The sequence below is a fragment of the Rhinatrema bivittatum genome, chromosome 19, assembly GCF_901001135.1.
Source record: "Rhinatrema bivittatum chromosome 19, aRhiBiv1.1, whole genome shotgun sequence".
Lineage (NCBI taxonomy): Eukaryota > Metazoa > Chordata > Amphibia > Gymnophiona > Rhinatrematidae > Rhinatrema > Rhinatrema bivittatum.
In genome coordinates, this window is record NC_042633.1 from 27,450,800 (window position 1) to 27,562,783 (window position 111,984).

Here is a 111,984-nt window from a genome sequence, read left to right on the forward strand (position 1 = left end):
TAAACTGTACAAAATCCATTTGACATTTGATATTCCACTTTTTACCATGAATGGCTTCAAAGTGGAATACAATACATTTAAAGTAAGTTACAATAGTATTAGATCAACAAATAAAAGAAAATTATTTCTTACCTGCTAATTTTCATTCCTGTAGTACCAAAGATCAGTCCAGACTGTGGGTTATGCTCCCAGTCCAGCAGGTGGAGTCAGAAGCAAAAGCTCGAGGGGAGGTCCTATATGACCTCATCCCCTGTGCCTCAATCCTCAGTAACTAGACTTACAAAGCCAAAGAGAAGAGACGGAGGGATCAAAAAAAGACACCTGTTCAACAATCATGAACGAAGATTAAAACCGGTAAACAAAAACCCAAAACGGAACTTGTAAACCGAACTGTGTGAAACAGTGAGCCCTGGAGCCCCAGGGCGAGATTAGAATAAGCAGAAAATAAGTAGGAACAACGAGCAGAGGCTTATCCCTTTACAATCCCAAATATCCAGGGAGGGCGTCTGGACTGATCCTTGGTACTACAGGAACGAAAATTAGCAGGTAAGAAATAATTTTCTTTTCCCTGTACGTACCAGGATCAGTCCAGACTGTGGGATGTACCAAAGCTTCCCTACTTCGGGTGGGCCGATAACAGCCCTGCTCTCAAAACACTATCTCCGAAGGACCCGAAAATCTAACCGATAGTGCCTAGAGAAAGTATGTATTGATTTCCAGGTGGCCGCTCTGCAAATTTCGTGAGAGGACACCAACGAACTTTCTGCCCAAGAGGCAGCTTGCGCTCGAAGGGAGTGTGCTTTAACACCCAGCGGTGGCTGGCGCCCCTTTCCTATATATGCAGCAGCGATCGCACCTTTCAGCCATCGAGCGATGGTTGTCTTAGAAGCCATCTGCCCCCTTCTGGGGCCCGACCATAGAACAAAAAGATGATCCGAGAGACGGAAGTCATTGGTGGATGCCAAGTACTGCATTAGACATCTCTTTACATCCAGACTCCGAAGATGTCTGGGATCCGACGCCGAAAAAGAAGGGAGTTCCATCGACTGGTTCAAGTGGAAAGAAGAAACCACCTTGGGGAGAAAGGAAGGTACCGTCCGTATGGAAACACCGTCCTCAGAAAAACGGAGGTAAGGTTCTCAACAGGACAAAGCTTGGAGTTCCGAGATACGTCGAGCTGAACTTATAGCTACTAGAAAGACAGTCTTTAGGGTGAGGTCTTTGATGGTGGCCGCGCGTAAAGGCTCAAACGGAGGTCCTCCCAGGACCTCGAGTACCAAGTTGAGACTCCAAGACGGACAGGGTGATCTGGAAGGAGGCTTCAGCTGACGAACACCTCTGAGAAACCGGAGGATATCTGGGTGAGAGGACAGCGGCGAGAGAGTTCCAGTCTGCAACAAGGCTCCCAAAGCCGCCACCTGTACCCGAAGGGAGTTATAAGCGAGCCCCATCTCCAGCCCAGACTGAAGAAAATCTAATACCTGAACCACCGAGGCGCGACCCGGCACAATGGTATGGGCCCTGCACCAATCTTCAAAGATCTTCCACACCCTCATGTACGTAACTGAGGTGGATGTCTTTCTTGCCCGCAATACAGTGGAAATAACCGCTTCCGGATATCCTTGACGCCTCAACTTACGCCTCTCAAAAGCCAGGCCGCAAGACAGAAGCGATCTGCCTCCTCTAAAAATATGGGACCCTGTTTGAGAAGCCGAGAGAGGTGACCGAGGCGAATCGGTCCCTCTCGAGCTAGATGGAGTAGGTCCGCGAATCATGGTCTCCTCGGCCACTCTGGCGCTACCAGGATTACCAATCCAGGGTGAGTCTCTATCCGACGGAGCACCTTCCTCATCAGGGGCCACGGAGGAAAGACATACAAGAGGACCTGCGTGGGCCACGGGAGGACCAGGGCATCTACCCCCTCCGCCCCGTGCTCCCTCCTGCGACTGAAGAAGCGAGGGGCCTTTGCGTTTTCAGCTGTGGCCATGAGGTCCACGTGGGGAAATCCCCAACGCTTTGCTATCATGACCATCGCTTCCCTGGAGAGCTCCCACTCTCCCGGATCCAGACGTTGACGGCTGAGGAAATCTGCCTGCACGTTGTCTACGCCTGCTATGTGAGAAGCCGCTAACCGGAGCAAGTGACGCTCCGCCCACTGCATTAGCTTTTCCGCTTCCCACGCTACCAGGCGACTCCTCGTGCCTCCCTGCCGGTTGATGTACGATACCGTGGTTGTGTTGTCCAAGAGGATCCTGACCGCCCTTTGGCGAACCAGCGGAAGAAACCACTTACCACAAAAAACGCAGAACAGAAATAAGGAAAACAGGGGAAAGGAACAGACAAACAGGCAGTCGACAAGTTCCTCTCAACCCAGTCCCAGACTGAAGCAAATAATATGTCTACTTTTTTTTTTTTTTTTGATCCCTCAAAATGACAGGAAAAAAAGGCCTAAAACCTAAAAACCTGTGCTGGGGACTGAACAGTCCCCTGCTCACACCTGCTGGAGTCAGAAGATACTGAGGATTGAGGCACAGGGGGTGAGGTCATATAGGACCTCCCCTCGAGCTTTTGCTTCTGACTCCACCTGCTGGACTGGGAGCATAACCCACAGTCTGGACTGATCCTGGTACGTACAGGGAATATTGGTTGAGCATCTCTATATTTAAAGTCAGATTCATTGTTAGGTTATTTTGTTGTTGCTCTAGAATTAGGAATACTTCTGTGGTAACTAGGTTGCTGGACAGGAAGTCTCTGTTGGGAATGCTTTCTTCCTGAAGGTGAGGTAGCTGGGATAATGGAAGCACATTCCAGATTCTTTGGTGCATAACAGCTAAAGGCCCAATGTCTGGTGCAGGCCAAAGGCGGGGTGAAAAATATGGCCAGTTGGGAAGATCTGAGCTCTCTCTTGGGAGCATATGGGAGAAGATGTTGTGAGAGATATTCTGGGGCTTGTTATTCATACATTTAAGACAAAACAGAGTGAATTTGATCCTGCTCTCTATTGGTATCCAGTGGAAGATAAAACCTATTCTATGTGGTCAGATGCTTTCGCTCTTACTAGGATTTTTGCTGCTGTGTTATGTAAAAACTGGGGGCATTTTAAATTGTATAGGAAGGTGCCATTGAATAAAAAATTACAGTAATCTATTCTGCTGGTATTAGTGCATGGATTACTGTAGCCAGATTGTGTTTTTGTCTAGGTAGTTCCATAGTTGATGGATCTGATGCAGATGTTTTTACTTCTTTGGAGATGTGGGTTTCCATACTGAAGTTTTAATCAAGTAGGACCCCCCTAAGCTTCGGACCAATACTTTGGGTTATATGGCATGTCTAACAGGTAGAATGGTGAGGAAACAAGGAAATAGATGCCCAAAAAAGTCTTTGCCAAATCTTTAATGGGTGGAGACGTATTAATTAAAATAGCCCGACTCAGGCCGAGTTTCGCCACATTCCAGTGGCTGCTTCAGGGGCTTAAATTTGAAAATACTGAAAGAGTCGCAACGGAATTCAAAATGTCATCCGCAGTATGAACATATCTTATGTAGAGTAAGTAATGCTTAAACATCTGTTGGTTCCATGTACTAATGGTTCCACATACGTTTTCTGCAGATCACTACAGAACGTCTCCTGTTTTTTGGGCATCTATTTCCTTGTTGTTTCCTCACGGCTTTGTTAGATCACCTAACAGGTAGAATGGTGACTGTAAGAGGTGACCTTGGTGGCTAATCCAGAGAAGTTCCAATTTAAAGGGGTTCAATTTGAGTTTCTGGTTGCTGAGCCATTGTGCAACTGACGTAAGACAATTAGTGAGATTTGAAATGGAGAGAGATTGGTCGGCTCAGATTTTGACGCAGAGTTGAATGTCATCTGCAAAAAGATGGCACTCAATGTTGAAGACCTGAATGAGGTTGCATATCGGACAGATGTAAAAAGAACTGGGGGAGAGGACCAAGCCTTGGGGGCTCCACCTGTGAGAACTTAAGGTTTTGAAGATTTATTGGCCCAAGTGACAGATTGGGTTCTTTAAAAAAAAAAAAATGTATGGCAGGATGCCTAGTCTGCCACTAAAAGCTTTTAGTTCCATTCTCTGAAATGTAACTCCTTTGAGCTATCCATCCCCCTCTCCCTCCTCCCACCTAGGAGAGTTGGGATTGGTTGCTCTTTGCTTTATCACCAGCTATTTTGTAAGTTAAGGTCTGGCTAGTTTCACTTCAGTGGAGACCCCAAGCAGTAAAGATGTATGTTTTTCCTTCCCTGGTGGGGCCTCCCTGCCTCATTAAGATTTTGCTTTTTGAGGGGTCTCTCCCTCTGTACACCTCCTATCAGAGGGACTCTTGGAGTTTAGTTACAGTAAGGACCTCTTTGTGCTGGATCCCCTGTGGGACTCCCGCTCCAGGCCTGAAGACCAGTGAGCCCATTCACTCCCTGAATGAAGCAAGCACCTGTGCCAGCCTTAGCTATGTGAGGCAACTGAAGGCTAGAAGAATCCTATTTTTTGAAGGGACTGTGTTTAAACTCTGCCCTTCTGGGAAAGGTCATCCTCGCTGGCTGAACTCAGAGGACAGGAGCTGAAGACAAATGAGCCCGTTCACCTCATGAATGTGGAAAGCACCTGCGACTTTCCTAATTTTTGATTAAGAAAGTATTTGCGCTTCTATTTTATGAGGAGGTTTTTTGAAGCACCCCTCCTCACTGGGAGCCAGGCTGGACAAGCAGGCTTCTGCACCACAGACTTTTTAACCCGAGGAGTCACTCTTTTCAGAACATCTAAAAGGACCAGCAAGATCATGGAGACCTCAGCTGGATCTCTCCCCCTGTTGCGACCGTCACTTCCCGATGGCTTCACTCCGCCTACCTTTCCTTTTTTGCGGCTCCTCCTGCTCTTCACGGATGCCTGGCTGCCGTGGCGTCCGCCTGCCGTACTCTCCAGCGTCCCCGGACTGGCTTGGGCGCTGCCTCCCGCCATGTTCTACAGGTACCTTAGGGCACGCACGCCGAGCGGCCCTCATTCTTATTTCCTCATTGGCGCATTCCTCAGGGGCGTCCCCCTGTGAGGACGTCACGCTGCCCGGATATTTAAGCCTACAGTTTATTGCTAGCCGTTGAGTTAGCAAGGGGAATTCTTACGGATGGGATTCGCTCTCCGTACCCAGCTACTCTGCCTTTCCAACTTCCATTAGATTCTTTCTGCTAACGGGGTACCCGCTCCTCAGGGGCTTCTTTTGCTTCTTTCAGGTCGTTATCAGGTAACTGGTACTCGCTCCTCGAGGGCCCATGTTCCCTGACCTGCTGCCTGCATCCATTTCCTCTTCTACTTGGAAGAATTCGCTACAGACACCACCAGTGAGTACTACTATCATCCACTCCTCAGAGCTGTCTCCCTGGAACCAGGTACTCGCTCCTCGAGGGCCTGCCTCCGTTCCAGCACCAGTGCCATCTCCTACATGGAACCGCTGTGTGAGTACTTTGCCAATGAGTCTCTCTGCTCCCAGGGATCTGGTACTCGCTCCTCAAGGGCCAGCTTTCCCTATCTCGGGGCTTCTTCATATTTGGGACTCAATGTTCTATTGTACTCACTCGCTCAATTCTCTCCACTACAGCACTGCTACCGGAAGAACCGCTGTTCCAGCTCCCTGGGGAACACTAGCCCAGTCGGGCTACATCTTCTACTCACTACTGCCACCTCTGATGGCTTCTCAACCCGTCTAAAGATATAATCTCTGTTTGTGTGTCCAGAGCTGAGCCTGACCTGTGGGCCCTCATGGGACTTCCCCCCATGGGCATGGTCAGCTGCACAGTGTCCAAGGGTCCACCCAAACCTCACTAATTATAACACCCCCAAGGGACCAGGATACAGGGCTGGTGATTGGTGATAAGGTGGAGATTGAGGTAGGGCAGTTTTTGCTATGCTAGAATGGGACCCCTGACATAGGAATCCCGAGTAAGCCGCTGTGGGAAGTTCAACCAATTTGCTGAAGAAAAGGACACAGACCCAGAATGAAACACCCAACTGTACAAAGAACCATCGATATCTGCACACTTCATTAAAAATGGACTTTAATTTGCCTTTAACTACTATCCAGTGCCGGGTCCTGCCTGTTTTGTTAAAGCGACTCTCTTCAAGCGTTGCCACAGCTACCACCATACACAAGGGATAAGTCACACCACTGTCTGGACCATAGTCAACAGTCTCCCCCCCATAAAAAATGGCTTTTAATTATTGAAGACTTTCAATTGCAGTCCTACCCCAGTTGATTGCTACTCCTGTCAACTTACCACTTACAACTGAGTTTTCTTGCCAAGCAACTCCCTTCTAATCCTACAATCAGAACAAACCCATACCAAGGCTATGATGCCATAAACCTTTAATTTTCTCTATCTCCCATGATGCTCAGACATTGTTGCGACAATCCTTGGCTAGGGCACAAGGGGGGCTTCCTCCTTGCAGGTGCACCCACAGCCTGATCACTAGGCATCGCCGCTATGCAACGGTTAGGACTCCCTCCCTTCCCTGTGGAGGTGATGACTGCCTCTATAGCATTGCTGGCCTTCGCCCAAAAGGCTGGAGACAGCTTCAGGAATGAAACCTATCATCTTCCCTTCCTGGCAGTCACTGAGACATAGGTCCAGCCATCCACAGATTTTATCATTGCTGCTTTTTCCATCATCCAAGTCATGCAAATACTGAATAGGAGTGGTACTGGGCCTAAGCCCCGTGCTCACCACTTCATACAGCCACCAGGAGAGGTGGTTTCTCAGGTCAGATTTTTTTTCCTTCTTTGCATCTCCTGCCTGATTGCAGCCAGACACACTTCCCACAAGAACTGCTGGAGCTGGGATAACAGAAATGAAGATGGAGACCCGAGGCAGAAACAAAGGCTAAGAGAACAGTACACAAAGATTTGGGGCGTGAAGATTTCCACTCTTCTATTTCATTTAATTTTATTTCCAGGGCAGGAAAGAAACAGCACAGGTTCAAGTAAGTGATGGGAAACAAAAGCATAGACCCATTCTTACAGCATCTGTTCAGTGACATATCCTCCTGTGCCCGATGCAATAAACCACGCGAAAAAAGGTCTCTAAACTGGGAGCCAATTTTTTTTAAGCACGCTCACAGCCACATCTCTTGGGCACCCAATTTAATATATAAATGAGCTACTGCACTAAAAAGGATGCACTAGGGATCAAGTGTGCGTCCCTAGCACATCCTCGTCAGCGGGCACCCAGAAGAGGTGGTTGTACACGGGTTATGAAAACGAATGCTCATGAATTAAGCATCCTTTTCCCTAATCTGGCTGCTGTAGAGACTTTTTTTTCCTTGGTGCTGCCTTTGTGGTTCCTCCTTAGTATCGTGACGATATTAAGTAGGAGGAACCACGGAAAAGTAATTTTCGCTTTTTTGTGGCAGCTTGGAGGATGTGAAGACTTAATGGCACTGGTGTTAAGTTTTGCATTGGGGGTAATAGCTAATAGCCTCATCTACATGGCATTTACAGGTGATGAGTGCTATTAAGAACATAAGAAAATGCCATGCTGGGTCAGACCAAGGGTCCATCAAGCCCAGCATCCTGTTTCCAACAGTGGCCAATCCAGGCCATAAGAACCTGGCAAGTACCCAAACACTAAGTCTATTCCATGTAACCATTGCTAATGGCAGTGGCTATTCTCTAAGTGAACTTAATAGCAGGTAATGGACTTCTCCTCCAAGAACTTATCCAATCCTTTTTTAAACACAGCTACACTAACAGCACTAACCACATCCTCTGGCAACAAATTCCAGAGTTTAATTGTGCGTTGAGTAAAAAAGAATTTTCTCCGATTAGTCTTAAATGTGCCCCATGCTAACTTCATGGAGTGTCCCCTAGTCTTTCTATTATCCGAAAGAGTAAATAACAGATTCACATCTACCCGTTCTAGACCTCTCATGATTTTAAACACCTCTATCATATCCCCCCCCTCAGTCGTCTCTTCTCCAAGCTGAAAAGTCCTAACCTCTTTAGTCTTTCCTCATAGGGGAGCTGTTCCATTCCCCTTATTTTGGTAGCCCTTCTCTGTACCTTCTCTATGCACTGCTTTGGATGCACTAATACCATTATTGCAATGGGAATTATTCTGGCATGTCCAACTGCACTTCAAGCTGTGCACTAGGGTGAGTGCACTGCATTGAATCGGCCCCTCTGTGCGCAGTAACTCAGGGGCACCTCCCAGTTGAGATCATTTCTGCTGGTAAAAGCCCAGATTCACCTTCCTGATGGACAGTATCCATGCCCCACAGTGCTCTTTTTCTTCATCAAGGTGTCGGGGCAACACCTTGCTGAGAGCCTACATTATTGAATGAGCAGGATTCGGTGATAAAACAGACTCAAAAAGGAGGTGGGCTTGTTGTGCAGAATCGTATAGAGTTTGAAGCAGAAATTATTAAACAATTATCAGATTCTATATATTAGAGATTGCAAAATGATCCTTCTGAGGAAACTGCACAGTTAATACAATCTGAATTAGAGACAGCAAAGGAACTTGATTTTTTGACAAACCGCAAATTTTTTTTTTTTTTTTTTTACACAACAAAAACATCCAAGAATTCCAGTTCTGTATACAGTACCAAAAATATATTTAAAAGATTGCACAATCCCCTAGGACAGCCAATGGTCTCTTCCATAGATTCCATTCTGGACCCTTTATCCATTTTGGTAGATTCTTTTCTATGCGAGACAGGTCAATCATCAAAATCCTACATCCGAGACACTAAGCATATGCTGACAAAATTGATGTCGCTATAAGAGAATATTACTTCCTGCTACTTGGTATCCATAGACATACAGTCGCTATATAGAAATGTACCACAAATAGAATCATTGTCTTGCAAAAAAGACCAAGACCTCATTAAATTCTGACATTTTACAGATATAGCTCGGATAACACTGACAAAAAATAAATTTCTATTTAAAGAGAGAGATATTCTATTTACAAAAACATGGCATTGCAATGGCTGCCACTATGGCCCCTAGTGTAGCAAACCTTCATGTATCTAATTTTTAAGAAAACTTTTTGTATTCATCTCCTTTTTAAAAAAAAAAAAATAAAAAAATCCAAGGCTGGTCAAGATACATAGACGATGTTTTCTTCTTATGACAGTTGATGAAATGAAACTTTTTTAAACTGACAATTCAAAAGATTATCATTTACAATTTACCATGACTTTCCATACTGAAAGTTTACCATTTTTGGACAATCTGATTACAAAAACAGGATGACAAATTGCTCATGACAGTCTTTACAAGACAAACAGACCACAACAATCTTTTGCGATTTGACAGTTTCCATCCATACTCATACCTAAAAACAGACTTGATAGCAGAAAAAGACCAGATGGGCCATCAAGTCTGCCCCACAATCACAGATCTTTGGTCTGGGTCCTTTCATTGACATTAGGGTTTAATTGAAACTGTTGACCCCCATGCCTCTCATCTTTAGCTCCTTTGGGGGTTCACAGAGTCTAACCCATTCACCAATTGATGCCTTAACCTATATTCTTCTTCACAATTCCCTCTTGTTACTGCTCATCTTGGATTTATTTCCCTAAGGATCCACATAGTCTATCCCATGCCCTTTTAAAGTTCTTCATTGTCTTCTTTCTCACCATCTCCTCTGGAAGGGTGTTCCAAGAGTCCACCACCCTCTCCGTGAAGAAGAATTTCCTGACATTCAATTTGAGTTTGCCTCCCTGGTGTTTCATATCATGACCCCTAGTTCTCTTTATATCTTTCAAGTAGAAGAGCTTTGTTTTGAGTTGTGAATCATTTATATCTTTCATGTATCTGAAGGTCTGTATCGTGTCCCCTCTGCATCTCCTCTCTTCCAGGGTGTACAGATTTAGGGCCCTCAACCTATCTTCATAGATCATATGATGGTCGCCTTTCTCTGAACCATCTCCACTCTCTCTCTGACCTCCTTGAGATATAGACTCCAGAAATGAACACAGTACTCAAGGCTGGGCCACATAAGGATCTGTACAAGGGAATTATCACTTCTTTTTTCTTACTAGATACTCCTCTCTCTATGCAGCCCAACATTCTTCTGGCTTTAGCAATCACCTTATCACACTGTTTTGCCATCTTCAGATCGCTAGACACTATGACCCCTAAGTCCCTCTCATGCTCCGAACTTATCAGCTCTTCACTCCCTAATACATACAGTTCTTTTGGTTTGCCACTCCCCAGCTGCAGGACTCTATCACATTCGTCAGACAGGACCTCCCCCTGGTGAATCCATGTTGTCTTGGATCCAGCCATCCTCTGGATTCCAGATATTTTACTATCCTTTCCTTCAATAGTTTCTCCATCAATTTACCCACCACCAAGGTGAGGCTAACTGGCCTGTAGTTTCCACCCTCCTCTCTGCTACCACTCTTGTATAGTGGTACCACCACCACTCTTCTCCAATCTTTTGGCAACATGCCCAAATCTAGTGAATAGGACACTTAGCAGACTTGCCAGCAAATCTCTGAGCTCCTTCAGCACCCTGGGGTGAATTTCGGCTGGTCCCATGGCTTTATCCACTTTTATTTTTCCTAGCTCCTCCCACACTTCATTGTAGCCTTGTTAATCATCTCCTGGGTTTTCTGTGGTGAACCCTGAACTGAAGCATTTGTTTAATATTTGTGCCATTTCAATGTCGTCCTCCACATACTGATCAGTGTCATCTCTTAATCTCAGAATGCCTCTTTGGACTTCTCGTTTCACTGATGTATTTTATTTATTTATTTAGTACTTTGTAATATACCGATGTTCAGGACAAAAAGTCTTATCATGCTGGTTTGCATCAAACATAACCTGGGAAAATTACAAACAACAAGGCAAGTAAACAAGAGAAATTAATAAATAGATGTATACATATATAAATAAATAGATTACAAATAATAGGAGGAATAACCAGAAAAATTCCAGAATCTAGACGAAGTTAGTTAGAACTTGGCTCCTAACTGAAAAATGTTTTGTTTCCTTGTATAACCTCTTTGGCACTCCTTTCCCCCACTTGACCTTTTGCTTTCCTAAATTTCTTATTTTGTTTCTTTCAGTGTCTTCAGATATTCTATCCTATGTTCTTCTGTTTGGGATCTCTTGTAATACTCGAAGGCCATTCTTTTGTTTTATAATGTCAGCCATTTCCTTTGTGTACCAGATTGGTTTTTTTTGTTTTTTTTTTACTTGCGTAACAAAGATTTGTTACCTTTTTGTTTGAATCTTTTATCTTGATCCAACGTAGCTCCACCTCATTCACTTCCTCCCAGTCTTTTAAGCTCTGTTTCTAGGTACTTCCCCATTTCAACAAAGTCCGTATTTTTGAAATTCAAAACTCATTACGATCCAATTTACCAGTGGGACAATTTTTACGCTTGCGTAGAATATGTTCACGTAGGGACTTCCGGCAAGGACATCTTGCCGAGTGGAGGTCCGCGAGAATCTTACCTTTTATTCATATTCACCCGATATTCTTTAGCCTGTGTGGATTGCTGGGAATCTGGGGCTTGCTGTGCCGGAGGCAGTACGCATGATGACGAGCAGAGCAAAGAGAACTCTAGTTGATAAAACGGCCATGACCAAAGACAAGTTGGCAGCGGAAATGCTTTTTGTAGTGGAAGGCGTTTCAGATGTTCTGCTCAAAGAAATCACGAAGGTGGTATTCGCTCTCCTTAATGATAAGCTCCAGAAATTGCAGTCCTTTCTGGATGAGCTACACGAAAAGTGGACTAGGGATCAATCGCAGCTTCTGCGATAGATGCACGGGTGAATCAGCAGGAAGAGAGGCAGGGAGATGCTGAGATTGCCATAACTGCATTGTGCAGCAAGAATCCGGAATTAGAAGAAAAGCTCGATGAGCTTGAGAAACAAAGTTGTGGGGTTACCAGAGTCCTTGCAAAATGAGGCGCTGCATCATAGGTTTGAAAATTGGCTGCCAGTAGCCCCGGACATACCGAATACTGGCCAGCCTATCTTGGTGGAATGGGCCCATCATCTGGGGCCGCCTGCTGAACCCAATCACAGGCCTCGGCAAGCCATTGCCAGATATCTCAGTTATGTGGATAAGATTTTTATGGCCTATCACAAGAAGAACGAACTGCTCTGTGAAGGCAAGAAAATTCTTTTGTTCCCTGACTTTTCAGCTAGGGTGCTTGCTATCTGCAAAGAAATATCACCTTATTGCACCTAGCTCTTCAATAAAAGGGATCAAATTTGCCCTTCAGTATCCAGCCTGGCTGCAGGTTTTTCACCGTGGAGAAACATGCATCTTTCTTACAAAGGAGGACGATGAACAGCTTTATTGAAGGGCTCTGACTGCACATGTATGGCTGACATCAAGTCCTCCTCTGACACACTGGTTTTCTTTAGCCAGCCTTACCTAATCTAGGATACTGACTGGCACGTTGGTTTGGTCTACCACACATCGAGGGTGAAGACTTTTCCCGTTTCTCCTTGCTGATCTCTGAAGAAAGTTGCATGTGTGTGCGTGTGTGTGTCCAATACTGATATCTGTTTGGGCATTATACTCTTGTTCAGCCTTAGAATGCTGTGGGTAGCAGGGGGAGAGGTCCTCAGCTGGGAGTCCTCTCCGCTACAGTGGATCTCTGCTGCAGAGTTATTTTCAAATGTCTAGCATTGTGGTGTGATTTTTAAAAGTAGCGGGGTTGAATTCTCCCATTAAGAGAAAAAAAAGAATGCTACAGGAATTTAAAAGGGAAAAAGTGAATGTGGCCTTATTACAGAAAACTCATTTAACTGACTTAGAGCATCAAAAGCTAAAGAGAGAATGGGTAGGTCATGTTTTTTTTTTACTCTTCTTTATCTTCAAAACAAAAAGGGTGTTGTATTAATTGGCTAGCATCTCGCCTTTACTAAGGAGGGGGTGGTTTCTGACCCAGAAGGGCATTATGTTATTGTGCAGGGAGCGTTGCAGGAGTTGAAAGTTTTGCTTGACAATGTCTATGCACCAAATAAATATGCCCGTGTTTTCTTTTCTTAATTGGCTTCTAAGATTATTGCCTGGGATGATTATGCTGTGATTATAGATTACATCTACCATTGAAGAAGCAATATACCTCACAGTAAAATACCTCAATTCAATCAAAATTTTTCTCAACCAGCTAAAACTATGCTTAAATATGAACAAAACAGAATGGATCTTAATAAAAAGAAACTTCTCAACTCATTCTTCTCAAATTCCCTACATTCAAATCGACAACTCCAACATTCAAATGAAAAATCCAATAAAGGATCTTGGCATCTGGATTGATTATGATCTGAGTCTTAAGAATTGCATAGCTATAAAAACGAGAGAAGGCTTTCATAAACTCCAGATCCTCAAACATCTCAAACCATTACTGTACCCGAATGACTTCAGAACAATTCTTCAAACCCTCATTTTCTCAAGCCTAGATTATTGCAACGCAATTTTCTTAGGACTACCTAAATCCTCCCTAAAACCACTACAATTACTTCAAAATGCTGCTGCACGAGTGCTCACCGGCAAAAGGAAGTTTGATCACATCTCCCCAACCCTAAAAACCTTCACTGGCTACCTATTTCACAAAGAATTAAATACAAATCCTTAACCATTCTACATAACGAAATTTACAAAGACAACAATTCATCTCTGGACAACATGATTGCAATTCACAAATCACCCTGCCCTTCAAGGTCTTCTGACAAATTACAGCTAATCATTCCTCCTCTCTCATCTGCGAAACTATCCTCTACCAGACATAGAGCCTTCTCTATAGCTGGACCAACAGAATGTAACTCTATCCCAGGATACCTAAGTTCCATCAAAGATTCCAAAACATTCAAAAAAGAACTAAAAACATGGTTGTTTAGACAATCATTCACAGACTGATATGATCAATATATATATCAATATCAACCTTCATCTTGAACTCTAATACTTCTTTAATAAGTTTCTTCTAAATTAAGCCTTAAATTGTCTCATGCTAACATGTTATACTCTGCTACTGCCGAGATGTTATAACTTTGTTTATATTGTGTTATAATTTATAACCTGTTCATTGTATGAAGTTGTTACACTGTAAACCGGGGTGAAGGCACTCAGCTATACTTCGGTATAAAAAAAAAGAATATAAATAAATAAATAAAATAAATATAGGTGGTGACTTTAACATCACTGATAATCCTCAGATTGACTGTCATCCTCCCAAAAACTCCACGGAAAAATCAAGCAAACATTGAAACATATAGAAACATAGAAACATAGAAATGACGGCAGAAGAAGACCGAATGGCCCATCCAGTCTGCCCAGCAAGCCTCACACATTTTTTCTCTCATACTTATCTGTTTCTCTTAGCTCTTTGTTCTATTCCCCTTCCACCCCCACCATTAATGTAGAGAGCAGTGATGGAGCTGCATCCAAGTGAAATATCAAGCTTGATTAGTTAGGGGTAGTAGGGGCAGTAACCGCCGCGATAAGCAAGCTACACCCATGCTTGTTTGTTTTATCTAGACTATGTTGTACAGCCCTTGTTGGGTTTTTTTTCTTCTCCCCTGCCGTTGAAGCCGGGAGCTATGCTGGATATGCGTGAAGTAACAGATTTTTTTCTCCCCTGCCGTTGAAGCAGAGAGCCATGCTGGATATGCATTGAAAGTGAAGTATCAGGCACTTTGGTTTGGGGTAGTAACCGCCGTAACAAGCCAGCTACTCCTCGCTTTGTGATTGCGAATCCTTTTTTCTTCACCGCTGTCGTTGAAGCTATGCAGGATATGCGTGAAGCATCAGTTTTTTGTTTTAGTTTTTTTTTCCCCTGCTGTTGAAGCAGAGAGCTATGCTGGAAATGCGTGATGTATCAGTCTTTCTCCCATGCCATTGATATTGGTTTTCTATATAAGGATCTGCAACTAACTGATTCTTGGCATGTTATGCATTTGGAGGAGGCGGGCTTTACCCACTTCTCCCATGTCACTCATCTTTATACTAAGTTGGATTACATTTTGCTCACTGAAACTGTTTCCCAACTCGAATATAGTACTATTGATCCAATCCCGTTCTCTGATCATGTCTCTTCCTTGGGGTTATTCTTTAATGTTAAGCCTCCCAGACATTGGAGGACGCCCCCTTGGGTGTATGAGGACTAAGTGGGAGGATTCTGTAGAATTTAAGCACATGCCGGATGTAGATGATACTGAACCATGTTGAGTTATAATGTGAACATAGCCTCAGCACAAACATTTGCCCACCCCTGGTGTAGGCAGCACTCCCTTCTACCAAAACTGCTGCCTTCTTATATAGTACAGAGACCAGGGCTTCTACCTTGGAAACGCCATTGCTCCAAAGCTTTGCCCAGAATTTCCCACCTTCAGCCAGGTCTCTGAAGGATCCTGTCCATCAAAAATAAGATCCTGATCGCCCTCAGCTGGGCCCCTAAGACCTCTGAGAATTAGAAATAGTCTGCAGTCCCTGCAAACTACCCCCTTAACGTACAACTCTGCCAGAGCTTGGTGCAAAAGTCCTGGCAGGTTCTATGATCCAGGGTTTGCCTCCTTCTACCAACACAATTTCTCCCCTCCGGCTCGCTGACCAGCTCGTCCCCATTAAACACTTTCAGGTACCCCTCTCCGCTGAGGAGATCAAAGTTAAAGAAACTGGTGTAGTCCTATTAGTCTCTGCCTGATCCAGGAGCAGGCATTCTGTGTCCAGAGCCACAGACTGGTTCCAAGACCTATAACGGACCTAGAACCCATCTAGCCCACCTGGGCCAGGAGGAGTTGATGGCACGGCCCCTAAGGCAACCCCCAATCAGCACTGTGCACCCAGACCACAAACCTCAGACAAAAAAAAGCTTCAGAGGAAGCAAGACTTCCATGAACTTTCATCCTGGAGCCCTCTATCTGCATGAAAAATGAGACCCCTGCAGGAACCATCACCACGGGCTCGGAACACATGGCCCAGACTGTCCCACACTGCCCAGGACTCCCCCTGCAGTACTGACATCTGAAAAGCTTTCGTTTTAATTTCAGAGGACTATCCGTTACTCCCATCGGGAATTCCCCTGGACTGTACACTCCTCTCCTCCACCAGTGCCAGCTTGAGAAGGGCCTGACAAAAAAAAGAGAGTGCTTCCACACTGGCCTGCACAGGCCAGACCATCCTTCCCATCACTGTTCCCCTGAAGCTGTGTGCGCATGCACCCAGGGCGTGAACCCCGTGCACAGTGCAAAACGTATCAGACACAAGACATTCTGAGATTTGCATTATACTGGCTCGTAGTGCACAAATATGAACTGGGCTTAGAAAATGTTGCAGAAAAAGAAACTTTTTGCGCACGTAGCCTTTCAAACCTTTGAGGGAACATTGTTCCCATGCTCTGGGGTGGCCATCTTCTCAGCACCACGTACACTGGGCCCAGCCAGCTCCTCTCTCCCCTCGCCACAAAACTCTTACTGCCAGTTCCCGCAGAGCGGGGAAGAGAGGCCCCGTCAAACTGCTCCCCGGGCCGAATCTGCCTGCTGCTGTCTTGCTTGCTTCTCGTTTTTTTTTTTCCCTTTCCCCCAGGAAAAACAAAACAAGAATACTTCCCTGGAAGGAGAAATCCAAGAAGAATCTTCTTCCAGCTTCACAGGCCAGCGGCCAGGGGAAAGGAGGTTACCACAGGAGAGAGCAGTAGGTAGAGGAAGGGGAATGGGGCGGGGGGGCGAGAGGGAGCCAGCACCACTGGCATTCAGTCCCCCCTTAGTAACTGGGATCAAGCTGGCTAGAGGTCATTGACACCCTCCCCCCTCCCGTCCTTACTCAACCGGGTGGAGAACCTGTCCAATTACATCCCCTAGGAGTCCTTCGATCCACCAGTCTTCAAGACTATAGGTTTGGCACCTCTTACCATCTGCTGGCGACAGACTGCAGGTGGCACGGCTCCTTATGTGGCTGAATCCTGGCAAGAGCTTTGCCCTCTATCTCCGTCTGCTGGTAGGGGAGAAAAACCCAAGCGGCTGGCCTGATCTGGTGGGACGATGAGGAAAGACCTCCAGCTGGCTCTTTCCACCACTTTTTTTTCCCCTGAGGCATGATCATCATGGAAGTAGGGGGGGGGCGGTCTTTCTCCAGTTTGGGGTTGGCAATTCCTTAACCTGCAGGAACCAACCACCCCCCAGCAATATCACATTTTTAGGCTACAAATGGGAAGGATACATGGACAGCTTTTAGACCCTGCAACCACTGGGGAGCTTATCTACACACCTAGGCAGGGGGTTAGCCAAACTGCAGCCGAGCAAGTCCTTGGCACAGATTGCATACCCAGCTGTCCAGCAGAACCACCGCTGCCACTACCTCCACGAAGAGGTGACTTGTATGGCAGGCATGCAAAAACGACCTTAGAGATTATCACTTATAAAAAGTTACATAGCAACACCTTGTATACATACTAGGAATCGTGGCCATGCATATGCCTGTAAGGACACTGGGTTTGCATGAAGCCGATTAGAATGTTCCAGTCTTTTGAGCATGAGATGTAATAAATGTAACAAAAGTTGCACCTAAAATAATGCTTGCCACTGCTTACTAAAGTCTACACAGCCCTTACACATGTAATAAATCATATTGAAGTGCATGTCGGCACTTTGCCTCTTACCCAGGTTGAAGAGGGCTGCGTGGATCTCCTGCATCTCTTTCCTGTAAAGCTCCTTCTGCCACTCCTTCAACGCCTCCCACTCCTCCTTCGAGAAAAAGGCTGCCACGTCACGGAGCCCTAAAATTGCAATTAAAATGCATCCTCAGTGCCTTCTCTTGCACTTCCTCCATCCCCAGGCAGTACTGACTCTTAAGAGATCAATGCTCAAAAGATTTGTTTGGCTAACTCTGGGAATTAGCCAGACAAACGTTCACGGTACAAAAAAAAAAAAAGACCCTCCTCCCGAGCACGTACATTTTGTCCACACAAAATTTTCCCCACATGAAACAGGAAGGGCTGGAGGCATTCCCAGGGTGCTAAACTTGAGCCTGCTAAAGTTATGCAGGGAAGTCTGGTCATGCTAGAAGACTGCCTAATGTTCCTTGCTCCTCGGCTTTGTGTCCCCTTCCCTTTCCCTGCAGTACTGACCTCAAGTACCTTCTTCTGTCTGACCCTCTGGTATCGCTCTTCCTCTCATGGCATCGGCCCATACCTCCACAGGGAAACATTTTCTTCTGATTGAGAGCCACTGCTAGATACTCTGCCCATCGTTTTGGAAAATGCGCAGGTGCCCCTGCGAGACTTAGCAAGTGCTGCACGTGATGTCTGCTACAGGACAGGCAAATGACAGAGCCCCCTGGCGCTCACCCTGATGAGAGTGTCCCCCTTCGGTTTCTGAGATACCCCTGGGGAGTTCTCTTCCTGCCCAGACCAGGTGTTTTCAGTCAGTGAGGTGACCTTCAGAGAAGAGAAAAGTGACAAGGAGGTAAGACCTGATATTAAACCTTGGATAGCAGATGCTTGGGTGTCCCCCTACACAAACCCCCTCACCTTCAAAAACCTAAGTCCTCCAAGCAGTAGCATGGAGGATGATGGTGGTTGGGAATGCCAAAAGCCATTATCCACACTGATGAGGGAGGTGCCATTTAGGACTCTCTCAATGCAAGCCCTCACCACCTAGTATCAAATCTGGGATACTAGGCGGTGATGGCTTGCATTGAGAGATTTGAGATGTCAGAAACAGCAACAGGCCTATTTTGACACGGTGGTTGCAGCAACTTCTAGCAGTGTTACAATAGTGGGAGCACAGTTTCTGGCACCATGCTGGGTCTAGACTGCCTGCCACACTAAGGACCATTTTCAAGGTCGTTTACCCAGGTACTACATCACTTGGCTGAAGATTCCCTTCCACTGCCTGGCTAATAGTCCATGCTGGTCAAAGTGTGCGTACTTTTAGCTGGCTTCAAAAAAAAAAAAAAAAAAGTTCCCAGGAGGATGTTTTTAGGTCAGTGGAGTAAACCAGAACGCAGACATTCAATTTTCAAAAGCCTGCTCGCTATTTTGCCTCTGCCTGGCTGCCCATACCAACAGGAGGTCCAGATTTAAAGCAGGGGTTCCCAACCTTTTTGGGAGTGTGGATCCCTTTTCAACCTCCAAACGTTTTGCGGACCCCTACATGCTTCTCTTTCGGTTTTGCCTGCAGTTATGTACTGTATATAGAAAAGTTATTAATGCATTAAAAAAATAATTATATGTACACCAGATTCATTCAAAATATATAAAATTTACTGATGCTTACCGATACAAACTGAAGACATTCAGGGGTAGATTTTCAAAGGGTTACAAGCGTAAGATATGCGCACAACCCCCGAAAAGCTGCCCCTGCGCGCGTATGTCCCAGGGCTTTCAGAAATGGGCGGTCCGGGGGCGTTCGAGTCCTCCGGTCCTGCCAGAGGTTCGCGCGCCGGCAGGCGTAACTTTTGAAACAAAGCTAGGCAGGGGGATTTAGTTAGGGCTGGGGGGTGGGTTAGATAGGGTGAAGGGAGGAGAAGGTGGGGGGGGGGGGGGGGGGGGGGAAGCGGTTGAAAAGTTCCCTCCAAGGCTGCTCCGATTTCAGAGCGGCCTCGGAGGGAACGGAGGCAGCCCGCGCGGCTCAGCGCATGCAAGTTGCACAATTGTGCACCCCCCTTGCGTGCACCGACCCTGGATTTTATAACATGCGTGCGGCAGCGCGCTCATGTTATAAAATCGGGCGTAGATTTTAAAATCTGCCCCTCAATTCCAAAGCACAGCCGTAAATGGGCAAGAATGTACCCATATTCAGTAACTTACATAAGTTAACTACAGGCAGACACACAGCTGGATCGGAAGTGACTGGGGGGAATGGACTGCTGGAAGGAGAGAGAGAGACTGGAAGGGTGGGAGAGACAGACTAGCAGAGATGGACTAGTGGAGGGAGAGAGAGAGGGACTGGTGGAGAGAGGCAAGATTTCATGGGATCCACACTCCCAAATATTTAATTGTTTGTTTATCCTAAGTGAAAGGAAAATTAGATGGGTCATCCTACAATGTATTTATATCTGAACTAAGTGCCAGCACTTCCAACTTGCTAAAATTTATTTTTAATCCTGCAATATTTTGAAATTAAGAAAATATATCTACTATCACAGGTATGCTAACTCCCAGTCGCCTGAGAAATAGTAATATATCGTCAGCAAACATAGATTCTTTAGTCATTGGTTCCTGCTCTTATCCCATAGAAATTACTCTCTTCCCTTGGCTCAACCGCCAAAATAAATTAAAAAAAAAAAAAAAAGGAGAAAGGACAACCCTCCTAACCCCACAGTGCAGTAGAAAAGGGGATAACGCACCATTCAAAAGAATCAGGCACTGGGTTTACTGTTCATCACTAAGGGCCAACCCATCAAAGTTCCCTCAAAGCTGTACTGGGCATGAACTCCCAAAGCCTTTTCTGCATCTAAACCTAAAACGAAGGCATCAAGGTCTGATTGATTAATGTTCCTGCCACCATGGCGACAAAACCTATTTGCTCACTGTGAATCAGGTCAGGGTGCATCACACTAACTCTGCCAGCTAAAACCATGGCTAAGATCTTCAGGTTCATGAGAGATATAGGTCTATAGCAGGGGTCGGGAACCCATGGCTCGCGAGCCAGATATGGCTCTTTTGAGGGCTGCATCTGGCTCGCAGACAAGTGTCGCCACACTTCGCGGTTCCCCGCTGACCCAGCTGCTCCCCGGTCCTCCGCAGCCCGGGCGGAACGCGGCAGGACAGCTGGAGTCAGCGGCACCGGCGTGCTCTCTTCTCCTCCCCCCGCGGCCCGGAAGAGGAAGTGGAGAGCATCGGGTGCCTGCGCGGAAGAAGAGACCACGCTAGTGTGGTCTCTTCTTCCCGCACAGGCACCCGATCGATGCTCTCCACTTCCTCCTCCGGGCCGCGGGGGGGAGGAGAAGAGAGCACGCCGGTGCCGCTGACTGGAGTCAGCGGCACGACTGGAGTCATCCCGGTGCCTGCGCGGGAGTCATCGGGTGTCAGCCGGGTGCCTGCGCTGGAGTCATCGGGTGCCTGCGCTGGAGTCATCGGGTGCCTGCGCTGGAGTCTTCCCGCGCAGGCACCCGATGCTCTCCACTTCCGGGCCGCGGGAAGAAGAGAGCACGCCGGTGCCGCTGACTCAGCGGCACCGGCGTGCTCTCTTCTTCCCGCGGCCCGGAAGAGGAAGTGGAGAGCATCGGGTGCCTGCGCGGGAAGAAGAGGCCACGCTAGTGTCCGACGGGAAGAAGACTGCCGCGCGGCTCGGAGGAAAATGAAGAGTTTCAACCGCGGCCGATGGGACTCCGCCTTCGCCTCCGCGAGGGCTGAAAATGAAGGAGGTAGGATTGGGAGGAGGCTGCTGCTGCCGCGAGTTCCCGGGGTGGGGGGGAGAGAGAGAGTGAATGAGCGAGCAAGCAAGCATGTGTGTTTGAGATCCTGTGTGTGTGAGTGAGAGATTGCATGTATGTGAATGATTGAGAGCCTGTACATGTGAAAGAGAGTATGTCTGTGATTGAGAGCCTGCCTGTGAGAGAGAGAGCATGAATGTAAGTTTACCATTGGGAACCTGTATGTGTAAGTTTGTGATTGAAAACCTGTTTGTGTGAAAGAGTATGTGTGTATGATTGAGATCCTTTGTGTGTGAGAGAGATCATGTGTATGTATGATTAAGAGCCTGTGTATATAAGAAAGATAGATATCATGTGTGTCTGTGTCCGATTGACAGCTGGTTTAGGTGATGGAGCATGTGAGTATGTGATTGAGAGCCTGTGTTTAAATGAGAGAGAGAGACCATGTGTGTCTGTGTGTGATTGAGAGCTGATTTAGGTGAGGGAGCATGTGAGTATGTGATTGAGAGCCTGTGTGTAAATGAGAGAAAGAGAGGACATGTTTGTAAGCATGTGAATGAGAGTCTGTGTGTGAGAGAAAAAGACAGCATGTATTTATGTGATTGAAAGCCTGTGTGTGTGTGTGTAAGCGTGAAAAGATAGACAGCATGTGTGTAAATGTGTAATTAAGAGCCTATATGAGAGAGAAAAAACATGTGTATATGTGAGTACTGAGAGCATGTGAGTATAGGTGTGTAATTGAGAGCCAGTGTGAGAGAGAGCGCTGGTATGTGACAGAGAGGAGAAAGTTCCAAGCAAACCACCCCACCTCCTGCTAATTCAGAACAATCTCAGGACACCTGGATATCAAACGTTCCCAGGTATGCAGAGCAAAAAAATTTTTGTATCATTTTTCATTACTGGATCTTTGTGTCTGCTATTTTGAAATATTTTGTTGGTATCTGGAAATGTTTTATATGAGTTTTTAATTATTGGATATTCCACTCATCAGCTGTTTCGAAATATGTTCTTTTTGTTAGTACAGTTTTACTGCTGATGATTTTATATTTCTTGATTTGTTTTATAAGGATGGGTGATGTTTCTTGTTTCCTTTGTTACACTGCATACAGAGACTCTGGCTTGTTGCAGTTTCCAATTCAGTTTTTTCTGCATGCTTCTTGTTATGCGTTTTGGTCTCTTTATTCTATGTTAGGTGAGGGACAGCACATGATTCAGGTGAGGTTTTCTGCTGGTGTGTTGTTTCTGTGTAGGACTCTATAGCAGCCTGACTTGGTCCGTTTTCCTAATAGGAAATGTATTGGTGTCTTAAGGCCTGGTGTAATATTTTCAGAAACGTATTGTACTTTAAAAGTATGATCTTACATAAAATGCACACATTTACTTGTATTTAGTTTTAAACATATTGTATGGCTCTCATGGAATTACATTTTAAAATATGTGGCGTTTATGGCTCTCTCAGCCAAAAAGGTTCCTGACCCCTGGTCTATAGGCTCCAGCTTCCAGGGGCTCCTTTCCTTTCTTTGGCAACACGACTCTTACTGATTGGGTCAGGTCTACCGGAAATGGATGCTTGGTCGGAAGGGCCTGAGGGGCCCGATGAGCAGGGTCCAGCGCAGTCAGGCGCAGGCAAGGGCGCGCAGACGGGGGATGGTGACGACCCCAAGGTCGTCCGCCTGTTTAAGAGGGAGGAGTTTTCCCCTCTCATTCCAGCGATCCTCGACGAGATTGGAGTGGAGGCCCCGCCGGTGGAAACCCGTCAAGGGCCTAAGATGGATCCGGTACTCCTGGGACTCGCGGGTCCTACGGTAGCGTTCCCTTTCCATTTTTCTGCGTCCGACATTCTCTTCCGAGAATGGGACACCCCGGAGCTGGGCCTCAAGGTAAGTAAGGCCATGGATAAGCTATATCCTCTGCCGGAGGATGCCTTGGAGCTCCTGCGGCTCCCTCGCGTGGATGCCGCTGTGTCTGCGGTCACCAAAAGGTCGACCATTCCCGTCACCGGCGCTACGGCGCTGCGGGATGTCCAGGATCGGAAGCTGGAGGTGCAGCTCAAAAACGTTTTCGAGGTGTCAGCCCTGGGAGCCAGGGCTGCTATTTGCAGCAATTTTGCGTTGCGGGCTGGGCTCCGCTGGGCCCAGACCTTACAAGTGAATGCGGGTCTCTCAGAAGGGGAGGCTGCTCAGGCGGACCTTCTGGAGGCAGTAATCGCTTACAGCGCTGATGCCATGCACGATTTGCTGCGCACCTCGGCCCGGGCCATGGTGTCTGCGGTTTCAGCGCGCCGTCTTCTCTGGCTCCGAAACTGGGCGGCGGACGGTACGTCTAAGGCTCATCTAGGCGCCTTGCCTTTTAAGGGGAAGTTGCTGTTTGGAAAGCAGCTGGATGATATCATGCAGTTCCTGAGTGAGAACAAGGCTTTTAAGCTACCGGAGGACAGGCCACGTCCCTAGACCCAATTTCTCTGCACGGAACCGTTTTCGTAACAACCGTCGCCAGAGGCCGCAGAGGTCAGCTGGGGCGGGTCAATCCTTCAGAGGAGGCTCTGCCAGGGCTTTGACCTGGCCTCAGTCCTTTCGGGGGAAGAGATTCAACAGGTCAGGGGGATCCTCGGCGGGATCCGGGGCCAAGTCGGCCCAATGATACGCGATTGGTTCGTTTCTCGGCGAGGACTCAGGAGGCCGTTCTTACGAGGAATGGACCAAAATCACTTCGGACCAGTGGGCGTTAGACGTGATAAGACACGGTTACGCGTTAGAATTTGCACGTCTCCCCTGGGACAAGTTTCTCGTATCCCCCTGCAAGGCCGTAGCCAAAAGGGCCGCCGTACGGGCAACCCTCCAGCGCCTGGAGGCTCTGGGCGCCATCACTACTGTGCCGCCGGCGCAACGGGGCATGGGAAGGTACTCCATTTATTTCGTGGTTCCAAAGAAGGACGGAGCGTATCGTCCGATCCTCGATCGGAAAGGAGTAAACCGGTGCCTTCGTGTTCCACGGTTCAAGATGGAAACAATTCGCTCGGTAGTGGCAGCGGTTCGCCCGGGCGAGTTCCTAGCGTCCCTGGATCTGACGGAGGCGTATCTCCACATAGGGATCCAGCCAGCCTATCATCAGTACTTGCGATTTTGCATCCTGGGCAAGCATTTCCAGTTCAGGGCTCTTCCCTTCGGTCTAGCCACGGCTCCACGCACCTTCACCAAGGTTATGGTGGTGGTGGCTGCTCAGCTCCGACGGGAAGGGCTCTTCGTTCATCCTTACCTGGACGATTGGCTCATTCGGGCCAAATCCGAGATGGAGTGTCGGCAAGTGGTGGCCAGGGTTCTGCAGCTCCTGCGGTCGCTTGGTTGGGTGGTCAATCTAGCCAAGAGTCACCTTCAGCCCACCCAGAGGTTGGAATATCTGGGGGCCGTGTTCGACACCAAGGAGGCCATGGTATCCCTGACTCAGGACAGGGTCCTCAAGCTCCAGGGGCAGGTGAGGCGTTTGCTAGCCCTACGATGCCTTTTGGTCCGCGATTACCTGATGGTCTTGGGTTCCATGGCGTCGACACTCGCCTTGGTGCCCTGGGCTTTTGCTCATCTGCGACCGTTACAATCAGCGTTACTTTCCTGCTGGAGGCCGGTCTCGGAGGAGTTCCTGCGCCCGCTGCCTCTCACGGACCGCGCCAGGGCCAGCCTGCAGTGGTGGCTCTGCCCCAACCATCTGACGTGCGGCGTTTCTCTGATCCTGCCCAACTGGACGGTGATCACGATGGATGCCAGTCTCTCGGGTTGGGGAGCGGTCTGTGGGGGGCGCTCGGTGCAGGGTCTGTGGTCAGCTCAGCAATCGCAGTGGTCCATCAATCGGTTGGAGACCAAGGCGGTGGCACTGGCGTTGCAAGCTTTTCTGCCATGGATACGGGGACCAGGCGGTACGAGTCCTGTCGGACAACGCCACCACGGTAGCCTATATCAACCGCCAAGGCGGGACAAGGAGTCAGCAAGTAGCGGAGGAAGCGGCTCCGTTGATGGGACTGGGCGGAACGGCACCTCAGCAGCATTGCGGCGTCACACATCGCCGGCATCGACAACGTACAAGCGGACTTCCTCAGCCGGCACCGGCTGGATCCAGGGGAGTAGGAGCTCCCGGAGGTAGCATATCGTCTCATCTGTGCCAGATGGGGTCAGCCACGTCTGGATCTGATGGCCACCGCGCACAACGCAAAGGCTCCGAGGTTCTTCAGCCGTCGGAGGGAGCAGGGCGCGGAAGGGGTCGATGCCCTCGTGCTTCCTTGGCCCACGGACGTGCTGCTCTACGTGTTTCCCCCGTGGCCTCTGATAGGCAAGGTGCTCCGACGGATCGAGCTACATCCGGCGGTGGTGATATTGGTGGCGCCGGAGTGGCCACGACGTCCGTGGTTCGCGGATCTACTGCGGCTGGCGGTGGAATCTCCGCTCCGTTTGCAGGGCGACGCGACCATTCTGCGGCAGGGACCCGTCTGTTTGGAGGACGCGGATCACTTCTGTCTCGCGGCTTGGCTTTTGAGAGGGCGCGCCTAAGATCCAAGGGGTACTCCGAGGCAGTGGTCACCACGTTGTTGAGGGCTAGAAAACAGTCCACGTCTTTGACCTACATGAGGGTCTGGACGGTCTTTGAGGACTGGTGTAGTGCTCACGAGGTGAACCCCATTCGGCCAGAGGTGCCGGAGATTCTCTCTTTTCTGCAAGAGGGCCTCTCGAAGGGACTGTCCTGGAGTACCCTGAAGGTTCAGGTGGCAGCCCTTGGCTGCCTTCGAGGAAAGGTCCGGGGAGTGTCCTTGGCGGGCCATCCAGATGTGACGCGGTTTCTGCGGGGGGCAAAGCATCTCCGTCCGCCGGTCCGGAATCCGTGTCCCTCCTGGAACTTAAACTGCGTGCTTTCGGCTCTTTGTGGGTCGCCTTTTGAACCGGTCAAGCGTGCGACGTTGAAGGATTTAACATTGAAAACAGTGTTTTTGGTCGCTATTACGTCCGCGCGTCGGGTCTCGGAGTTACAAGCTCTTTCTTGTAGAGAACCGTTTTTGTGTTTTACAGAGACTGGTGTCTCACTACGGACTGTTCCCTCCTTTTTACCCAAGGTGGTGTCGTCCTTTCACTTAAATCAGTCAGTTGATCTTCCTGGGTTTTCGGCCATGGATCCTCAGGCCAGAGGATCGAGGGAACTGAGGAAACTTGATGTCCGTAGGATTCTACTTCGTTATCTGGAAGTTACGAATCCTTTCCGGGTTTCCGATCACTTGTTTGTTCTCTGGTCGGGGCCTCGTAGAGGATCGGCGGCTTCACGGGCCACGATTGCACGTTGGCTCAAGGAGGCGATTGGTTCGGCGTATCTTCTGCAGGGCAAGCTGGCACCCAGGGAGCTTCGTGCCAATTCGAGACTGCACAAAAAACGCCGCAGCCGTAAGAAAACAAACCGCCCCCCCCCCCCCCCCCGAACGAAACGTCGCGCGGGAGAGCGAGAGAGAGAGAGCCGGCGCAAAAGTAAAAAACTTTTTTTTTTTTTTACAGAAATCGCTGACCAGGGTGCTGAAAAACCTCCGGGCTCCACTGGGGGTGAGTGAACCGGGCTCCCCGGTGTCACCCCCAACGCTGCTGCCAGAGGGGCCGGGTCCTCGACCCCAGCAGCGGCCTCTACCAGGGGAGGATGATCCCCTCAGGATCTGGCAACCCCCCTGGGAGGCACTTCCACCGGGAGCTTCCTGGCCCAAAACTTTCTAACTAACTTTTTTTTTTTTTACTATGAATTAAAACAAAAAAAGGGAATCCCCTTTCTGTCCTATGTGTTTTTTTTGTTTTTTTTTCCTATCCCTGACTGGCTAACTCCAACCCCAGGGATCCCAGAGACTGTGGGTGGACCTGCCCCAACTGCTGGAGACAGAGAAAGACTGAGGGGCTGTGGGTGGCACCTTACTATATGTAGGGAGCCCGACAAGTTTTACTCTGTCTCCACCTGCTGGTGCGGAGTCACAACCCAGGTGTCTGGACTGATCCGGTACGTACAGGGAAAGGAAAATTGGTTCTTACCTGATAATTTTTGTTCCTGTAGTACCACGGATCAGTCCAGACTCCTGGGTTTTGCCTCCCCCTCCAGCAGATGGAGACAGAGAAATTTTGATGGACTCTGCCACAAATACCAGGATGCCACCTACAGTCCGTCAGTATTGCTCAGTCACAAAGCAGAATGGTACAAAACCAAACTATATACAGTAACCTAACCCGGATCACTAACTCCCAAGTGGGAACAGAACCCGTAAGGCATGGGAAACAAAGATCTGCAGCTCCAATCAAAGAAAAACCTGAAACGAGCAGACTCTCCATTACCTGCGAACGCCAAATGGGCGGGACTCTGGACTGATCCATGGTACTACAGGAATGAAAATTATCAGGTAGGAACCAATTTTCCTTTCCCTGTACGTACCCGGATCAGTCCAGACTCCTGGGATGTACCAGAGCTACCTTACCTGGGATGGAGACAGAGTAATACTGACGGACTGTAGGTGGCATCCTGGTATTTATGGCAGAGTCCATCAAAATTTCTCTGTCTCCATCTGCTGGAGGGGAGGCAAAACCCAGGAGTCTGGACTGATCCAGGTACATACAGGGAAACACAGGTACTTAAAGGTAAATTAATACCTGAACACGGTTCCCGGCGCATGCACATAAAATCGGCACGTCCATAACACGTGCGATGAGTGCATGTTATAAAATCCACTACCCGCGCGCATGTTCACGCCCGATTTTATGTCGGCGTGCAGAGATGCAATAGGCCCTTTCCCCAGTTTCTTCCCAGGGAGGGCACTTCCTAAACCCCCTAACCTACCTCTCCTTTTCCCCTATTCGCCTCGACCCCTAAAACCCCACTAACTTTGGTTTTTCTTGTTTTAATACTCACCTGCTCGCTGGAGCAGTAGCAGGTTGCGCGGCCCACCCATGCCCTGCCTGCACCCCATCCAGACCCCAGGCCACCCCTTTTTTTGTAATCTGATTCTTCAGCATGTGGCCGCGGGCCTTTGAAAAGCCCTGCAGCGCATGCATGACCCGGCCATGCATGTATCGCCCAGTTTTAACGTGCACAGAGTTTTTAAAAATCGGGCCGTGAGGGGGAAAAAAGATTGCTTCGTTGTCTAGAAAGATTATGGAGGAAAGACAAGGGTATCTAAAACTTAGAAAATTAGAGAGATCAGCTTGAGAAATATAGGAATGATTGTGAAAGCTAAAATAATGTTTTTCACTAGAAAACTTCATGAAGTGAAGTTTAATAGTAAATTTCTCTTGACAGTAAAATGTCTTACTTTGAGAGTAGGTTAGTGGAAGGTAAAGACACAGAAAAGATATCAGGCTTGACCAAGGAAATTTGTACTAAATTTTCAAAAGTTGATTATACTCATTCAACGTATTAAGTAACGTTGGTATCTCAGTTGGGTACTTTTGATCTGGTGTCGATGCTGGAAGTCCAACAGGTAGCAGGAAAGATGAATCCATATACCATCTTCTCATCCATTGTTGCTGCTTTTGGCAGTGCCTCTGTTACATCTCAGCTGGTTACACACGTCCCCCATAGCCACCCCAACCCTTCCATTAGGGCACAAGGATGGTACAGCATTAGAGTTTCCTCTGCACGACCTGCAGCACTTTTTTGTGCTCCTCTGTGTACAGTACTTCACATAGGAGCACATCAATACCAAGTAGCCAGCTACAAAGCAAAGAGCAGGGATACCATCCCATGCCATCCAGAATCAGTTTAAATCTGGCTTCCTTTCTCCACATGCAAATCTAGGCCTATCCCAGATCTGATTACACAACTGGTTAGGCTGAAAGCTGACCAGAGATGTCAAGTCCAAGCGTCTCTCTCTCCACTGTATTTTTGGATCCTCCAGTGTGGTATTTTGCAGTGACAAGATCTCCAAATAGGACTGCTTCAAGCACACCATGATAGAAACAAACCTCATTTTTAGGCCAGGGTAGGTTTGATACAATGTCACTTTTTCACATCTGCTGCTAGTGCTCTACCTACTGCTTGCACTGCACCAAGGAGAGCTGGGTCTGGAGGCACCAAACAGAATTAGGACTGTTTGAGTCATTTTCTGCCACATTTTCCTGGTCTCTGATTGAATATGTTGGAACTCAAATTTTCTGTTTCACCGTTTGTAGTACAGAATAGTTGCCTGGAACAGACCTGTCTCTAAGCAAGACCATGTTCTTATATGTTTCTGCCTCCCCATTACATCTGTTTTTTTTTGGCACCGAGCCTTTTACTTATTGGTTGAGGAATGCCACCTATGGTCATGCCCTCTTCATTCTCTGACTTCAAGAATCTGAAATCACAGGAACTATCCTCAATTGGTTTAAATCCTACCTGAGCGATCGATCTTATGCCGTCAAATTCAACAACAACCTGTCATCTTTTTCCAAGATCCAATCTGAAGTCCCTCAAGGATCAGCTTTATCCGCCTCTCTGTTTAATATCTATATTGCCCCTATCTGTAAAATCCTCGCTGCTTTAACTGAGTTATAAAATCTATGCGGATGACATCCAGTTTGTTATCCAAAATTGGCACTCTTGGGATGAGACTCTTGAAATATTTGTTTTTCTACTCTTCAGAAATTGCTACATCACAATAAGCTTTCACCAAATATGACCAAGACTGAATTTCTCGCGATACACAGTCCTTTCTCAGCTTTTGATGAAAAACCCATTTTGAGCAACACTTCCTTTACGTTTCAAAAGATGAAGAGTCTTGGTTTCATTTTAGATGATTCCTTATTTCGTGACCAGATCAAGCAAGTTACCAAACATTGCTTCTATAGATTACTGTTATTTCTGGTTTAAAAAAAGGAAAATTAGTTTCTTACCTGATAATTTTCGTTCCTGTAGTACCAAGGATCAGTCCAGGATACCTGGGTTGTGACTCCGCACCAGTAGATGGAGACAGACTAAAACTTGTGGGCGGAGCCATATATGCCCCTGCGTCAGTCACAGCCCCTCAGTCATACGTAATGTCAAAGTAGAAACACAACCAGAGAACTAAAACCAAAACTAGCTATAAACCGCTAATAGAACGGGGAAAGAAACACCCCTTCTGGAAACGGACTCTCCAACCGAGAGAGCTAAACAAGCGGATCCGATTAGACCAGACCAATGAGCGGACTCCCCGTTACTTTAACGTAGCACTGCGGGCGGGATCCTGGACTGATCCTTGGTACTACAGGAACGAAAATTATCAGGTAAGAAACTAATTTTCCTTTCCCTGTACGTACCAGGATCAGTCCAGGACACCTGGGATGTACCAGAGCAAACTTACCAAGGGTGGGAAGCAGAGAGTCCCGCTCGGAGTACCCTCTCTCCAGAACCCCCGGAGTCGTCAGACCGGACATCCAACCGATACTGCCTGATAAAGGTATGCAACGACTTCCAGGTAGCCGCCCTGCAAAACTCTTGAGGGGACACCTGGGAAACTTCCGCCCAAGATGCAGCTTGAGATCGAGTCGAACGAGCCCGAAGACCCACGGGAAGTGGTTCGCCCCGCACCAAGTAAGCCGAACCAATGGCTTCCTTAAGCCAACGGGCGATCTACGCCGAACCAATGGCCTCCTTGAACCAACGGGCGATCTGCGCGCGGGATGCTGCAGCTCCTTTCCTAGGACCAGAGAACAAAAAACAAACAGATGATCTGTGACCCGAAATGGATTAATGACCTCCAGATAGCGAAGGAGGGAGCCCCGTACGTCAAGCTGCCGTAATTCCCTCGCATCTGAATCAGAGGTCTCCCTGACCGCGAAAGCGGGCAGCGCAACCGATAGAGGTACATGGAAGGCAGACACCACTTTCGGCAGGAAGGAAGGAACCGTCCGCAAAGAAAACTCCGAAATCGGAACTACGCAAGAAGGGGTCCCTACAGGACAAGGCCTGTAACTCCGAAACACGCCGTGCCGAAGCAATCGCCACCAAGAACACCGTATTCAACGTGAGATCCTTAATAGGTACGCGTTACAAGGTTTCAACACGGCGCCGCGCATAACGCGGAGAGAACCCAATCAAGGTTCCAAGCCGGACAGTGGAGACTCAATAGAGGACGAAGGTGCTTAGCTGCCCGAAGGAAACGGGATATATCCGGGTGAAGAGCCAGGGACATACCACGGACCCTATCTCGCAAACAAGTGCCGCCACTTGGACCCGTAGAGAACTGCAAGCCAGACCCTTGGCTAGACCCGCCTGGAGGAATGCCAGAATGATGGAGATAGAGACGAAGTGGGGTCCACCCCACGCTGCACGCACCATTCCTCAAAAACCCCCCCAGACACGGACATAAGCCAGGGACGGCGACTGATACCTGGAACGTAGCAACGTGGCTACCACCGCATCCGAGTAACCTTTTCTCTTCAGCCGATTCCTCGCAAAAGCCATGCCGCGAGACCGAAGTGATCCGCATCCACCAAACCGACGGGGCCCTGACGTAGAAGACCCGCCCTTCCCTGGAGCTGAAGGGGTACCGCTACTGCAAGCTGGACGAGGTCTGCGAACCACGGCTGGCGCGGCCACTCCGGTGCCACCAGGACCACGTTGGCTGGGTGCAACTCTATGCGCCGCAGAATCGTGCCGAACATCGACCACGGGGGAAACATGTACAGCAGAACATTCGTCGGCCAGAAAGCACCAACACATCGACGCCTTCTGCCCCCCGTTCTCGACGTCGACTGAAGAATCGCGGCGCCTTCGCGTTGTGCCACGTGGCCATCAGATCCATGTGGGGCACTCCCCACGTTTCGCAAATGAGAAGAAATGCTTCGTCCGCCAGCTCCCCCTCTCCGGGGTCCAGGCGATGCCGGCTGAGAAACTCCCCCTGAGCGTTGTCGACTCCTGCAATGTGAGAGGCTGCTATGTTGCTGAAATGTAGCCCTGACCAGACCATGAAGCGCTGAGCCTCCTTCGGCACCGGTGGGCTCCTTGTCCCGCCTCGGCGATTGATGTAGGCCACGGTGGCCACGTTGTCCGATATCCCTCTGCTTATCTTACTCTTTTCCCGCACTACCGGTAGGAAGGCTTGCAGAGCCAGACGGACCGCTCCGGTCTCTAGTCTGTTGATAGACCACTGGGCTGGCGACACTGACCATAGGCCTTGGACCGAGCTCCCTAGGCAGACCGCTCCACAACCGGAGAGGCTGGCATCCGTGGTCTCCACCGTTCAATTGGGCCCCCGAAGAGACACTCCAGAGGACAGATGACTGGAATCCAGCCCCCAGAGTAGGCTGGGCTCGCGTGTCCCCCTAGTAGAAGCGGTAAGTGGAACTCGTCAGAAACCGGCTTCCTGCGGGATAGTAAGGACGACTGAAATGGTCGCAGATAAACGAACGCCCAGGGAACCAGCGCCAGCGTTGAAGCCATGGAACCTAGGACCGTAAGGTAATCGCAGACCCGCGGTCGGCGGAGAGACAATAAGCACCGTACTGGAGCTCGCAGGTTGCATATCCGCTCGTGCGACAGGAACACCGTGCCCTGCTGCGTGTCGAAAACGACTCCCAGATAATCCAAGGTCCGCGTGGGTGTCAGAAGACACTTGTTGTAGTTGACCACCCATTCAGGGGACTGCAACAGTTGTAGGACCCTGACCACTGGCACCCGACAGTGATCCTCGGATTTCGCCCGAATTAACCTATCGTCCAGGTAAGGAAGGACCAGGAGACCTTCCCGGCGCCGCCGCGCCGCCACACGACCATCACCTTCGTGAATGTCCGGGGAGGCCGGCGCGAGACCAACCGGGAGCGCTCGAAACCGATATTGCCGTCCTAGAACGCAGACCTGAGGAAGCGCTGGAACGATGGCTGAATGCCTACGTGAAGATACGCCTCCATGGGAGCTAGGGGGGCCAAAAAGTCGCCTGGCCGTACCACGGCAATCACCGACCGAACCGTCTCCATGTTGAAGGGAGGAACGCGAAAGCATCGGTTTATACTCTTGAGATCCAGCATTGGACTGGACGTGCCGCCTTCCTTGGGGACGATGAAGTGAATGGATTTAACGGTTCCCCCGCCGCGAGGGAGACCGGGACGGAAGAGGTAATCGCGTCTGTTCACATGGAGGACCCACTGGACTGACGTTACGCCGGCCCATCGCTTGAAAAACCGATACCAACCGCGCCCCGACGTTGGGAACGGCGTGCCGGGGCTGCGGTGAGAGAGAGAGAGAGAGAGAGAGAGAGAGAGAGAGACCGACCACCCTTCATGGCGAAGCTTCAGACTCTGCGCCTGCCGGGGCTCCCCCGCTGCCCCCAAAAGGACTGCTGTCGCTAAAGCGGGGTTCGGGAGGAGGAAGACTAAACGACTGACCGGACTACCCTTGAGGACGCGACGTCCTGGGACCACAAAAGCGGGACCTGGCCGAAAAACGAAGACCGCGTTCTGGATCTGTCCTCGGGCCGCTTGAAAAACCCGGTTTACCCCTAGGGAAACCCGTCGTCCTCCGGCAAGTGAGAGAGCGTACCCATAGCTTTCGTGACCTCCAGGTGCAAAACCGGAGCATCCCCCTCTCGATAGAGCAGAGCTGACACAGAGAGGTGAAAAGGAATGGAGCCCAGCCGAGACCGCTCAGGCGGCGTGGCGATTCCCAACTCCTCCAGGGTGGCGGGAAACATGGGTCAGCCCCTTCCTTATGAAGGGGCGAATCAATCCCGAGCCATCCCCTTCTGAAGCCTGTTTCTGCCTCGCCGCCCCCTGCGGTGGCGCGCCATCTCCCTCAGTTCCCCTCGGAGGAGGGAAAGGCACCTTGAAAATTTCCGGATCCGACGACTCCGAGGTAGGGTCCGTGCCCCTTCTAGGCGGTATGGCCCGTACCGGGCGCGTGGCTATGAATCGCCCCGCCGTGTTCCGTGGCCGGGGGCGTGTCTGGGCCGTGAGTGGCCTCGCAGGCCCCCCCCCTCCGCCTGGCCATCAGGTCTCTTGTGGGCTTTACGGGCCTTAAAAAACCCTATGCCTGGCCAAAATAAATCAGGGGCAAAGAGTCCTGCAGAGTTCGCCATGGCTCCCCCAGCCCTCCCCCCCACCGCCTCCGATGGCGAACAGACCGCGGAGCCGGCCGTTGGGGGGGGGGGGGGGGGGGAAGGAGAATCCTCGGGGCCTGCCGCGCTTGGAGTCGCGCTTGAAGCCGGCACAAAGATGGCCGATTTTCCCGCGCATTTCGCTCGAGAGGTCGACTTATTTTTTTATTTATTTATTTATTTATTAATCTGTTCCCGCGGCAGACGGCAACAGCTTGGGGAAAGCCGCCGGACGGACCCCGACCGCAAAAACGAGAGGCTGCCGCCAAACAAACACCCCCCCGAAGCGAGGCCGACGACCCTGTGCCCCCCGTGCCGCAGCCTGAAGACAGCTGAGCCCGAGAGAGGCGTGCGGCGCTGGAGCCGCAAGTCGAGCAGGCCGACCTAAGCGGCCTGCTCGGCAGTGTGACAGAAAAACAAAAATTAAGCGGGAGAAAGGGAGAGGGAGGAAACGAAATGCCGACCCGACCGGTATAGAGGTAAACCCCTGCGCTCGCGCTGAAACGAGAAACCGCTCCGGTTTTCAAATTTTTTTTTTTTTTTTTTTTAATTACCTGCAGCTGTCCCTCGCCACGGTCCAGCGGTCTGGCCGGGGTGAGGGAGCCGGGCTCCTCGGCAACACCCCGGCTGGGCTGTAAAGTACCTCAGGATCCTCGACCCCTAGCCCAGTCAGTGCTCTACCAGGGGAAAATGGTCCCCTCAGGACCTGGTAAGCCCCCCGGGAGTAAACGACCGAGCCGCAGGCCCAACAGAACGAGCCAGGAGGCATGCTGACGCAAAACGCGGCGAAAACGGAAAGCAACGCGAGTAACCAAAATAAACTTAAGCGAAACGAACTCCCCCCTGCCAGCGGCGCCCCCCCGGAGCGGCGACGCGAAGGAAGAGAGAGCCGGAAACAAAAGCCAACGCAAAAACTTTTTTTTTTTTTTTTACAAAAACACCGCTCACTGTCCACGGTCCTGGAGCCCTAATCCAGCAGGGGTGAGTGAACCGGGCTCCCCGGTGTCACCCCTGACGCTGCTACTGGTAAAGCCGGGTCCTCGACCCTAGCAGCGGCCTCAACCAGGGGGGGTAGTCCCCTCAGGACCTCACAACCCCCCTGGGAGGCAGGGCGGACGGAACGACAGTGACAATTTAAAATTCAAAAAGTTAAAACTGCAGAAAAAACCAAACTAACTATAGCCTAAACTGGCCTAAAACCAAGAAACAAAGAACCAACCCTGACAGAGTACCAGAACCAGGGCAGGCAGGAGCTGTGACCGCACCTGCACCATCTACTGGAGACAGAGTAAGACTGAGGGGCTGTGACTGGCGCAGGGGCATATATGGCTCCGCCCACAAGTTTTAGTCTGTCTCCATCTACTGGTGCGGAGTCACAACCCAGGTATCCTGGACTGATCCTGGTACGTACAGGGAAAGGTTCTTTTTGACAATGAATTCCGCACTGTTCAGGCATCAATTTTTCCCATAATGGACTACTGCAACAGTCTCTCTTGGCCTTCCTTACATTTCTCTTCGTCCTTTACAGTTACTCTTTAATTCTGCTGCCTGCCTACTCGCCGGTCTAAAAAGATCTGAGCATATTACACCTGTGCTTATTGAACTCGCAATAAAAAAAAAGAATCAAATACAAACTTGCAATGCTAATTTTCAAGCTCCTAAACGCTGATTTTTCCCACTGGGCTAACTCTTTGCTCAAATTTTATCAGCCCACACGAGCCCTAAGATCGCTCCAACTTTACCTTCTCAAAGTTCCATCTCCTAAGACAGCCCGACTGCATATTACCAGAGAATGTGCCTTTTTCAGTGGCTGGACCAACATTTTGGAATACACTTCCATTGGATTTGAGACAATCAGAATCACTTACGGATTTTAGAATAGCAATAAAAACATTTTTATTTAAACAATGTTATTTGACAGTCTACAGTATGTTTCATTTATTTTGTTTTTACCTGTTTTAATTTGTAACGTTAGTGTTTTTATTTATAACTAATCATGTTTTAGCATTGTTTTTATTAGTTTGTGTATTGTTGTTTACAGGATTTTATGTATGTTTTATTGTTCATCGCTCAGGCCGGTATAGTGTTGAGCAATTAAGTAATATAATAAATGTATGTGTCAGGTACTGGGTTACTGCAGTGTTTCCCAAATTGATGCTGTATCATGCTTCTCTGTAGATATCTGCTCTGGCATGAACACACTGATTTCAGAGGAGAGATGGGAGAAAGTCTCCAAGTTCTGTGCCACAGTAACGTAAGATTTGCCATACCGGGTCAGATCAAAGATCCATCAAGCCCAGTATCTTGTTTATAACAGTGGCCAATCCAGGTCACAGGTACCTGGCAGGATCCCAAAAGGTCAATAGATTTCATGCTGCCTATCTCAGGGATAAGCACTGGATTTCCCCCAAGTCCACCTTAATAATGGTTTATGGACTTTTCTTCCAGGAACCGGTCCAAATCTTTTTTTAAACCCAGCTACAACAGCAGCTTTTACCACATCCTCCAGCAATGAATGCCACACTGAGCATGTGTCTTGTTTTTTCCACTGCTTGTTGTCAATTGCCTTGGGTGCAGTTGTCCACGCATCCCATGGCCTTGCTACTCTCTTTCCTTCCCTTCAAATATTCACATTTCAGGACCAGACGTACAAGGGGTCAACAATTTTATGAAATGAAAAACAAAAACAAAAAAGATAGGCATGCATCAGGTTTAGTTTTTCCTCTGTCCTATGTGCCAGGCCTTTTTACTTCTTCTTCTCTGTCTGGTTGTTTTTACTATTTTTCATATTTTAGCTGGTCTTAAATGGGGAGGGGAAAAAACAACTCTCAAGCATTTCTTTGGCCATTTTGGGAGTTTTCACCTGCAGAAAAACTTTCAGATACCACTACCCATTTCTCACCCTCTGAAATCTCAAATGGCAGCTGACCATTTCCAAGGCAGGCACTGCCCAGTCACAAAATTACAGTCTGCAGCCAAGCCTACAGTCATGTAAAACACTGGTAGGCCACACTGTTATTGAGCTCAGGTTTATAATTAAACCAATTGTTCTTTTCCTTAGGTGATTATAATGTCTTTCGCCCAGTGTGAATTCCTTGGTGAAGGTAAAGGAACAATTTATCATTGAAGCTCTTGTCACATTCAGTACACTTGAAGGGTCTCTCAGCATGGATCTTCTGGTGGCCCTTCAGCTCTGAGCTCCGCATGAAGCTCCTCTCACACTCAATGCACTTGTATGGTCTCTCTCCCGTGTGAATCCGCTGGTGCCGCAGGAGGTCCGACGTGTTCTTGAAGCTCTTCTCGCACTCTGTGCATTTGTACGGTCTCTCCCCAGAGTGGCTCCTCTGGTGCTGCTGCAGGGTGGAGTTGTGACTGAAGCTCTTGCTACATGCCACACACTTGTAGGGTCTCTCCGCCGAGTGCATCTTCTGGTGCTGGAGAAGGGTCGAGGCATGACCGAAGGTCTTCTCACACTGGCTGCACTTGTGTGGCTTCTTCGCCTGGTGCATCATCTGGTGTTTGTAGAGCCCAGATTTGCTAGTGAAGCTCTTGCTGCAGTCTGTGCACGTCAAGAACCTTTCCCCCGCATGGGCTTTCTGATGGATGAAGAGCATGGAACTGGTGGAGAACGCTGCACCGCACTCCGCGCACTTGTAAGGTCTGGCATCAAAGTAGAGCGCTGGGCTCGGGATGTTCGTGAAGCCAGCCTCGCACTTCTGAGGGCTGTATGGGAGGTCTCCCGAGGATGTAGTCGACCCTGTTTCAGCACTCGGGAACAGGCTGCAAGTGACTCTCTCTGCTGGGACCTTGAGCAAGTGATGGGTCTCCAAAGAGTTCCCAGGACGTAGGTCAGTCACTGCTGTCACCAGGGCCGCATTCTCTGCCGGAATAAAATGGGAGCCCCATCACTATCACCATTGTGGGTCGCGCTCCCTCCAACTCTCAACCTTGGCAAGGTGACCTCTACTCTCCCATTCTCCCTGGGTCTCTCAGTGTCAGGGAGACCCCCGTTATGTCCCCCTTCCCCAGGATATCTTGGTCCCCTCTCCTCCCTAGGGTCTTGGTGTCAGAAAGACCACTTTTATCCATTTCCCTGGAGTCTTTTGATATCAGGCAGATCCCTGCTATTCTCGCCACCCATCAGAAAAAAAGAGCCTTGCATTCCTTTTTCCCCCCACCCTCTACCCTGGGGTCTCCTCTCCCTCCAGTGTCTTGGTGATAGAGAGACCATTACTAACCTTTCCCTCTGGAGTCTCTTGTCATTTCTTCCTCTATAATACCACTAAAATCTGTCCCTTCCTCTCTCAGCACATCCTACTTAGGACGACTGCAACTTGTTTTTTACTGGCTTCCTGCTGGACTGTCTTTCTCCTCTGCAATCTAATCAAAATTCAGATGCACAGTTTACCTATTTTAAAGTGGTTATGACCACTTAACTCTTAAATTGCTCCAGTGGCTTCCCGTCTGCTTCCACAGACAGTTCAAGCTTTTTTTTTTTTACTTGCCTATAAATACATTCATTCTGCAGCTAAACTATCTTCTCTTCTCTCTCCCTATACTTTTCCTTGTGAACGCCATTCATTGGGCAAGTTGATCATATCCGTGCCCTTCTCTTTCACTGCCAACTCCCAACTGTGTGTGTTATGCTCCCTTCTCTGGCCATATTCAAATCCAGTTTAAACACTCATGCTTTTGAACTGTTTTTAAATCCTATATACTTCTCTATGTCTTAATTCTTATTTGCCTTCACTAGATAAGATCCATGGAGCAGGGACAGTTATTTTTGTGTCTATATAGCACTACCTATTTCTAGCAGCACTTTAAAATAGCAGTAGAGGCCCTTCCCCCAGGGTTTATGGGTCAGGGACACCCTTGATATCTTCTCTGTACACCCCCTCCTTCCCCCAGAGTCTCTTGATGTTAGGGCATCCCCAGCTATCCTGTCTTCCCTGGGATAAAATGTTACCCACTTACCCACAGTGGAATCAGCAACAACCTTGTTCCCATCAGAGGCAATGCAGTTATTGTAACATGGCTCATCCACTTGCTTAATCCACAGAGAAATGTCTGGATCATAAACTGGGTAAACAAAATAAATAAATAAAAAATCAGAAATGCGATCGGTGTCCTATGCTGTTCCCTCATGGGCCCAAATGTGATGGGAAGACATTTTGTTCATTTACCTTCCATTCCACCATTGTTCAAGTCTATGCCTCTGGCCCTCAGGATCCACTGTAACTAAACCAGCCCAAACAGACACGTCTCTAACCTGCATTTCAAAACTTCTGTCAGATTCCCACAACCTTCCCGGATAACTTCATTTAGCCCTCAGCTGTTCTTGCAGTTAGAAAGTTACATAAGAGCATAAGAACAGAACATGCCATACTGGGTCAGACCAAGGGTCTGTCAAACCCAGGATCCTGTTTCCAACAGTGGCCAATCCAGGCTACAAGTACTCAAAAACTGTCTATCCCATGCTACTGATGTTCCCCTTTGTGCTAACCTTTGTGATCCTTCTAATATAATTATATTTATTTTTATGTTAATAATTTAACTTTTATTAATGTTATTTAGCTTTTTGCTTTGTTTAAAATTATTTCATTATTGACGTTTAAATGTATTAGACTAAGGAATTTTACTTCCTGCTTATTTTGTTTCATTGTAAACCGGTTTGATATGCATTTTATGCAGGAAAATCGGTATAAAAAAATGTTCAGATTACTTACCTGGTAATCTTGTTTTCCTTAGTGTAGACAGATGGACTCAGGACAAATGGGATAGTATCCGCGTGCTAGCAGTTGGAGACGGATCTGACGTCAGCACAGGGGCGTGTATATATCCCCACAGGAAGCGCAGCTGTTCAGTAATCTTCCTTGCAAAAGCTGTTAGGGATGTGTGTACTGACGCTCAATGAAAAGTAAAGAAAAAAGTGAAAACAGGCCTCCCCTGACCGATTGACAGTGGCCGGAGACCGCCAGCCTTCCCAACCGGAAGGCGTGGATATAGGCAGAGTGTACGCTCTTAGGAACACAAAAGTCAAAGGCGTACCCGGAATCAGTGAAACCCATGGACACAGGCAGCTGGGCGGGATGCTGAGTCCATCTGTCTACACTAAGGAAAACAAGATTACCAGGTAAGTAATCTGAACATTTCCTGGCGTGTAGCCAGATGGACTCAGGACAAATGGGATGTACCAAAGCTTTACACCCCGCCTGGGCGGGAGGCTGCCTGAGGACCATGCAAAACCGCCCTCGCAAAGGCCGAGTCCTCCCTGGCCTGGACATCCAGACGGTAGAACCGAGAAAAGGTATGGAGGGAGGACCATGTCGCCGCTTTACAGATGTCCGCCGGTGACAGCATCCGGGATTCAGCCCAAGACGCCGCTTGGGCTCTGGTAGAATGAGCCTTAACCTGTAGAGGCGGAGCCTTCCCAGCCGCCACGTAGGTGGCTCTGACCACGTCTTTAATCCAGCGGGCAATGGTGGGCCGAGAGGCCGCTTCACCTTGCTTCTTCCCGCTGTGTAGGACGAACAGATGGTCTGTCTTCCGCAGGTCTTGAGTCATTGTCAGATACCTGGGCAGCAATCTGCCGAGGTCGAGATGGCGTAATAAACGGCCTTCTTCAGATTTCTTCAAACCTACCGTGGTAGGCAAGGATATGGTTTGGTTAAGATGAAACTGTGAAACCACTTTAGGGAGAAAGGAGGGAACCGTCCGAAGATGGATAGACTCCGAAGTGATACGTAGAAAGGGGTCACGGCAGGACAGCGCCTGTAGTTCAGAGACGCGGCGTGCGGAGCATACGGCCAGCAGGAATACCAACTTCAGGGTTAGAGACCGTAGAGACAAGCCCCGAAGGGGTCGGAAGGTGGATCCCGCAAGGAAATCCAGAACCAGATTAAGGTTCCAGAAGGGTATAGGCCACTTTAGTGGCGGACGAATATGCTTGACGCCTTGCAGGAAACGAGAAACATCAGGGTGCTTGGCGATAGTCTTGCCACCTCTCCTGGGTCCATAGCACGATAGTGCCGCTACCTGAACCTTGATGGAGCTGAGGGAGAGACCCTTCTGAAGCCCATCCTGCAAGAAATCCAACACAATAGGAATAGTGGCGGCATGTGGACTGGTGCCATGAGAGTCGCACCATGCTTCAAAGATTCTCCAGATCCGTACGTAGGTGAGGGAAGTGGAAAACTTGCGAGCCCGGAGGAGTGTAGTAATCACAGGCCCCGAGTAACCCTTTTTCTTCAGTCGAGCCCTCTCAATGGCCAGACCGTAAGAGAGAACTGAGCCGGATCCTCGTGCAGAATGGGACCTTGACGTAGAAGGTCCCGGAGAGGAGGCAGGGGGAGAGGCTCCCCTGCCAGCAGGCGTCTGAGGTCCGCGTACCAGGGTCTTCTCGGCCAGTCCGGGGCCACCAGAAGAACTAGGCCCTGGTGTGACCGAATCCTGTGGATGAGGGCACCCAGTAGAGGCCACGGGGGAAAGGCATATAGAAGAGTCCCCGGAGGCCACGGCTGGACCAGAGCATCGATGCCGTGCGAGCACGGGTCGCGCCTGCGGCTGAAGTATCTGGGTACCTGAGCATTGGACTTGTCTGCCAGTAAATCCATGGCCGGGATCCCCCAGTGATCGACAATCATCTGGAAAGCTGTGGGGGACAGCTGCCACTCGCCTGGATTCAGGCGTCCCCTGCTGAGGAAGTCTGCTGTGGTATTGTCCTTCCCGGCAATGTGGACGGCGGAGATGTCCCGCAGATTCGCCTCTGCCCAAACCATGAGTGGGGCGATTTCCAGAGATACCTGTCGGCTTCTGGTTCCGCCCTGACGGTTGATGTAGGCCACCGTAGTGGCGTTGTCGGACATCACCCTGACAGCTCTGTGCCGCAGCCGCGGAGCGAAACGAAGGCAGGCCAGTCTGACTGCCCGGGCTTCCAGGCGATTGATGTTCCATGTGGACTCCTCCCTGTTCCAACGCCCTTGCGCAGTGAGTTCTTCGCAATGTGCTCCCCAGCCGCTGAGGCTGGCATCCGTGGTGAGCAAGATCCACGTGGGCGAGGACATCCGCGACCCCCTGCTCAGGTGGTCGGACCGCAACCACCACCGCAGCTGGGTCCGAACATGGACCGGCAGAGGGAGGCGCGTGGAATAGGCTCGGTGATGGGGGCTCCAGCGAGAGAGCAGGGAATGCTGTAGTGGTCTCATATGGGCTCGTGCCCAAGGCACCACGTCCAGAGTGGAGGCCATGAGACCCAGAACTTGCAGATAATCCCAAGCTAACGGCCGACTGGTTCCCAACAGATACTGGATACGCTGCCGAAGTTTCAACTGTCTCTTGGACGTAAGACTGACCGTGTCCGCCCGAGTGTCGAACCTTACCCCCAGATATTCTATGGACTGGGAAGGCTGTAGGCAGCTCTTGCTGAGGTTGATGACCCAGCCCAAGCTTTCCAGAAGGGCGATCACCCTGTCGGTTGTCCGCAGGCTCTCCGCTCGGGACTTCGCCCTGATCAACCAGTCGTCTAGGTAGGGATGGACCAAGATCCCGTCCCGCCTGAGTGCCGCCGCCACAACCACGATCACCTTGGTGAATGTCCTCGGGGAGGTGGCCAACCCGAAGGGGAGAGCTCGAAACTGGAAGTGGCGGTCCAGAACCTTGAAGCGGAGGAAGCGCTGATGATCCGGATGTATCGGAATATGAAGATAGGCTTCGGACAGGTCTAATGCCGTGAGGAACTCTCCGGGCTGGACTGCGGCTTTGACGGAGCGCAGAGTTTCCATGCGAAACCTCGGCACCCGTAAGTACCGATTGAGGGATTTGAGGTCCAGCACAGGCCGAAAAGTGCCCCCTTTCTTGGGTACTATGAAATAAATGGAATAGTGTCCAGAATTCACTTCCCAGGCAGGCACTGGGAGGATGGCGTTCAAGGTCAGGAGCCTCGTCAGGGTGGCCGCCAATGCTGCCTTCTTGAGCGGGGAACATGAAGACTCCACAAACTTGTCCGGAGGAAGATGATGAAAGTCCAGATAATACCCCTCTCGGATAACTGCGAGGACCCACTGGTCCGACGTGATCTCGACCCATCTGGGGTAGAAGAGGGTCAACCTGCCCCCTATGGCTTCGTCCCCCAGATGAATCGGCAAATTCTCATTGTGGGATGCGACCGGGACCCCCGCCCGGCCCGTTCCCCCGTCTGCGCAGCCTGGACCGAAAGGACTGATTCCTGGCCGGAGGACGCGGCGTCTGGTAGCGCCCTCTATATGGAACAAATCGCTGTGAACCCCTGCCCCTGGAGGGCCGGGGACCGGAGCGCTGTCCCCTCCTGGACCGGTCTTCTGGTAGGCGAGGCACAGGAGAGGCACCCCAGGAAGCAACTAGCTTATCAAGGTCACTGCCAAACAGAAACGAGCCCTGAAAAGGCAATTTGGTGAGGCGAGACTTGGAAGGGGCATCAGCGGACCATGGCTGGATCCATAGGTGTCTCCTGGCGGCCACGGAAGACGAGATCCCCTTAGCCGTGGTTCGAACCAAATCCGATGCGGCATCGGTGAGGAAGGAAAGAGCGGGCTCCATGTCAGCCGCCGGAGCGTTGTTCCGGACCTGAGACAAGCAGGCACGAGTGACCACCGTGCAACAGGCCGCAATCCTCAAAGAAAGAGCTGCCACCTCAAAATTTTGCTTCAGAATGGCGTCCATCCGCCTGTCCTGGGGCTCCCTGAGGGCCAAACCCCCTTCCACAGGAATGGTAGTGCGCTTGACCACAGCGCTAATTAAGGCGTCCACCTGAGGGCATGCCAGGAGGTCCTGGAGAGCCGGTGCCAATGGGTACATGCCTTTCAGGGCCCGGCCCCCTTGAAAGGAGGCCGCCGGTGCTGCCCATTCCAAATCAATGAGTTGCTGAGCTGCCTGCAAGAAAGGAAAATGGCGGGCTGTAGGACGAAGACCTTCCAGCAGGGGGTTCTGCGCAGAAGGAATCGAAGCACTGGGTCCAGTGATCTCCAACTCCGCCAGACACTGAGACACGAGGTCCGAGAGGTCCTCCTTAGGGAAAAAGCGCCGCATAGTCCGGTATGGCGCAATCCCCGGGGGGAGGTCCCCTTCCTCCGGGAGTTCGGACTCGTCCGGTGAAACCTCCAGGTCCGAGTGATCGGGACTGTCCAATAGCGGGAGGTTCCGCTCCCGAGAAGGCTGCGAGGGTCCCGGAACCGGATCCCTAGAGGCTGCCATCATGGCGGCAGCCGCAGTATGCGCCGGAGACGCCGCCCCCGCAGGAACCGCAGCAACCGCCGGAAGAACAGGCGCAGCAAGGACCGTAGGGGCAGGACGCGAAGCCGTCTGCATCTGGACAAAGGCATGAATTCCCTGAAAAAGATCCACCCAGGAAATGGAAGCCGCCTCAAAACGCCGGGGTACCAGATCCCCCGGGATTCCCGAGCGGTCGAGACCGCCTCCCAAATCCGGGGTAGCCGCAGGTGAACTATCAAAAAACTGCGGCTGAGATTGGTCCTGGCCGGAGGGTCCCCCGGCCGCCGCACATTGGGTACACAGGGAGTCGGGGTCAGTACCGCGCGTGGCACGAAGGTGGCACGCGGAGCAGAGGCCCAGAGCTGAAACGTCTAGGGCAAGTGGCGGCGCAGCTGCGGCCGCAGCTGCGAGCTGATCCATGAGCAGAATATAGCAAGCGTGCGCTTCCTATGCGGCAGCAATAGGCGCAGGCTAGAACAGGCGCACAATAGCAATAGGATGCGGCAGCAATAGGCGCTGATTAGAGCAAGCGCACAATAGCAAAGGCAAGCGGCAGCAATAGGCGCTGAGCAAAACAAGCGCACAATAGCAATAGGAAGCGGCAGCAATAGGCGCTGAGCAAAACAAGCGCACAATAGCAATAGGAAGCGGCAGCAATAGGCGCTGAGTAGGAACAGGCGCCCAATAGCAAGAGTATGCGACAGCAATAGGCGCTGAAAAAACAGCCGCACAATACGAAGCAGGTAGCAATATACACCTAAGGGCAGTCAATAGGCATACAGCAGCAATATGCGGCACATACTCACAGTGGTAGCCAAGAAGCAAGAACAAGGAGGAGAGGAGAAAAAAAATAAAATAAAAGCCGCGCCCATTACAGGCGCGGAATACCTGAGTAAGGCCACAAATGGCGTCCTCCACAGCTTGCCACGCCGCCGGTCCTCTAGATAGCGGAGACCTGGGTGAAGAGACGTACGCCGTACCAAATCTGCAGCGCTGCCGGGCAGGATCACAGGCGGTCTCCGGCTGCGAGGGGAAAGGGCCGATACCTTTCACCGCCGCGGTTGAGGCACTGCACCCGCTACCTCGTCCACGCCGGGAGCGAGGGCCTCGGCTGAACCGAGGACTTACACCTCCGGGGGACCACGGGAGTCACCCCAGGAAGCTCAACTGGGGGGCACGGCCAGAACGGCCCCTGAGGAGCGCGGGGCTCAAAAAGGTGTTGAAGAAAGGTAAAGTAGAATCTAGAAGAGAAGAAAACAAAAATGAAAGTAGTCTTGGAAAGCACGCTGAACCAGCGTGCAGGCACTCCAAACTGCTTTGGAGACGGAAATTACTGAACAGCTGCGCTTCCTGTGGGGATATATACACGCCCCTGTGCTGACGTCAGATCCGTCTCCAACTGCTAGCACGCGGATACTATCCCATTTGTCCTGAGTCCATCTGGCTACACGCCAGGAAACTAAAAATAAATAAATAAAATATAGAGCCACAGAGTTGCTTAAGCAGAGGCAAGTTCAGATAGCTATGAGCTGGGTACACGCTCTGCCCTTGAAGATCCAGCTTGGTCATCTGTGGTTCAAAGGGGAACTGCTAGCAACACCACAGAGCTCTGGCAACTTGACGGCTAGATGGCTAAGCCTTTGGACCCAAAGAGTCCCACGAGTGCACATACCCATATAACTGGGTGCCTGTTCCTATAAGTAGAAGACTAAAGTGAAAGTCTTGTGAAGGTTGTCTTAACTGTGTTGAGTATGGAGAATGATATTACTGGATTAACTGACCTGGACTAGACCTTGGACTATATTTCTGTTATCCCTATGCTATAATAGCAGGGCTTCCCAAATTATGGGGGTGGGGAGGGTCACAAATCTTTCAGCCGAGGTCACAAGTGCCTCAAATAGCAGCACTCTTCAGGCACCAGCCTTAGTAGTGGAAATCTGTATGGGGCCTGTGAGTAGGTTTGCGCTCACAGTACCTGAAGGCACTATCTTCCCATGAATTTCTTTGGTAACAGGAAGCCCTGCGTGAGGAGGGATCAGGGCTGCTGTAGGGCCTGTGAGCTTCTACTGGCTACAGGCACCATGCTGACTTTCACTACTTATGCTGCCACCTCCTGCGGATCTCAGTCGGGCTTAGGACCAGCCATGAGAAAAAGAGGAGGGATGAGTGTGCACGAGCTGGTAGAGATTGCAACAGCTTCTCTCTCCTCATCCACCACTGAACCTACCCAAGAGAAAAATGGTGCTCCTGTCATCAGCCTGCCCCCTCTTCTCATCAGTTGTCATTCACCTTTGGACCAGGGCCCAAAAGACAATGTTGCCAGGGGAATGTTTAGAGAAGGGGCTGTTTACATGGAGGGATAAGATGCAGAAGGGCAAGGATTGGCTTTGGAAGGTGAGAGGGGGGAGTTGAAGAAGACTCACTGGAGGATGTAAGAAGGGGTGGGGGGGGGGGGGAATCAGCTGCGGGGATGTGAAAAAACTTGGAGGGGAGGAGAGGAGGCTGGGAGGTCAGAGAAGAGATGGGGAATGGCTTAGCATCAGTTGGGGGATATAAAAATGGCTGACTGTGGAGGTGAGAGGAGCTGGGGATAAGGGCAGAGGTTAAGAGAGGGGGCTAGCAAAGCACAATTTCCCTTTGCTAAATCCATGCTGGCTCTCCTTCATTAAACTGCCATAATCCTCTTCCACCATTTTATAAAAATCTAAATAAATACATTTTACCCAGCACTGATGTCAGGCTCACCAGTCTGTAGTTACTGAGGTGACCCTTGGAGCCCTTTTTATAAATCGGCATTACACTGGCTACCCTCTAAGTCCTCAGGTTGCTTTTCGTGTTAGGTGGTCCAGTGACACGTCCCACCGTGTAGAGTTCCACAGCAGTATTTCCCTGCCCGCTGTCTCTGCTCAGAGTGACACAAGGGCTGGGCCACCAAAATGCTACCCTGAGCTCCTGCCCTGCCTTAGCCATATCTAACCTTCCTTGGAAAAAGAGGGGACTAAGGGAGAGCAAAACCCTAAATTATATCACTGGCTTCTAATCATTTCTTATTTATCTACGGTCTTTTCTGCAATGTTTCTGCTCACTCACTGACGTTGGACGTATCTGGACTGTCTTTCCCATAGACGTGGCTACGATCAGGGACACATGGCTCCAGGTGCAGCTGATGCTGAATCCTCAGCAGGATGTCTGGTCCGGCCCAAGGATCCTCTACAATTAAGAGAGAAAAATGACATGATATAAAAAAAAACCCAACTCTTCCTGGTAAGCATTTCCACCCCCGATACGAGCCCCATAGATCTGGTGCCAACATGAAAGGCAATGCTGTGCTCTGACTTCCATCAGACGTCTTTGGCAGGGAAAAGGTCATTTGGCCTCTCATCTCCCCAACAGGAGGGACCATTTTCAGGGTCACAAGAATCAGCACCTACTCTTCATTGGATCATCCACAGATCTTCCTACCAATTCAGGTCCTCTTAATGTGCTCACAGAAAAATCCCTCTGGATTTACTCCCCACGCGATAATGCCTTCCCATCTCACCAGATTTTCAGCAAGGCTCCTAACAGACTCTGTGCATGCAAGAGGACTGCACAAAACCGGCAGCGTCTGCCTAGCTTTCAGCGAGTGTGGACTCCGGATCAGAAATGGAGGCGAGTGGAGGTGTAAGCCCAGAAGACGCCTCGTAGACTGAACAATGCTGACTCTTAATTGTGGCATATTCAAATTCAGACCCACTGTAGTTTATTGGGATGCTTGTCTTTATTTCTATGTACAAAGGATGGGACGATTGTCCAGTTTTCTTGCGATTTGTAAGCCTGTGTTATGTTACTGTTGATAACATGATTACTGCCTAATAAAAATGCAAAGAAAAAAAAAAGAAAGAAGAAAGGAGAGACAAGGAGCCACTGGACCAAAAAACACCCATGTCATCCCTGCTCCATGCTGCCTCTTTTATGCCACAAGCTTGTGAGTATTATGAAAGAACATGCATACTTTCAGGTGGCTGAGAATCTTCTTACCTGCATATGGCTGACTTTACCTAGGTCTTTGAAAATGTACCCCCAAATGGGAAAAGAGCCTTAGTAAATCAGATCCTTAAAGGCTTCCAAACTCATCCCACTTCCACTGAGGACAAATGGGTATTCCTAAAAGATTTTTGTACAACCCTTTAATACGGACTAGCAAAACACCCAGCTGAAAACAACAGGGAAAGCGAAAATAAGTGGTAATCCTGACACCTTGTGGCTGCTGCTATTGCAGCTTCCAGTTAATCTGTTGATACGGGCTCGTGGGTGCCACTGGCCTTGTAGCTTCGGATCTGCTACTGCAGGCTCTCCCCAGAAACACAGACTACTAGCCTGCGCACGCACAAAAACGTCACCAGGCTGCACACCTACAATCAAGGTCTTTCCATTGAAAATCAGAGTAAAAAATGCAGGCACTGATCAGAATGACAAGATCAGTAAGAATAAGCATGATGATGTGTGTGGGTATGGTCTCCTCAAACCTTTTTTTTATCCCCCCCCCCATATGCCCTTCTCCTGTGCTTTTAATATTGCTTCCAAGGTACGGGTCCAGAAATGCTCTCTATATTCTAGGTGTAACTTAAAGATGCTCCCTGTATGCAAAGATCCTGCTCAGGCCTCAGGTTAGTGCAGTTAGTGTAGCTGGGTTCAAAAAAGGTTTGGATAAGTTCTTGGAAGAGAAGTCCATTAATGGCTATTAATCAAGTTTACTTAGGGAATAGCCACTGCTATTAATTGCATCAGTAGCATGGGATCTTCTAGGTGTTTGGGTAATTGCCAGGTTCTTGTGGCCTGGTTTGGCCTCTGTTGGAAACAGGATGCTGGGCTTGATGGACCCTTGGTCTGACCCAGCATGGCAATTTCTTATGTTCCACCCCAATTTGTAATGCACATCAACATTCCCACAGGCTTGTTGGTTGCAGCCTGGCTTGAAGGACTCTGGCCTGGCTTTCTGCTTGATGTAATTCCTCAGACCCTTTTTTGTACTAACCTGATAAAAAGAACAGTTTTCAAAACTAGCCAGAAACAGTCAGTCAAAGTATTGCCTATCACTTGCTTTCCAAAGGAAAATTGGTTCTTACCTGCTAATTTTCGTTCCTGTAGTACCACTGATCAGTCCAGACAGTGGGTTGAGCCTCCTGTCCAGCAGATGGAGATAAAGAAAAAAACTAAAAGGATATCCTGTATCAGGACAGTGCTCACCCTACATCTCTTCAGTATAAACGTTAACAAAGCAAGAAAAGGTAAAGTTAACCAGTAAAAGATCAAGCAAGTAACAACCAACATGTAAAAGAACTGCTCTTACATAGATATCCAGTTGAGAAAGACTTCCGGTGCCTTGAACTTCTGATAGGAAGTAACTGGAGCCAAAACGCTGTGAAGAACCAAACAAAAAAAGGAAAAAACCTTTGAGCGACCGAAGCAAAAAGAAACCAGTCTGGGCAGGAGTCTGGACTGATCCGTTGTACTACAGGAACGAACCAATTTTCCTTTCCCTGCACGTACCCGGATCAGGCCAGACAGCGGGATGTACCAAAGCTTCCCTAAAGAGGGTAGGATCGAGACAAACCCGCTCGAAGCACCTGCCTGCCGAAGGAGCCAAACACTGGCACCTGGACGTTGAGGCGATAATCACGAGCAAAAGTATGCAGAGACTTCCAAGTAGCCGCCCTGCAGATTTCCCCCGAGGAGAGACCGAATGACTCTCCACCCAAGAAGTAGAGATTGTGCACGCAAAGAATGGGCCTCTCCGGAACAGACGGCCATGACAGATATAAGCCAACGCAATGGCCTCCTTTAGCCAGCGAGGAATGGTAGCCTTAGAGGCCTTGTTACCTCTATTAGGGCCGCTCCATAGGACAAAGATGATCAGAGATGCGAAATTTGTTAGTAACCTGTAAGTATTGGAGTAGGACTCTCTTTACATCAAGGCGCCAGAGGTCACCGCCAGGCGTGCGAGCAATATATTCAGGAGAAAAGGCAGGAAGCTCCACTGACTGATTGACGTAAGAAGACGACACGACCTTTGGAAGAAAGGAGGGCACAGTTTTGAGGGAAACACCCGAGTCAGAAAAACGGAGAAAGGGCTCCTAACAAGACAAGGCTTGGAGATCAGACACTCTCCTGGCCGAGCACAGAGACCAAAAATACTGTCTTAAGAGTGAGGTCTTTAAGCGTGGCCCGCCGGAGGGGTTCGAAAGGCGCCTTGCAAAGGGCTTGAAGCACCAAATTGAGGCTCCAGGACAGACAAGTAGGCCGGACAGGTGGGTTTAAATGTTTGGCCCCTTTAAGGAAGCGAATGACATCCGGATGGGTCGCCACCGCGTAACCATCGATACGCCCAAGGAGGGAACAGAGTGCCGAAACCTGCACCCAAAGAGAACTGAAAGACAAACCTTTGGAAAGACCAGACTGCAGGAAGGAAAGGACCTGAGACACCGGAGCATTGTGCGCCTTGACTCCGGCCTCAGCACATGCAGTCTCAAACACTCTCCATACCCGGACGTAAGCGAGAGTGGTAGATGTCTTCCGTGCCCCCAAGAGAGTGGAAATAACTTCCTCCTTATACCCTTTCTTTCTCAGGTGCCGCCGCTCAAAAGCCAGGCCGCTAGACAAAAGCGATCCGCCTGATCGAAAAATACTGGTCCTTGGCAGAGCAGGTTTGGAAGGTGACAGAGGCGAAGAAGCCCATCTGTTGCGAGGGTCACCAGGTCCACGAACCAAGGTCTCTGAGGCCATTCCGGCACTATGAGAATGACCGGCCCCTTGTGGAGTTCTATCCTTCTGAGTACCTTTCCCACCAGAGGCCAAGGTGGGAACACGTAGAGAAGAACGTAGTGAGGTCAGGGAAGAACCAGGACATCCACCCCTTCCGAGCAGTGCTCCAGTCTGCGGCTGAAGAATCTGGGAGCCTTTGCATTGTTCATTCAGGGTAGCCATCAGGTCGAGGTGAGGAACTCCCCACTTGCGCACCAGAAGATTCACCAGCGTGTCAGACAACTCCCACTCTCCGGGGTCTAGGTGTTGTCGGCTGAGGAAGTCCACTTGCACATTCTCCTTCCCCGCAATGTGGGAAGCTGCCAGACGACTCAGGTGTCTCTCCGCCCAGGACAGCAGCTTGCTGGCCTCCAGACCCAGACGACTCCTGGTGCCACCCTGGCGATTGATGTAAGCTACTGTGGTGGCATTGTCTGAGAGGACCCGCACGGCTTTGTGACGGAGCAAGGGCAGGAACATCCTGAGTGCCAGACTGACAGCTCGGGCTTCCAGACGATTGACATGCCATCGGGATTGCACAGGAGACCACAGTCCTTGTGTAGATTGGTGCTGACACATCGCTCCCCAGGCAGAGAGGCTGGCATCTGTCGTCATAACGATCCACTGGGGTGTCTCCAAAGGCATTCCTTTCAAGAGGTGGGCGAGTGAAAGCAACCACTGCATGCTGGCAATGGTAGACTCAGAGAGCGGTAGGGGTGTTTGAAACTCCTCCGAAACCGGCTTCCAGCGGGACAGCAATGCTTTCTGTAGAGGATGCATATGCGCAAAAGCCCAAGGAACCAAATCTATGGTGGAAGCCATGGAGCCCAGGTCTTGGAGATAGTCCCAGGACATGGATACCGAAAGAGATAACAGATGTTGTACCTGGTTCATGAGCTTGAGCGCCCGGTGCTCGGGGAATAGGACTTTGCCCACGCGGGTGTCGAAACGGGGTCCTAGAAATTCCAGGACCTGGGAGGGCTTGAGGTGACTCTTGGAAAATTTGACAATCCACCTGAGGGAGGAGAGAAAAGTCCACCCTGTCGACCGCTGCAGTGCACAGGTTCTCCGACTTGGCCCAGATAAGCCAGTCATCCAGGTAAGGGTGGACCAGGACTCCCTCCCGACGAAGGGAGGCCGTCACCTATCATGACACTGGTGAACGTACGCGGCGCGGTGGCCAGGCCAACCAGAAGTGCCCGGAACTGGAAGTGGTGTCCCAGAATGGCAAAGCGGAGATACTTCTGATGGTCATGGCGGATTGGGATATGCAGGTAAGCCTCTGTAAAGTCGAGAGAGGCCAGAAATTCGCCTTAGCGAACCGCTGCTATGACCGCTCTCAGGGTCTCCATCTGAAAATGGGGCATCCAGAGAGCTCAGTTGATCCGCTTGAGGTCCAGGATCGGTTGGAAGAAGCCATCCTTTTTGGACACGACGAAGTAGATGGAATACTAGCCGGATCCCTGTTCCTCCAGGGATATAGGGACTATGGCACCGATCTCCTGTAGCCTGTCCAGAGTCTGGCACACCAAAGCGGTCGGGGAGTTCCCGAGCAAAGTCTAAATGCGTAGCCATTGGCGATCACATCGAGGACCCACTGATCTGACATGATTGTCTCTTTTTCTCGAGGAATGGGCTGCAGACGTCCACCTAAGGCGGGAGCAGAGGAATGGGCCGGCCGCATTTCATTGGGAGGACTTTGAGGTGGAACCTGAAGGGTTCGTATCCCGGAACAGCCGTCGGCCACGAAAGGAATGAGACCAAGACTGGGATCTAGTGGAGGTGGGTCTTTGGGCAGCACCTCTCGGCCTGTTGTACCTGCGCTTACCCCTGAACCGAGAGCGCTAATTAAAAAAGGATTTGGATTGCTGAGGGCGGTCCTCCAGCAGCTTATGCACTTTATTGTCTCCAAGAGATTAAATAAGCTGCTCCAGGTCCTCCCCGAAGAGCAACTTACCCTTGAATGGGAGAGTGTCCAACTGTAATTTAGAAGAGGAGTCTGCTGCCCAATTACGAAGCCAGAGGAGACGTCTAGCGGACACTGCTGAAAATATAGCCCTGGCCTGCACCCTGAGAAGTTCGTAGAGGGCATCCGCCCCATACGCAATGGCACCTTCCAGCCGCTCTGCCTGCTCAGCCTCTGCAGACGGGAGATCCTGGGTGCTGAGGAGTTGTTGAGTTCACCTAAGGCTTGCCCGCTGCATGAGACTGCTACAGATAGTCAGCCGGACCCCGAGTGCAAGACCTCAAAAATCCTTTTGAGGTAGACCTCCAATTTGCGATCCTTAAGATCTTTCAATGCAGTCGCCCCCACGACTGGGATAGTAGTGCGCTTCGTGACAGTGGAGACCGAGGCGTCTACCTTGGAGACCTGGAGCATATCCAGACACGGGTCTGGAAGCGGATACAGCTTGTCCATGGCTCTGCCCACGCGCAAACCGGCTTCCGGTGTCTCCCGTTCCCGGAGCAGTAACTGCATTAGCATCAGATAGAAAGGAAAGGTGCAAGGGGTGCCCTCAGGCCGGCGAGGACTGGGTCAACGTTGCTAGAAGCTGCAGCAGTTGCGTTGCCCTCCTGAGGGGGATCTAAGCCCAAAGGACATCTGCATCCGGGTCAGGTTCCGGAACCGAAGCAGGCGGATCAGAGGGGGCCGGAGAGGGGGTGGTGTAGTGAGGAAAAAAAAAAAAAAAAAAATCGGGTCCCTTCCCCCATCAGGCTCAGAACCCTCAGCGAGGTTTGGAGCCAAAATGGCCACTGTTCCCGCAGTTTGGAGGAACGGGGCCGTCCTTGCAGCGCGTCTGCCAGGCCAGGAATGACCAGCTGATCTCTCCGGCGCAGAGGAGCCTTCCCCTCCGTTCAGACACAGAGAACAGGCTCTCCACACACTAAGCAAAAAGCCGATCGAGGCATAGAGTGAGAGGCAGATCTGCCACATGTGAGATGGCAAGAATCGCCGGTGCCTGGCTGAGAGCAGGGAAGAAAAGGTTCAACTACCCACTCCTTCCCACAAAGTTTTTTTTTTTTTTCTCAAACTTGTTGGTAAGATTGCAGAAGCAGAAGAATGAATTTCTCTGCAGCAGACCTGAGGTATGCTTTGTCTCTGGGTCTCCGCGGGGAAGGGACTGGACCACCAGTTTCACCCCTAGCCAGGCAGGTCACCAGGTAGGGTGCTAGGCTGAGAAACTCAAGGGGCAAAGCCCCCCTAGGCACCCAGTAAGAGCAAGGGGCAAACACTGTTGCTCCCTACCAAAAATGAAAAGTTTAAGATCTCTTTTTTTTTTTAAACTTCAAATAGAAATTAAGTACTTGCTTGATCCAAATAAGACAGAAAGAGGGAGAAAGTAGACTTTAACAAACAATCTAGCTGTCTAGAGGGGAGCCACATGGTCTACCAACTGCTTCTGCTGGAGATAGAGAAATACTGAAGGGATGCGCACTGTCCTGATACAGGATACCCTTTTAGTTTTTTCCTCTCTCTCCATCTGCTGGACAGGAGGCTCAACCCACTGTCTGGACTGATCCGGGTACGTACGGGGAACCTGTATTTCTCAGTGGTATCCGAATGTTTTGGCTCATTCAAGTTGTGTTCTGCAGATACCCTTGATATCTGACCAGGTGCTAGGGCGCACAAAATCCCCTCTACCTTCAGGATGCCCAAAAACTCCCCCCGCCCAGCTGTCTGATGGGGGTTTAACAAGTATTTCCTTACGTTGGCTCACGTGCCCTTCCAAGTCTCCAGCATCCCTCCCACATGGCACCCTTCGTTCAATCTTCAGTAAAATGGAAGGGTTGGCGATGGTGTGACCTGCAGTCGGCAACAAAGGCAGCAGATGAGCAGTTAATACGCTTGGAAGCTCACTCCTCACCAGCATGTCACCAATGATAGGCCTAGAAAGGATCCTGTTTACACCCAGACCAATAGGACTACCAGAACTTGACTGTGGATGCAGTCTCAAATACTAATGATTCAAAGATGGCCTGTGGCATCCAATATTCAGAATGTGTGACTGAGGGAGGCTTCAGTAGATTATCAACCCCTCAAGCCCACCGAAAAAGCAGCTTAAACCTTGTGAATGCTGCTGGGATTGCAGGTTCTGATTAATCCACTGTGTTAGCACCCTGCGGCTGCTACTGGTACAGCAGGCTCTTGCTGGAAACACAGACTGATAGCACAAAAAAAAAAATGAACCCCATATAGAATTTGGTAGTGATCTGGTAAAACTTCTACATGTTGCACACCCAGCACTCACAGGCCTACCTACGAGGACAACGAAAAATCAGATACAAAATGCAGAAGTTCAACTTTTAGCTCAGGACATATGTTGCTTGCAGATATTTCAACACATTATTTATACTATATGCTCCTGTTTCATGTGATACCATGAATAGCAGACACAGTTTATACATATAATTTGTACATGTTCATGTTGTAACTTGTATGCATTAAAAAAAAAAAAACAAAACAAAAAAAACCCATAGGAGAAGTTAACTATCTTTATTAGCATTTCTAAACCACCCTGTATGGGACCAGGCTAGATGCCTGAGCCACCTTAAATCCCCACAGAGGAAGAGAGCTCTGTGGGTGGGACCCAGCTGGGGAGGTTAATGGCATCGGGAGACCGGGCCCAGGTCTCCAAGAAAAGGCAGCTACTGTGCAGCATTGCTGACCTAAAGTGAAGCCTGAACGGTGATTATATCTGTGAAGGTAAGCAGATCTGCTGTAAATAAAGCCACTGAAAGAAGCCTTGACTGCTCATTTACCGTGCCACATATGGTGTCAGTTGGGGATTTCTCCCTAAGCTGAGCACAGAGAGAAACTCAAGTCTCCAGGGGAGAGAAGAAAAGGAAGTTTGTGCGTGTGGCCTGCCAAGACGTTTGGAGGCAACGCAGTGCTGAAGAGTTTAAAAGGGTGCGGCTCAGGGAGCACACCCAAGTAAAATGAGAGAAAAAGGAAAAAAAATGGAAGGGAGACTATGGAGGCTGTCCCCTCCCCATGGGGGAAGTAAATCAAGGTGAGGCCAGGTCTCAACACATGCCTGGTGCTCACCCCAAATAGGTGGCCTTGGAGCTCATTTTTGACAGAAGGGCCAGAGACATCTTGATGCACCAGCTCGTGATGCCTCCTGACACAAGGTAACAGCAGAGAGCAGCGAGTGACAGTGGCATCTCTGCACAACCTCAGTATGGTGACTACAGTGCCTTGCACCCATGCAGCAGTGCTCCACCTTGCTGACAGTGGCACATGTGTGCCCAGTACTGCAGTGCCAGCCCCTGCTTCAGTGTTGGCATTGCAGCATGGCATGAATCAGCAACTATGCTGCCGGCACCTACAGCTGTGTCCTGTGAAGGAGATGAAAATTGGTTCTTACCTGCTAATTTTCGTTCCTGTAATACTACAGATCAGTCCAGACCACTGGGGTTGTGCATTCCCACCAGCAGGTGGAGTCATAGAGCAATTAGAACTTTGGGCACTGCTACATAGCGAGAGGGCCCCCTGCAGTCACTCACAGTATTGACCTGTACCCAAGCCCATGCTAACAGAACTAACTAGCGGCCGAGGTTGAAACCCAAAAAAAAAACCAAAAAAAAAAAACCGACAACCTGCGGCCTCAAACAGACTCAGAAACTGCTCCATCAAGTTACTCTCAACACGGAACTCCGTAATTAAAAAACCAGCAAATCGTAAGGCAATGCAGTCTTTCAGTATCTAGAGAAAGGGACAGGCCTCTGGACTGATCTGTGGTATTACAGGAACGAAAATTAGCAGGTAAGAACCTATTTTCCTTTCCTGAACATACCCAGATCAGTCCAGAAAAGTGGGATGTACCCAAGCCACCCTACACTGGGCGGGAACCCGAAAGACCCGCACGAAGCACACTCTCCCCAAAAGACGGTTCATGCGAAGCTTTAACGTTAAAAGTGTGAGTAGACGACCACACCGCCGCCCTACAGATCTCCTGAGGCAACAGTAACTGACCCTCTGCCCAGGAGGTAGCCTGAGCCCTAAAGGCACCTGATGCCCTCGGGCTATGTAATCCAATCCAAGAACACCCGATTATCTCTGCCTGGTACAAATGCACTAACGCCACAAACGGGCAAAATACAAGAGGAATTAGGGTCCAAACCCCATCCCTTGTGAAAATGTCTCCAAGCCAACAAAGCCGTCCTTGAAGAAACGCTGTCTCTAACTCCAACAGGCCAAGCAGCGGCTGAACAAAAGGAGTAACCCATACAAGACATGACTCATCATAACCAGAGACCCATTCCCAGACAAAGCACATTTGACGTGCTATAGGACACTATCGTAGATTAGGGAACTCAAATCCCCCACATCTCATCAATTTCTCAAGACTCAACCTTGGCCTCTTCCCTCTCCATACAATTCTGATGGTCCTAGCAATACCTGGGGACTCGAATTCTGAACGAACTGCTGGGTCTCCAGGTCAACATCCATAAACTCTGGGTATCCTGCTGCAGCCCAAGTGGCTAGAGCAGCGCAGCTCCAAAGGAGGAGGAGTATTGGGACAGTGTGGCAGGAGAAAGACCAGTAGCAGTGTTGGTCCCGCTAGCGGAGAACAAGAAAAAAGCATGGTTTTATCATCACAAGTGGAGACCATAATCAGGATGTGAAGCGCAAGGAGCCAATAGACGAATCGTATTCACAAGATTATGATTTACTTTTAAAGTGACAAGATTTAATGCCATTGCGGATTACATATGCATAGACATAATTGATATACAAGCCTACAGCTTGTTCAGCCACCCTGAGTCCAAAAAATATATATATCTAAGCCCCTGAGGCAGCCGTTGTGAGAACGGCGAAACTCGGCCAGAGTCGGGCTGTAATATTTTAGATTCGTCTCCACGTCAATAAAGAATTGAAAGACCAAGGCATCTATTCCTTTTGTTTTCCTAACGGCTTTTTTAGATCGCCTACCTTCGGTGCTTCTTGGGACCTCCTCTGATCAGGTGCAGGAAGAGCAGCAGTATTGGGCCCACACAGGGAAAATGAAACAAGGGCAGAGTGGGCCTGACACTGCAGGAGGAGCAGTGTTGGTCACCCCAGCCTGGGGAAAGAGGAGGCTGCAGTGGCTAATGAGGATCAAGGTGAGGAGAGAGAAAGGAAGATTGGTTCTTACCTACTCATTTTTTTTCCTGTAATACCACCTTATGCAACTCACCATATCTACACCAAAGGTGGCTGATGAAAAACATAGTAACAACGGCAGAAAGAGAGCAAATGGTCCTTCAGCCTGCCCGGCAAATTTCATGAGGTAGTAACCGCCGCTCCATGTGGGATACCCCCAAGCCTTATGTTAAGGGTAGTAATATTTACAATCAGACAATGCTGCTTGAACGTGCTTTGCCTTTGGTCTTGGCTGTAGAAGCTGTCCTGTGCTTTTTCCCCTGTCATCTGCGTATCAGTACCCCAGGCTGTAAAAGCTGGGGCTCAACGTTGGCTGTCGTCTGAATCCAATTCCCCCTTTTCCCTCCATCCATTGAAGCAGAGATGTTGCAGTTGCACCAAAAGCATCAAGGCTAATCAATTAATGGTAGTAACGCACACACCTTCTCACTAAGGGTGGTAAATGCCGCTCCATTGGGAGCTTACATTTTGCCGTAGAGGCAACTGGTAACCGGCAAAGCTCACACAAGAGCGGAGTTGGTCTCTCTCTCTCTGCGTGATCTTCCCCCCCCCCCCCCCCAATTCTGTACAAGCTGCAAGTTGTGAATTAATTTCTTCAGCAATAAAACCTCACATAAAAGGCATTACAGTCATCAAGGGAGCTAATGATTGAAAGAACAGCTGCTGTAAAAGCTCCTTGAGCCAACAAATAACGGAAGCGATGTACTAGACGCAGCTTTACAAAGGCACATTTAGCTGTTAAAGAAAGGCGAGATGCCAAATGAGAGCAGAGTCTGAAGCGAGGGTGCTCAAACCAGTCCTACGCCACCCCCCCCAGCCAGTGGGGTTTTCAGGATATCCCTGATGAATATGCATGAGGGATATCTGCATACACAGGGGCAAGGCATGCAAACTCACTAGGGATATCCTGAAAACCCGACTGGCTTGTAGGCGTGGTTTGAATACCCCTGGTCTAGAGTTACCTCTAAAGGTCTAACTTCTTCCTCAGGGGTACATGAACTTACTTTGTTTAGCGGGTGAACAAACCCTACCCGTGTATTAGAGGCTCCAATCCACAAGTTGGCAATTTTCAAAAGCAGAGTGAATCCCGATTTAGGCAGGTAAATTGGCTGTTTGAGAACTTGCCCTCCTTTACCCAGCTAAAAGTGCACTCGGACCAAGGGCTTTTAGCTGGGCAAAAGAAGACAGGATCAGGGGGCAATGGTTAAGTCAGGGAAAGGTAAACCAAGACGCACAGATCCGATGCTCAAATCTGCATGCGCTGAAGGGGGAAAAAGTACCTACAGAAAACAGGGCGTGCAAATCTCTGCCAATGCTCCTACTTTCCCTTTGAGAAAGGGTCACAGTCTGCCGGGGGGGGGGGGGGGGGGGGGGGGGAAACAACGCTTTGTGGACTTGAGCATCTGTTGGCGAACTTTTGCAGAGTGCCCCACAGTGGAGGCAGAGCCCCATGGACTATACAAAGCTACCAAGCTTGCCTTACTTATTTCATAGCTTACATTAAAGCAGCTTCCTGGCTGCAAGTGGTCGGCGCGGATTACAATACTGCAATTCCATATTAAACGCAGACCATGGAAGCACATTTGGGTGGCACAAAACTCACGTGCATACGTGTCAGCCGTATTGAACTTCCTGAAAGAGCCAGAATTTACATGGAGGGGGGGGGAGCCCACTATAGAGCTTCTGGCACATGGGGGTAACATTTTTCCTTACCCAGGGAGAGGAGGGCCGCGTGGATCTCCTGCATCACCTCTCTGTAAAGCTCTCTCTGCCACGCCTCCAACATCTCCCACTCCTCCTCTGAGAAACAGGCCGCCACGTCATGGAACGCCACCGAGACCTGAAACCACAATTGGTATATACTCAGTACCCTATACTGTCGTTCCCCCCCCCAAACACTGGCTTTGTTTCTGCTCCTGTCCTTCCACAGCACTAACCCCTCACCCTGCAGCAACTTCTACGCCTGTCGCTTTCAGGATTTTCTCCTGCCCCCCCCCCCCCCCCCCCGACTGGTACTTCAGTGCCTCTCAGTGCTTTCTCCTGTCCTCTCACAGTGCTGACTAGCAGTACCTTTTCCTATACCCTGGAACGCTAACCATCAGCCTTCTCCTCCCTTCCTGGGCCCTCAGCATATTGTTCTGTCCCATTTTACGATGAAAGGCAAGTATCGCCTGGCTAAGAAGTTATTTTAACCTTTGAAGGGTGCACGACAAATATTGTATTAGAGAAACATTGAGCAGAAAAACAACAACGGAGGACACTCATCTTCCAGAAGGGTTCCTAATTTCACTGCAAATTTTCCAGGACAGTGGTACGTACAGCAACTAGACTTAAAACAAAAGCTGGGAGTATAGGGCTGGTACCTTTGCAACCATGAAAACATGCTGCAGCAGAACCAAGAAAGAAAAAGGTAGTCCATGAAAAATGGTACCAAGAGCAAAGGGCCTGCTAAGTTTGACGTTTCAAACCTGGGAGTAGGAAAACCCCTTAGGCAGAAAACGCATTACAGAGCAAGTCCTCCAGGTCCTGACTGCCTACCACAGATCCTGCCTACCTTAGGCTTTCTTCAGCTCCAATACTGGTTTTTACCTCTGCCTTCCTCCCCTGGGAGGCTGTTCCAGACCCTCAACACCCTTTCTGGGAAACACTATTTGCTTACGGTGTTCCTCAGTCTTCACACTGCCACAATCTTTTTTCTAGAACCTCCTTTCCACTGAAGAATATCTGGATCACTATTTATACCTCTGGTGCATTTGAAAGTCTCCAACTGCAAAGTCTTACTGACTCTACAATGCTTACTCGGTCTCTACTTATCAAGCTTCTAGGAGATACCCCTCCACCTATACAAACCTGCCACCCCAGCCTCATGCCTACGACGCTCGTCTCTGTGAACCAGCTCCGTTTCTGGTCTGATCTTCGCATCTCCTTTGCCAACATTTCAGGTACAGTAGAGGGTTGCCCACCTTTGAGAAGAAATCCACGAACGGCACTCACTCAGACAGGGAGGGGAGCAACTTCGTTTCCATCCAAACTCAGCTAATTTAAACTAGATCTGAACTGTTCACAAGGACCGTCCCCCACCCCACCCCAAAAGCTGCAGACCATTACCACAGAACAGGCACTGCCCCAGGTGTCAAGAAAGCCAGTCCACCCACCTTCCTCTCCCTCGCTTCTTCAGCCTTGCACTGAAGATCCAACCAGAACGTCATCTATCTTGCCAGACCCTTCCCAAATTTCCTGAGTTCGTTGCCAGTGGACAATATATTCAGACTTCTTTTGCTTCCTTTTCTAACCCTGCCACTGTTAGGATTAGCGCGTCTTCTATAGGGCACTGTACCACACTGGGTGAATCCTTTCCACACCTTCCTGTCCCCAAATCTATTTCCCAGCAGAAGCAGCCACCTCTCAGGTGACAAAGCAGCATAGTAAAATGATGGCAGAAAGAGACCATATGGCCTATCTAGTCTGCCCACCCACACCGACTCAGCTTTTACAACCCCTACCACCCGCTCAAAGCTCCTCTGTTTATCCCATGCTTTTGTGAATTCAGTCCTTGTCTACACCATCTCCATGGGGAGGCTGTTCCATGCGTCCAATACCCTTTCTATTAAGAAATATTTCCTTAGATTACTCCTGCATCTTCCCCCTTTCACCCTCTCTTCCATGATCCCTCGTTCAAAAGCATCATTTCCTTTGAAAAAGACCTGCCTCCTAGAGATATTTATAGTAACAAACAGGCCGATACAGTAAGGCGCGCTCAGCCGAGCGCACTGTTTAACCTGCAATTGGCTGCGCGTTTGACACCCGTCTTTTACCTCTTATACAGTAAGGGGCTTAGCGCGTCAAACATGACCAGCCACCCCCACCAAAAACAAAACAAAAAACTAATAGCGCTCATCACATGCAAATGCATGTTGATGAGGCTATTAGTTAGTCCCCAGGATACTGAAAGTAAAATGTGAGGCCAAGCTGCACATTTTATGCTCAGAATTTCTGAGCAACCCGGTACAGTGTACAGAAGAGCAGAAAATACTGATTTTTCTGTATACCCTCTGACTTAATATCCTAGCGATATTAAGTCGGCAGAACCAAAAAGTAAAAAAAAAATCTGCCCGGTCAGCAAAAAGGACACTCAATTTTATCGGCACTGGTAAAATAGAGCATCGGTTGCCAAGACCAGAGGACAGCCACCTCTACACTAATAAGGAGGCACTTAGGGACGCACTATTGTCCCTAGCACCTCCTTATTAGCATACCACCTCATTTAAATACAGAACCGCGCGCCCAGGAGAGGTGCCTGGGCGTGCGTCGGGAGAGCACTCAACACAGAGCATCCGCTCTCCCACATTTTTTTTTTTTTACTGTATTGGCCTGAAAGTGAATGACGGCAGATAAAGACTAAAATAGTCCATCTAGTCTACCCAGCAAGTTTTTTTTTTTTTTTTTTAAAGGGTAGTAGCAACTGCCACTCTGTGCAGACTACCCTGAGCAGAAAGGTAAACATTAGGTATAATAGTAAAGTTACCCAACTTGTTCATTTCCATTTTCTAACCAGAGGGGATTCTCTATGTTTGTCCCACACCTTTCTGAATTCCATTACCATTCTTGTCTTTACCACCTCTTCCAGGAGGGCATTCCTTGCATCCACCAACCTTTCTGTGAAAAAATATATCCTACGATATTCAATATATGGTTAAACTGGTATGTAAATTTATACATGTATTATAAAGCCAACCACCTTCAAACTACAAATTTTGTAGGACCCTTACTCCTAGAGTCAGTACAATGTAACAGACTTTTCTTATGGTATCAGGTCACTCGCAAGTCCTAATGGAGACCGCAAAATTAATAATGGATTTAATAAGAGCCGTTGGTCACTAACTAATGGAATATTGATGGACTTGGTTGGACGTCACAGTTCTGAAGGAGTGATTCCCCCGAAACACGATCGTGTCGGGACTGAGTTTGAGACGCCATTTGCGATGAGTATTATCATATAATTTAGTTGAGACTGTGGCTATTATCAAAGCTTAAAATAAGAGCTATTGACGAGACGTTATATTTAGAAGGTCATCAGCAAGTTTTATTTAAAAGATAAAATACAAAAAAATGATATAAATAAATTAAAGTGACCCGATACCATAAGAAGAGTCTGTTACATTGTACTGACTCTAGGAGTAAGGGTCCTACAAAATTTGTAGTTTGAAGGTGGTTGGCTTTATAATACATGTATAAATTTAGATACCAGTTTTTTTCTTTTTGAGAAGGTACAGAGAAGGGCGACCAAAATGATAAAGGGGATGGAACAGCTCCCCTATGAGGAAAGACTAAAGAGGTTAGAACTGTTCAGTTTGGAGGGGGGATATTATAGAGGAGTTTAAAATCATGAGAGGTCTAGAATTGGTAAATGTGAATCAGTTATTTACTCTTTCAGATAATAGAAGGACTAGGGGGCATTCCATGAAGTTAGCATGTAGCACATTTAAAACAAATTAGAGAGAATTCTTTTTCACTCAATGCACAGTTAAACTCTGGAATTTGTTGTCAGGGGATGTGGTTAAGGCAGTTAGTATAGCTGGGTTCAAAAAAGGTTTGGATAAATTCTTGGAGAAGTCCATTACCTGCTATTAATCAAGTTGACTTAGGGAATAGCCACTGCTATTACTCAGGCCGATACAGTACAGTGCGCTCTTCTACTTTCCCTAGATTTTCCCATCTAGCTAACAACTCCTTGAGTTACTTCCCCACTTTAACAAAGTTAGTTTTCTTGAAGTCTAGGACCCTCAGCTTTGAAAGAATCATCTCCTGTGCTCCAATATTGAACCACACCATCCAGTGATCACTAGATACCAGATGATCATCCACTACATCAGAAACACTGTCCTCATTGGTAAGCACCAGATCCAGCATTGTACCTGCCCATGTAGGATCTGTTACCAGTTGATGGAACAATTCTCCCTGCTTCTAGAAGAAGCCGGGATGTCCAAATTAACATCCAACAGACTGAAATCACCTTGCAATAGCAGTTCCACTTTTGTAGCAATTTGCTGAATATTCTCCATCAAATCTCAATCCAATTCTTTTGGATGTGATGGAGGTCTGTATATTACGTTCCATTCCTACTTTCTAGTCTAATCCACAGTGTCTCCCCCTTACCTTGTAAGCCCTGCAACTCTGTTATATATATATAGATAGATATAGAGAGATAACTATTCCTTCTCCCTTCCTATCCTATCCTTCCTGAATAGATTGTAGCCCGGTATCACAGAATTAAAGCCGGTTTTCCCACCTCTACCACAACACAGAAGAGTGCTCACTGCTCTGGGAGAATGGCCTTTTGCCACCCCCCCATAACATTACCATTAGAGCCAAACCATACATATGGACAAGCACTGGGAGCAATTGCTCACCTTCTCACCCATCCTTCTTGGGCTCCGGTATCTCCAATGGGAAGAGGATGTGGGAGGATAACACAGAACCTGGGCATTAATACCCACGGAGTTATGAAGTCTCTGCAGAGCCGAGGGGAAAGGAACTAACACAGATCCTGGGACGTAGTGCCCACTGAGCAGTAAGGTCTCTGCAGAGCCGAGACAGCGGAAATGAGGCAGAGCAGAGGTTCGTGGCGACTCCACCAGTCAGGGAAAGGGATTAGTGGCTCAAAAGAGGCAGCGACAGCACTTGCCAGCCACACAACATTTACTAAAGTCACTGCTCTTCCCTCTGAGAGCCCCGCCCCCACCCAGTGGATGCTAGGAGAAGTCTCCTGAGCATGCTCGGAGCAAACCAACCGCCACTCAGCCATTGCATCCTGGGAAGAGCCTTTTGAGCATGCTCACAAGACTCCCTCCCACCCACGCGGTGAATGTAGAGAAGAATCTTCTGAGCATGCTCAGAATGAGCCAATGACATCTGTGCGGCCTTCATTGCATGATGGGAAGGTTGGTTTCCTTGTGTTGTAATAAAAAGTTCCTTCCTCATTAGTCCGCTGCTGGACCTTGTGCTGATGCTTCCTTGTTGTTTCCTGCAGGATTAACATTTTTTTTGCCGGTTTCCTCGTGCGTTGGCTACTCCTGCCTTATCGGGTTCCGAGATTTCACAAGATCACATCCCTGGTCTGGCTACAGAAGTCCCAACGTCCTATGCCGTAAAACTCATTAAAGTTCTCTAATCTGGCCTCGGGGGAGTTTTAAATATCTAAATCATTTATGGGATTGGAGCCTATATCTTACAACAAGGCATAAAGCAAAGGCCCCGATGTTCGCATAATTTGCAGAAACTGCCATCGTTGAAAACAGACTTGCTGTTCTATGCATACACTGGAAAGCGGTAGGAATAAAAACATTCCTGGCTGAAAAAAGTTGAAGTCAGCTGGTGATCACCTTAACAGAGGGGTAAAACCAAGCCTGGCTTAACAGGGGCCCCTGCGGTCATAGTCTTCTATAGGATAGAGGGTTTAGTGTTTTTTGCCAAACGACATGCACCGGAGTGTAGAGAGAAATGAATTAGAAGTCCATTCATACAATCACATCATAACAGAGCTAAATGTGATTGGGAATGCAGAATCTCAGTCATGAACGCCTCTATTTATTAATCGCTTACAGATACCTACCGGTAAGCGATTTACAATTAACATACATCATTTAAAACAAGCAAAAAACTCCCACTTTTAAGTTTATTTCACTGCTCTAAGACTCTTCGCTCTGACCAATTACTGACCCGGTGCCCCAACATGTTAAGGGACACTTCTGAGCCAGTACTGACTCCGTGTGCATGGGTAGTTTTATGTGGCATTTTTCCCTCTGATCCACTACTGAACCATTACCTCAATATGGCGTTAGAGGCACTGTTTCCTCTCAGTGAATACTGAACTTGTTCTAGCAAAGTGTTAGGATGAATTTTTTTTATTACAGATTTTCACAGCCTTGTATAAACAGTGTCTCATCCAAAAAAGGAAATACCCACCCAATAGTGCCACTCACCACTAGGATGCTGTGTGAAAAAATAAATTTTTAAATATTTAAATGCTGCATCAGCGAGCCAGTCGGCGTGCCCGCTACATGAGTAGCTCTGTTTGTTTGTTTGATTTTTAAACAAAGTCCATGCCTGTTGAACACTTTTAACCTTTGCAGCTGCACCTTTCAGTTTTTTTCTATTTTCCTCATTTCATCAAAGTTTCTCTTTTGAAAGTTTAGTGTTAGTTAGTTAGTTAGTTAGTTAGTTATTTAACAGTTTTATATACCGAAGTTCTGGTAACAAAGTTACTAATCACTTCGGTTAACATTACAACAATAGATTGACAGTATAAAGAATAATGTTAGAATAATAGTGTTAGAGCTGCAGATTTACTTATTTGTCCCCCTTCCAGTTATTAGTTTAAATTTGATCATGTTATGATCACTGTTGCCAAGTGGCCCCACCACCGTTACCTCGCTCACCAAATCCTGTGTTCCACTAAGAATTAAATCTAAACTAGCTCCCTCTCTCGTTGGTTCTTGAACCAATTGCTCCATGAAGCAGTCATTTATTACATCCAGGAACTTTATCTCTCTAGCAAGTCCTGATGTTACATTTACCCAGTCAATATTGGGGTAATTGAAATTTCATCATCTGTCTGACCATTTTGTCCAGGTGGATGGCAGTATACTCCTATCACTATACTCTTCCCAGCACACATGGGATTTCTACCCATATAGATTCTACTGAGAATTTAGTCTCTGGCAGGATCTCTATATCCTCCCTTACATAAAGTGCCACACTCCGCAAATGCGCGTGCAGATGTTAAAGTGCCACACTCCGCAAATGCGCGTGCAGATGTTAAAATCTGGTGCGTGGATATCACATTTTACAACATGCGCACACCAACGTGCGCATGTTGTAAAATCATTGCGTCCATGTGCGCACGCACTCCTTTTAAAATCTACCTTTTATTGAGCTCATGAAAGGACGTTTGCTTCAGTGCATGGAAGTCACTCAAGAAGTCAAATATGTCATTATATTCTCCAAGCATGGACTACCTGTCTTCCAGTTTTTGTGATGCCACATCAACCGGATGATAAAAGAATTCAGTTTTGAACCTTTCCTTTTCATTAGTTATTAGTTCATCGCCACCCTCGTGATCAAACTGGCGCTTTTATCATTGACAACTTCGGGATGAAAACAGTGCAGGAAGTTTTAACTCTGAGCGCTACTTCCTATGCCTCACTGGTTGCTTCATCAAAGCCCATCTCACAAAAATGCAGTTTAACAGTTCATGCAATGCTGCTTCAAGTCTAGTTGCCACTGCACCATGAACAGCAGGATTGTGGAATATTTTGGTCACATTGTTGATTTTGTCAAGGATTTGATGCCTGTTGGTAGGTGAGATGATGGCTTGCCAAGCTGCGTGCTTTGGATACTGTTGCACTGTCAGTTCAGCTATCACATATTTCAAGCAGCGCTTCATGAACCTCTCCTGTCGGTTGGTAGCATAACGCCTTTCTGGCACCTGTACTACATTCTCAGTGTCCTTGTAACACTTTCCAACGCTGAGACGATGCAGAGAAATCCCTCCTCCTCAAAACCAAAAAAAAAAAATTAGCTGCAACAGTCCAAAAAATGCAATCACAGTGTTTGAAGAGGCGGTGGCATCACAGATTTAAGCTGTGATTACTGCGAGGCAAGTAAAATGCTCTGTTGTTTATGTTCAAAACTCGTGCTTGCACTCCACATGTTTGCTCTTCATGGTGTCCTGCATAAGAAGAAACTTAAAACGTGGTTATTCAAGCTTGCTTTTCCAGAACCTTCTTGTTAGCTCATAGCATTACCTCCTTCTTTAGCTACACCTCTCTGCTTATTTCTCACTTTTTTGGTTTGCTTTGTTTTTAGTCTCCTTCTTTTTTTCAGGTTCCCTGGAAGAATCCTTCAGTTACTCTCAACCTATCTAAGTTCAACACAAGGACATCAAATGTTCACTTTGATTACCATTTAATTCAATTTTGTATAATTAGTTGACTCTCTTGACAATGTTATTTAATGTTGCATAATTGTTCATTGTTTTATGTAATGCCTTTTAGCAAGTTTCTTCTTGTTCTATGTAAACCGGTTTGATTTGCATCTAATGTAGGAAGATCGGTATATAAAAACCAAAAATAAATAAATAAAATAAATAAGCAAAGAATTTGGCTTTAGAAACTCCAAAATTGTTTCACTTTCTTTGATTTGGACTTCTAGTGCAGTCAACTTGACGTGTCTGACGGGAACTGATGTCTGTTTACGTTACATTAGCTGTACAAACCAACAATATGGAGACGTATTTAGACCAGCACAAATTCCAGTCCAGCTCGCCCTGTATCTGTTCCAATCCCAGCAAAAGACTAGTCCCACTGGCCCCCAGAACCCAAGGGGTTGGCTAGGCGGAAGACCAGCATCGGTCCAGCCTGCAGCCCCATGACACATTAATCCCTTTATTGTCCATATGCATGATCGTCACAGATTGCTCGCCACTCTGTTCCTGCCCTGCAGTGGTTTGGGTTTGGAAAAAAAAGAAAGTTTATTTCATAAGCTTGTTCAGATCTCTCATGTTCCTTCAGTTTCTTTTTCTTGGCATCAGACATGTACTTTCTAGAAAAGAGAAAAACCACAACTGCAAGAAACGTGATCGGACCTCAACGAACGGAAATACGTCATGCGCAGTCACTCATGGACGTGGTAGTGTCGACTGATATTAGCCCAGAGCTAACCAATGCGGACTAGTGTGTACGGTGCACATATCGTATGCATGTTGGAATCATAGACCAAACAGAGCAGAGAGTAATGGCAGACGAGGCACCACAGTCACATGGGTGCTTCCTAAGCAAACTGTCTGTAAATTATTATTATTATTTTTGGCAGGGACCATTATAATCAGCAATACACCATAATACATTTTTAAGAGGTGAGGTGTCTGGGGTCCCTTTGAAAGCCCAGGGTCCTGGCCACGGCTGCTGCCTCTTAAGGCCGGCCCTGCTCCAGGAGATGATGAGTGAGGGCTCTGCTGGCATGGTATGGAGAAACTTTGGTTTCCAATAAAAGGAAGCAGCACATTTTTCTGAAATGGAGGTTAAGAAAGGTAAAAGGAGAACGAGACTGATATGGTTCTCTAAGGAGGTAACAGAAATGAAAGAGGTTAGCATTCGAAAAATGCAGACTAGCTCAGGAGGAGTACGGGCCGAATGATCAGGAAAAAACAGAGTGATGCAGTGAATGTGGTTAGAAAAGCCAAGGCCCAGCTGGAGGAGAAAATGACCCCATCCCTAAAAAGAGGGAGAGGTGAAAAAAAAACATGTGTGATAAAGAGGGATTTGCAAATAGGTGCACCAGCACAAGGCAGAAATCTTACAAAAGTTATTATGCTCTGTATTTACAGAAGGGGAAGTCGATGGATCTAAGATGGGAAATGGCATTGATACAATGTGAATTGATAATTATAGAGGAAGAGGTACTTGATGTACTTACACAAACCAGAGTGGATAAGGCCATGGGACTAGATAGTGTATAACCAGAATACTAAATGAGCTCAAGAATGTGCCGACAGCACCACTTGCAGCTCCGTTCAACTTGCCCTTAAAGACCAGGGAGCTTCCGAGGGATTACAAGAGAGCAGATGTGGCTCCGCTACACCACAGCTTCCCAAACCTGGCCTGGAGACTCCACGGTCAGTTGGGTTTTCAGGATATCCACGATTACTAGGTTTGAGATAAATTTGCATATGTTGAAAACCCAGTATATGCAAATTTGTGTCATGCACATACTGTTGCGTCCGTCGGTGCTAGACGGCTTCGCCCCGTTGGCCTCACCTCATTCACGGCTCCTCCCGCTTACCTAGGAAAGATGGCTACCGCCGCGTCTACAAGCTGACCTCTCCGGCGTCCCCGGAACAGCTATGGTGTAGCCTCCCGCCATTGCTCCTCCCAGGTACCTACTAGGGTGCGCGCGCCACCCATGTCTTTATTACAACCTTGGCGCGAACCTCGGGGGTGTCCCCCCTTGCTGATGTCACACCATCCGGGTATATAACCTATTCTAATTTTCTAGCTCGTTGAGTTAGCAAGGACTCGAATCCGTTCCTGTCTAAGCTACTCTGCTGCTTCCGTGCTGCCGCTGGAAGCTCTCTCTCTCTGCCCTTCATTGTAATTGCTAACCTGGGTACCCGCTCCTCGGGAGCCCTCTGCTTTATTTCAGGTGCCTTACAGGGAACAGGTACTCGCTCCTCGAGGGCCTGCTCTCCCTGCCTCGGTGCCAGTACCATCTACTTCAGCCTGGTGGAATCGCATACCTACAGCAACCATCTAGTGAGTAATCTAACTCTCTGTCTGTCTCATCTACAGCATTGCCTTGCCTGGGAAACCTACACCTGGATCTCCCTATACCAACAGGATGAGAAAGGTTCCCTCTGCCGAGGGTCCCGAGACTGCTACAGCCAGACTACCTCACTACTGCCACCTCTGGTGGTACTCTTCAAGCTGTATAATAAAGAACTAACTGTGTTTGTGCGTTCTGAGTCTAGCCCAGTACTGTGGCTCCTCACGGGACTCCTCCCCGTGGGCGTGGTCATCTGCCACAGTACCCAAGGATCCACCCAAACACCGCTTGACCATAACACATACATTGCAGATATCCTGAAAACCCAGCCCTTCTTTCACTTGCCAAGCCCCCTCACTCCTCCCCTTCCCTTCTGCACTTATTGTATTAGCAAGAGGAGGAGACGAGCAGTTGATATCTTAGGCTGCATCCTTATGTTCTATCACTGGAACCGACACACACTTTGAACCAGGCCAGTTACTGTAATGCAGGGGTGGCTAACTCTGATCCTCAAGAGCCACAAACAGGCCTGGTTTCTTGTATATCTACAGCAACCAAGGCAAGACAATGCAGGCAATGCATGCATACCTTTTTCATGCATATTCATTGCGCATTTCCTGAAAACCAGGCCTGGAGTTGGCCACCTCTGCTGTGTTGCCTCATAGTTCAAAGCACCAGTTTGGCCCTGGCAACAGAGAGGGGGAGGATGTAGCCCAAAGCACTACTGCTTTTCTCCTCCTCTTGCTAACTTCAAATATGAGGATTGGTAGCAAAAGGTGGGGGAGAGTAAAGATGCCTGCACCCTACCAGCCATTGACTCCTGGACCTGGCCCATTTCCTTCGATTCTGTGGGAGATTGGCTGATGCCATGGCAAGGGCTACATTTTGCAGAACTTACAATGGAATTGTGGGAGACCAGAGGCCCTGCTAAGAGGTGTTATTGTAATTGATCAGAGGCTGTAAATATCAGCACTGCCCTCAAAACAACAGACTAATCAGAGGCTACAATACCGTCTGTCTCTCTGTCACTGTCTCGTGTTTCTCTTTGCATGACTGTCTCTGTGTGACTGTGGTTGGCCTCTATTTGTCTCTCTGCATGATTGTCTTCATTGCCTGTCCTCTATGTGTGACTGGCTCTGTGTGACTCTTATTGTTGTATGACTCTTTATATTGCTGTCTCTGCTCTCTGCATATGACTTTATATAACTGTTGGTTTTGTATTTATTTATTTATTTATTTATTGGAGATTTTTTATCTACCGCGGTACGTAAAGGTCTACATCACCTCGGTTTTATACAAACATTTCTATTCTGCACATCCAAAATGAATTCTAAGCAGATTACATCACAGTGATGACTGTCTATCTCTGTGGTTTTCTGTCTCTGATTTAGATTCGAGGCCCTTTCTTCAACTGACCATTTGTGCTGCCCGTGCAACACAGAAATTGACAAAAGGAAAGAATTATAAAGTACTAACTCTTCCGCTACGCTTGTCTCTTAATTCAGTTCAAGGAAGCTTTAGGAGGGCTGCTCAGGCTTGGATAGTAAAGGTGTCTCTCCAGGACCTAGGGTTCCAGCTCAGCTAGGTCTGGCTCTAGTCCCCAGTGGAGTTTGTAGTTTCTTGGCTTATTCGGGGGTGAGGGAATCAGAACTACAAGTCCCAGTAGTCTCTGACCAATAAAATAGGCATGGATCTGCCTGTCCCTGTTGCAATAAGCTTACTGGCACCACCACCACTGATTTACCTTACTAACGCAGGACTGCATTGCCCTGCATGCACTGCAGTGAATCCAGGGCTGGAGCCTCGTGCTGAGCATGCTCAAAGGAGCCTGCGGGGCACTGCTGGGAAAACAAACTTTGCTTCTACGGTCGCTGATTCCTGTCGTTGGCAGAACGATGCAGAGAGTGTATGAATAGGAGGGAGGGACGTAGGGAGAAAGGAGGCAAGACAAAGGGATTATAGGAAGGGGGAGGGACAGGCGGGAGCGATGCACGGATACTGGAGCCGGGGGGAAGGAGCTGCAGGCATGGGATCAGAGCTATAGTAGAGTGAACTGGAAGCAGGAGGAGAGAGGCTGCAGGCCCCGGGCAGTAGTGGGTACATGAGCCAAGGGGAGCGGGGAGACAGGCTGTGGGTACTGGGGCAGGGAAACAAGCGCCAGGCGGAAGAAGGAGAGACCGCGGGCAGCACTAGGTGAGGGACTACTTGCGCCACATGGAGGGAGGAGGCCTGGGAAGCCATACACGATCTGGGAGCATGGTTCCCTGGTTGTGAGTTTTCACGATCCAGCAGCTGGTAGCATGGATCCAGGACCTAGCTCTGACTTTACAGGATCCGAAAGCCGAGAGTATGAATCTAGGCACCGGGTCTGACTAAAGTTCCGGGATCCAGGAGATGGTAGCATGGATCTAGGTGCTGGGTGCGACTTTACAGGATACAGGACCTAGGTGAGACTTTACAGCATCCAGGTGCCGATTGCGACGTTACAGGATTGGGCATTGTGTAAGAGGTTTCGCATGATAACTTTTTCCTCTGCTGATACTGGGGCCCATCCTAGCTGTGGGCATGAGAGGGATACTTGAGTCCCAATCTTCCCCTTACCATTGTCAGCAAAAAAAAGCCCAGCAAAGTCCTAGCTGCCAGTTTGAGAAATAAAAGCCTACAGTGGGCAGATCATAGCCATGGGTCCCTTATCTTCTCTGTAGCAGATGGAGAAAATGTTGCAGTTGTCTCACTGTTAACAAGCCCCTGCTCCTCTCCCCATCTTCATTTTCTTTTCAAAGTGTTTTATATTAGAAAAATACTAATTATTTCTGTTAGTTTTCTTCACTTCAATTATTAAGGGACAGGAGGTGAACCAAAGTTTCTTCTTTAGTCACAAAGCCCATATTTTGACAGCAGTAGAGAAGCTAGATTCCATCAAATTATCAGCCTGCATCTTCCATGGCTTGACCATATCTCTTTTTTCAGTCTTACTGCCAAATTTGCTTTCTTTGGTACTTTAATCTTTATTTAATTTGTTAAATGGGGTTTCAGATCATTGTTGTTCCTTTGTTGTGGATGCACTCCTGGTTTTTTCAGATCTTTTGTGTCTGCTGTTCGGCTGTTTGTGCTGTACTTGTGCTTTATGTGTATCAGTGTGACACCTACATGGTGGCCTGATGAAGACGTATGTTCTGTGCTATATTCACATTTTACGTGTATTGGTGGGACACCTGCACGCGGTTCTGATGAAGACCCTCTCTTCAGCTATCCATGCTATATTCTTCCTTCATATGGATTGGTTTCTCATCTTCCATAAATGCATAAGCAGCAGAAAAGTGTTGCATGATTGAGACTTGTGCATGTAACATGGTCAGGATGAATGTGCAGAGCAGGGACTTTGAGGTGGAGTGTTTAGCTGAATGCAGGCACCCTGGGAGAGAGGACATGGCATTTATTCTGCATTCTCAGAGAGGGAGAGGAGACATGGGATGGCCGTGACAGAAAGGGATCCTCAAACTTCTCCCTCCCCCGAAATGCCATAAATTTACCCAGGCTCTGCAAACTACTCAACTCCTTTTTATCCCTAACCTGTTTTACTTCTCTCTCTTTAGAGGCTCTTTCCTAGACTTTGTACTCCATGTTCTCTCCATGCCACCTCCTTGTCATCCTCCAATCTTGGCGGACCCATCTGATTTCTCTTCACTATTTTCCTAACCTCATCCTCTCTACTCATGCTGGTATCCCCGTGATGCCCTCCGGTTTCTCACATGCACCTTATTCTTCGCAACCTCCAAAGCTTTCTCCACCTATCCCCACCCCATGCTTGCCTCTCAGGTCCTCCCCACTTTCTTCTCATGAATTTGCTTGTTGCTCTTCTCACACTCCTCTTGACTCCCCATGAACTCCTCTCCTTTTTCATCCCCCAACTCTTGTGTAGGCAGACCAGCGCCCATCCCCAGAGCTTGCCTCCACCTGCCTCATATTTCCACATACACCTTCCCTCACGTTGTCCCGTTGTTTACAACCCTCTTTTTCTATCACTTTGTGGGATGGATGGTTCAGGTACAGGGGATCCTGCTTGAAGGCAGAGAGATGGACTGAATATTCTGTACAGGTTCCCACAATCAACATGGGTTACCCCTTGTCTTCAAGTCCATCCTTTAGCCACTGGGGTCAGCTGTGTTTTATCCCTTCCCTTTTGAATTCCTTTACTTCTGCCTCTTCCGAGAGAACATTCCCTGCATCCATCCCCCTTTCTGTGGAAAAAAAATACTTCCCGATGTTGGGACTGACCCTACTCCTTTGGAGCTTCATATTGTGACCCCCTTGGTTCTCTGGTTTTCTTTCCATCAAAAAAGGTTTGATTCCTGTGCATTATTAATACCTTTCAGGTATTAAAAAAAAAGCCAGTATCATAGCTCCCTGTCTTTACATATTTCGGTCTTTCAGTCTCATCTCATAGCTATTTTGATGCAAACCCAACACCATTTAGGTTGTGTGGAGTGCTTCCATCCTGTCTCTGTCCTTTTTGTGATACGGGCTCCAGCTGTGAACTTAGTAGTCCAGATCAGTGCTTCCCGACCCCTTTCTGGAGGCCCACCCAACCAGCAACATCCCCAGGATTGCCACAACGAACATGTACTAGACAGATCTGCACACATTGGAGACCTATCGTATGCAAATCTCTCTCATGCATACTCATTATGGGCATCCTGAAAACCCAGCCGGTCAGGTGTGCCTCCAGGGAAGGGCTGGAAACACTGCTTTAGATGAGGCCTTCCCAAGAACCTGTACATGGGTATTATCACCTCCTTTTTCCTGCCGGTTATGCCTATTTTACTTGGTGGCCCAGCATCCCTCTGGCCTTAGCCACCACCTTGTCGCATTGCTTTGTCACCTTCAGCTCGTCGGACACTGTTACCTCGAAGTCTCTTTCCTGGTCTGTGCACATCAGTCTTTGCCCACCATCATGCACTCCTTGGCAGTGAATCTCAGCTGCCAAACCTTCGACTACTACTCAAGCTTGCTCAGATCACTTTGTAATCTTCTCTGTTTCTTCAGGTGTGTCTGCTGTGCTCACTGACTTCAAATGGTTTCGTAAAACTGTTAGGGGAATTTTATTCAGAGAGGCTTTTATGTAACTTTTATTGCTGATTGTTTATTGCTTGCTTTATAATAATGCTATATGTGTTTTTTTTGTAATCCGCTTAGTATGGCATTGCCACTATAGGCAGAATGAAAGTGTGTTAAATAAATAAAAATACGGTGTTGCAGATATCAGTATTGTCCACAAAAGGACAACCTTTTCCTTCTAATTCTTCTGCAATATTGCTCACAAAGATATTGAACAGAACCGATGCAAGAACTGAGCCTTGTGGCACTCCTTTTATCACCCTTCTCTCCTCAAGAGTAGGTTCCATTTAAGACTACTCATGGTAATGGACTTCTCCTCCAAGAACTTATCCAAACCTTTTTTAAACACAATTACACTAACTACACTAACCACATCCTCTGGCAACAAATTCCAGAGTTTAATTGTGCATTGAGTGAGAGAGAACTTTCTCCAATTAGTTTTAAATGTGCCCCATGCTAACTTCATGGAGTGCCCCCTAGTCTTTCTACTATCCAAAAGAGTAAATAACCGATTCACATTTACTTGTTCTAGACCTCTCATGATTTTAAACACCTCTATCATATCCCCCCTCAGCCGTCTCTTCTCCAAGCTGAAAAGTCCTAACTTCTTTAGTCTTTCCTCATAGGGGAGCTGTTCCATTCCCCTTTATCATTTTGGTAGCCCTTCTCTGTACCTTCTCCATCGCAACTATATCTTTTTTGAGATGTGGCGACCAGAATTGTGCACAGTATTCAAGGTGCGGTCTCACATGGAGCGATAGAGGCATTATGACATTTTCCATTTTATTCACCATTCCCTTTCTAATAATTCCCAACATTCTGTTTGCTTTTTTGACTGCTGCAGCACACTGAACCGACAATTTCAAATTGTTATCCACTATGAAGCCCAGATCTCTTTCTTAGGTTCCATATTAGGAGCTAGCACCCAACATCGTGTAACTATAGCATGGGTTATTTTTCCCTATATGCATCACCTTGCACTTATCCACATTAAATTTCATCTGCCATTTCAATGCCCAATTTTCCAGTCTCACAAGGTCTTCCTGCAATTTATCACAATCTGCTTGTGATTTAACTACTCTGAACAATTTTGTATCATCTGCAAATTTGATTACCTCACTCGTATTTCTTTCCAGATCATTTATAAATATATTGAAAAGTACGGGTCCCGATACAGATCCCTGAGGCACTCCACTGCCCACTCCCTTCCACTGAGAAAATTGTCCATTTAATCCTACTCTCTGTTTCCTGTCTTTTAGCCAGTTTGTAATCCACGAAAGGACATCGCCACCCTTCCCATGACTTTTTACTTTTCCTAGAAGCCTCTCATGAGGAACTTTGTCAAACGCCTTCTGAAAATCCAAGTATACTATATCTACTGGTTCACCTTTATCCACATGTTTATTAATTCCTTCAAAAAAGTGAAGCAGATTTGTGAGGCAAGACTTGCCCTGGGTAAAGCCATGCTGACTTTGTTCCATTAAACCATGTCTTTCTATAAGTTCTGTGATTTTGATGTTTAGAACACTTTCCACTATTTTTCCTGGCACTGAAGTCAGGCTAACCGGTCTGTAGTTTCCCGGATCGCCCCTGGAGCCCTTTTTAAATATTGGGGTTACATTAGCTACCCTCCAGGCTTCAGGTACAATGGATGATTTTAATGATAGGTTACAAATATTTACTAATAGGTCTGAAATTTAATTTTTTAGTTCCTTCAGAACTCTGGGGTGTATACCATCCGGTCCAGGTGATTTACTACTATTCAGTTTGTCAATCAGGCCTACCACATCTTCTAGGTTCATCGTAATTTGGTTCAGTCCCATGCATAGGAGGCAGGGACCAGTATATTTCTCTGAGGTTGGGGATCACCAACTGTCCAGCCCTGCGCCATGCAAACGGCAAGTGACCACCTTCTCTTGTTGCATTAGCAGAGGCTCACGTCCCAGCATGCCTCAATGCCAGGCCTATGGGTGCAAGAACAAACTGGGTAAATCCCCCGGGATCAGCTTCCATGCCATCCCCAATCCAGAGAAGCGGCCAGCGGAGGCACGGCGAGCTGCCCAGTGGCTGAAGAACATAGGCACAGGCTTCACCTTGGAGACCTTCAAGTTCGGCTGCCACAAGGTGGTCTGTTCAGCCCATTTCCAGCCAGACTGTTTCGAGCGGGACCTATGCAGTGAGCTGCTGGAGCTGAAGCCACGCAACAAGCTGAAGCTGGATGCTGTGCCCACCATTTTTCCTCCGCTGGCACCACCTGAGGTGATGACACGGAGAAAGTCCCAGAGACAGCCGAGAAGGAAGCCAAGCAAGGTCAGAGGCTTCTTTAACTTTTTATGGTTCTTTTGCTAGAAAGGAAGTTCTAGAACAAGATGCTGTGGTATGAAGTAGAAAGATTCAGAAGTAACATAAGGAAATAATTCTTCACAGGAAGAGTGGTAGGTGCATAGGGCAGCCTCCTATGAGAGGAAGGTGGAAGCAAAAAGAATATCACAACTCAAGAAAGCCTGGGTCAGACACAGAGGATCCTCAGGGGTGGGGGTGTGAGGGGAAAGCCTGGGACAGGTATAAAGGTTCCTTGGTGGTGGGGGATCGAGGCATGAAGACTGGGATAGCCAGCATCCATGCCAGACCAATCCAGATGAGTGAGTTATGCCCTCCTGCCAGTAGATGGAGACAAAGAAAAAAAAAGCTCAAAGTTGACATCCATTCTCCTATAAAGGTCTGATGCTGCTTTTAGCACTTCAGTATTTTCTCTGACTCCTGTAGATGGTGCAGACATGTGGACTGGTTCTTCAGCTGCTCCTGGGAAGGCAGAACGTAGGCTGAGTCCCGGGGATGTTCCAGGCAATGGTCCTGTGGGACTGAATTCTCCCTTCCCCTTTGGGAACTGACTCAGTAGGGGTCTGAGTTCCTAAGCAACAGGTGGACCCAAGTGATGACGTTTCCTTGGTGGCTCCACAGCAGGGCTAATATGACAGCAGTGTTTGGGCTGGTTTCCCTGGTAGAGAGGGATCCGAAAAAGAAAAAAAGGTTTTCAGCACAGCCTCTTCCGCAGTCTGCCTCCAGGTCTCCTATCATGCTGTGCTGGATTTGGACTCAGTCGGAGATGATCGTCCTCCTCTCTCCCTCCTTCCACTGGCTTCCAGTTTTTCCATGAACATAAAAAAAAAAAAAGGGGGGGGGGGAGGTGAGCCACCACAGTATGTCATGGGGGGCTCAGCGTATCAGATAGGAGGGGGCAAGCCACAGAAGGTCCGCACACTGCCAAAAGCAAAAGTGGATGGGTTAAAGCCCTGGCCCCTGTGATGGAAGGCAGCACTATGGTGGCACATGGCCACAGGGCCTGGTCAGCATTAGCTTTGAGCCAAAAAAATATATCAGTAAGTCAAATGATTCTTTTCCACACCCTGAAGCAGGCTTCTACTTCTCCAGCATTTTCATCAGGACTCGGAATTATTGATCTTTTCCAATATAGACGTTTTGACATTTCTTGCTTTTCATCGCACGCCGCCAGTTAGCTTTTCTCATATTGTGATTTTTCATATAATTTTAAATATTGAATAAATGTGGGAAAAAACCCCCCATATAAACATTTTCATGTCCTTGTTCATTTGCAAGTGTTCCCATCTTTTCTGGATCCATAGTAGGTAGCATTTACAAGGAACACTCTTAATTAGATATAGTTCTTTACTGTTTATATATCGATTGTAATAGTAAATAGTTAAGTATATTAAGGCAAGCAGGCCACAGGCTGTACCTCTTATCCCTCCCATAGTCTGTAGGCTCTCAGCTGGTGGAACGGGCTCTCTGCCCCTCTGCTTGACAGAGGCTCCTGAAGGGGCTGGTAGATTCATAAGCTGCCACTGCTGAAGAGGATGGCAGTCCTTCTTTTTTTTTTTTTTAAGCCTCGCAGTTAAAAAAAAAAAAAAAAAAAAAAAAAGAAGTTGGGGGGCACAGATTATATGATGTACCTTACTTTTAGCAAGGTGATTCCATCTCTCTCTCTCTCTGTTTACCTATGTTTAACCAGCTGCTAGTCTGGTCCTCACAGGGAGAACTCTCTCCAGGGTGGGAAACTGAGACAAGTGAGCAAGCGTTGCCTTCAGCTAGGAAAACCAGCAGAGGAAGGAAAAAAGGTTTTAAGGATTCCCAGGTCAGAGAGGGGGAAGCTCCACGAAACCTGCCTTTCCTTCTCAGTCTGCTAATGGGTACGATGGCTCTGGGTCTCAGGTTCTCCTGGGCTTGGGTCCAAAGGCCCTCAAGGAGGCCAAGGTGACTTTTCTCCACAGGTAATAATGGGCAGAGAGGGTGAGGTGGTGAACCTTCTTACATGAGGTCCCAGGCGGAGTCACAGTTGGATTCTCGCAGAGGGAGAGGTAAGTGCTGGGGGTGCCCTTTGTCAGATGCCCCCCATCTAGCCTGACCGGGGCACGTTAAAGAGGGACCAGAGGCCCTCACAGAGGGCGTGGAGGAGAGTGGCCTGGTGGTTGAAACAGCGGGCTGTGGCCTGGCAAGGCCGGGGTTCAGACCCAGCGGTTGCTACTTGTGACCTTGGGCAGGTCACTTTGCCCTCCATTGCCTTAGGTATAAACTTAGGGGGTCATTTACGAGGATGTGTTAGGGCTTTAACACAGAGAACGCTTGCAGTTGTTACCTGCTAATTGGCTTTCCTGTAGTCCTGACAGACCAGTCTGTAGTCCCACCCTGGGAAGAGAACGGGGAAAAAAAAAAGCTGATGTGAACAAACTGCGGGAACTAGTAGAGGTCAGCCACCCTGGTAAAGGAGTCCAATTTGGTCTAGGATGGAGTTTTCCTACATGACCTAGCAGCAGCAGCTTTCATGGTCAGTGTTGTCATCATACAGACAAATGTTTTGAGCTGGCACTTTTGACTGTCAGACGTGGCCTTTGCCCTACTAGGGGTCAGGTGGGGAGCTTCCATGAGTGGATTTCATCTCAGCCTGGGGAAGCTCCAAGATGAGCATGTTCTTTGGCCCAAAATGGAAAGCAGGAGCCTGGAAGTTTGGAACCATGATGGACAATCCAGTCTTTGGTGTGCGTTGCTGCTGGACATTCCTTGGACTGAGTTCTGAAGGTGCAGTCAGGTGAATTATTCCCTAGAAGATCTCTTCCATTCTTTTCCAACCTTGGTGGTTAAAGAGAACCGGGCAACACAGCGACGTGCCAAAGATCGGGGTTACGGCTTTCGGTGGCATGAAAGAGAACCACAAGGTGGACCTGAGACTTTTGAGCTTCTGCGAGGTCGCTTTACAGGAGGAGACCATATTTCCTTATGAGGGATCCCTTCCTTCAAACTTCTCCTTCCACCAGAGGAGACTGGCATGAAGGCATAACTTGCAAATCTCACAGAGGGCAGAGCCTGGCACTGGCCTGCTGCAAGTACCACAGTCATGGATACTCTCTGGCTACTCTCTGATTGGATCCTTTCTTCTGAGGAATCCAGAGCACAAGTCCTCCGCAGGGGGAGATATCCTCGTCTTGGAAGTGAGCTTAGTTTTGAAAGGATCCCTTCCTCTCAAGCTTCGTAGGGGAGCATCTCTTTTGAGTCTTGTTGTGAAAGGCAGTCCTTTGGTAAGTTTATGTTTCAATCATCTTTATTGATTATCAACACCAAACACACATAAGTACATTCTCAATCCGTATCGGATACTAGTTTGTCTCTAAGGAAAGAATATCTCTCCGCTCAATACGCTGCTTTCTTGGAGGATAGAGTTTCAAGTCTATCAAAATCTGTTTTTTCTCACTCATGATGGTGAGAAAGTCAGGCTGGGACATGGATGGCCACTTCAAGACCATTGTAGGTCATCTTTGGAGATGCTCATAGGTGACCGATTTCTTCTCGGATAAGCCTTTGGTCTATTAATGGGTTCTGTAAAAGCACGGTGAGTTCTAAGGCATCAGTTTCAGGAGAAATCGAGGAAAGGAGCATTTTGGCTCACTCCAGCAAGAGTTTGAAGGTCTTAGAGGACCAGTGACCCCACTCAGTAAGGGCTCAGAATTTGTCTTTCCAAAAGATAATGGCAGGGCAGCACCCTTGCCTACATTGCATCCCTGCTCTAAACATCTCAGTGTGGGTGTGCAGGCAGGGACTGGCTATGCCTTGGATGCAGGAGGACTGAGATTTATTGTGGCTTCTCCACCCGGACTGTGGAGCCTTGGTCTATCCCACTCATCTGGACTGGTCTGGCATGGACGATAAGGAAGGAGAAATTTAAACTTACCAGTTAATTTCCTTTCCTTTAGTCCTGCCAGACCACTCCCAAAGCCACAGTGATCAAGGGGGCTCAGTCTGATAAGTTCAGAAATCATTGTTGCCCACCCTGAGAGCAGCTGGCCTAATTGTGAGTTTGGTATTTCTGGGTTAATAACCATGGAGTGAAGTTTTTTTGCTCTAGTTTTGATTTTGGTGGTGATTTGGAAACCAAAACAAATGATTGCCTCTGGTTGTCTTAGCTTTGACATACTGATGTGGATCTCTGAAATAGACCTACAACAACAGGATACTGAATGGCTGAAGACAGCACCAGACCTTAATAGGAGGAGTTAGGTCAACTTTGAGCTTTTATTTCTCTGTCTCCATCTGCTGGCAGAAGGTTATAACTCACTTGTCTGCACTGGTCTGGCAGGACTGCAGAAAATTCACAGGTAAGTTTAAATGTCACCTTTGTGGTAGGGATGAAGGTGCTGCAGAGACATGACTGGACTTGCAGTTATACATGTAATAGACTTACTGCTGACACCTGTGTTTGTTTTCCCCTGCCATTAGGTGCTTAGAGGCCCCCGGAAGATTCTTATTGGTCCCCCACCTAAAAATGTCGCCACGTTCGCAGTGCTTGCACCGCTTGCACCGAAACCGGTGAGTGCTGTGCTTTCTTATTGCAGAAGATCATGTTGTTAATGCTGAGATCAGCAGCTCTCTCACACTGCAGGATCTGTGACCCGCTTGCTGCTGCCCATGCTGTCCGTGTTCTGCGATTGCACTGTGTGTGTGTGTGTGTGTGTACGCATGCGTGTGAAGCTTGCACTGCCGCTGCCTATGCTGTATGTTTTCTGTGTGTATGCGAATGATGCTTGCACTGCTGCTTCCTGTACATTTTCTGTGGTGACTGTGTGTGTGTGAGAGGGAAACTTTTCACTGTTGCTTTTCATGCTTTACATGTTCTGTGATGGGGCAGTGTGTGTATGTGTGAGGGAGGGTTGTTAATATTAATATTTTCAGGTTTTTTTTTTTCCTTTATCTTTAAGGCAGTGGAAGCATCCATGATACTTAGCAGTAATTTGATAAACAACCACATAGCTGACCCCCAGAAATTCCCCATACAGACCTCGGACAAAGCTCCAACAGCATTTTCAAACATGGTGAGAATTTGTCATGAAACGCTATGAAGAGCTGATGAGCACGCAGCTCACTAGCCATGCTGCGCTTTGCCATAGTGGAGACCTGGGTTCATTTTCCACCCCCGGTTTCTGTTTCTTGAGTCAGTCAGGGCCAGGAATGCGGCAGTCAGTGCCGAAAGCTGCGGGGGGGGGGGGGGGGGGGGGGGTGAGTCTCAGCCATCATCTAGCGATGACACCTAGTGGCCAGTCTCTAGGCACATGTGAAGTGCAATACGGAGGAACTAGTGATCTGTGGCCATCGGCCAAGGACAATTGCTATAGTTGTTGGGTAGGGTGGGGTGGGCGAGAGAAGGTGTTATAAAATGGGGTGGGGGAAATTCCTGGGGTCACTGCAAATGAAGGTTTGTGGCACCGTAGCCCAAGAGAGACTATGATGGCGCGGTAAGCTCATAGGAGGCCAAATCCTCCTCCATAGGCCTGCGTGATAGTCTGTCCTGTGTATTAGGGTATATAGTGCTGCCCAGGAGCCATGCACCTTTCAGTCAGTATGTGGAGTGCTACCTGGGAGCTGGGTCTCTATGGGTCAGTGTATGTAGTATTTCCCAGAACCAAATCTTTGGGTTAGTGTATGCAGTACTTCCAGATAGATGAATCTCGGTGGGGCAGTGTATATAGCGTTACTGGAACTGAAGTGTCTGTGGGTCAGTGTACAGTACATAGTGCTACCTGGCAGCTGAGTCTCTTCTGGTCACTGTATATAGCGCTACCCCCAGAACCGAGACCCTGCCACTGAATGTGTCTAGTGCTACTCATGAGCTAATTTCCAGCATCTCGGACACGTGTCTCCTATGGCTGAGGACGAATGCCGCAGAGCTTGTTGTGACTGTGACAAACCATGACCTTTTTTCAGGCCTCGGTGGCGTTCCGTGACGTGGCGGCCTGTTTCTCGGAGGAGGAGTGGGAGGCATTGGGGGAGTGGCAGAAGGAGCTGTACAGGAAAGTGATGAAGGAGATCCACGCAGCCCTGCTCTCCATGGGTGAGGATTTGGTGCACTCCCCTGCCTCTCCTAATTACCTCCCTTGCCCTTTCCCTTATTTTTCCTTCAAAAGCCCTTATGTGAGCACATGAGGAGGGTGATTTTCCAGCTGCCGCGTTGCTGGAAAGTCCGGGACTGCTTCTTACCCCCAGTTTTTTCAACCACTTTTCAAAGGAAAAGTATGCGTGTACTTTTACTTTGAAACGTTCCTGCCGAGATTGCACCTGCTTTTCCTGCAGACATTTTTTTCAGACCACGCACAGTTGTGAAAATCCAAAACTGTGTGTATAGTTCCTCCCCCCCGACCTAACCCCCTCCGTGGGAATGCTTCCGTTACAATGCGGGTAAGAGTACTCGCCTGATGGAGCTGCGCACGTACTTATATCCACGTGCAAGGTAGGCGGTTATCAGACAGGTGAGTTACTTGGCGAAAACCCTTTGAAAATTGCCCTCTGTGAGGGTGGAAGTGCCTCTTTCCTTTTCATTCAGCTAGACCAGTCCAGAAGCATGGGTTATGCCCACCAACCAGCAGCTGGCAACAGAGACTAGCAGCACCAGTGATCATCAAATGGTATGGTTTAATATCACAAAAAGGACATGGAAAAGAAGCACAAAAACCCAAGTTTTGATGTTCAAAAACACAGACTTTGATGAAATGGGGAAGTACCTGGAGGAAGAACTAAAAGGCTGGGAAAACGAGAGAGATGTGGATCAACAGTGGACCAATCTAAAAGGAGCAATTACCAAGGCAACTAATCTATATGTTAGAAAAGTAAAGAAAAGCAAAAGAAAAATGAAACCTATCTGGTTCTCAAAGGAGGTGGCTGACAAAATAAAGGCTAAAAGAACAGTGTTCAAGAAATATAAAAGATCCCAAAAGGAGGAGCACAAAGAAGAATATCTGGTAGAACTGAGGGAGACGAAGAAATTAATCAAGATGGCAAAAAGTCAAACGGAAGAGAGGATTGCCAAAGAGGTAAAGAGTGGTAACAAAACATTTTTCAGATACATCAGTGAAAAGAGAAAAGTTCAAAGTGGTATAGTGAAATTGAAAGGTGGAAAGGATCAATGTGTGGAGAGAGACGAAGAAATGGCAGAAATATTAAACGAATACTTCAGTTCTGTGTTCACTAAAGAGGACCCTGGAGAAGGACCGTCACTAGTTAACAAGAAACTGGAGGGGAATGGAGTAGATGTAACTCCATTTACAGTAGAAAATGTATGGGAAGAGCTGGTGAAACTGAAAGTGGACAAAGCCATGGGGCCTGATGAAGTTCATCCCAGAATACTGAGGGAGCTCAGAGATGTGCTGGCGGGTCCGCTGTGTGACCTGTTCAATAGATCCCTAGAAACGGGAGTGGTGCCGAATGATTGGAGGAGAGCGGTGGTGGTCCCGCTTCACAAGAGTGGGAACAGAGAAGAGGCTGGTAACTACAGACCGGTTAGCCTCACTTCGGTGGTGGGAAAAGTAATGGAGTCACTGTTGAAAGAGAGAATAGTGAACTATCTACAGTCTGGAGAATTGCTGGACCAGAGGCAGCATGGATTTACCATTGGAAGATCCTGTCAGACAAATCTGATTGACTTTTTTGACTGGGTAACCAAGGAATTGGATCAAGGAAGAGCACTCGATGTCATCTACTTGGACTTCAGCAAAGCTTTTGACACTGTCCCGCACAGGAGACTGGTGAATAAAATGAGAAGCTTAGGAGTGAGTGCCGAGGTGGTGGCCTGGATTGCAAACTGGTTGACGGACAGAAGACAATGTGTGATGGTAAATGGAACTCTCTCTGAAGAGAGAGCGGTTTTAAGCGGTGTACCGCAGGGATCGGTGTTGGGACCGGTCCTTTTCAATATCTTTGTGAGCGACATTGCGGAAGGGATAGAAGGTAAGGTATGTCTTTTTGCGGATGACACTAAGATCTGCAACAGAGTGGACACGCCGGAAGGAGTGGAGAGAATGAGACGGGATTTAAGGAAGCTGGAAGATTGGTCGAAGATATGGCAGCTGACATTCAATGCCAAGAAGTGCAGAGTCTTGCATATGGGGAGTGGAAATCCGAATGAACTGTATTCGATGGGAGGAGAAAGGCTGATGTGCACGGAGCAGGAGAGAGACCTTGGGGTGATGGTGTCTAATGATCTGAAGTCGGCGAAACAATGTGACAAGGCGATAGCTAAAGCCAGAAGAATGCTGGGCTGCATAGAGAGAGGAATATCGAGTAAGAAAAGGGAAGTGATTATCCCCTTGTACAGGTCCTTGGTGAGACCTCACCTGGAGTATTGTGTTCAGTTCTGGAGACCGTATCTCCGAAGAGACAGAGACAAGATGGAGGCGGTCCAGAGAAGGGTGACCAAAAAGGTGGAAGGTCTTCATCGAATGACTTATGAGGAGAGATTGAAGAATCTAAATATGTACACCCTGGAGGAAAGGAGGAGCAGAGGTGATATGATACAGACTTTCAGATACTTGAAAGGTTTTAATGATCTAAAGACAACGACAAACCTTTTCCGTAGGAAAAAAATCAGCAGAACCAGGGGTCACGATTTGAAGCTCCAGGGAGGAAGATTCAGAACCAATGTCAGGAAGTATTTCTTCACGGAGAGGGTGGTGGATGCCTGGAATGCCCTTCTGGAGGAAGTGGTGAAGACCAGAACTGTGAAGGACTTCAAAGGGGCGTGGGATAAACACTGTGGATCCATAAAATCAAGAGGCCGTCAATAAGGAGTGGGTGGCTCGCCAGAATGACGGCTACTGCCTGGAGATAATATCCTTATTCAATAAACATACACATGGTTACTGTGACATGGTTACTGTGACTCCAACATCGCTCTAAGCTACAACAGCAAGAGGAAATGTGGAAAAAAGGATTCGCACTCACAAAGCGGGGAGTAGCTGGCTTGTTACGGCGGTTACTACCCCAAACCAAATAAGACTGATACTTACTTTCAACGCATATCCAGCATAGCTGTCTGCTTCAACGGCAGGGGAGAAGAAAAACTGATACTTCACGCATATCCAGCATAGCGCTCTGCTTCAACGGCAGGGGAGAAGAAAAACTGATACTTCACGCATATCCAGCATAGCTCTCTGCTTCAACGGCAGGGGAGAAGAAAAAAGGATTCGCACTCACAAAGCAGGGAGTAGCTGGCTTGTTACGGCGGTTACTACCCAAAACCAAATAAGCCTGATACTTCACTTTCAATGCATTTCCAGCATAGCTCCCTGCTTCAACGGCAGGGGAGAAGAAAAAAGGATTCGCACTCACAAAGCGGGGAGTAGCTGGCTTGTTACGGCGGTTACTACCCCAAACCAAATGTGCCTGATACTTCACTTTCGATGCATATCCAGCATGGCTCTCTGCTTCAACAGCATGGGAGAAGACTGATACTTCACGCATATCCAGCATAGCTCCCTGCTTCAACGGCAGGGGAGAAAAAAAGAAAACTGATACTTCACGCATATCCAGCATAGCTCCCTGCTTCAACGGCAGGGGAGAAGAAAAACAACCAATAAGGGCTGAATATCAAGTCTGGGTAAAACAAATAAGCATGGGTGTAGCTTGCTTATTGCGGCGGTTACTTCCCCTATTACCCCTAACTAATCAAGCTTGATATTTCACTTGGATGCAGCTCCATCACTGCTCTCTACATTAATGGTGGGGGTGGAAGGGAAATAGAACCAAAGAGTTAAGAGAAACAGATAAGTAAGAGAAAAAATGTGTGAAGCTTGCTGGGCAGACTGGATGGGCCGTTTGGTCTTCTTCTGCCGTCATTTCTATGTTTCAGGCTTGCTGATGTCACCCCCTCATAGGATCCTGTGCTGGCTTCAGCCTGCCGCTATTCTTTGTCTCCAGCAGATGGTAGGCAAGCATTTCCCGTCCTGTGAGCTGAGGCCTGGTTAGGATGAGTGAAAGAAATCTAGTGTAAGGGGCTGCTCCTGCGGTGAAAGCCTTGCACTCCCTCCCCCTGTTGAGCATTGCCCAGGACCAGGGCACTTTCCAGTATTTTAGCTGGCGTAGGCGTCAGATTGTCTGTTTAGCTTTCTTCCTTCCCCCAACCCTCCTCCTCGCTGAATATTGGATCCGTTGGGATCTAGCGCTATTTGTGTTTGTCCCTGTCTTTAAAAAAAAAAAAAAAAAGAAAACTAGAAGAAGGAAAGCATCAAGAACTCCTCCAGCGGCAGCAGTGTGGGCGAGTCAGATATTTGAATTTGATTTACCCCGGTCACGGCATTGAATCTCTGTCTGAGTGGGAGAGCACAGCAGCCATGTCCGCGGGAAGCGAGCCATTCTATGCGTTTGCTGCCAGGCGCGTCAGCGGTGGGCTGGAGGGGCTTCTCCGTTAGGCCGTCTCGGTAGGAGGAGAGAGGAGCTGAATGGAGCCGCTTTTTTTGGCTGCTCCGGGGGAGGGGGGCCCACATCGGCGAGGTCCGTCATGTTCTCTGTTCCCGCTGACAGCCTCAGCACTGTGGCAGGAGTGGTGGCCATTTTAAAACCGCTGCAGCGAGACAGGGGATATTAAATCTCCCTCTCTCATTTCTTGGTGCAGGAAAGGAAGACTGATGATAACCTCTCTCTGCGTGGGCCTTGGGGGTCCAGTGGTGTTTTGAGATTCTCTGCCGAATGTATTTTTATGGGACAGGGCTGTGTCTCAAGACCCACGGCAGTTCACCCTTCTTCCCAGGAGGCTTCTGCTGTTCAGGCAGAAAGTCAATTAAAAGGAAGAGATGTACGAGCTGGAGGGCAATAGTTTTTCCAGGGTAGTGGGTCCCTTGATGGCCTTAAGAGTCTGAGAGATGGGGTCAGGAAGGGGTACATCCTCCTCTTGTAATATTTGTCAGAAGAAGGAATTCTACTTCCCAGTCTTTTGCAGAGATCGGGGGAAACGAGGGCCCTAGTAGCACCGTAGACCCTGTTGTGGCCAAGTATCCCAGAGCCTTGCAAACTTTCCCACTGCATGAGGTAGTGCAGGTCCTCGTCATTCTGGATTAGTTTCTCTGGGAACTGTTTAAAAAAAAAACCCAAACCAAACCCAGCTTCCCTTAGTTGGTTGTGCTAGAGGGTGCAGTTGCCAAATGTTCTTCTGACTCTACAGAGGTAAGTGCTGCCCTTATGAAAGCAGGGGAGAGAATCTGCGCTGGAGTGGGTAACTGAGGCTACCAGCAAGTCTCTTCAAGGGTCTGCTTGCTTATAACTGGATTGGGGCTGTGACAAGTTTGCCTTTGTTGAGGGCAGGTTCCTGTGGTCCCTCAGCTTGAACCTGAAACAGTATTTTTGGCTGACTGGGTGCATATAGTGACCAAAAGGATTGACTTCCTTGGGGTGGCTAGGTGGCTGTTGTGTTTACGAGCCCTTTCAGGGGGGAGCTATTTATTTGATAATGACATGGCTAAATTTGGGAGAGAGTCCAAGGTTCTTAGACTCACTAAGGACAAGCCAAAAGGTTGAATCTCCTGCACCGCTGGCCTATGATAGGTTCCAGAGTCGAGGGCAGGGCTTCCCACAGCCAGTCGGATTTTCAGGATATCCACAAGGAATATGCAGGAGATACATTTGCATACAATGGAGACTCAGTATATGCAAGTTTTAGGGTGCTGAATTAAGCTCTTCATTCACTCAACCTCTCATGTACTTGGGGAAGGGTTTCAGGATCCCTTTCCACCATCCTAAGGTGCATTGGGAACCAGTTGCTGATTATTCTGTATCTTGGGTCAGTACATGGAGACCTTACCTATAAAATTATTTTGCAGTACTGTTAAAAAAAAAATAAATAAATAAATAAATAAAATACCTTGTGCTCAGCATCTCCCAAGCAAGACCAAAATTAATTTCCATTCCCCTCTGTAATGAATATTAGTAACCTGTTATGCAATTTTATGTTCTCTGTTTTTCAACAGGCTACCGAATCACTAACCCAGACATTCTGTTCCGAATAAAACTGGAGGAGGAGCCACTCTTTGGGACTAACTGTACTACACATTGCAGAGGCAAACGTCAGAGTCCCAGCACAGGTAAGAGCTTTGCTTGCCTTTCTTCGGCTCAGCTGTGGGGCATGTGTCTCTCTTCGCCAAGTTCTTTTCCTCTTCTTGCATTGAAAGTGAAAAGAAGAAGTTTTAGCAGGCCAGCCTTCTCGGGGCATTACACAAAAAGTCAGCAAGAAGGCAGGCCTGCTGTTGGTTTGGGCAGAAAAGCACGTGAGAATGTTATCGGTGGATTTTCTCAGTCAGAATGTTGTGGACCCAGGAGAGAGTAGTTGTTGTCTCTGGTGGCATTTGATATGATAGTGTCTTCGTGGGAACATCCAAGAATATGGAAGGTCAGCAGCTGGTCTTGGACACTCTAGTGCAGACTTGGCTGTGGGAGGCCCCCGTTGTTCGTGTTGTCACCGTGGCCATTGATAGGCCAGATAATTCAGCTAACTTCGGAACATTGAGGCCTGGTCATTCTGGTAGGCTCCATATTTGCTGTTGCGGCCTTGGTGTGCGGATCAGTAAAGGGGATTTCATTCAGTTAGTTTCCTCTCCTATTCATAAATCTGGTCATGTTCTGGATTTGATTTTTCAATTGTAGTTTTAATTTAGTAAAAAAATGTTTATCCTGTGGTCTGATCAGCCAGCCTTTTGCTTAACTGTTAATTTTGGAATAAATATAAATATCTCATGCAAGGAATGTAGAATTTTGAGAAAGAGATTAGAATCTGAATTACTTTATGAAACCTGGAATAGCTCTGATCAAACACTGATTTTTAGTGCAGCTGAACAAGCCATCCGATGGTGGGGATGGGTCATTATCTCCGATAAATGAAGATTTATCGAGGCCTATTTTGGTTGAGAGAAACTTTAAATCTAAATCTTCCCCTTGGTTCTCAGATGAATTGTGTATTGTAAAAGGAATATGAAAAGAGCCGAAAAGGTGGAGGAAATCAAAAAATAAAGAATTTGAGAAGTGTTAACAGGGATACAACAACCGTTTGCAGGATTATTGGAGACTAAGAGAAATTATTATTCTGGTCTAGTGCATAATGTAGTGAATATGTCCTTAGCACTGTATAGATCTGTAAAATCTTTGGTTAAGCCTCCATTGGTGTTTACCACTTCATTCAGCTTGCATGTTGATGAGAAGGTTGCAGAATTTCTTCAGGATAAAGTTAAATCAGTTTCTGGCTGGGACTAGATGAGTCTTTGAATTTTAATTGTGCTCATTTTGATGACTGTGATGTTAACTGTAAGTGGATGGATTTTCAGCCTGTTTCTGCGATATTGCATTTGGTTTTGTCTAAGGTAACTATTTCTTCCGTTGACTTGGATCCTTGCCTGTTTTCATTGGTAAAAAAACCCCGTTACCGTTCTTTGAAAATTGAGCAATTTGCAACAAATAATCTTCCCTTACAGTATGGCGATGTACCAGCCAGTGTGAAAAAGAGCCGCCACGAAAAGATCCTTTGATTTCTCCTGATAATCTATCGAACTATCGCCCCATTTCCAATTTGTGCACTGTTGCTAAGGTGTTGGGAAAATGTTTCTAAATGATGGTGTTTTACATGAAGGTCAATTTGCGTTTCGCAAAGGGAAAGGAACAGAAATGCTTGTAGTATCTTTGGATGACATTCGCTGTAGCTTAGATCATGTAAAGAGTGGGATTTTAGTTCAACTAGATGTCAAATCTGAGTTGGACACTATTTCTCATGAAATATTGTTGAGAAGATAGATGTACCAAGATGTTAAAAACAATTAGCTAGTGAGTTATCTAAAGTGCGGGTACATTTTAAAATGTATGCGGATGACGTACAATGTTATGTCACCCAACAAAAAAAAAGGGAATCCCCCAAAGAAACCTCAGTCTATAAAAATGTCTTGCAATTGAGTAAAGCCAAGCCACATCAGCAAGCCTGACGGCCGGGCCACCCAGACAACTCAGTCGTTTGCGGCAGAACAATTCTTTTTCAATATTTTTTTTATGCATTAGAATATAAAATCCATCAGCTTGGTGAACGTGGCTCTACCACGGCCAATGTTATGTGCCAGTGAGGCTATTTTTAATCATTGATTGAAAAAAAAAATTGGAGGTTGGTTTAAGGATAACAGCTTAGTCCTTAATCTTGCCAAATGTTCTGTATTCTGGTTAGGATCATTGCCTGTGCTGAATGTTTCATATAGGATAAGAATAAAATTCAGTTGTGTTCTGAAGCAAAGAGCCTGGACGTAGTTATAGATTCCAGATTGGTTCTTAATGCTCAAGTACAGAAGGTTTTTAAAACTGCGGGTTTTTTTAAAGTTTCGCCTGTTGGCTCCCTTGAAATACATTCTTCCTTTTTGAGAATTCAGGTGAGTTATTAAAGCTATAGTTTGTACTCACCTTGATTATTGCAACTCACAGGTGGATTGCCAAAATATCTGCTGCATGTATTATCACTTATTCAAAATGTGGCGGTCAGGGCTATCTTGGGATTAACATATGATGAAAGTATTTCTCCTAATTTGGAAAAATTGCACTGGCTATCAGTAACTCAAAGAGTGAAGTTTGTTGCTTACCTTGGCTTATAAATCACTGTATTCGGAATCCTTTTGTTGGCAGAGCATATGTTGTCTTTATGTAGCTTCACGTTCGGCTAAACAGTGCATGTCAGTGACTTCGTCAATTTCTGTCGCAAAAATGAAAGCATTATCTGTATTAGGGTCAGAGTTATGGAGCTTCTCTTCCCACTGAAATACGCCAAACATCTGATTACTTGAAATTTCAGAAAGTATTGAAAACCTTTCTGCTCTCAAGTGCTTTTATTTACTGATTTTATGGTTTGCATTTATTTTATGCATGTTCGCTGTAATCCGCAGGGGAGTTTGCGAATTGTGGGCTATAAATTGCAGAAATAGATCAATCGATCTGGTGTAACTGCCTTGCAACAGGCCATTGATTCTCCCTCTTCAGCGAAATCTCTTGTCTGAGGGTCTAGGGCTTCACGCGGATCCGGATCAGGTTTGTCTTATGACTTGGCCCTTGATGTAGGGCTCATCTAGTTCAGAAGGGTTATTCTCAAACAGGCTAATTTTAAAATGAGTGCACGGGCACCCATACTTGCGCAATGTGGCACACGAGCGGAGATGCACTTGAATTTAAAATCATGCACTATGCTCCTAATTTTAAGAGGTTATTCCAGCAAACCTGTTGTGTACCTTCCATACTATTTTGCCGGCTTTAATGCTTATACGTAAGCGGACTTTAAATCGTGCTCACGCAAGGGGCAGTCTAGATTTTCAGATTAGTCCACCGGTTTGCCCGGTCGATCTCAAGGTCATCCAGACCCCTCTGATCCTTCATCCTGCACGGATCCCCCTGTCGTGTAAGCCCCAAAACACGAGATCTGCAGACGTACTCTTCATCAGGAGCAGGAAGAACGTTATGTGGCTAACAAGCCGCTGCACGCGGTGGCCTCTGGTTTTAAAATACGGAGCTATGTGTGTAACAGCTAGCCTTGCCCTGGAATGCTGGTGACCTTCCCCTAACTCCACCCTTTTCCCGCCCCTTTTTTGTAACGCATGCATATATATGCATATAATGTCTGGCTTTTAAAAAAATGTTGCCCCCATGCAGTCCATATACTCGCATATATGGGCCTTTTTAACTTGACCAATGCTTTTACAGTTCACCTCAAAGAATTGTGGGTACTCTTCTGAAAGTGAGAACAGATTCTACTTCCTTAACTTAGGTTCGGCTCTAGAGAGTGTTTTGAGCACTGGTGTTCTGAGAAGCTGTTAAGTCCTCGTAGGACTTGGATTCCAGAGATTCTGGAATTTTTGCAGGGCAGCTAAGGGTTAGGCTCTTAATTCCTTGAAAATTCAGGTGGCAGCTATTGTGGGTTATAAGGGATGCATTGGAGGGAAACTGCTGTCTTCTCATCCAGATGTGTCCCATTTTCTAAGGTGGGGGTAAACAGATCAGACTGCCGATAAAGGTCCTGTTTCCTTTTTAGAACCTTAATTTGGTCTTGTCTTGGCAGGTCAGCAGTTCAAGCCCCTTAGAGAGATCTTGGTTAGGTTGCTCCCCTTGAAAACGGTGTTCTTGGTGGCCATTTCTTCGGCCAGAAGGATCTCAGAGTTGTAGGCTTTGTCTTGCAAGAAGCTTTTTCTGCAGATTTCTTGAGGCATGGTGAAGATTGGGGCAGTGCCCTTTTTTCTTCCAAAGGTGACCTCCATTTTTTGTCTGAATCAGTCGGTATGGAAGAGTCAAATTCTGATCTGCTCCATCATTTAGATGTGTGCAGAGTACTATTATGATATCGCAAGCTCATGAATGCCTTCAGAAAATCTGATCATCTTTTTCTTCTGTACAGGGGAATGTGTAGTGGTCAAGCAGCCTCTAAGGCTTCAATAGCTTGATGAATTAAGATGATTACAGTGGCATATATAGCTAGTGGTAGGGCCTTACTGAGGCAGGTTTGGGCTCATTCCGCTAGAGCTCAGGCTGCGTCCTGGGTTGAGTACCGTCTGGTTTCTCTGGAGGAGATCTGTAGAGTGGCGATGTGGTCTTCCTTACATTCTTTTTCTAAGGATTATAAGTTTGATGTAAGGACCAGATGAAATTCAGAGTTTGACACTGAGGTTTGAGAGCGGGTTTGGCAGTGACCTGCCCTGATCAGGAGTAGTTTGGATACATCTTGTCCATTTGGACTGGTCTGACTGGATGATGAGGAAGGAGAAATTAGGATTTACCTGATAATTTCCTTTCCTTGAATCCAGTCAGACCAATCCAGAACCCTCCCCTTGCCGCCAGATCTGTGTAAATAGTTTTTTTTCTGCAGTGCAAGAAGATTATTTGTCTACAAGAGATTATGCACTCACTTGTTTTTGTTTTTTTTAATTTTTAGAACACCATGTTGGTTTTAGAAGCCCCATGGTTTAAAAAAAAACCCAAAAACAAAACATGTTTAGTAATAAGATGCTATTGCCCTCAGTTAGCTTATTACAAGTAATACTGGCAGGTTGAATCAGCACGGATGTTTATAAGGGTAACATTATGGAACCTGTTTGTCTCTGTCTCCATCTGCGGGTTGGAGTGCATAACCCACCTGACTGGACTGGTCTGACTGGATTCAAAGAAAGGAAATAATCAGGTAAGTCCTAATTTCTCCTTTGTTTCTTTTATGTATTTTTTTTTTTTTAACTAACAGATTCTCCAGCCATCCACCCAGATATTTTATTGAGAATTAAACAAGAGGAAGAGCCACGTTTCAGTGATGGCCAAAACGAGGACAAGAAGAAACCAAGAAATCTAGCCATAGGTGAGTAAGAACCTGTACAGGGTCGTTGAGAGACTAGGATTTGGGGAGTATGGGCAGTCCCTGAGAGTCATGAAGTGACATGGGCATCTCTGGAAAGTCTTTAAGTGACATGGATACCACTAGAGAGTCATTGAGTGGCTGGGATATGGGACTGAGGACAACGTCACAGATTAGTTGAGAGGACAATTTTCAAAGTAGTTTATCTAGGGAACTGAGCAGTTCCCCAGATAAAATCAGGGTCTGAAAATGGCCTACCCCCCCCCCCCCTCTGAGGGGAGTTTCCCTTTTAAATGTCCTTTGCAGATCTGCTGCTGCAAAATACAAAAGAAATGTAAAAAGTTGCCCCCCCCCCCCTAGTGACTGGAATTATGGGAGCATGAACACCTCTGAAGAATCATTTGGTGACTCTGAGATTGCTGCATAGACACCCAAAGCCATCAGAGTGGATGGGCGCTGTAGTGGCAAGAGCCAACAGGAGCTCTTTTGCAAATGCATCATCTGAGGGGGTCCTGGGCCATCAGCTTCCTGCAGCTGGCCTTGCCACCCTTGTCAGGGTAAGGACTTATTAGCTCAGAGTTGAGGTAAAGATTTATCATTATGAAGTCAGGGAAAGGGGTTGGAAACCAATTTCAGTAAGGTAGGGAGCGTGCACTGCCATAATATGAGTGCAGTATGCTGCTTTGGGCGGTCAGTATTTGTTGTATAACTTGTATGGAAGTTTGAGAATATTCTAAAGATCATTTTAGATAAGCATTTCTTTTTGCTTGAACATGTGCAATGTCTTAATTTTGTATTTAAAAATCTTTTATGTATGAGCTATAAAATTCAATACATCTTTTGATATGGTTCCTTTGTCGTGAGTACTACACTAGAAGGAGCCATTGGGAGGCCAACAAATCTTCGTGTTAGCAAAGTTAACAAAAGTAAGAGGGGAAAGAGTATGAATTTCAAAGGAGGTAGCTGAAAAGTCAGGGCAAAAAGATTCGCCTTGAAAAAGTAAAAAGGATCTTAGCATTTTACCCTTGAAACCCATTATTTGTTTTTGTAAAGCCTGTAGCTGTTAAATGTTTTTTCTGTTTAACCTGTTATATGTAAAGCCTGTTGCTAATTTATTGTTTTACTGTAAACCGAGGTGATGTATAACTATACGTACCACGGTATATAAAAATCTATAAATAAATAAATAAATAGAAAGAGGAGGACAGGGAAACATATCTGGAAAAGCTGAGAGAAGCAGGGAAGGTAGTCAGGACTTGAGCAGAATGAAAGATAACTAAGGTGGTAAAGCAGGTTGTGTGTCAATGAAAGAAGGAAGGGAATAGCTGGGATTGTAAAACTGAGTGGAGAAGAGGAGGAACGTATGGAGGTTGACCAGGAAAATATGGAACTATTGAACAAATACTTTTGTTTAGAGCTCACTAAAAAAAAGATAAAAGGGATTGAGGGAGGCATGTGTAGATGGTTGGCAGGGATGCGCATGGTAGTGGGGTAGATGCCACACCATTCACAGAACAGAGGGTTTGCCTAGACCTAACAAAAACTGAAAATGGCCAGAGCTCTGGCATCTGATGGAATGATTCCTCGGATGTAAATGGACTTCAGAGACGTTCTGGCAGCTCCACTGATGGATTTCCTCAATCAGTCTTTGGAGATGGCAGTGGTTCCACAGGACCGGAGAGGGGCAGATGCCCCCCCCCCCCCCCCCCCCCCCCCCCCTTTCATAACATTGGTACTAGGAAGGAAGTTTGGAAATGAACTGGTTAGTATGACCTCGTTGGTGGGAAAACTAATGGGAGTCTTTACTGAAGGAAAAGATGATGAATCTAAGTTGCAGAATCTGAAGCAGCATGGTTTCACCAGAAGAAGATTATATCAATCAGATGTGCTCAGTTTCTTTGATTGCATGAGCAGGGAATTAGATCAGGGATGTGTGCTTGATGCAGTCTGCTAGGAGTTCAGCCAAGCTTTTGATACTGTCCTTCACAGAAAGCTCATTGATAAACTGTGCAGCTGCTCCAAGGTGGGGAACTGGATTGGAAACTGATTGAATGATAGATGAGAGAGGATAGTGGTAAACGGAGTTCTCTCTGAGAAAAAGGTTTAGTTATGGACTGCCCCAGGGATCTCTCTTGGAATCAGTTCTGTTCAATTTCTTTGTGAACCAACATTGCAGGGGGGGGGGGGGCAGTGCGGACATGGAAAGGACTCGTGTGGCCAAAAGAAGAGCTAGGGGAGCACAGAAAAGCCCCACCAGTCTATCTCAAATGTTAAAATAAAAGTGAGAGAGGGAACAGAGACACAGATGAACGATCAATTTCCAGCCGAATCAGACCCAACCTCTACTGGGATATACAGTACCATGAGAACAGCCCTCAGCAATCTACTGCAATAGAGAAATGTAGGAATACACAATAAATAACATTTCTAAAACATTTTTTGATAGTGAGCCAATAAAATCATAAAAATATACTTATTACACATTCATATACAATAAAAACTACCAGTAGGTACATATATATAAAAACACATGTATAACAGGCCAACGACGGCTCAGGCTGCTATTCCAAATCTTGACTAGATCAGCTTATAGACACTGACTGAAAAGCACATAGTTTGAAAAGGACCTGACATAGCCACGTTTCGGGATTCATGCCTGCATCAGGGGTATTATAGACTTCACTTGAAAATAAATTGTGGTAAGCACCATGAAAGAAATGTAATTACAATCTCATGAGCTTTTATTTGCACCTACTGGGTTTGGGGGAGGGGCAGGGTTTCTATCCTCCAGAATTCTGCCCAGTCATCGCAAGAATGGTCCTTGCTAATGTGGCCGCCCCCTACTTGTAGATATCCATATTCAGTCAGCCAGATAAACTTATCCATCTGAGTTTGGAGTGGTGCAGCCGCGCTATTGAATATGGACGGCTATCTTAAAGATAGTTAGGTTTATCCAGCTAATTATACAGCATGACAGAGTTAGCCAGCTAACCTGAATCCTCCCAGAATGCTCTTATGTTATCCTGCTAAAGTTTAGCCAGATAAATTCCCAGAATATTCAGAAGTCAGTAATTTCTGAATTATCCGGCTAGATGCCTCTGAATATGGACCTCTAAGTGTCATCACTGTGTGATGACTGAGACTTCCTTCCCGCCAGGGGATATGAACGCTGCTTATGAGCATCCCCACTTCTGGCCAGCCTGGGTGGCAAAAGATCTGGCCTAGGAATTGAACTCTAGTTCTCTGAGCCACCAGATTGCTACTGAGTTTCTTTATTTTTAAACGCAGCAACTCCCATTTTCGATCCAGATGTTTCATTGTGGATTAAGCAAGTGGATGAGCCACCTGAGAGTGAATGTGGTGATAAGGGTGAGTATGATGTTAGTCTGGGGGTATTTCACAGCATTGGGGGGGGGGGAGGGGTTTGACCTGCTTGAGGGATCATTTTTTCCTCCATCGATAAGCAGAGCTAAAGTAGCCATGACTCATGGATGATGAAATCCAACAGCACCAAATGGATCCTTCTTTCTTAGCTCAGACATTTTGCTCTTCTGAGCATGTGTGGAAGTTCCTGCGTGGGTGCTGCCTTGTGAACCCCTCAGTCTTTATCTGAGCTACTGCACAGATGTGTACTCTTCTCTGTTTTTGGTAACTTCATATCATAGGTTATACAGAATTCTTGAAATATTTTCAACACTTTTGCATTGCCTTGCTGCCTCAGCAGCCACTCAACAGTACTTTCTTTATTTTTAAATGCAGCAACTCCTATTTTCGATCCAGACGTTTCATTGTGGATAAAGCAAGTGGATGAGCCACCTGAGAGTGAATGTGGTGATAAGGGTGAGTATGATGTTAGTCTGGGGGTATTTCACAGCATTTGGGGGGGGGGTTTGACCTGCTTGAGGGATCATTTTTTCCGCCATGGATAAGCAGAGCTAAATTAGCCATGACTCATGAATGATGAAATCCAACAGCACCAAATGGATCCTTCTTTCTTAGCTCATAAACATTTTGCTCTTCTGAGCATGTGTGGAAGCTCCTGCATGGGTGCTGCCTTGTGAGCCCCTCAATCTTTTTTTTTATCTGAGCTACTGCACAGATGTGTACTCTTCCCCCTGTTTTTGGTAACTTCATATCATAGGTTATACAGAATTCTTGAAATATTTTCAACACTTTTGCATTGCCTTGCTGCCTCAGCAGCTGCTCAACGGTACTTTTCAGTGCTAAAAAAAAAAAGTGGCTTCAAGGATTGTGTGTGTGGCAAAAAAAAAAAAAAAAAAGTCTCAATGACAGCCCCAACATCTGTTATTGGTGTCTTGAGCCTGACCATGACACACTATTGTGGCTGGATGTCACCGTGGACCAAGAGCCTCTTCTAGCTCCCCAGGTACCGAGTTGAGTAGAGCTCCTCCAACTTCGGTGCAGGCCTTCAGCCCCTCCACTTTGTTGGGGTCGAGTAAAGTATGAAAATGCCGGACCTCATGGGGCTTGGTGGCAACAAACAAGAAAAGGTGCTAGTGGTGCAGTTGGTGCCTTTGAAGCAACATTGAGTTCCAGTGCCATCAACGCACCAATCACTGGTGCCATCGACGCATCAAGCCATGGTGCCATTGATGCATCTGCCCTCAGGCCTTTGAGCATGGATTGGCACAGTTGATGCTCTAGGCGTCTGTGCTATTGATGCAGCTATTCCTCAAATTGGCGCAACACAATGGCTCCAGCAACGCACACTGGAAGAGTTGGAGGTCTGGAAGGAGATGCATTCCATTTTTCTCCTCCTACCCTCCAGAGCAATCTCACCATCAAGGCTTTTGGAGATGCCAGAACCTATTTGTTCACTTGTGCCTCAGTGGCCAGAAAGCTGGACCTCAAATACAGAGTTTTGAAAACTCTGGGTTTTTAAGTAGTACAACTGCCCTATCAATTGGTTGCTGAATCTATGCTGAAGTGTGCAAAAAAGACAAGGATCTTTTCCAACAATCTACTGGGCAGAGATCCCTGGCTGTTAGACAACTTTGGGGAAAAAAGTTTTCCAGAGCTTGATGCTCAATGCCTGCATTGCAGGTCACCAGTCTTATATGGTGCAGTTACTTATATGATTGCATTCAGAAATTGAAGCTGCTGCTAGATCCAGGGGACACAGGCCACTCCAGGTATCTGCAGCCTCTTCTGGACACTGAAGAATACATACACCATCTCATTTGCTCAGTATTCAAGTTGTTCAATACTGCACCCAGTCGTCGGCAGCATTGGAGCTCGTTGAATGGTTTAGTTAAGGGCAAGCAGTCTACGCGACGATATACATAAGTTTGTGTATGCACCCTGCACTGGAGGATTACCTCTTTGTAGACAAACTCAGGGAAATTGTCACTCAAATCAAGGAGTAACACATGGCAGTCCAGCTCTGAGCAGCAGTCAGCATTGAGACATCCCTACTCCTGTTTCCAGAGACGCCCTTTCCACCAATTCCAACAGCATCGTGCTCCACCTATGCTTCCACAGCTAGGATGTCCGTGTGAGAGACATCAGCCGAAAATGCCACAAAAGGCCCAGCCCAAACCTGGGCCCAGTTTTGTTTTGTTTTACCAACCTCAGCGTCCAGAACATAGCCTTTCCAGTAATGGGGAGATTCACCTCTACCTGGAGGAGTGGTACAAGATCACCAAAGAGCGTTATTTCTCCATCAAGTGACATTGGCAACAGATACATCCATCAAGGGGTAGGGTGCACACACCGGTCCCTTCCAAACCCAGGGAACCTGGTCATCGTCAGAATGGTTGTTTCAAATCAATCTGTTGGAGCTTCGAGCAATCACAAACACTTTGGAAGGTTTTTCACATCTCCTTTCGGGAAAGAGATTTTTTTATCCAAACTGACAATTTGCCATGTTTTACGTCAGCAAGCAAGGGGGCACAGGATCATGGACCCTCTGCCAAGAGTATTTGGGAGTGGGCTTGGAATTTCCAATATGTTGGCAGATTACCTCAGTAGTGTGTTTCTTCCTCATGAATGGTCCCTACATCAGACAGATTATTCGATCTTTGGGGATGTCCAGTCAACCTATTCACATCAGAGGAAATTAGAAAAGTGGAAACATTTTGCTCCATTCTTCCAAGCAAATACTGATCCACTCCAGATGCTTTTCTACTCACTTCTGATTTTCCACCACTTCTGCTAGTAGCCAGAACAGTGCATAAAGTGCTCAAAGACTGGGCTCACGTCCTACTTATTGCTCCAGCATGGCCCAGAAAGGTATGGTTCTTACACTTCATCCAGTGGTCCATCAGTCCCCGATCCCTCTAGGGACTGATTCAGTGTCATTAGATCAAGAAGAGAGCCGTCTATATCATCCAAACCTTCTCTTTCTCAAATTGATGGCATGGATGTTGAGTGCTTCTAATCACTTCCCTACCCCTGGTCAGGGAAGTTGAAAATGTTTTGATTTCCACCAGGAAGCCCTTCAACCAGACGGGCTTACCACTTTAAATGGAAATGGTTTTTGTCCTGATGTCAACAGAGCTCACTGGACCTATTTGCTTGTTAACCACAGAAGTTACTTCATTACTTGTTCTCCCTTTCCCTTTCCTCCTCGGGTCTCAGTACCTCATCAGTTAAGGTGCATCTCTATACCATGTTCACATTCACTTATCCTTTAGTGTCAAGTTCGTGAAAGGCTTAGAACATATGAGATCTCCTGTAGCCAAACTACCAGTGCCATGGGATCTTAATGTGTTGCAGCTTATGAAGCCACCCTTTGAACAGCTAAAAGTGGCTTCTTTGAAATTCCTTACATGGAAATGTTATCTCCAGTTGTGATTATTTTGGCTAGGAGAGTCAGTGAGTTTCAGGTATTGGTGCATTGCTCTCTGTACATGCAGTTCTTCCACAATAGGATGCGCTCCACACCCACCACAAGTTTCTGCCAAAACTGGTACTGGTTTCTCATATAAATCAAGCCACCATGTTACCCACATTCTTTCCAAAGTCACACACACACAGATGAAGGAGAAAAGGCCCTTAATTCAGTGAACTGCAAGAGGGTCTTCTCTTATATTGAAAGAAAACTCAATCATATTATTAGGCCTCATAACTATACATCTCTTACAATTTTAAGTGTTTGAGCATAGCAATTGCCAAATGCACTTTAACTGGCTAGCAGACTATTGCATATTATTATACTCTCGCTGGTCTCCAGATCAGAGACTCCGTTAAAGTTCATCAAGTGAGAACCATGGCTATATCGTTGGCTCATCTACGAGCCATGCCTATCAAGGACATCTGCAAAACTGCAACTTGGTAATTCATTCACACCTTCTCATCCCATTACTATATGGACAATCCATTAAGAAGTGACAGTAAATTTGGACAAGCAGTTTTGCACAGCCTGTTTACCCAGTAGTCTACTCTCTGTGGTGGTATTTGGCTTACTTTATTCAGTAAGTGCTCTGCTGCAGCCATTAGCTTAGGACTCCCCATTTGTCAGGACTAATTCAATCCTGCTTGTTGAGGGAGAAAGCAAGATGGCTTACCATAAACGGTGTTCTCCTTAGACAGCAGAATGAATTAACCATGTTTAATACCTGCCTCTGGAAAGTTGACTGCTCAGCTGTACAATCAACTGAGGAGCTCACAAGGCAGTGCCCACACAGGAACTCCTGCACATGTTCAGTAATGCAAAAGCTCTAGAGTTGAAGGGTCCATTTGGCGCCTTCGGATGACATCACCCACATATCATGGATCATGCTTACGATAAGCAAATTTGCTTTGCTTAGGAGGTAATTAATTAGATTCCAGTCTGATGAACACTGGGCATTGAAGACCTAGACCTGTCTTTGTCATGCCTGTGTTATTGTTCATGTTGTCAGTATGAACCGTGTACTTTTTTTTTTTTTTTTTTAAATAAAATAAACCAGAGCAAAGTATGATGAAGCTTGTTGGAAGTCCACTGCATGTTTTGTAATCCTCAGGCTCTCCAAGGGTCGGTTCAAACATCGAGGTAAAGATTGAGGAAGAGTCAGAGGGACCAGAGAGGATCCTTGCCCCCATCACAAGTGAGCATGGGATCCACAACTTGTCATTGAGTTGCTGCAAGTGTCATCAGAATGAGTTTAGAAAACATATTTTCCTACTTCCCATAATTCCCTGCTCAACCTTTTTTTTTTTCCATCTCCCAGTACCCGTTCACCAGTAGCCAGTCTTATTTACCCTTGCCCAGTCCCCCGTTTACTCAATCCAGTCTCCCAGTGACCTTTTATGATCCATTTTCCCCATGACCAGCCTCCTGTTTGCCTCTTCTGTACCCTATTCACCCCTATCCAATTGTGTTTGAAGAGCAGGGTGTACTAAACACTTTTCAATAAATAAATGAAGTAAATATCTCCGAGGTTGGAGTCAAGCCCATAACAGTGTTCTGCTTTTGCTATATTACCTTGTGCTGAAACCATTGTGAAACATAAAATATGATAACAGATAAAGACTGTTGTATTAAGAGGCGGGTATTATAAAATGTAAAAAATGTTAAACTGCGATACTTGGATCAAGGAACTGAACTGAAAAAACACTGCAATAGCCTTATGACCTCTGGAGGGCATGAAAAGGTTTAAAATTACTTAAAAAAAAAAAAAAGTTAGATTTATCTCACACCTGTTCATTGGTAGCTCAAGGTGAGTTACATTCAGGCACTCTATGTATTTCCCTGTCCCCAGCGGGTTTATAATAGAAGGGGGTTAATTATTAAGTTTTTTTCTCCCATTTTGTGTCTATAGGAAAAATGCTTAATCAACAGAGCTCTAAGTTTGTACCTGAAGCAATGCAGGGTGAAGTGGCTTGCCCAGGGTCACAAAGGAGCGGTGGCAGGATTGGCACCTTGGCTTCGTTGGGGATCAGGCTGATACTCCACACCACTCCTCAAAAATTCTGCTTTTTAAAGAGGAGCACTTATTGTGACTTATAAATATAAAATTTCTCTTGGGCTCTTAAAGGAAAACTATGCCTCAGCGAGCGAGGGTTCTTCCAAATTATTTCAAATCCTAGACAATAGACAATCCAAGGCTCAGTAGCAGGAAGTCTTAAGATGATCTGTACTGTTGCCGAACGTCATCCTCCTTCCTTCTCTGTGTGTCCTTTTTTACCTGCTAGATCCTCTCTTCCCCTTTTTCTTCCAGCTCAGTTGGACCCAGTGCTGAAATTCTGGTGTCATGAACCTTAATTCACAACTCGTCCAGAATTGTTCTCCTGTCTTAATAAACCCCCATTGCCACTGTTCTTAGTATGGTCATTGCAGCAGTGCTCCTGAGAGCCATGCACCAGGGCTACTTCTGGAACCCTGCAATCGTGGACTCTAAAACTGGTCATCAGGGGTCACCTTTAATGATGGCCATGACTCCCCCCCCCCCCCCGCCCCCCCCCAGGGGCTATGAGTGCTGCCTCTGGTGACCTGAGGTATGGAAGACCCGACGTGGGGATCGAACCAGGAACCATCTGCTGGCCTTGATGGTCTCTGGGCTGGCCTCACATCACACATTTGATTATTGCCCCCTATATGTTTACTTCCTTGCAACTAAGGAATATCTATGCCTTTCTCAGGTACTGTTTATGCCCTCACCAACTCTAAGAGGCTGCTCCTTGCATCACCAACCCTTTCGGTGTTGAAATATGGAAATGTTCTAGTGCTATGTGTGGCTAGTGATTGTAAATGGGGGGACCCATGCACATCAGATATATAGATTGTGTGTATATATAAATATATGTGTGTTTGTGTATATCCATCCTACAGCATAGTACCCTATCCTGTACCTGAAGCAGAGAAGATTAACAAATAAATTCTCATTTTGTTCCAACAGAGGATGAACCTATGAGCTCAACTGAAGATGATGAACCCCCTGAAGCGTTGAGCCCACCGGTTGCACTCACGGAAAAACCCAAACAAGACACGTTTTCTAGTACCATCGAGGTGCCACTATCAGTCATCCCCACACAGAACTCATTTCCAAGTATCAGTGGAGTGCCGTTATCAACCATGCCCATGCAGGACACATTTTCAAATAATGAGGTGCCACTGTCAACCATACCCACACAGGATATGTGCCCAGGTATTAGCAAAGTACCGCTCTCAACAAAGTCCATACAGGATATGTACCCAAGTATCAGTAAGGTGCCCTTATCAAGCATACCCACACAAAACTCATTTCAAAGTATCAGTAAGGTGCCATTATCAAGCATATCCACACAGGATGTGTTACAAAATGCTGATGAGAAACCCAGCTCGACGTGGCAGAGCGAGAGAGGGCGGCTGGAGAGAAATCCTTCACAGCAGCGCCTAGGCAGCCCCCCAGGGTGTGAATCAGGACTCCCCACCCCACTCCACCCAGCCAAAAGTGGTGAGGGACCAAGGCTGCAGAAGGAAGAGGATGAGAATTCCGGGGCCATCTTTGACCTGAGTGCCCTTCAGAGAGCACAGCGGGTGGATCATCCTTATATGTGCACCAAGATCAAGAGGAAGCCCGGCAGGGTTAAAGTCTTGGACAGCAGCCTGCCACAGCAGAACGTCTATGAATGCGGTGAGTGCAACGAGAGCTTCCGGAACACGGCAGACCTGATGAAGCATCAACGAACCCACATGGGCCTGAGGCCATACGAATGCCCCACCTGCACGAAAACCTTCAGCCTGAGCTCCAACCTCAAGCTCCACCAGAGGACGCACACGGGCGAGAAACCCTACTATTGCATTGCCTGCCGCAAGAGCTTCGGCAGCAGCACCACGCTGCTCTTGCACCAGCGAATCCACACAGGAGAGAGGCCCTACTCCTGTACCGACTGTGAGAAGAGCTTCAAGGACAGCTCCAGCCTGATGAAGCACCTGAGGACCCACACCGGGGAGAAACCGTACACATGCTCCATGTGAGGGAAGGACTCCGAACAGGGGGAGTGATAAAGAAGTGTCAGTCCCAAGCGCCTATTGTGCGGATCGTCTCGAATAATGCAGTGAGAGACTAAGAAAAGGTGGCAGAAAGATACAGAAATTGTATTGGGTGCCATTGGCCTGATTAAAAAAAACCAAACCCCAAACTTCCAGGAGCTTATAGACATCTTGCCTATGCATATAACACCTTATGAACTCCAGAAGGAAGTTCTTGGGCACAATGCAAGTATTAAGAAAGTCACTGGCAGTGAATTTGAGAGATTGAGATCATTCCCAATATGCTCTGGCTTACGCATGAGGTTTGTTGCTCTCAAGGTATTTGCAAAATCAACCCCCGTGGAGTCCTTACCCCCTGGGAGTGATAAAGGACTGGTGCTCCTCAGGGAGGGAGGGGGGGGGGGGATGCCTGATTTCTCCAACGGTATGGGGGCTTTAAATGAATTCCAGCAGTGGGCCTGATGTTGTGGACTTTGCCAAGCCCACTGCATGACATCAGCAGGAGCAACTTCCCAGAAGGCTCTGGGGCAAGAACTAGCACAGGCCTTAAGTTAATGTCCATTATGAAGACTTCTCACCCACTGCTGCAAATGTGTAAGAATTGGAAAATGTGACAAAAGGCAACAGATTTTGCAAAATGACAGAAGGAAGCAGAAAAAAGAGAAGTTACTGGCAAACAGCTGACCAAGCAAGGGTCTTCCATGTCCAGTGCCTACATGGGCTCATGTGCAAATGATTAATTGGAGGGCTGCTGAGCCCGGAAAGTGTGAGACTGAGTAATAGCAGTATAAGGACAAAATTGTTCACTGCGAGCATAGAAACAGAAAGGCATAGTGAGAGGTGTCCTAACTAGCAAATGGGTGTGCCCCTCCTGCTCCTTTTCTGAAATCCCAAATTGATCAAAAGGAACTTCTCCGTAGAACGCATGGCTTGGCGATCCAGCGTGAAGTCTGCAAAGAAGCATTCTGGGGGACAGGGGCAGGTGTGAAGAGTTGCAGTAACTAAGGAGGGTGGGGGAGCTGTCGGCGTGCTGTGGCTTCAGGAGCAAGCTGCTTTCCTGTCCTAGTGTGGGAGTGTGAAAATGTGCAACTACTTCTAGAGACACCTTCCTGTCTACTGCGCCATGGGAGAGGTAAGAGTTTCTAAGCCCAGGCTAGCATGTGCTGCTGCCCAGAAAGAAAGAAGGGCCTGGAGGTTTTCACCTGGGGAGGTACTGCTGGCTACAGCGAAGGTGGGTGTGGGCAGCGAGGGGCATATGGAGGCTTTTACCAAGGAAGTGCACCTGTGCTGCTGCCCATGCAGAGACCAGGGCACAGGAATAGAAGGAAGATCTCACCAGCGGGATGCTGCTGCCCAGAGAGAGAAAGAGACACCGTACCAGAGAGCTAATTATTGCCAACCACAGCCAAAAACAAGTAGCCCATGGCGAATCTTACCAGGCTAGGATCCCAGTGTTGCTGTTCATAGAAAAAGGCATGGAGGATCTCACTGGAGGAGGTACCTTCCAAAACTGGCTTCTAGGCCCTGTGCTCTGAGAGCATTGCAGAATGCAGTATAGTGGCTGCAACCGAACTGTTGTAACATTTTACTTTCTTTCCTACCCTCCCATGGAGCAAAGAACAGGTGCCGCAGGAAAGGGTGCACACTTTGTCCCCCATCACTGACTCTACCAGTTTTATTTTCTTCTTGAATTGAGTATAAAATTAAATGAAAGAGAAGAGTGGAAAACGCAATACCCAAGGTCTCGAGTACCATTCTTTCTCCTTGCATTTCCTATCCTCTCAATTTCCATTTCTGTTATCCGAGTTCAGGCAGCTCCTGTAGGAAGTGCATCTGGACACAGTCAAGTGCGGATGGTGACTGAAGTGCAGAAACACAGACTGATGATGATAAAAGACCACAAGCGTCATCTGGTTCTCCCTTTCTGTTGCAATACTGCAGCTCTCTAGCTTCACCCTGCACCCCTTCCATTGCTGCTGATCTCTTGTGCTTGTCCCAGACTTTACCCCTCAATATCCCACTGCTGATGATCTTCTGTATCTGTCTGATCCTTTATCCCACCCCTAAGAATCCTCTGTGCTCTTCCCAGGTTTTTCTGTGCATCAGTCACTCTTTATGTGAAGAAATATTTCCTTGTTCTTCCTGATTCAACCTCTCCCACTCTTAGATCACGACTGCTTGTTCTAGAACTTTCTTTCCATTGAAAAATGCCTCATGTATTATTTATATATTTTAGGTATTTGAATGTCTGTATCACGTTCTCCAACTCCTTCCTCTCCTGGGGAATAGACATATTTAGGTCATTAGTGGTCCTATCATAGGGCTTAATTGTCAAATGCTTGACTTTTCTCGAGCTCTCTTTCATTCCTGATTTTGTTCCATTGTCTTTACTGTATCACAGGTCTTTGTATCTTCTAGAAAAAGACCACCCTTTCCTACCAAACCCTCTGCAATATCGTTTATAAAAACATTGAGCATAGCTCACCCTGGAACTGATTGCTGAAGCATGCCACTGCTAGCCCAGCAGTGGGAAGGAAATTCTAGCACAAGGAGTTATGATATTCCCCAGACAACATGCTGGAGGAAATTATTTTTTCACAGGAAGAGGAGCAAGAAAATGGAACAGCTGCTGAAGGTCCAACAGTAATAGAATTAAAAATAAAAAAAACCCCAAAGCATGTTATAAGCACAGATGAGCCTTGGAGGTGAGGCTGTGAGAGTCAGTGGTATATCAGGAGCAGGCAGGCTAGTACCATGTTTCACCTTCATAAGAATAGGAATTGTTTCTTAAAACAGCTGTCCCTCACTTGCACAGGCCACACTGAGCGGAGAGGTTCCCCATTACCCAGTCACGGCCTGGTCAATCTCTTGGGCTTCAACCATCATAGGCACAAAAACAGGAGAACTTTAATGGGGGAAAAAATGGAGAAGTTACCTGATAATTTCATATTCCTTAGTGTAGACAGATGGACTCAGGACCAATGGGTATAGTATATTCCTGATAGCAGTTGGAGACGGATCAGATTTCAATCTGACATCAGCCCTAATACATATACCCCTGCAGGAAGTGCAGCTCTTCAGTATTCTCTTCAAAAAGCAAATGTGGATATATGTGTGACTGAATAACTTGATTAACTTGAACTGGTTGATGTTATAGCTGGAGACCACCAGTGCACGCAACCGAGAAACGCCGACATCCGGTAGGTATGGGTGTCCTAAGTAGAGGGAAGCTTGGCTTACCAGTGTTTGTCTTGCTCTCGGGGATTGTCTGCAGCCGTGGGCGGGATGCTGAGTCCATCTGTCTAAACTAAGGAAAACGAATTTATCAGGTAAATAAATTTCTCCATTTCCTAGCGCGTAGCAGATGGACTTAGGACCAATGAGATGTACAAAAGCTACTCCCGAACCGCGTGGGAGGCTGCCCGTGGCCCACTTAGTACTGCCCTTGCGAATGCTGTGTCCTCCCGAGCCTGAACATCCAGGCGGTAGAACCTCGAGAAGGTATGAATGGAGGACCATGTTGCCGCCCAACAGATCTCAGCGGGTGACAGTATCTTGGTTTCCGCCCAGGACACTGCCTGGGCTCTAGTGGAATGGGCCTTAACTTGTAGAGGTGGAGGCTTGCCTGCCTCTACGTAGGCTGCCTTGATAACTTCTTTGATCCAGCAGCCTATGGTTGCCCATGAGGCCGCTTCCCCTTGTTTCTTCCCGCTGTGAAGGACGAAGAGGTGGTCCGTCTTTCGTACAGATTCTGACCTTTCCAGATATCGGCGTAGGAGGCTGCCGACGTTAAGATGGCGAAGGCGGCGAGATTCTTCAGAGTCCTCATGCTCATCTGGCGATGACAGCAAGATGGTTTGGTTTAGATGGAAGTGAGAAACCACTTTTAGGAGGAAGGAGGGGACCGTGTGTAGCTGTCTGGATCCCGGTGTGAACCTGAGGAAGGGTTCTCGACAGGACAGTGCTTGAAGGTCGGAGATGCGACAGGCCGAGCAGACTGCCACTAGGAATTCAGTCTTCAGTGTTAGTAGTTGGAGGGACAGACCACGGGTGGGTCTGAAGGAAGCTCCTGCTAGGAAGTCTAGGATTAGATTGCGATTCCATAAAGGTACCAGCCACTTCAGGGGTGCTTGGATCTGTTTTGACCCCTTTCAGGAAACGGGAAATGTCCAGATGAGAGATTAGGCTGCCACCCCCCACCTTGGCTCTGTAGCAGGCTAACGCAGCCACCTGCACCTTAATGGAGTTGAGAGACAATCCCTTCTGTAAGCCATTCTGCAGGCATTCCAGAATTGAGGGAATTTAGACTGTCCACGGGAGGATGTCATGGTCTTCACCCCAGGCTGCGAATATTCTCCATATTTGTTAGGTGGGATAGAGATGTGGAAAACTTGCGTGCTCGGAGCAGAGTGTCAATCACCGCCCCCGAGTATCCGCTCTTCTTCAAGCATGTCCTCTCAATGGCCAGACCGTAAGAGAGAATAGAGTTGGGTCTTCGTGGAGGATTGGGCCTTGTTGGAGGAGGTAGAGGGCTCCCTGTCAGTAGTCTTCACATGTCTGCGGACCACGGCCTTCTTGGCCAGTCCGGGGCCACTAGCAGTACTGGTCCCCTGTGGTGTTCTATCTTGCAGATGATTCCACCCAGTAGCAGCCACGGTGGGAAAGCGTATAGCAGGATTTCCTGTAGCCAGGTCTGGACAAGAGCATCGATCCCTTGGGATTGTGGTTCCCACCTGCGACTGAAGAAGTTAGGAACTTGGGCGTTTGACCGGCTTGCCAGGAGATCCATGGCTGGTATTCCCCAGCGGTTTACTATCAACTGGAAGGCTGTGTTCAACAGCCTCCATTCCCCTGGTCTAGACTTTCTCTGCTGAGGTAATCCACAGTGATGTTGTCTTTTCCCACGATGTGGGCAGCTGAGATCCCTTATAGGTTTGAATCCGCTCACGCCATTAGGAGTTCTATTTCCAGGGACATCTGTTTGCTGCTGGTTCCTCCCTGGCGGTTGATGTAGGCCACTGTTGTGGCGTTGTCCAACATGACTCTGACAGATTCGCCACGGAGTCTGTGACTGAACCGTAGGCAGGCTAGCCTGTCTGCGCATGCTTCCAGTCGGTTGATGTTCCATCCCAACTCTTCCTTGACCCATTGCCTCTGGGCGGTCAGTTCCAGGCAGTGGGCTCCCCACTCTTATAGACTCACATCAGTGGTGAGCAGGATCCAGGTCGGCAGGGATAGCCTTACTCCCTTGCTGAGATGGTCTTTGTGTAGCCACCATTGTAGCTGGGTTCGAACTTCCTCCAGGAGCTGGAGGCGAACGGAGCAATTCTGGGAGATCGGATTCCATCGTGACAGTAGGGAATGCTGTAGGGGTCGCATGTAAGCTCTTG

At 47.7% G+C, this 111,984-nt stretch overlaps 2 protein-coding genes across 8 annotated transcripts; one reads left to right on the plus strand and one right to left on the minus strand.

The window, feature by feature from the left end:
- Positions 1-36,783: 36,783 nt before the first annotated feature.
- Positions 36,784-65,369, minus strand: LOC115080637 (zinc finger protein 135-like). 3 transcript variants are annotated; one of them, XM_029584944.1, is made up of 7 exons: positions 64,979-65,369; positions 61,419-61,531; positions 60,282-60,408; positions 55,131-55,226; positions 47,729-47,848; positions 39,368-39,472; positions 36,784-38,273 (listed from the first exon to the last, which is right to left on the minus strand). In XM_029584944.1, exons 2-7 carry the CDS (start codon positions 61,503-61,505, stop codon positions 37,459-37,461), a joined length of 1,350 nt encoding a protein of 449 aa, XP_029440804.1. In that variant the 5' UTR covers positions 61,506-61,531; positions 64,979-65,369; the 3' UTR covers positions 36,784-37,458. The 3 variants fall into 3 exon arrangements, with proteins under 3 accessions (XP_029440804.1, XP_029440805.1, XP_029440806.1); XM_029584945.1 differs by lacking the exon at positions 61,419-61,531; XM_029584946.1 differs by lacking the exon at positions 55,131-55,226.
- A 7,408-nt stretch (positions 65,370-72,777) lies between these two features.
- Positions 72,778-107,877, plus strand: LOC115080625 (zinc finger and SCAN domain-containing protein 2-like). 5 transcript variants are annotated; one of them, XM_029584914.1, is made up of 11 exons: positions 72,778-73,391; positions 77,936-78,317; positions 82,794-82,883; positions 83,273-83,386; positions 84,276-84,402; positions 90,302-90,415; positions 95,569-95,679; positions 98,965-99,045; positions 99,436-99,516; positions 103,644-103,727; positions 105,519-107,877. In XM_029584914.1, the coding sequence occupies exons 2-11, from the start codon at positions 77,955-77,957 to the stop codon at positions 106,577-106,579; spliced, it is 2,226 nt and encodes a 741-aa protein (XP_029440774.1). In that variant the 5' UTR covers positions 72,778-73,391; positions 77,936-77,954; the 3' UTR covers positions 106,580-107,877. The 5 variants fall into 5 exon arrangements, with proteins under 5 accessions (XP_029440774.1, XP_029440772.1, XP_029440773.1 ...); XM_029584912.1 differs by having other exon boundaries at positions 72,778-73,336; XM_029584913.1 differs by having other exon boundaries at positions 72,778-73,336; positions 77,939-78,317.
- Positions 107,878-111,984: the final 4,107 nt, after the last annotated feature.

What these genes read in the sequence shown, in the direction of transcription:
- LOC115080637 (XM_029584944.1), bottom strand. Translation starts at nt 61,505, where the DNA reads ATGTTGGCAAAGGAGATGCGAAGATCAGACCAGAAACGGAGCTGGTTC. An exon ending in GCATGAGGCTGGGGTGGCAG is followed by an intron (nt 60,409 to 61,418) that starts GTTTGTATAGGT and finishes TTGTGGTTTCAG; the next exon opens with GTCTCGGTGGCGTTCCATGA. An exon ending in CGCGGCCCTCCTCTCCCTGG is followed by an intron (nt 55,227 to 60,281) that starts GTAAGGAAAAAT and finishes TGCCGACTGCAG; the next exon opens with GTCACACCATCGCCAACCCT.
- LOC115080625 (XM_029584910.1), top strand. Translation starts at nt 77,829, where the DNA reads ATGCATAGGAGGCAGGGACCAGTATATTTCTCTGAGGTTGGGGATCAC. An exon ending in CGAGAAGGAAGCCAAGCAAG is followed by an intron (nt 78,318 to 82,793) that starts GTCAGAGGCTTC and finishes CCCTGCCATTAG; the next exon opens with GTGCTTAGAGGCCCCCGGAA. An exon ending in ACCAAGAAATCTAGCCATAG is followed by an intron (nt 95,680 to 98,964) that starts GTGAGTAAGAAC and finishes TTTTAAACGCAG; the next exon opens with CAACTCCCATTTTCGATCCA.